Consider the following 118,612-nt stretch of genomic DNA (forward strand, 5'->3'; position numbering starts at 1 on the left):
AGTTGAGAGTCACTGACATCAGCTTTTGAGCAACAGAACATCTAAGCAGCTGGTCACTTAAGAGAGTCTAACAAAATAAATACTAATAATGGTGATATAATGGGTTGGTCCACCACTGTGGCTCTCCAGTCTGTCCAAAATATAATATTTGGACAAACTGCAGAGCCATGTTGTACTTACATTAATTGTCCCCAGAGGATGAAGCCTACCAACTCTAGACTTTACTTAACTTTTCTTGTAGCGCCACCATGTGGCTTTTAGTGAAGCATGTCAACAACTAAATAGATTCCCATGTGATTCACAGTGCTACAATATTTTTCACTTATCCAGTGAAATTACTATACATCTACTAGATAGATTTATATTCTAAGACAATGTTTTTAAATTTACTTTGGTGATACCACAGATTTCTTTCTTTAGCACCACAATGAGGCTGAAAATTATAGTGTGGTGATCTTTGATAGATTGCTGTGAAAAGCATTTGAGTCATGAATTTAGGGCTGTCTGTGCGCCTGAGGCTTTTTGTCAAAACAAGACATTCAAAGACATTCAGCTATAGAGCAATAAATTGTCCTGTTAGGGAAACTAGAGTACGAACTGAATTTAGCCATTTTCCCTTAAACAATTGATCAAATGTTGAATTAGTTGTACATTTGTATGATTATAACTAAATAACTAAGTAAGACTTTTCTTTAAATTTATGATCACAAATCATCCCGAACTGCTGTGTGGTGTTTCAGTATTATTTAGGGTAATGTTCAGGGATTTACTGGACTGAAAACGTTTTTGACTGTTTCATTTATCGTCCCAGCTTTTGATCCAGATAAATTCTATATCTTAAAGACAAGGATCCAGGTGCAGTCTGAGGAGCGCTGGATCACTGTCATTGGTCTGGCTGCTTAGACAGCGGATAGTCTGTATCTTGACTCGCAAACCTTTCTCTGAGGTATTTGAGGTTTCCTGACCTTTTGGTGGCCACTTAAAACTTTTAGACAAGGAGCTTATTGACTGTCAGCATTGATTTATGTTAGTAAAGACAGAGAGGGAGCAGGGTGGAAGACTTACTGAGACAATGGGATGGCGGAGGAGGAACAAAAACTGTCAACACCCAATATCTTCTCTTTTGTAATAAGGGGCTCCACAAAGGAGGCTACAGACCACTTATAGAGATCACAGTTAAGCTGCATGTGTTGCTTTGCATTCATTTATGTTATTTGGCCTGGCATCACCAGCACCACTCCACCAAAGTGTTTTCTTTTTATCCTGACTTCAAAAGGCCAATTCAAAATGTGTTTTAACTAGTGGGACTAAGGTTACACATAACATTAACCGTGTTGCAATTACACCAATAAAGCTTGACTGAACAAACATGCTAACAACCAATTACATATGTACATAAATCGAGAATTTATTTGGCTCCTGCACCGTTTCTCTCTCCACCTGTCTCTTAGCCTTTCTTGCCCTCATGTCTAGCTTTGTAATTCAGTAGGTAAATTCACCAAAGGATAAACATTTTTTTTCTTTGCCTCAGATGTTCTGTCTGTTGCAACATAGTGTACAGCACAGCTTTTCTTAGATGTCTTCTCATAACTCAAAAATATAAAAGATTTGTCGGCATCCAGATTCAGCAATGAGTCTTTGTGGTTTTCCTTAATTTTATTTGAGATAATAGACATTAAAAAACTGTCACCTTCAAAAGTATTGGAACAGTGAGGACAACTAATTTGTGTCTTACTGAAGGCGTCTGGGTTTAAGATCAAAAGATGCATAGGAGTTAAAGTTTCAGCATTTTTGTTTTATTTGGTGGTTTTTACACCTCAATGTGTTAAGCAGCATAGAACATAGTCCTTGATGTATCAAGTGTCCCAGGTTTATAGTAAGCAAAGGTATTGATAAGTGACACATGACTGATAAGTGTTTATTACCCAGAGGTGCCCTGTACGATAAGATAAATTAACACGAAAACCAGAGATTTTAACAATGTTCATGGGAGCCAGTACAACAATTTGGAATGTCCTGAAAAAGGAAACCACTGGTTCAGTGAGCAACACATCCAGAACAGGTTAGCAAAATAAAACAAGAGGGTCAGGAGCATTGTGAGAGCGACAATCATTGACAAAACTGAGCAGAAAAACACAGGACCATTCTGCAAAACCATATATCAGCTGTAATCATCAGAAAACCAAGCTGGGAACAAAAAAAAAAAAAACAAAGTAAAAAGAAATAAGCAAAAAATGGACTGATATTTTATGGACTGATGAGACCAAGATAAACTTCCACCAAAGTAATTGAAAGGTCAGAGTGTAGAGATAGAATCTGACTGTATGATCCAAACCATACAAGCTCATCTGTGAAGCACGGTGGATGAAGGGTCATGACTTGGGCTGCATGGCTGCTTCTTGACCAGTCTCACTGTTCCTTAATGATAACTTGTGATAGCAGCAGCAGAATGAATCCAGAGAATCTGTCTGCAAATTTTAGGAGCATCATCATGTACCAAGACAATTATCCATAACACTACCAACTCCACAAAAGACTAAATAAACAGGGGAAACATGTTAAACTTTCAACTGGCCAATTTGAACATGTATTTCATCTGTAAAAGACAAGATTAAAGCTGATCCAAAAAGTGCTAAGTGTAAATACCATCAATTAAAAATGAATTCTCAACATTTATCCTATAGCCATCTTTTGATTTTAAATACAAATGTCTCAGGTTTACAATAAAATCAGATGAATAGGCCTTGCTGTTCCAACACTTCAGGGGCATATTCAATTCACTTCACTTCAAAATTATTGACTTACATCAGAAGAATACCAATATTGCGTTAACAAGAAAATAATTGTTGTTGTCTTGACTATGCACTTTAACGATCACTTTGAGCACAGGCCCAACATAAATAAGTGTGAGTCTGATTAATGTTACGCATTTTAATTCATGTGCATTTTGTGTCGTTGAGACATCACTTTTATGTTTGGCTAGTTAGCAAGCAATAGCTCCTGAATAAAGTTCAATCCCAAAACACTTTTCAATCCAATTCTCTCCCCTCATATATCAGAGTCAGAGATAATGTCTCTTTAAAAACAAATGTAAAGCTCAGGACAACAAACAGAGTCAGCTGATCAACCCAAGCAACAACAGTCCCATGAACCGCTGAGGGTTCACGAAGGTAACCCATAAAAAACAGACGTTTACGCCATCGTTTACACCACTGTTGTGACTCCATGAAAACCCTGACCACGAGAGGCCTTTCTTTGCCTTAGTGTAAGGACTGGGGTCATAATGTAAGCTTAGCGCCACCTACAGACAGCAACACAAATGACCAGCAGTCCTGGCAAAAGTGGCCAATTATTGCAGCAGATTGTGAAACTCATTGACTACATCAGTAAAGCATATAATCCTCTCAAGGGACCTAATTAGGTAACATAAGTGAAAACAGTGTAGATTTGTAGTTTGGGCATAATTAGGCTACTTGAGGTTGTTGATGATGTAATGATCCAGAATGTAAGACAACAAGACAACAAGTGTTTTCTACAATACTCCAATACATTCACACATACAAGGATGGATCACCAGGCACAATCTAAGAATTAGAGAGGTTAGGAGGACCTGGCCCACATCTCCTGAATACAGAGTGTAAATATTTCTTGTTTGAAAGTTAGCGTTAAAAAACTTTAATAACACAAAAGAGAAAAAATACCACAAAGACAAAAACTCACAAAGTAAGAGACAAAAAGGACAGAAGACAGAAGTAGACACAAGAAGACCAAACAGATAAAAATCACCCCATATAGACAAAAGACAAAATAGATAGACAAAAGTCAACAACAGAAACATGTACATAAATGATCCCAGAGAGCAGCAAAAATAAAAACAGAAATTACATGAAAGCTGCATTCGTAGTTGTTTTAAGTAAAGTCATGCAGTATTACTGTACGCAGCAGGGGTCAGGGGCCTTTAACCATTTTCTCATGATCCATCCATGCACACATAATGCACACACATTACATTGCACTGCACTACAGTAAATTGTGATAAAATTAGACACGTGACTTGACACTGAAATAAGTGGGATCAAATAAGTGCAACAAAAAGAAATTGAGTATATAAGATAAAATATGACAGTAACATCTAAAAGTATAATGAGTCAAACCAATGTCTTCCTGTGTGTATTATGTTTGTAGTCTTCATAGCACCTGTGTCTTTTGGTCTGCTGCTCTCTTCTACTGTTCCTTCTTGTCTGACATACTTGATATTTTTCATAGCCCCTCAGTCTCTCTTTTTCTCTTTGACTCTATTCCTGTTCTATTACTTTCTTTCACTTTCCATCTCTGCCTCTGTTGAGACTGACTGCTTTCCTCATTCCCGTTCTCTATGTTGTTCATGGAGATTGTTCTACTCTGAACCTTCTCTGAAACGCCCTGAAAGATAGGTGGTGGGTTGGTGCACACACACACACACTCACACACACACACACACAAACACACACACACACACACACACACACACACACACACACACACACACACATACTGTAGGCATTTATTTCTACCTACGTATTGTATGCACATGCAATTACTAGACACAAAGACATACACAGACAGTCTCACACACATTTGAAACAGAAATTTAGCACGTGTATGCAGGCATGGAGGCACAAAAAAACACGCACACACACACAGACACACACACACACACACACACACAGCAGTTGTCATGACATTTGTAATAAATAGCTTAGCAGAATTTCCTCTGCTGGTTAAAAAGGATTGAAATGCCACTGCAGGCATGATCACAAATCAATAAACTCTTCTCAAAACTGCCATTTTAGTGTGTGTGTGTGTTGTGCATTTTTTAAAGACTTTAACACCACAACTGGCAGAATTTTGTTCTGCCTTTGCACTTCCATTTCATTTTGGAGTCATTTCACTTTGTTCCCTTAAATGTCTCCAAACCGTGTTGATAAGATAGGATGAACTTTATTGATCTTCAGGAAAAATTGCAGCACCACAGAAAAGAAGTGTCTGCACTGTTCCTATAGCTGTACTGACTTTTTGCTATGTTGCTTCTAAGTTCTTCCCATGAACACGCATGTGCTTACTTTAACAATTATTCCACCAGAATGCATGCTATTTGCCCACTTTTGTTCAAATATTATTTTACAAGTGTGACCAAGGGTGTTATCATCACCTGCAGACAAGTTTAAATAAGCGTGAATTTTTGGAATTCCAGAAAGATTAGTAATGATATGGTAGATATGTGCAGGAGGATGTGTATTAAAGTGGATATCTGATTCATTTATGATAAATCCACACTGCCTTACTGCCTTTGCAATGACTTTCTGGCTTAAAATGTGATCCTCTTAATTCCCATATGCTAAAGTCCTTTCTGTACTAAGCATTTCATTTTGGATTTTCCTGTGATGACTGCTACACCCTGGTTTTCTCCCAAGTTCCCTGCTAGTTAAGTTCAGTGTGTCACTAAACTCCAATGCAGGAATGAACGCCCCAATTTCCCCAGAGAGAGCTTTGTGTGTCCGCAGGATGGCATATTCTCTCTTTAGAGGCTTAAGTGAAAGCATGAATAATTCTAGCAGTGAACCACACTTGATGTCCATGGTGGTGGAAAAGGCAAAGGGGGGTCATATTTGCCATGCAAGTCCATGATAGATTTCTTAGTTACGCCACCACAGCAGGGATCATCTGCTGCTGCTTTTTAATGAATGGATTTTGTTCACTACTCTGTCCAGTGTTTTAAAACTTGATGGCACCCATGGCCAGCAGTAACCACAATTACCAGCTAAATTTATAAACTGCATGGACTGTCAGTTCCATTCACATTTGGCTGAATGTCAAGAACAGTGGATTCTGCTTGTCCATCAGCAGTTAAAAATTATTGATGGCTCCCAATTCCCTAAAGCCACTCTGACTAGTACCAGACTTTTATTATTGGGAAAATGCTCCAGCCTCCTATACTTCCTTGCAACCAACAATTATAAACGATCTAATATTGCACTTCTCACTTAGCTGCATCTTGATGCAGCCAAATAACAGTGTATCATTTCTCCGGCAGATCATCAATCTCGATGTATTACAGCTACCAGGCAACTCAAATAAAGCTGAAATGATTTCTCAGTTAATTAAAATAATCCCTTATTAGTTTGATAAATGATAAATTCATTGAGCAAATTTTTCACGCATATATATCAAATATTTTGTAGTTCTAGTTTCTCTGACGTCCGACGTAGTCTTCAGTAGGAGAATAGTAGCAATTTTTTAATATTACGATAGGCTTAAAGAAAGTAATTCCATTATGTCATTGCACTATTTTTTGGACATAACATTCTGCATATTAATCCTTTATCTAGCATGAACCATATATGGTAATTCCTCGAGGCTTAAAAATCATCACCCCCAAATACATAAGATTTGACATATTTCTCACTATTGTTTTGGCTACATTTGGCTTATTGCAGTTTTTGTTTTTGCACTTTATCGTGTGTCCAATGAGTGTCATAGATTCCTTAAAACAAATGTCCAAATTTGGAAATAAGTGTTTCTTCATCTTCATGTCTGTTTTTTTCCAATATTTGATCTATATATTGTTCAGATTTCTTTTTATCCAAGTTGATTACATATTTAGTATTTCAATGAGTGCCCTATAAAGGGTTAATTGATAATGAAACTGGAATGATTTTTGAGACCTTTTACACGTCTTATTTAGATGGTGGCCAGTAATCAGAAACACTGAGTGACTTTCTAAATGTTTGTTGGAAGTCATCTAAACCCCTTGAAAATCAGATGGTTTCCTGTTGAAATTGCTAAGGTTAGGAAAACACTACAGTTTGGGTTCACATGACTGCTTCATTTAGCTTATGGTTACAATAATAACCACGTATTTGAAGTTCGGGAATGATTGTGGTAATGGTTATACTAAACCAGCGTTGCCTTTCAGGTTAGGAACAAATAATGACCCAACCTTCTTATGTTAAGTCCAAATATTGTCCTAACCAGCCATATGACTTTCTCCTCATGCAGATGGATTTTGAAAATGACTAATGACACCTGATAAAAACCGGTAGATGTCTTGGATACTCTAAAATACTGCGAGCCACCCTCAATCCCTCTCCAGACCAATGGGGTGGTTGTCATAGTCATGACTCATGATCATAATGCTGCTTCTCTATTTCTATATTTTCAATATTCTTTGAATGATTTTGGCAACTTTTTTTTGTAGGTACAGCATGCCAAAATACAAGCGCCATCAGAGATAATAACTATTTTTACCGGTGGGCAGATTTTCCCACTGTGAGCCTGTGTGCTTGATATGCGTGCTTTTTCAACTACTCTACCTTGTTATACCTGTAAACCCAGTGTGTGAGCCACTTTGTCAACTCTAAAATTACACTATAGTTTCACCCTGTGTTTACTGCCAATATACCAACAGTACAGAAGATTTCCCTAAAATTTACCTTCACTGTGAATATATTTTGAGGCCCTTGCAATATCTTTCTGTAACACTTCTACCCGTCTGCATCCACTCGTCATGAGTGCAGTGGATTTAATGGCCAAAGTCAATTTGGGATTGGAGCTCTGACCTGGATTCACAATAGTGAGTCTATTTCACGGTGAGGAGAATATATGACATTTCAAGAAGGAATTCTCAGTTTGAAATCCCCCTACTGTGGTCTCAAGAGAAAATACATACAAAAAATGCAAAGGCTGCAATGCAGTCTCTTATTCTTGCTACCCTGTCCATCTCTCACACAAAACTACTGCACTGCCTAAACATGAATCAATTAACTTGTTGTGCGGATATAGGTTTTTGTATGTGTGTTGACAGTCCTAGTTCCAGTCTTTTGCTAGTTGGACTGACGTGATGCTGGATTGTAAAGTCAATGGCAGATTGCAATGTGAACCATTTCTCTCTGTGACTGCATTTTAAAAAACTGTGTCCAAGCACATGTTGGACTGTGTGGAATGTGTGTGTGTGGCTATGTGAGCCTATGGGTATAGAGTTTTGTACCCATGTATTTTTTGAATTCTGCACATGCTGGTGTGAAGGTTCCTGCATATATGTGTATGTGACAAACCCAGATGAACACTGTCTCATCCTGTTGTCTTTCTCTTAATAATGTTTGTGTAGAAGAAATCAGATGGGAGACAGAGAAGGAGCAAACCTTCTCAATGATGGCATCTCCTCTCAGTGAAAAGTGGTAGTAAATGAGTTCACACTTTACATGGTCTGTGTTGTACATGTCTTTAGGAGCCTAAAACTCCATCAATTCCCACTGAACTGTTAAAAAAACAATTAAGCCATCCTGGCAAAAAACATGGATCAAAATGTAAGACAGCATTGCAGAGAAAATGTTCTAACAAGTGGCATTTTATCATTGCAGAGGACGTCCCTATCTGTCATGTTCATCCCCTATCATTTCTTTGTTGTTACACTGTGATGCATCTTAAATATACCTAGAAAGTAAAGACAGAAGCGAAGCTTCTGATGTTTGATATTTGCTGTTTCCTCACGGATTCTTTAGAGTGAATAATAATAGTGTTGAAATTCTGTGAGAGCATTGACTCCATTTGATATACACGCTAGATTGCTCTATAATAGTAGTCCTTGAAATCTTACCACATGATCAGGCATGGATAGTAAAAGAAACATAAGAACTCTTTTTAATTTAACACAATATGACATTACGATTTCTTAAGATTTCCATATTTTAACAATATTGGATTTTTTACTCCACACATTGGTGTTTTGGCTCTAGAGGCATAGTGAGTCAGAGGAGTAAGTTTTAAATGATTCATAACTAATGGTAAAATTCTACTCTGCCCCAGTGTCTCTCAGCAACTTCACCAGTAATGCTGCTCTCACCTATAAAAATCTACCAAAAGATACAATTTGGTGATATACTATTTTTACATTAAAGAAAAAAAAACATAGGTGAATAATGTTGCTTAAAAAAAACTCTAAGACGTAGTAACATCCTCAAATGCACTAAAAAGGAACACTTTCAACAAACAACTGTAAATGAAATATAAAGGTAACAAAATGTTCTCTGATTGTTTATTATCTCAAGCACTTTCAGAACTGAATGGTGACCAATTGCCGTCCTGAAGGCAGGGCATCAATCTTACACAATACAATTGAATTAGAAAAGGGCTGACAGCCTGGCAGCAATGTGAAATGTACTGGGTCACTACAGGTGGTCTTTCATTTGTACTGTTCATTGTGCGGCCGGAGACTTTGAGCAAAGAAGCTCTGCGGGGTGAGTTTATTCGAGGTGGAGTTGAAACAGTTAAACCTGATTCACAGAATAATGTGATTTCCCTTTTTCTCCCTGAAATAAATGCCTGAAAACTGCACTCTCATTGAGACTCCAATGCACCAGTGCATTCATTCAATCCCTGCATGTCAATCCCTCTTTTTCTGCCAGCCAGTCAACCAAGTGTTGCCAGTCCCTGTGTGCCAGTGCTGGCTGAGCATACCATATCCCTGCCTGTACTGTACAGCCTGTGTGTGCGTGTACACATGAGTATCCAGTATGCATGTATATGCACACAAATGCATGTGTCTGCCTGTGCGTGCACAAGCTTGACTGCATGCCATCTCATTCTCAGAGATTCGACTTATATCCAATTGTGATTGCAAAGTCTGGCACGTCTAGTACTTGGACAGTGAGTCCTTCAGTGAAAGATTTTGATTCACCATAATGTTTTGTAACAAATAAATTGTCGTAAAATGTGGCTCCGAAATTCATGGCGCTGAGAGTTTGTAGCCTTCCGACCAGGGGCACCTGCAGAAAATTCTAAACGGGCTGGCTAATGACTTTTTTGGGGTGGCAAATGGCAAACTACAAATTACACACTGTAAGTCGGAATTTTACTTACCTACTTACTTTACTTTACAAAAATTTGACTTACCATTAAAATTATTATTATATTAACTTTTGTATTTCTTTTACTGGCAGAAAGGAACCTTGCTTGTTTTCGACACTACTCCTTAGACAATAGAAGGAAGTAAACAGTTCTTCAAATGTGAGACAGGGGTTTCAAGTTCAGACTGTTCATTTATTGCCAAATGAAAACTGTAAAATAAGGCCATAATATTGATCTATGTGACATTTCACTTTATAACAACATGCTTAAAACAGTAACAACCATATTGGTTTTAAATTGACAGTATTTATACTAAACTGAATTGAAGATAAAGAGATAAAGTCAGCGAGGCCAGATTGAGGTGGTTTGGACATGTTCAGAGGAGAAACTGTGAATATATCGGTAGAAGGATGCTGAGGTTGGAGCTGCCAGGCAGGAGGTCTAGAGGAAGACCAAAGAGGAGATTTATGGATGTAGTGAGAGAGGACATGAAGTTAGTTGGTGTGAGTGAAGAGGATGCAGAGGACAGAGTTAGATGGAGGCACATGATTCGCTGTGGCGACCCCTGAAAGGGAGCAGCCGAAAGGAAAAGAAGAAGAAGATACTAAACTGAATTGAACTGGTTTGCATCATCCGCTGAACTTTGCGTTATCATGATAGTTATGCTAAAATGTTCTCTTGTATGGTTTATGTCATAATATATCTAAAGTGAATTATTATTATATTCTCTGAATATTTATGAGTATTTCCAAGTAGATGCATTCTTCGTTTTTATTTAATTTTTGGTCATTTATCTCTTTATCTGTCTCTGGCACCAACCTCAGAACAACCTGTCACCATTTTAGAGGTAAATAGTCACTGCATTTACTAAGCTAATGTCTCCAACAGACAAACCCCTTCAATACTGATGCCCCTCTGATCATGACTCGCACCACAGTTAAGCCATTGTTTACAGTTCAAAATCAATACGTTTATTATGATATTTATCCTGCTAAAATGTTGATACATCAAATCCACATCCTCACATTCACATGTTAATTGTTCCCTTATCTTACTACAAGCTCAGGTGTTTAGGAAATAGAGACTTCTGCGTTCAATTATTCACCAGTGAATGATAAAATAGTGTATATTAAATGTTATAAATGTCCTTTTAGAAAAGATAAAAAAAGGAATCACAATTTTTAACTTAACTACCAAGCAAAAACCATAATGTGTGAGGAGAGCTGCCAGAGTAACACATTTATTTATATAATATATTTACAAGGCTATACTTTATATAACATCTGGACACCATTTTATTCCAAGGTTCTGTGACTTGGCATTATTTTTTTTATACTGCATGAGCTGAAAATTAAGTAAACCCAAACACATGGCTTGATAAGATAAAGGGCTTTTATCTGCTCAAAACTTTACTCTACACAAGAAATGGGTCAACAAAATGTGTCACAAATCATAGCAATCATATTCTAGGGAACATCTTAGATTTCAGGTGACTGAGTTGTACTGACAACCTCCAATTAGTTTGAACAGTAAAAGATTGATAGTGATATCTGCTGAGCAGTACTCAGCAGTACTTATCTGTCATGACTCTCATATGTTCACACAACTCTAATGGTACCAGCCTCAGCAGCTGACGCTCTGAAACATGTCAGCTTTGGCCTTGTGCAGGTGGCATTTGACGTACTTGCCGCACATGGTTGTCAGTTGTTGTCTGATTTGAATTTCTTGGCCTGTGGGAACTCACCTTTGTCATGTGTGAAGATTGATGGCACTGGACATCAGTACGATTCAAGTCTGATGCCAGAGAGACTGGATTTCCACTTGCAGAAAGTCTGTACTCCATTATGTTCTTGTTGCTGCTGCATGCATTTTATTTGCCCATGAATGACTCCTTCTTGTCCCTTACTGTGTCTCCTATACACAGCAACACCTTGGCAGCGGAGAATCATACAGCTGAACCTCTAACTTTCATCTGAAAAGTAAATTCTGTAACTGTGGAATACAAGTAGTGGAGTTGAAGTGTAAAACAACATAAGTGGAAATGTTTACCACCCACAGTTCGACTATAACCATCAATAGTATCGATGTGTTTGCTGACTGTGAGCTTAGTCAACACGGTGGCTGCAGGAGGTACAGCAGGTTGTCCAGTTGGTGCAAGGTCAACAGTTCCATCCCTGTCAACTCCAGTCCATATGTGGAAGTGTGTTCCCTTATACCAAGATGTGATTGGTGTGTGTACATTATGTTTGCTCATAAATGACTTTGTACTGAAGCCAAATGATTAAACACAATTTGAAAGTGCATATCTACCACTCATTGTGGAGTTGTTTCAGCGAGTCTAATGCAGACATAGGCACATATGAAATGCTGCGCTGTATAATTGTGGTCCTTGCTGGTCATGTGACAACCGGGCCTTTTATACCGACTTACAAAGTAGGAGTCAATGACACGTGATAAAAAGACTATTGTTGAGCTATTGTGACTGACCATGTTTCTTACCAGCCACAGTCCAACATCTCATGATCACTAAGGCTCAACATCATTTATAACTATTTTATAAATATGTTTAGATGAATTTCACTGTACTAATGTGTAGCTGGGCCTTAATGTGAATTCTGCTATTAAGAGTGGATAAAGTAGAAGCATTGGGAGCTGAAATACTATTTGGATGTCTAAGCAGCACTCTAAATAACAACCACTTATGAATTAATTATACCCTTAATGGGACATGGTGTGCATTAGAGTTTAAATTGTGCTGCCTAGCAAACTAAAAACTATTTTGTCTTATTGTTCAGCTGTCTCTGCTCTGACCTCTCTGTCTCTTCCTCACTTTGTCTCTGTCAACAGGGGCCTCTCTTAGTCTGTAGATGTCAAAACCCGCTTTACTGTGTATGTGCATTTATTTATTTTTTCTGTTTCCCTCTCCTCCCTCTCTTTCTTTCTCTCAGTTCCTGTTATCCAATGAACTAATGTTTCCAGCTCCATCACACTCTGTCCATATGTCTGTCTTGTGTGTGTTGCTTCACATCTTTTACCGGTGTCAAAAATAGACCTGTTCCCTCCTGTGCTTTTTTTCCCCCTTTTTTTCCTTCTCTAGCCTCTCTCTTCCTTTCTCTCCCTGTCTTTCACAGATGTCAGAAAGACATTTGTGTGCTCTGAATGCGGAGTAGTGGTGATGTTTGGATGTTTTGAAGCAGAACTGTCAGTCTAACCCTCTGAATACAGACTGAGACCTATTGATTTCTGGTTTACGAAAGGATCAGAAGCTAATCTGTATGGCACACGCAGACACGGAGAAATGCACATGCAGTTGTCTTTCTATAATTGTGAGAACATTCATGCATTGCCTTTCCTAGCTCTGTACCAGAACCTTATCTATCAAAAGTAAACACCTAACGCCTACTCTTACTCTAACCTGAACGCTAAAACCTAGTCTTAACGACTAAAAAGATGTTGTCCTCACAGATATAGCAAATAAAATATGACTGCACAACCATAGAAATACATTCACACATATGCTTCACATGCTAATGCTCAGTGATAAATGATTCACCTCATTACAGTAAGAACATGATCACGCACACATAAAACAGCCATTTTAGAGGGCTTTCATGGAGAATCATGACTTTTACATTGACAGAAAAATCTTGGGGAAAGCACACATCCACACACAAATTCAAAGTTCACTTTAGGTTACCACACCAACTGAAGAGTGGGGTGTTCATTTCTGCAGCGCACATCTTTCATCTGTCAGAAACAACTCTCTCTCTGTGTTCAGCGGTGACATACAATAGGCCTCCATGTGCACACATGAACAAATACACAAAATAAAATGTGTATGCTGTGTAACACTGTATGCTTACACAATCACCCATACATGACACACAAACCCAAACAAAAGCAAGATGATTGGATGAATTGTCTTATCATTCCCCAAGCAAAGTGATTTGAGAGACTCTCAGGCTGAGTCACTCAGAGACTGACACTCCCAATAACACAGCTCCTCTTTTATTAATTTCCCTCTGTCTCTCTTCTACCCACTTCTCCTTTTATTTATTCAGTTCATCTGTCCATTCTGCCTTCCTTCAGGTTGATTTGTAGTGAAACTCAAATGGGGGAATGAAGCGGTCTAAACTAAATCAAATCCAGTCCACTATCTTAAACAGATTGTACAACTGGCCCAAAAGTTTTCAAAAAGGACTATGCACTTGCCTACTATTTAAAGTTAAATCAAAGGTTGATGTAATAATAGATTTTTGTCAAGTAGCTGACTGATAGGACAGCAGTAAAATTTTGAGAGGGGAGGATTGATTGTGTTGATCTGTGGGACACTCGATTTCTAGAACTAAAGAGGAGAACATGGTAATAATAGGATATAAGAGGTATATCTAAGTGTTGCATCTTCTGTCATGATGATTTGTGATGAAACTGGGATGAAATAGTGTCCCAAATGGAGCAAAACTGTTTCCTGAACTTAAGCACAGTTATCTGTCTGATCCTAAGGCTGCTGCTGCTGCTGCTGTCAGAGTGAGAATTGTTTTCCTTCAAGCTGGAGATTTTCTGCTTTGGAGCTACTCACAAACTGGTGCAGCAGCCAAAGTTAGGTCATCAGCTGATGTAAATGGCTTACTAAATTATTCTGGAGATATTGATGTCAGACAACTTTATTTATAAAGTCCTTTTCATAAACAAGCTTGTCACAAGGTCCTTTGCATAGGAATTATAGATGCAGTAAAGAGCAAGAAACAAAACAAGGAAGTCAGGACAAGAAAAACACATTTTGCAGGTTATTGTTTCTTCAAATGTTTGCAATGATGCTCTATAAAGGTAGTGTCTGTATTGACTATTTACTATTTCCAGTTCTACTCCACATATAAGGTCCATCACACAATCACCATGGGAAAGTAATATGAGCCAACAGCCAATAAAATATTGACTGCAGTTGTTAAGCTTCGTCTACTTATACTAGTGACTTTGGCAGATCTCCAAACCAGCATATGGAGGTTCATTTAAAGCACAGAATGAGTTTGGCTGCTAAAATAATAGAAGTGACTCATGAACATTGCAATGCACATCATGGCCAAAATCCAAAGACGGTTTGTTGTTTTATACAATATAATCGAAGATAAGAGGAAGTTAATAGTTAGAAATACACATGGTGATTGTGAGAGACTCCATAGTTACAAATGACAAATGTATTCACAGTAAAAATATCATGGAAACAAAAAGTTGTTCCTCTGACGAAAAAGTTTAAACTGTTTTCTACACACTTGACAAATATTAATTGAACACTTGGCAAGTATTCTTATTTGTTTTACTGTCAAGATAAATAAAGACCCTAAAACTGCTAGTTAAGAATTAATTAGCACATCAAATCTACTTATTTTTGTCAACTTAAAAACAAGGTGCCAAAGAAAGATGTAAAAAGACTGGCGGTTTCCTCTTAACTAAGCTTAGTGGCTGCTGAGTGCCAGTTTTCTTCATATACAGCTGTGTCACTTCTCACTTCTTGTATCACAAATTCACAAATTCTGTCAATAATGATCGACACATTGATAGTAGGGGTAGGGGATTGGGGCATGGCATGTTACATGTTCAAGTTGGTCAACCAATTTTAGAGGCTGTTGCAACTGCTGGACAGCTTCAGGTGGAGAGAGAGAGAGAATGTGAGAGAGAAGAGCTGTTGGAGGATCACTGCAGTTGATCTGACACCCATGAGTTATGATAGATTAAAAGATTTTTGCACAAGATTTTGCTGATTCTGGGGTGAGCTGAGCTCCCTCAGGCCCCCATATAATCCAAATTCTGGTTTCAAGTGAAATGTGTACTTTAAATTACAGTGAAATGTACTTGCACTTGTTAAGGATGAATTCACTTTTTAAGATGTTGCTGCTTCTGCGCTCAAAGGAACAGTCTTAATTTTCATTCACCCTAGCTTCGACCATTTCGGACCCAACAAAGCCACATAAAAATGTACTGCACAAACACAGTAACAAGCTGTTAAAGTAGACAGATTTACTGCGGGTCTATTCTGGACAACGAATTCAAAAAGATGCTTGGTAACTGTCAATGGGGGAGGTGCAAGAAGGAAGAAAATTTGAACACATAGTTCACACAACAAGGTTCTTTTCAGTGTTGTGCCAGAGATATTCCTCACATGAAGTCTTTTAATACCAAACTACTGCATCAAATTTACAATTTAGAAAAATAGCACATCCTGACTGTTCCAACCACAAGATTCAACCACATGTTCCCTAAAATCAAATCTTGCATGAGATTTGTAAGTGTTTGCAACATATTCACTATACATTTACTTTTGCACTGGTTAAACAATGTAATATATACATATTTTTGTGCAGCGTGCATAATTTATGTTTTTTTTCCATAAGAATATTTACATTTGCTCTCATGCTTTGACAAGGGGTTGCACATTTTCTAACCTTTGCATTTTTTGTGGCTTGGCAGTCTCAGCAGATCCATCACATTCCCTTTCTTCAATCTATAGAATTAGATCATTCTATAGGTGAACAGTAGCTTAAATCAAATAGGTATTAAAGCTCTGCTATATTTGCAACTATATAACCTTTCCTAATCGGCTTATTTTTCAAATATCATCCTTGCACGGTGTGTTCAATTGGCCTCTAACTGAATATTCTTTATTTTTATTTTATTTCAGGTCAAATGCCCTAATCTGGATTGAACTTTGTACTTAAGAGGTTGCCAGTGGTGAATACCATGCCAGGGTAACAATATTGATAACGAAACTACTACCCTAAATAGGACACGTGCAGACTAAGGAAGACAATGCATTGACTTCTTGGGGACTTAACTTTAACCCTAACCAATACATATACAATTTAAAATCCCAAGTACAACTTTAACAAAACAAATGCTAGGTATATTTTTATTTATTAGAAATATGTTCTAAAACATATCTTGATGTGGAACTGCTGCCAAACTCTCATTGAAAAATGCTGCAGCTATATTTGCTAAAGTTCTGAGCGAGGTGCACTTCGCACTTGTAAGTTTTGGATCACTCTCATTTATTGTAATGTAATAATGATGACTACCCGGGCAGATTGTTTTGAGCATTGCAGATTGTAGCAGAGCAAGTAGAGAAGGGAGAGGAAGGGCTTGGACAGAGAGGTTACTTGAGCATCTCAATGAAGCACTAGTTTAAGTTGCATAAGTGTGCAATTGACCCCAAGCTACAGGTGACCCCCCATATGTTAGTGTGTAAAAAACAATTAATCCATCAAAATGTGAGAAACAATCACACAAACACACACCACATTTCTCCAAAGGGGACAGAGTGCAGATGAGGTTAAAACCACAGATGCTGTAGACCAACTCATTTTAATAAACTCCATTTTGCAGACAAAGTGTACAAGAATAAATAACTAAATGTTCATCCCTTTTGGTAGAGTTTCCAAATTCCTGCCAGCTTTTTTCAGACAAGTCAAGGATGATGAAGTAAGTGGCATGTGTTTGCCGCAATGACAAGTTGCCAATAACACAGGTGGCCAGCTTCAATTCTCACCTCTTCCACAACAAAATCTGGCATGGAGAGAAAGCCAACATTATTCAGCTTGGAGATCAAAATGAATGTAAATTCTGTTGTCCACTCATCAAGGCCAGCAACATGGCCAAATAATATCAACAAACAAGACCCCGCGATTGTTTGATTTAAGGGGAGGATCATCCAATCACAACAAAACCAAGCTTTTCATTTTCTGAGGTGTTGGCAACATCAAAGTAGTGTCCTGGGCACTTGGATGAAAAGATGTTGATTAGGACTTAGAAAATCAGACCTGCATTAATTCCACAGGCAGGGTAGAGACTCAAGCTGCCTTCTCCAATTTAACGAAAGAACTTTCAATTCAGAGGTTTGATCAACTTTCCAAGAGTAGAAAGCTTGCCTTACCTGTAATGTTACAAAATGAAATTTCTGAAGAAAAAGCACAACAGTTATATTATTTATCAAGGTTAGTCTGTGTGTTCATGTGAAAATCTCCTGTTTGTTTGTTTCATCATCACCCTTGTGGGGGGCCAGCAAGCTCAGCCCGAGGCTAGATGCTTTTTCAAGGTAGACACTGAGTCAGCAGGTTGTATATCTCCTGCCATAAGACCCACTTTCCAGCTATGAGCAGTGACATTGGATGATCCTTATATAAGGAACAGCTTTACATTTTAACCACTTATGTATTTCGTTGGGGAACTAAAACAATTAAAAGGCACCTGGGTGCAGACAAAGTTCAGATTGTGCCTACACGATGGTTTACTTTTAACCTTGAGCAAAAGTTGTCAACGTTTCCTCGAAGTTAGTCTTTTTACATTACTTTCCCAAACACCAACCATTCAACCCTAACCATCTTCAGCTTCCATCTTCCACAGAAGTTCTGATTTTCTGCCAAGGCTGGTAGTCCTGCCTCTTTTCTACAACCAGATACTCCCGACTTGGATAAGCAAATAGCCTTTTGGATCCCCAAGTGGAAGTAAAGAAAATGGAGTAGCAGAAATCAAATCACACCAATGCTCAACCATCCCTTTGCCCATTACAGTAATCTGCCCAGAGACTGAGTTCAGTGATGTGAAACTTTCAAGCTTTAAGGATAAAGCAGGTATCCACTGTGGTTAAAAAAAGAAATAGTGACACGGGATACAACAAAGTTAGACAGCCTGTTACCTCCATCCAGGTCCTCCCAGCCCTCCCACATTTACTTTTTGTTATGCTACATAAACCACACACATTTTGCTGCAGAGTAATGCTGAGTGATCATATACATTATGTGCTACGGAACCATTCAATATATGAGTCTCATTTCTTGGAAGACCTGCCTCTTGAAAAAACTAAGTAGAAGAGCCCTGTTATATCTGAATTACTAATCATTTTTGACATTAACCTGAAAAGGTTTTTTGAGTTTCATTAAAGGCCGCTGAGTTTTGAATGAAGGTCTGAACTGAATCCTTAGTAAGTGGTGTGCATTCATATATTGTTTTTGTGTCATTGCCTACAGCACTTTACATTTTTGACGTCAAACTTTTTGTTGCCACTGGTACTGTTTTTTGTTTTTTTTTGCTACTGGTCTGGTTTATTGGCAAGCCTCAGATAGATCCTGCTGAGTCACTTTTCAGGCTTTATGAGTCGTCTCCAGTTGTGCTTCTCTAACGCTGTGATTAAGCATTTACTGCATCTTTATGCATCTAAAATGAGTGAACAAGGAAGAGACGATAATAAATAAGCAAGAGAGAAACTAAGGAAGGCAAACACAAAAGGCCAAAAAAAAGTTCCCAGCCACCGATTACTTAGGCTAAATACAAAAAGATGAACCGATATTAAAATGGCTATTCATTCCTATGCAGAGATCATACATATTTGCATTTGGAGATTGTGATGACTGATTGTCATGGCTGTCAAGAAGAACTTAGTTGAGCTAAGATAAAGAAGTGTGTAACTGAGAGAGACTGAGACAAGAACAACAAGCTGAAACCGAAATCTGAGAGAGAGTGAGTCAGAAAAACTGAAAGACAAGAGTCAGCAGAGAGAAAGAGAGATGCAGAGATTGTTGCTCATTCATCCAATCTCGCAAACAACAGAGTTACAGACACCGAGACAGACGACAGAGATGGGGAAAAAAATAAGAGAGTGCGAGGCAAAGCGAGGAGGATCGTGTTCAGCAGAGAGATCACAGTAATACAGATCTATTTACAGATTAGTAATGCTACTGACTGACTGTGTGTGTGTGTGTGTGTGTGTGTGTGTGTGTGTGTGTGTGTGTTTGTGTTTGTGTGTCTGTGTGTGCAGAGAGCAACAAATTGCCACAGTGCAGTTTGCTATTGATTGGCTGCACCAGTGGTGTGTTTTATTTTGGTAGGCATTTCTGCGCCATCTATAGGTCTCATTCTGAACATATGACATTTATTTTTATTGTGAACATTTTTAGGAATTGAGCTATACATATAATACATATTATAAATCCGGGTCATTGTAGTTTGATCCAAAAGTAGTACCTCATCAGAATTACACGCTTGTCTTTGCCTCAACAGCCACTATAGCGGATACAGGATATGGAGTGATATGTCCTGGAGCAGAGATGAGAGCTGAGCTGAGATGTAGCAAATCACATTTTGACAGAATGTACTTAGACATAGGAAATGCATAGCCACAACAGACTGTACATAAATACCTCTCATAAAAACACCACGGTAATCACCATAGAAAACCTTTGAAAAATGTCATTGAAAAATGTAGAAAACAAGACACAGTAGAAAATAAGATGCTTGTTTCAGGTATAGTTTGCATTAGGCCCCATCACATTCAGTTTACCGTGTATGCAGTGTCCTGTCTTTACAGAAATCTTTAACGATTATTTCACAATAGCGTACCACTGCATCCTTACGTTCCTCAGTAGGAATTGCTGCATAATGTCCTGCATTTCCGTTTCATTCTTTTATCCGATGGCTTCACCATTGGTCTCCAAGCGCATGAGTTTCCTTCTATCACCCTGTGCTATGATTAAAAAATACATTCACTCAGCTCTGTGAGTTTTCAGTCTGTGTGTATCTCTGACAGAGAATTCAATCCACACTCTCGCAGTCTCACTGCACCAAAATGAGCTGAAACACATCAAGGGGAGATTAAATGAGATTTTATGAGATGGAAACAATTAAGCGCATCTACTGGGCTAAGCAAGTGGAAAAATGCAGCCCAATATATTTTGTTTTAAAAAGGTAGTTACAGTTGCAGGTTTGCAGGGGAAGCAGGGGCCTTGACTTAGTTAAACCAGCCATTCGTATTCTTCACCAGTTTTTGTTTGTGCTGTTAATTTGCACTGAAGTGAAAAGAGAATGAATATTCAAAGGGATCTGAGAAATACATTTTTTGTGTGTGTTTTTCAGTGTTTTGGAAGAAAATAGTTCATTTTAAAATTCAAAATGGTAACAGTTGTAAAAAACAGACGGTAGACAGAATGCCTAAAATTATTTATTTATTTTTCTCCTTTCGGCTTATCCCATGAGTTCAGGGTCGCCACAGCAGATCATTTTGTTTTGTTTTTACGCTGGATGCCCTTCCTGACACAACCCTCCCTGATTCCTACTGGGTTTGAGACCGGCACTGCACAGCTGGGGGTGGGGATGGGCTGTTGGGGGTTCAGTGTCTTGCCTGGGGAAACTTTGACATGTGGTCGGGAAGAGCGGGGCACCGACCCTATGGTTGGTAGGCAGCCACTTTACCAACTGAGCCACTGCCACCCCAGATGGCCAAAGGCTAAATGATATTTCTAACAGAACAACACATTTGTGGTAGGTAATGCATTTGCAGCAGCGTAAAATGCATTACCTACCACAAATGTCATTTAGCTTTCCTCCACGGCCTCTGTGCTTCCTCCAGCAGCTGAACCAGCTCGGTGGTTCATCACCTGCCCGGTGATGAGCAATAGATGAAACATGCGTGCGTTGCACTGTGTTAAAACACCTGAGCCTTAAAAAAAACATGATCCTCTATTTCCTTTGCCTTCTGCCCCTTTACGGTCAAATGAGCAGCTGTTTATGAGCTTTGCCAGTCATATAGGTTATACGACTGCATCATGTCTGCTAACTTCACCCTGAGTGCTGACAGGTGTGGGGAGCATCCTTCTTCTGTTGGCATTTAGCGTTTGATGGCAGGATAATACCATGTTACAACCATGAATTAGAGAAAAAAATAGCTGCAAGCTGCACTTAGAGTTAAAACAAAATGCTTGATTCGATGGAGACTCGACCGTTTATAACAGAAGTGGTTATACAGATGTGCAGATAGAACAGATGCAAAAAAGCTTGTCATGATCCATGTCTTACATTTGGATACACACACAGATTTTCTCTTTCAGCTCTGTCCTGTCCTTTGTTCGGTTTCCCTTTCTCTCAGCCTGGCACATCCGTTTTATGTTGTCGTTCAGGCAAAGAGCATTTGGTTATATTCACTGTTTATGGAAGGACAGTTAGGTTTTTGCTTATGTTATTTTGTAAATAAACCCATGTTAAACACCCTAAAAGTCCTGCATTTGTGCGCAAAGAGACAACTTGTGACAAGGCTCAGGTCTCATGAGGATACTCCCCAGCTGAAACAGACTCCCCAGGGAGAGCAGTGAACCTCTCTGGGGTATAACACAGTGTAAAATGTACAGAATGCACAGTATAGGAAATGTCATAGTTATTATTAGCAAGTGCCATAACTATTTCAGAGGGAGAAAGTGTGTAGTGGGAACCATGAAACTAACCTGCCTTAATGTAACTGGTGATTGTTTGAGTTGGCAGGCAGTGGTTGTGATGCTCTGCCGGGCCTAAAGCCAGAAACACACCAACACTTAGTAATTAAAATGTGTTTTTGTAGTTAATAAACTACTGTTACCCTGCAAATTATTGAGGTAGCTTAGAGAGCTGAATCAATTTCTCTCTCAATTGCTGGAATGTGTTTAATTAAATTAGGATCCACATGATGTTTATCATCACCTTCTTAGCACAGCAGGAGTCTTTTCTTGCAAATGTCTTAACACTTTTCCATTGGGTTCACATATTTTGTACACATATTTTGTTTTTTGAAAACAGGTAAGACATATGCCATCATGTGCCAAACAAAAGGAAAACATCTATTCTCAGCTGACAGAAACTTACTTTGCTTTCAGCATTCAGTCTCTATCTGTCTACAAAAGATACAGAGTGTGTTAGACCAAAGGGAGAAGAGAAAACATCTAGGGTGATGTTGATAAAAACTTATTAATTAGAAGACTATTGTTAGTCTGAAGTTCTGAATGTTTCCATACTTTGTTTATTTATTTGGTTTCTTGTTTTATATGTATTGACAGTATTAAGCTTTGTTGAATTTGAACAGTATGAAATAAATAAATTGAGGAGTCTCCCAATAGCTGAAGGGTTAAGGCACATGCCATGTAGCTACAGCATCTTCGGTTCAAACACAGCAGGGGATCTTTATGGTGTGTCACACCCCATCTGTCCCAGTTTCCCATTCCTTAAGGACCATAAAATATTTAAAAAGAAAGAAATTGAGAAAACTTTCACAAATAAAACCACCATCCATACAAGTGACAAGTGGACCTGATACTTGTAGCAGCTCAGTTGTCTTGATATTTTGTGCCGATATTAAATGTTCTATTAGATGATGAATGAAAGTTTGATCACAGATCTGAGAATGTATTACATTCTTGACATTGCGTTTCATTTTGGTAAACATATTTTACTTTGATTGAATCCTTTCTGTTACACTCAAATTGCTTCACAATCAGAATCTGTTCGTGAGATCCTCTTTTCTGTCAAATGTTTCAGCTGACTTGGAAAGGAAGGAAAGGAAAGGAACCAGCAAAAACATGTGGCTATTATGATCAAAAACATGACATGTGCAAAAACGTTAACTGATTGTCACAAACACAAGACTTTGGCCCTGGAACAGGGTACTACATTTCAAAAGTAGAGAGCTGGATGTGGGAACTCTGAAATTAGACAAACTCAACCAATTAGATGTCCTTCCTGGCTCAAACTGCCATAAGCTTTAATCTGCTGCAGCGCTCTTTCCACTAGCTGTCTGACGTATGAAGACCGTGAGAAGTGCTATTTGTTGGTATAGCTTTTCGTTATCTACCAGTTGGGTGGGAGCTGGGCTGGGTAACAGAGGCGGTCACTCTCCTCCCCTCACTGCTCACAGAGATAAGAGCTGAAAAACCACAGTTGTTTCAGAAAACACTTCTTTTCACCCTCCACTTTAAGGACTTAAGCATTTGTTTACAATGAATGGTTCAAACTTGTAAGTATGAAAAAAGTCTGTTTTTAGAAGAGTTAATTTCATATTTGAACAGGTTATACACAAACGTGCATTACAATTTCTTTTAGTGATAAGAAGCTCACAGAGGATGAGTGTGAAAGACTCAAAAAGAGTAAAAAGAAGCAAAAGGGGGAAGATGCCTGGAGACCACAGGGACCCAGAGACCCATTTACTATGGTATGACTTTATAATACAGTAAAATTTAAACACTTGTTTGTGAATATGTGCACAGTCAAAATGTGTCCTTACATCTTTGTGTATCACAAACTGTGTATCAAAAGTAGGTCTACTGACATTTGGCTTTATAAGTGACATATTTGAACTGATTGACGCTGCTTGGTGACCCAGTACTGTTCTGCCCTATAGCTGGACTCTCTGCCAGAAAAAAAGCAACAAGAGATCCAGAAAGCCCTTCACCTCTTCTCCTTGGGCCCAAGCCTGCCCAGAAACATGCAGCAGGCCAAGAAGCACACCTACCGTTTCTGGGAAACACAGCCTGTCCCCAGACTGGGTGAGCAGTTCTTTGTTGGAAAACCAAAAGTTTGACACTGGGATTTGCATGACATAAAATAACTTAACGCATGTTAAATAGTGAGACTTAATGCTAATCTACACTAACTGCTTGCTGGTGGTAGTAGCTATTTACTTGACAGATAAGGAGATGGCATTGCTTTTCTCATCCATTATACTCAATTTGATAAAATGTGAATGATTAATTTAGAATATTTATACTGCTGTGCATAAATAATAAAGAATAATCAATAATTATTGGAAATACATCTGAAATGTTTTGAAACCTACACTGTTTTTATCCACTTGTGAACTCTGTCTACTATTTTATTAGAACTGTCCTACTTTTTACAGGACATTAACACCATCGACTGTGAGTAGAAATGGGTCTCATATTAAGAGTTATGTCATACAGGCTTTTAAAGTTATGTTTTCATACAAACTGGTTTGCTCTTTTATCCACTGTTAACACATTGTAGATTATAGTTTGGATAAGTCATACCTCAAAGTACATACATCATTCACTCACTAAAATGTTATTCATTCAGATCTGGTGAAACATTTTTGTTCTTTACACTCATGTCTTCAGGTGACATTATTACAACTCACGGTCCAATAGCAGAGAGTGAAGTCAATGTTCGGAAGGAGGCCTACTCTTTACCTCAGGGTTTTTCTTGGGATACCTTGGATCTGAGCTCTCCTAGAATAGTAGGTTACTGACTTTACTAACTTACTACTATCACAAAAAGAGTTCAGAAATGTCAATGTTTTTCCATCTGTCATTTCAGTTGAAAGAGCTTTGCACCCTACTAAATGATAACTACATGGAGGAAGATGACAACACTTACAAGTTTAACTTCTCTCAGGAATATCTGCAGTGGTGAGCTCCTGCCTCATGCATTTTCTCACATTTGATCTTTAGAATTTCGGTATTTGCATCTTTGTAAATCTTTTATTAACTATGTTTAAAATCTAGCTGCTTATTCTGTAGGTCCCCTCTAGTCATGCGTAAAGACTTTTAAAATTACTGTGCACTGAATAATAAATAGTGTCTTATATGGATTTCCAAGGAAAAAAACGTTCATTTAACTTTCGTAATAATTCTTTAACTTTCTCTAACTTTCTTTAAAACATTCTCTTTGAATATCTAAATAACTGATTTTAACTGCTAATTAAATTTTTTTTCTTCTTCTCCATGTTGCTGGAAGGTATCAACTAGCATGTCATATTTCTTTAAACTACTGTACTTATCAGAATTGTCCCATTGCACACTTATACAAGTATGAAAACAAGACAACACAAAGAGAGACACAGATGCTCACACACTTTTCCACATTCACACTCAGATGCTTCTCAGTAGCTTCTGAGTTACACTGAAAAAAAGCATCAAGGGTCTTAAATTGACAACATAATTTACCCACTTGACTTTTTAGCCTGACTCTCCAACACATCGTATCAGTACAAGCTTGCTACTCTAATCACAATACGACTGCCTTTCTCTGAGATCTCTTAGGGAACACTTACATTAAACATAACAACATTTCCTTTGAAACTAATAATTGAAATTCCAGGACCTGACCCTGAGGTTGTGTAACGCTGTTCTATTCATTCAATCACGGCAACTCATGCTCAGTTCTTTTATTAAAAATTGCACTTAATCTGAGTTTATTAAACTATCTCTACATTTATTCTAAGTCCAACTGTAATAAGTGTCATTCTTTTCCTCCTAAGGGCTTTGCAACCTCCTAACTGGCTGCCTCAGTGGCACTGTGCTGTGCGAGTAGAAAGCAATAAGAAGTTAGTCGGTTTCATTGCTGCTGTTCCTGCAGATATTCGTATATATGAGACGTGAGTAGGAACATATGTTTATGTGAAAATCTCATATTATTACTCAGGGCACTTGCCAGCAAATCTATAACAGTTTTCCTGCAAATGTCTCAAACTAAACACTCAAACATGATTTGCAGGGAGAAGCGGATGGTACAGGTCAAATTTCTGTGTGTGCACAAGAAGCTGCGTCTAAAGCGAATGACTCCAGTTCTGATTCGAGAGCTCACCAGACGGGTTAACCAGCAGGGCCTCTGCCACGCAATCTATACAGCTGAAATAGTGCTGCCGACACCACTAAGCTCCTGCAGGTACAGTAGGAGCTCCTGCTAAACAAGGTTTATTCACATTTGACTTCAAGCCAATGCAAAGCCATAATTATCACTTTTGAAGCCCCCGAAGAGCAATTTATTCAATGAAGTTCTTTTTAGGAACAGTTGCATTTTAATTCAAACACAAAATCTTGCCAAGTTCTTCCAATTTTGGTGATTGCTAATCTTTTTTTGTCACTAGTTTCAAGGAGCATGTTGCATTTGGAGTAATGTGATGTTACACACAGTTTACAAGATTTAAAATTCATTAATTAAATAAATGTAGGTTTCAATTCTATAAAGTGTGAATTTCAAGTGAAGAAAACAAGGAATTTGTTTACGTGTTCTGTTGCAAATATTAGTCAATTCTGCATACATGCATGATACCTCTATATATATATCTGTAGTATTGTCCCTTCCAAATAATCAAACGAATTATTTTAGGTACTGGCATCGTCCTCTGAATCCTCGAAAGCTGGTGGAGGTCAGCTACCCAGGCCTGAGACAGAATATGAACCTGCAGAGAGCGCTCAAATTTAACCGTCTCCCTAAGGTTAGTTTGTGCTGCCACCTAGAGGCAAAAACGTAAAGGTGCCACTGAAGTCTGACTGTTTCAACAACACTGGCCAAGATGTTGGAATGGCAAAGAGATCTAAACAAAATATAAAATGTTACAGATTTTTCTCTCCTCCTCTTTATCTTAGGTGACAAAGACACCAGGCTTGCGCCCTATGACGAAAGAAGACGTTGGAGAGATACATTCACTACTCCAGACTAACCTCAGCAAGTTTCATCTCAGCCCTATCCTGTCAACACAGGAAGTAGAGCACTGGCTCTTGCCACAGGATGATGTGATTGACACCTATGTGGTGGAGGTTTGACTTTGCAGTTTGTCTTTTACAATATTTTTACTTTTAATTTCTTTGGAGAGTTGATGACTAATCAGTTAAAATTTCCTCAAAACAATTAAAGTCATTATGCTGCAGAGGTTAAGAAGCAGTTTGTCTCTCCTTGCATTACACAGGGACAGGATGGTACACTGACAGATGTAGTGAGTTTCTACAGTGTCTCATCAAGGGTGTTGAATCACCTAGTTCACACTGACCTGAAGGAAGCTTATCTCCTTTACATTTCCTGTACTGCCACAGACCCAGCTGGCCTTATGGAGGACACACTGGTCCTGGCTAAATCTGTAAGTTTCAAAATCAAAATTCTATTAATTACACAATTATATAATGATAATTAATTAATAAATATAATTAATTATATGTTATGATTAATGGACTTTTAGTTTTGTGTATATGAAGACAAAAAAAAGCTCATTTCCTTCACCAACAGAAAGGTTTTGACATCTTCTGTGCTCTTGATGTGATGGATAACATGAGTTTCCTAGAGAAGCTCAAGTTCAGCATCAGTAACAAGAGCCTTCATTACTACCTGTACAACTGGATGTGTCCTAACATGAGCTCAGACAAGGTACTGATTGCTACAATATCACAACCTGTCAAGACACATTACATCATACAGTGGATTCAAAGCCCAAAGGCCTCTAGATCATTTCTTGGCTGTCAGGTTTTCATTTTTATGCAAATTTGCTATGAATTTAAATGAAATAAAAATGTATAATAATATTATATTATACTATATAAATGTTGTAATGATAACATTATTATGTATTATATATAATAATATTATATATGTATATATAAGTAATATCTAGATACAAAGTGCAGCAGTGCTACATAAACATTTGTCCAACACAAGCTTGGTATTTGAAATAATTGTTGCATTTGACAGTCACCAGTAAGTCATAATAACCACTTCATTTTTTACAGGTGGGCTTGGTGTTACCTAACTAACTTGCCATGGAGAGATGACAGAGTTGTGATGATGATCAAACCAAATTGATTCACAGAACATTTGCATTCAGACTGTATTACCAGCATGAATTTGTGTTTTAAATGTAGGCTGACATACTGCAAAACACACACTTAGAAATGAATGGAAAAAATACAAATAAAAACCATTTGTAAATATGTTCATCATATGTTTCTCTCTTAAACAGTAATAACCATCTCATAAAAAGCTTTCTGTATATCCCAACATGTGTGTATGTAGGTTTGAGTGGGTGTCTGTATGTGTGTGTCTGTCTGTGTGTGTGTGTGAGTGCATGTGTGTGTATTCTGGGAGGTATTCAGACAGGCAATTCATATAAGTACACAAAATGTATTACATGGAATATGCAAGAACACATACATGTAGACATACACAACATACACACCCTCACACAATCTCTTATGTGGCCTTACCATCCACTTTCAGTATAAATTAAGCATAAGTATAATGTCAGGCATAAATGCAATCCAGTTAAATCTTCTAGGCATTAATACAAGATCTGAGTTTATGAAAAATCTGAGAGCATGTTTGTAATCGACCATTCATAAGGAAATCTACAGTATAGACCATGTAAAAATGCTATACACTAATTTGCATTCACAAATTTTAAATTCATTGCTTACGCTTCAAGATACAGTGAGCCTCTTCATCCATTTGAGACTACGAAGTCCTAGATATAAGCAGCAGGGGGCACTTTAATATTATCATTTACTTTTATGCACATCAGCTACAGCCACAGGTACACCTATACAATTGCAATTTAATACTGTAGCTTTGCCACAAATTCTACTTTCATTAATTGAATTAATAATTTCTCAGCTTTTAAGTTGAAACTGTCAGAAATGTGGTAATTCTCGCAAAAACATTAGAACCCCTTTTTAATATAAAGTACTCCATACGACTCCACCACAATGACCTCAATAATAAACACATAGTAGAATGATCAGCTTTCTAACAGTTTCAACTTAAAATCAATGCATACCATCAACAACTACATGCACACTACATGTAGACGTAACCTGTTTTGGATTTATTGTTAATTCATAATACCTGTATATAAATGTTTGTTTGCATGTTGCCTGAACTGAAACAAACATATAAAGACAGAAAGAAAGAAAGACCAATCATAACATGTTTTCCATCATAGAAACCCTCAGGCAAGGTACTCCATAGGAGAGCTGTAAGACTGCAACCAATGATTGTTTTTTTTAGCAACAGATCTTGAAATTCTTTAATTGTCTTTAATGGTTTAATGGTTTTTTAATTATTATTTGATTGTTAATCATATTAAATACACATTTTAAGTTAGTCAGCTGTCAAAATGAATAACTTATATTTAATTAAGTATAATATTTATCTGAAAAGCTGGTACCAATAAACTGTTGCTTACCAATTTCCATTATCAAAATTTCAATCAAAATATTATTGTCATTCATTTTTGATTATCTAGACTTTCAGACTGCTGCTGTTAGGGTTCGAATGGAAATAATAAAACTGCCACGAATAGTGAAAGTGAGTAGGGCCAGGTGAGCAATCTGGCCGTGTCCACTTAATGTGTAGTATTAGAACAATATAGTAATGCATTAGCTAAGTATGGTAGTAGTAAAAGTACTATGTGAAGTATCCGTTTAGAGACTACATGTAACTTTCACTTTTCACAGTACACAGTACTTATGAGCCAATAGGAGAATCGAGACGTTCACAAGAAGCCCTTAAACACAACACCACTGTGTGTTTGGACCAATCAGAAGCGAGAAGGCATTTTAAGTTTGAAGCGACGGGACCTGTTAGCATTAGTTGTTGATGCCTCATCTGCGTCCTGTGTGGGCAGGACGGATTCGACTCGTCAATTAGTTTTGGTGGAGGATCGCTATAGCAAATTAGTCTGTTATCTAGATTAAGAAAGGTGTCGGTTTATTTTCAGTTTTCAATTTTGTTGAGGACTGCCGCTCGCCGGCGAAACGTTAACTGCCCTCTCCAAGGGACGTGCTCACGTTAACGGTAGTTAGCATCGTTCCCAACTTACCAACACATAGCTAGTGTGTGTAGTTTAGCTGTTGGCTTTTCGTCGTGTTTAGCTTGAATAAGGTGTTCAAAAAGGTAATTATACCTTCATCTCTGGAGGACGCCTCATCAGCAGACCTCCATGAAAACTGCAGGTACGTTATTCCGTTCGAATGTGCAGTCTGTGTTGTAACAGTGTAATGAGTACATTGTTGTAAGTTAATGTAGTGTAGAATACGATGTTGCATATTTACTTGCTAAATGTTTTGATGTGTGTTTAAGGAAATGTTCATGTGTGACAGTCATATGGTTTGGTTAGATGCAAGGATGTTATGCTTTATTTCGAAATGCTGTCGTACACACAGAGCAGCTGTCATTACTTCACTCAGTTCCCTTCCTTAATGACGGTGACACAGTTAAGAGGAAATCGTGGCTTTTTATTTAACCCTATTACCCCTACTTCTGCTGCACATTTACTCGTGCAGTTGGACCCCCCCCTGTATATTTGTAGAAAATGACGGGAACAACACTCACTTCTCCACATTCAGTCGGTCTCTGTGCGGCATATTTGGCTACAGCACGTCCATGCCAGCTGGTTTTATCCTTTCACCCACCGTCTGACTATGGCACATTGGTCGTAGGCATGTTAGCTACTCACCAGAGACTAGTTGAGTGACTGGTCGGCCCTATTTCGACAGCCAAGATCTAACCCTGAGAAGTCCTTCTGCAAACAGAGAGAAGTGAGCATTTAGGGCTGTGTTGTGCAAAACCACCTGTGAAAACAGAGTGATAAAGTTTGAGAATGTTGAAATGGCTTCAGGGCAAACTTCAGTGTGAATTTAAACATTATTCTTTCAACTCTTCTATGTTCAAAAGGATGGCAGTAAGTCAGTACAGACAAGATTATTGAGTTTGACACAGAATAATTTGGAATCAGTGCCATGTTAATCTGCTTCAAACAGCCATGGCTATGCAAATACTTGCACATTGCTTAGATACTGTGTACACTCAAAGGGCGAGACTTGTTTGATTCATTCCGTTGAAACGTGGTGATTTTAGTGTTGGTGAGATGCAGCCTGTGTTTTGTCTTTTTTTTTTTTCATTGTGTAACCGCAACTTCATTACAGTGTGTCACTTCAGTTACTTCTTGCTTCCCAAAGGTACAGCAGCTTCTTTTCATTGTGTGCTATACTTCATTTTAAGAGTAAGTGTTTCTTCTTAGGTGGTGAATAGAATAAAACTCATTGAAGCTTTATATCCAAGGGCTATGGTATTTGAGGTTTGCCAGACTGTAATTTTCCCACTTTAAGGCTTCTTCTCTGGCCTGTGTCACAACAGGCTTCCTAGGACCTTCCTCTGCCAACTGGTGTTGAGCAACACAGAAAAAGATGTATGACTTGATTAGACACAATGAGTGTTTGTGAGCAGGATGGCACATGTTTGTGTTATTCTTCTTATCAATGACAGAATATGCTGCCTTGTGTTACTTTTGTTGTGCTGGGGAATAACAGAAAGTTGATGGACAAAGCACAGTCACCACTAAGCAGTAGCAGAGCTGCTTGGGGGCAGGAGCAGGGAGTGGAGCTGGTCCTCTCTACCACATAATTTTGCAGCTTTTTACTGGCTTATTTGGGGGTCATGTTAAGACACCAGACACAGACAGAAATTCCATTGTTGTTGAGCAGAACTGAGTGTAATGTGGTTTTGGTACTGTAGGTGTTATCATTCACCTGAATGCCTTGTGTCAGCCAGGGTTGGTTTCATGTTGCTCCTGCAGGGATGTTGTTACTCAACGTGGTGGGCTTTCGGAGGGTAGATGAAGGCTCCTGCTGCAGAGACTTGTTTAGTGCTGAAACACCAAACTATCCAACTTGTTATGCAATTTTTTATTCTTCAAAGCCTATTTTCATGAATGCAGCCGTAGTTTCAATTTCTGGATCACAAATGTTACTGACAGTGTAAAGTCTGTAAGGATCTAACTTGGTAATTTGTACATGCATTTAGGGCCGTAGCAGGGCAAGAAACAATGGGTTGCGTTTTTTTTTTTTTTTTTTTTTTTTTTTTGTGTATTTTGCTTAAGCTGAGTGAGCATTACTACTGATATACTGCACCATTAAAAACCGTGGGACCAAAGCATTGAATCATGGCTCTGTGTTAATTTTCTGGCTGTCAGGGGACTTTGCCTTTTCTTGAAGGTTTCTCATTAAGGCTTTATTATGCATACTGAGCTGCCGTTTTGCCAGCATGCTGTCAAAAAGGTGAAACCTTTTGTTACACTAAGGGAATGTACCTCCAGAGTGTTGCTTAACCAAAAAGCAATTATAGGTGTGTTTAAAAAAAAACTCTAGTCAAAATATTTTTGGAAGTTAAATTTATGGGTGTAATTAAGGTTTTTAACAAGGCTCTAAAAGGGAATGGCCCAAAATAAGCATATAGAGATTGTTTAAAAGTAGCACCTAACAACTTTGGATCAGTAAAGCAATACTGCAATGCAATTATATGCTTACCTGCATAGATACATATCTTTAGTGTGTTGTCTTTATTAATGCTTCTCATGCAATTGGGAAAAAATAAATGAAAAGAATAAAAAAGGCTTTGAAAAGTGACTAGTCATATGTTAGAAGACAGAGTAAGACAGCATATATTTATTCACATGGACACATTTTTCATTCATAACCTGTTCAGTACCTGGCTGTGTTACCTAACAGTTAGTTTACATGCAGCAGCTGAACTGTAAACTTTGGCTGCAAGAAGTCAACCACAAGATCCACCCACTCAGCTCCCCTCTCTCTAGGTCTGACCTATCCTCTCTCCTCAGCTCTCATTAGGGTTTGATGTCAACTGCACAGCCAAGAACTTTTGCAGAACAAATATTTATACAAAGCAGAAAGGATGTGACAAAGTGAGCAATAGAAACTCCACGGGGAAGAGTGGTAGGGGTTACCCTTAGGCTAATCTCCACTAAGACATATTTATAAACCTAGCTAGCAGTTAGAGTGGACAGCTTCCAGTTTAGACATCAAGCCATCAGCTGTATTTGGTAAGCGGCTGCACCGAGATGGTCAACTTTAATGACAATCTTATGTAATATATGCATGGCGCATAAACATATGGTTATACTTTCATTCGTTATAGTTTCATTTGATTTGTGCAGTCATAATAGTTTCCACGTGCAGGGGCAGCACAAGGCCTGTCTTCATACAACAGTTCTGTTTTAGCTCAGTGCCACAACAAAATTTTATCTGACACATCATCAAAACAAAGCCTTTATAATAAAATTGAAAAGAATGTTTTGAATCTGCGTTTTTTGTACATGTCAGACAGGATTTAACTGCCTTTGTGCCCATGTTAGTGACAGATGTTGCAAAGAAAAATCCATAAATCCAAATCCAATAAAACATGCACAATGTATCATTGGTAAACGTTTTATTTTAAATGAACAGGGTCAAAGATATGATTCACCTAATGCTTTTTATTTTGAGTTTTACGACAATAAATCATGTGTAGTAAATTGTACAGCGGTACCCACCCCATCTAATTCAATTCAACTTTATTTATATTGTGCCAATTTACAACAAAGTCATGTCAAGGCACTTTACAGAATAAAGTCCAGACTACACAAGTATGTAGAAGCAACCCAACAAATCCCCCTTGATCAAGCCCTAGGCAACAGTGGAGAGGAAAAATTAATCTTCTGACAACTTTATAGAAATAGCAAAATTTGCTGTATTGTAAAGTAAAAGACATTTTGGTAAATAAACTTTCGATTTTGTACTGATGGGAAGATGATAAATTGTTTTTATCTCATGTTTGGAAGTAAATGTAAAGTTGCTAAAGCATAGCAAAAATCTGGAGACACTGGGAAATCGCTAACCTGGTTTCCCCTAAGGGACCACAATACTAGTGCTCATGCTTATAATTCACTTCTTTAAATGAATTGCCTTATTATCTGAATGGGTACCTAAGGCTTTATGGAATTTAGCCATATTGCTATGACTCCCAATGGCCTCACTGCTCACCACCACAATGCTCTGCAAAGTTTATATAGTTTGGCATTATTCCCAATACTGGTACTATATACCAGTTACTATTGGTACTATTGGATACTATTCCATCTCTCAGCCATAACCCATCCCCCTGTAAGATAGTAGATCGCCTTAACTCCACCACCCCCTGCTCAGTAGCATTCCAGCTGGCCAGATGGTGTCTGCTCTGCAAAGTGGTCACCAGGAACCACAGGAACAGGATTCTCCGGACGAGACATTTCCACCCCAACTGATCCCTCCTCCTCCTCACATTACCCTCGTCTCTTTTCAGTCTTGTCTGTATTTTACAGGCAGCCATTTGGGGATGAAGTCCATGTTGATAAGTTGTTGACAAGCGGAAAGAATTGCATTAGATGATTACTTTAGGGAGGCAGCTCTGGTGGGTATTCTTTGGTGAACTGTGACAAAAGATAATGTAAAATTTAGTTGATAATGTTTTTAAAAAGAGCTTGAGTTAATTGCTTTTTTTATAGAGTGAAATCATAAATTATAGTAATTTCTTTTTTAAAATGTACTATTTGAAAGTAGTTCATTAAATTTAGATTTATTGTCCAAGAATTCAAGTTTGTACAAAGATGATGGAAAGTAGCTTTAGGTCAAATTGACCAGTAAATTGTTGGAATTCAAATGCTGAAGGTACACGCAGAAAAGGAAAGGTAACTTCAGGTCTATTCAAAGTAGCTGACCTAGCTTTAAAAAAATAGTTGCTTTATAAAATGCTGTGGTCCTTTTAGTTCATTTTCATTATCTTTTCATTGAAATCTGGCAATAATGCACTTGAAGAATTCCTGGAGCTAGGAATTGTTTTACATATGTTAGCATGCAGCATAGGGAAGTGATTGGTGTGAGGAAAGGTGATTTGACTGTGGCTACTACTACAATACATCTGCCCTATAAAAAAATGTGTGGGTGTTTCTTTCTGGGCTGCATTAATGCTCTGAATGGAATTCAACACAGCACATTGTGTGTTGTGTACTGTATGTGTGTGCATCTATGTGATCCCCTACCTAGATAAAGCCCCATAAACCCCACCCTTCTTACTCACCACTCCTGATTCAGTGATTGCAGTCTATGTAGAAAGCCAGTGTGTGTATTTTTGGCCTCTGTTTGTGAATTGTTTTGTCTTTTTATGCATGTGTAACTGTAGTTGTTTACTTTCCCATACGTCACATTTAATCGGTCCTTTGAATATAACAAACAGAAAGCCGGAAGGCAGGGAGACAGAGCTGGTCTTTAAAGAAACCAATAGTGGAAAACACAAACGCACTTTTTTCCAGATTTTCTGTGATGTTGTTGTTGTTTTTTTTTCTCAAGGAAGAAAAATAATGTCTCCCTCCTGCAGGTCCGTACTGGTTTTACCATTCCAGTTACTATGGCACAACAGAGTGCAGGCATGAGTACTCTGGGGTTGTTATGTCAACTGCCTTTCGGGTGACTGGCTGTAGTCAGCAGGACTTCTGGTAAAAAGGATTTGAGGGAGTTTATGTGAGAAAGGCCGGGGGGCAGGAGGCAGAGGGAGAGATGGATTAGTCTCAGGCCCTGTTTTTGCCCCATCCTCCTCCACCTCTTGTTCTGCAGCAGCAGATCTTGTCCTCCCTCCACCCCCATACCACTAGACAAGGGCCCTTTGGCACCCTGGAGACACATGCCCCACAAAGCCATCACGTCCACCCCCGACAAAAGCCCATTCTCTCCATCCTCCTTTCCATCTCTTTTCCTTTGCCCTGAACTCTGCCGTTCTTGCCACTCTCCTGTTTTACCCACCCCTTTTTCTCCTCTGCACTCTTTTTATCCTCCCTCCCTTTTTCTGTATCCTCCTCCACCCTACAAACTTTTGTTCTTCCTTCCTCAGCTTTTTCCTTCCTTAGTCAGTTTAACCCCTCCTTTTTTCTTCCTTTCCATTGAACTCAAAGCAAGAGAACAGTTGAGTCATGTGAATGAAGGGCTTTTGCACTGTTAGACAAATAAACTTGTCCTGTCTGAATCATTCTTTAAAATTCTATATTAGTGGAGGTACATTTAAACTTGATAAAGAAGCATAAGGCTCTGTAATTGTGATTAAAACATTTTTTTTAATTCTGCCAATGGTTACTGGCAGGCACTGAATCTAAACTGCTTTATAACCACTGAAAGATTGCTTTTTAATGAGTAACACATTGGCCACTCAATGGTGGTTACATGAAGGTGGGTAAAAAAGTAACACACCCTATAGCCTCACCCCTCCTTGGCTGCTTTCTGGACTCCTTTGTTATGGGTGAATAGAGCAATGCTTAATGTAGAGTATGTGTAAGATGAGTTATTGGATTAGGGACTGGTGACCCATAGACAGGCCTATCTGCTTTCAATGTTTGGTCACATGACCTGCTTGCTGTATCCAGGGGACACATGTAATATCCTGTATACTGTGCAAAGATCTAAAGTGGATTTTATTTGAACCCTAAATAAGATTTGTAGTGTAACTTTCTTTTAACTGCAATATGTGTTCCTTGGCATATTTAATGATAGCATAACCAAACCTTACACAGTACTTTTGGGAGATAACCAGCCATGAAATTGTCACTTGCTTCGTCATTTGGTCAGTATGCTTGATACATCTTTTGTTTGAAGGGCAGTTTTTAAAAAAAAAAAACCAAAAAAACAAATTGGTCCAGAAGTCTGTTTTTGCCCCATCACATGGTTTTCTCAGCAGAGTTTCCACTCTCTACCCTCCTTCTTCAGGAAGAGCGCGTGTCAGGAGCTGGCTGCATCTTTAACGGCTTCCTTACTTTTTTGTTCACCAAAGGAAAGTTCATGTCTTAGGTCTCTCTTGTGTATGTGGTTACATTAGGTGGATTTCTGAAGGTTTCCAGTGGCAAAATGTTGTCATTATACAAATTCGTAGTGCTTTACATGTCACGGATTAGGGTATTAGGATTTTGGACCCAAGTAAGGAGACTGCAAGAGGAGGTTTAAATATTAAATGGGTTTATTGTAGTGAACTGGGTGGGTGAACACAACTGAAAATCACTCCACAAGGAGGACAAGAAAACAAAAGCAATAAAGGCAAAAAACTATGAATCAGAACATAAACCTAAATACATGGACCTGAGATCAAAATGGCAAAATGTCTAAAAATGGGGAACAGAAAAACAGGAGTCAAAACAAGGAAAAGATCCAGAGGCTTGCTGTGCAGAAGCATGCAACACAACAAAGACAAAGCGGGGTTTAAAAGGACAGGGGAGCAGGTGAAAATAATCAGCGGCTAAGACAGGAAATAGGCTGAGGGGCTACAAAATAAAAGCTGGAACAGGAAGTGAAGCTAGGTGAAACATGGACAAACTGAACTCAGGGAACAGGATTGTGTCATTACAGATACATTGTGTAGTGCCATTTCCAAGCACAAGTACAACTTTGCAGAGTTTTGTAACATATTTTAAACCTAAAAGCTGTCAAGATTGTCAAGAGAAGCCATTATTTCCAGATTTTGCCATCTGTCTGCAGTGTTAGCCAAGGTTTATTTCAGTTTAGGATTTAAAAAAAAAAAAAAAAAAAAAAAAGATAAATGACTGACGGAAGATTTTCAGTAGAGCTAAACAGAAACAGCCCTTTCAAATTGGAGTAATTTGTACTAGTGTGTTGGTTTCCAGCAATATTTGTTGCATTAGTGCTGTTACTCACTCATTAAAATGATGACTTGTAGTGTGCAGTGGGTTTTGTGGTTAAATTAAATGACAGACTCCTTGACATACAAGCTTACATTTTTGCCTAACAGAGCTTGCGAGCCCTTTGCTTTACGCTACATGTTAGGCATTGCTCATTTTATGAAATGTAACTTTTCCATGCAAATCCACTGTTTGAGCAGGGTGTAGCCTTCATTCTTTCTCTGTCATCTTGTGTGGGCATTTAAATTCTTTAAAAATACACAAAATGGTGGGTTGCAGCCAGGTCAGTTATTGACTTTTAGGCAGCTTTTTGGCCAGTCTTTTCACCAAATAAGTGAGTTAACGAGTATGATTTCACTATGGAAATGCATGACAGGTGTTCTTTCTCCATTAGCAGCCTGCTTCTTATTGCTTACTTCATTTATTGTTGGTAATGGCACCAGTGGGCTATAAGCAGTAATGAATTCATTAAATTTTACTGGAGTTGTTTTCTTTTCAGGGGCTTCAGTTGACTCCCTTTTCATAGTGTGAAACTTGAGTTGGGTTTAATTTTGACTATTCAAGCATTTACACACAGGCTGACAAAATTCTTTTTTTGCTTGGTGCAAAGGGATGTTACTAGCATAACAAGCGACTTATCAGAGCCCACTTCAGAAAATTTTACAGTTAATCTGGAATTTATTCTGCAAACCCGCTAGTGTTAAGTTCTGCATGAAACCGTCCCTGCAGCACCCTGCTCTATCCCATATTGTCAAAAAAAAAAAAAAGTTTTTTTAATGTATGGCTCTGATATTTCGTAAGCAAAACACTGTTTCCCAGCCCACATATTTCATGTTGGGCTTTCTGTGCGAGCTGACACCATACTGAAACCAAGCAGATTTTTTTTTCCCTGTAAGCATGTTTTTGAATGATCTCCCGCCGTGAGTTACATGTTTGAAACACAACTGCAGACAAAGGGCTGATTTCTCCCGATTATTGTCTGGTGTTCATATGTGAAACAGGCTTGAAGCTGTTCTCACCTCTGTGTTGAATCGAAGGGCTGATGGGCTGATGTTTCACAGGGGTATGTAGTAGTAACAGTAGCAAATTACTTGCGGCACTGGTAGGGAACTAGACAAACCTGATTTCTCTGTTATCTATACATGTAACTGGCTTTCTAATTGGATTTATACAAGGGTTCATATGAATTGCAGACAAGAAAAGGAGTGCAGCATTAAAACTATTACTCTTATAATGCAATGTCTCTCTTATCACTCTTCCCTTTCCAGGCCTTGTTCTTAGTTTTTAAGAAATTACAAGAAATAACAATACTACAAAACTTCTCGGATTAGCTGCAAGACCTCATTCAAAAAACACCTTCAGAAGGGACAGTCTCTGTATTCCTGCCGCGCAGTTCAATGAGTCAGAGTCACAAAAGCCTTTCACAGCAGCTATGAACATTTAGATCATTTCTGGAGCAGTTTTCTTCTAAGACATATTTGGAAAATTCACTGATTGTGCCTGCTGTGATAGAGGATATGAGAACTAGTTAGAAAGAGGGGATAGAGCCATGCAGACATTAGATATCTGTAATCCACAAATTGGGTAATAAATAATGACACATACGTGTACCTCGGTTAAACTTGTCGAAGTTTTGCAACATCTGCCTCCGTGCTGTATTGCACTTGTTAGTTGGCCTAAAACAGGCAGTACAATATGAATGTAATGTAAAGGTTTAGTACTCATTCAAGGTTTTTGCAAGGAGAAATGATTTTAGGAAAAAGTCCCTCATACGACTTATTCGAGTACATAGTAAAACATTTGAAGAAATCCCGTACTTTTTGAGTGCAAAGGGCTAGTCTGGCTGTTGAACCCATTTAGTTGCCACTGCCCATACTCATCCTGTGTTTCAAGAGTGTTTTGGACATTTGCCAGCTTTATGAGTTACATTTCCTGATGAACCAAGCTTTTATGAAGGAGGATATGGGGCACAGTCAGGAAGTGAGACACTTGGCCTTTGTTGTTACAGATCTTCCTCTTGTAGCCAGTAGAAATTCCCAACAGGCAATATCAGCCCAGAAAACATTCGAGTGATTAGAACTGTAGCAAGCTTTTTGTTTACATGCCCTATGGGAGCAGAATTGATATTACCCACACAAATTATCAGGTAGGACGGGTGTAACTGCATGCTGAGCAAAGCAGATGCACACAAAATGTGGTCAGTCAAACAAAAGCCAGAATGGATATCTTCTTACATGCCGTTTGGACAGACAGACACACCAAACAAGCTAATGCAAATGAAGGCTAATGGGTTTTCCCTTTCCAAAATCACTTATCTTTACGGTTACTAGTAAAGAGAGATTTTATTAAGAGCTCTCTTAATGTGTGTATGTCCTGCACCATTTTGCGTTCTCCACTTGCCTGGATTTGTAAAAAATAGCCATGAACAGGTAAAGATGCCCATTTCAGCTGTGTAATATGCAAACCAAAACAAATATTGTTGGGTAAGTTCACATTAGCTTATAGGTTGATGATTTCTATTGTATGACTCACAGCTGTGTTTTCAGTCCCCCTTGTTGCTTAAAATAACAGGGACAGCTTCCAAACAAAATAGCCTCTATGTTCTGGTTCTCCATGGTCAAGCCGTTGTGTAGTGTTTAGCTCTCCTTTTATAGGTAATGACCTAGGTGAATTATGTAAGTGTGTGTGTATAGTCCTGAAGTCAACATCCAAACTGGGCATCGTTTGCCTTCATAAGGCATTTCACAAGCTTTAGAGCGACACAGTTGAAACCCAAAAGTAAAAATATGTTCATCGCTTCTAGATGGAGAAATTGACATGAGACATGTTGTTGGATAGTCACAGTTTACTGCTGTCTCAGTATTAGACCCGTTTTGGCATTTTACTGCAAAACAAACCTTCAAACATTGAACTGTTTTAACCCTAGAGGAGCATCTTTTCTATATTGAACTGTGGAGTTGAAGATGGCTTCAGGCTGTGTAGTAGTGGATTTACAACTGCAAATTGATTAGACCTGCAGATTTAATTGGCCATTTGGTTTTCATATCGTACAGTAAAAAGCTTGATCCTCATCTGATCATTGTTACTCTCCTGGACTGCTCCAGCTTAAGACTTGATGACTGAGTACTTGTTACTAGACACACAGAAATGGACGTGAACTGCGAAATTGTTAATTTAACACACAGATGGTGAATGTTTTCCTTCCCATCATCAAGCATACAGTGTAGGTGTCTTTAGGCAAATAACAAAGAAAGACACTGTATCTAATTCTAAAGCATAGTTAGTGTTTATGGTTAAGCTGCATTTAAATGCACACAAGGGAGTTTTGTGGTTTCTCATTGTTTAGCCAAGTACTGTTATGTTAGGTGGAGGGGGGGGTCAAAGTGGAGACTGTCACTCTCTCATACACATATACGCAAAGATATTACGTGTATTTTATTAAGAGGAACAAGATTCTATTTTGGAGGGATGTCCCGATACCAGTATCTGGCATTGAGCTGGATACTGCCTTTGTGTACTTGTACACCTACTGCATCTAGGTGGAGCTGGAAAAGTGTCTGTGGTTTAGAGTTTTAGGATAATTGATAATGAAAAAAGTAAAGCCAAATGCAATCTGTCCTCGGTTAAATACTTAAGATGTAGTTACTAACAGTCATACAAGTTTTCTAAAGAATATATAAAAAAAAACATTATACTAAAAAAGGCACGTTAGCAGGAGGATGAGAGAAGTTTTCCACGCACACAAATAATTGGCTATTTATTTCTCAAATACTTTTTATTTGTAAATTACAAGTAAAGGACAAGTAAAACAAGGTATTAATAAGGTGTATTTATTGCAGGCAAACCTTTTCTCCTGAAGATTTTTTTGATTTACGGATTTCTCCCAAATGAAAAAACTGGGAAAAAGTCGTATTGTTTTTTTTTTTTTTTATTAGCGCAGAAAGGGTTCGCCTGACATTTGCTCAAGCTTGTTGTAATTGAGATTGCATGTTGTCTCTTGGAGTCAGCTCATTTATATCACCTTATGATCAGACTCACCCCTTTCCCTTTTGCCTTGATCCATTCTTCACTTACTCGGTTTCTTCCTGACTCACTAAGTGCTAACATTGTCCAGACACAGCACCTTCATTTCTGTTTTTCTCCCTTGCTGACCATAATTGCGAGAACATGTCTGCTCATGTCCTGTAATATTTAGACAGTGCACCTGTTTAATATTTACATACTTTCCTTTAATTAACTTTCTTAATTATGGCTTTCAGAGACACCTAAGCATACTTGCGCTGCGAGAGATATCTTTGACAAATCCGTTTTTCTTGGAGTGGAGCAGGCAGAACCAGCACACTCCTAATTTTTATTGTAGTTGCAGGCGATGCATTTAGGAGAGTGCAGTTTTTAAACCCCTTCATCCAAGCCACGTGTGGTTCTCTGCTCTGTGAATGCTTCATGGAACAAAATGAGCTCAAACCGGCCTCCCAATATTATCCCCCTTAAATTTAACTTACTAGGTATTGAAAAGTCAGACGTTATTAAATATTGCTCTATTTATCGTGCAAGATTTGGAAAGGAGATGTTTAACGGATTATAATTTACTGTGACACAAGAGGCTTGAAAGGTAAACCAGAGTATGAGCCCACACCAAAGCAGTCACTAGTGCTATCACAGAATGTAGACAAACACATTCACAGTTACGTGCAGTTTAGAATTTCTCATGCAGCGTTTCTAGTAATTATAGAATGATTATAATGTCGAAGAGTGTATTAGCCTTAACTAAATGAGGGATAAAATGCCATGACGATATTATGTGATGTATGTTTCTGTCTCTCCCTCTTTCTCCCTTTCTTTAATGGAGTTGATAGAATAGAAGTTATATGAGAGTCAAACTGTGGTGGTCTGCTGTCTTTGAACAGAGTTGGCTGACATCATTCTAACAAAGGCGGTGTTAGCTGGGGTAGGGCAGGGCTTGGCTTTGAGCTGTGCTGCTGAGCCAGTTTCCTATGAAAGCCCAGAGAGGTATATGCATCAGAACGTCCAGTTATACAGTTTTAGACTTCCTGTCTTCTGAAATTTTACTCAACAGTAATGCCTTCTTTACTTGTTTGCAGCACTGGAATGACTTTAATGGAGTGAGGCAGTGCTGTCAAGGGAGCTCTACAAGAGAGTTGGACACCACATCAGCTGAAGAAGCAAAATTGAATCCTATCACTTCAACTACATTGAACTTCGTAATGGATGGAATAGACACCTTGCAGAGCTCAGCCCTAGAGACCAAGGCTGAGCGAATTGCACGCTACAAAGCAGAAAGAAGGAAGGAGCTTGCTGAACGCTACGGCAACAAAGACGAATTCTCCTCCAAATATGTCCGTAGGGACAGGAAAACTGCAGACTCATCTGAAATGATGTCCTCAGCAACTAAGGAAAAGGAAAAGAATGAGAGTAATGGGTCAGAGACAACATATACAAGGCGGGGCCTCAGAAATAAAGTGTCAGAGCCTGTGGAGCACACTGATGTTGAACCCGCCAAGGAAAAGGACACTCACCTCAAATCAGACACAGTTTTATCCACTAAATCAGAAGCAGTTTATTCAATGAAGACATCCCCTCATCTCATGTGAGTTTATTCATATTTTTATATTTAAAATAAACTTACACAAACAGCCTGTCCATAGACATGAAACACAAATGCCATCAGGGCATACAAACTCAGAATGCTGCAAGAGGTAGGACCCAGGCTAACATCTAAGAAATATGATAATCATTTAATTTAAAGATGTAGTCCTGTACTGTAAACATGTGCCAGCACAGATAAATGACTGAATATTCACTTGATCTATTCAGATAAGACCTACAAGTAATCCGCTTTTACTTGGAGCATAATATTTAGATCCCTGCTACACTCAATTCTCTTCAGGTTTAGAGACATTTGCAGTTTAGCTGTTACAAACACATTAGATTACAGCAAAAGGGCTTGCTGGCTCCCAATGGGAGAATAGGAGGCAACAAGTCTGGAAATTTGTGCAACACTTAGTTTTACCCTATCTACTGTCTGAAGTAAATACTGCTGCTAACATTACCAAAATTGGCCATATGTGCAGAAGACAGCTACATTTATTTAGCCTTAGTTTGTTTTCCAGTGATGACTGGCATGCTGCTTGTTTTGTTTCTAATTACACACTTTTTGGGGATTGCATAATTCACAGATATGTTTAACATATCTGTGAATTAGGGTTTGACACTTTTTCTTATTGGTTGCCAGGAATGCTCGGCTGAGAATTCTGTGTGGAGTAAAACATGTCCAGTCGTGGGTCTGGGGATGTTTTTGTTGTCAGGCGGGGGGATTCCGCTGTGTGCACATAGTCAGACTTGCCGCTTCTTGAAGGAAAATGAAAACTGCCTGAGGGAATGAAGAGGGGGGGGGGGGGGGGGGAGTGAGTGAGAGAGGAACTTAGCTGAACAAAGAGATGAAATAATGTTAAAGTTGGGACTTGTGGGGGTCGGGTTGTTGTGTTGAGCTTTGCTTTCTAATTTTTTGCCAAGTTTTTAGGCCGTGAGCTTAAATGAAGCAAGAGCTCTAGATAGCTGTGATGGAAGGCCTGTTGGGATGGTTTTTTGTTTTTTTATACAATTGGAAAAGGCATACTTTGTGTTGTAAAACACTACTTGCAATAGGGCAGGTTTGATCAGGTCTTTGCTATCAAGTGGCCTACTTAATAATCGCATCAGGGTTTTTATGTCAAAAATGCATTTAAGTGCATGTTTGGTGCTTAATCATTTGATTTGGAGCATTCTTGTTTTACGCATCCGGTATGAAATGTTCTTAACGTGTTGGGGAGACAAGCAAAGTACAGACTGAAGTCACACAAAGGTTATGGACTAAATGTCTAATGATTGAAAGTATTTGTCTTGCATGCCTGTCATGCTACAGATCTCATCAGAGTTGTTCAGTGTTCACTGCCTGTCACAATCCAGTTGTGCAGTCTCGCGTGCCGACATACACGCACAAACTTTCGGAGCTAGACAGAGGTGCCTCTATAGAAACTATTGTTATTGGGTAATAATTTGTCAGCTGACATTCAACATGTTTACATTTACCTTTTATGAGGGTAATAAGGATCCTTACAGTTCATTCTGAAATGTATAAAGTTCAGCTTGAGGTGTACGTGCTTTATGATTAAAGCTTCGCACTCATTTGCTGAACCTTCAGACGCAACGTGTCTTGTGCAATAGACATAGCAAGAAGGAACCTGGAATTTAACTGTTTCTAGTGATAATTAAATCCCTCAACAGGTTTAGCTGTCTCAGACAGGAATCCTTCTCATGTAAAGTCAGAGCTGAGGGGTGACATTCCAAAAACTGCATTTTTGTGTGTTGAATTAACACTTACTTTAAAGTTTCTTGGTTTTTTTGGTAATCTAAAAATACGCAACTAATCTGTTCATGTACATGTAACATCAACTTTCTGTCTGACTTATCTCATTTGGAAAAAGAACTTAGGAACCTAATGCTTTTTGTATTTGTTGTTAATGTTGGCAAGTGAGCCACAGTACAAAATTTACATAAGGTACTGTGTGAAGGTCACAGTTTTGCAGGAGTCAGGATGCAAACTGAGGAACTTTGCAGGATTTGATGAAGTGGCATTGTACAAAAACATGATTTAGGCTACAAGAGATAATGGGAGTTGGGAAGATATGTCAAATGAAGGGCAGGGCTTTCTGTCTAGCAAACAACTTAGAGGCATTTATATCATTTCTGTAACTATGCCACAGTCATTTTTATAGTTATTACTTTTATTTCATCTCTCTTCCTGTTTTTATGCTCTCACATATTGTGTTGTGTGTTTCACATAATTTAGATTGATTTAAGCAAGAATAAGCGCACATACTGTAAGTCTTTGAATCATGACTCATGAATGCGACTTTAGTATTTCTTTTTCTCACTATTGCAGTATAGGCCAGATATGTGCTGTCCATTCCTTTCAGCTAGCAGTTGCAGTCTGAGTAGAGTCGATGAAATGTCTCTAAGCCCTGTGGCTGCAGAGGACAGTGTTAGAATACAGTGTTTGAAAACTAGGTGCCATTAGTCACCAAGCTCACCAAGGTCAGCACTTTTACAGACTCTTAGTATCAAAGGCTTAAATGTTCAATATGTAAACTGTAGTACTTTTACTCTTGTGGCAATGACACAGCATCATCATTTTAAGTTCCTGTTTATATTACACCATGTTTACATTACCCCACAGATTAAATTACTGACATTATTTTAACACCTAGATAAACTTGCGATATTTATTGTATATTATTAGTCAGTTTTCATGTTAAGAAGTGTGACACTAAGAATCATTTCCAAACTAGTTTGTTTAATAGCATTATTCCTCTCAAAGCTTATATTATGCCTATAATATAGTACAGTACAGTACATTCAAATTATCAAAGACACTGTCTAATGTGTTTTTGGACATGAGTGGGTCTCCCTGTAGCATAAAAAACATCTGAATATATTTAACTTGATCTAAAAAGAGTCTTGCAGCTTGACGCTGTGTTGTGTCCACATCTTCGGCTACCTTTGACCTTTTCCAGATGTCCACAACGATACTCTATTGTGTTTAAAGCAGTCCTCTCCCCCTCCTCCTGTTATATCATGGCTGCTACCCCACAGGCAACTGCTGTCACCATCCATATTTAACGCTCATTACTTAGAAATGAGTGACTGTTGTGAGATTCTACACAGGCATTGATGTTGTGTCATTGCCAGTATGAGTGTACAGACCATCATTACCAAGTGTTGCAGAATGATAGAAGGCACAGTAAGTGGCATGTTCCATCATTTTCTATGTGTTGTGTAGTAAATTATTGACTGCAGTTGTGTAGTAAAGAGTTTATGTTTATTTTTTTATTTTTTACAGTTTTCAAGCATCACTTGCAGCAGCTACAAATTCCTGTTGTCACTTCATTGTGTTAGAGAGTGACCTCATTTGTCTCCCTTTCTCTCTCTCTCCTAGGTTGCTGGAAACTGATGACACAGAGGAGCCAAAGGGTAAGTTGAAGCCTCCGCTTTCACCGCACTCAGATCCTCTATTGTTCCACAGACTACTTAATCTCCAAACCCATTCATGTTCTTTCTATTAGTCAGCAATAAAGCAATACTCAATGCTGATGTCAGATCACCTACCTGGCTTTTTAATACACTGACGATGAGTTAAAGAAAACAGATCTACACATGTGCTTGGCTCTGTTTTGTTCATTGTCTAATTTAAATTGAATGTTGTGCCTCGGGCAATGGTTTTCTTTTTCATAAAATAAGGGACATAATGTTTGGCACGTGTCTGCAGTTTTTGTCCAAAGTCTGTGATGTGATCATATGCAATTACACTGCAAGCTTATTTCAGCCAGATTGCATTAAAAACTAATTTTGGATTTGGACTGCTGGTTGCATCTCTGACTCACATTCAGCCACCTGAGCCACAGCCAGTTTGTTTGTTCCCTGTCTCTGTGTCACCGGCTTCCTGCTTTTCCACCCATTGGCTGAATGTCTGCATATGCTTATTTGCTTTTGTAGTTGATTTTCCCCCTTGGTTTATGTTTATTTGCATGCCAGTCATTGACATGTGTAAGTACATTGTGTGAATGGTACACAGCACCAGAAAACGTTAGAGTGGTGGTAGGAAGGTACATTAAACCAAATGTTTTAGTATCTCAAGATGTGTGATGCTTTTTCTAATTTTTTTTTTATTAGAAAAGAAAACAGACTTTTCTCCTTGAGTTATTTAAAAAGTCTGGTTGTCCAAATGCAAATGATTTTACATTTTTAATCCAAACTTAATTTAAACCTTCAGGGAATGAGCTAAAACATTATATAAATAAACATAAGCCACTTATTAAGTAAATAAGTAATGTTTTACATGTGCACCTCAGCATTATCGGTTAATGAAAAAGCAGTTTCATTAATTTATATAGAAATTGTATCTGTATTTGACTGCGGTGCTTATCATCATTCTGCCATTGTTAGATATTTTTAACTGTGGCAGCACAGCTCACATAGTATTTGTTATCACACTTATTAGTTATGAGTAGAAGCTGTAAAATTAAAACACAAGACTAAAAATGTATGCCAATAATCTATTGCAGTAATTCATGCATTCATTATAGTGAAATGTTAAACAATGTAATTAGTGTAGCTGTCAATAACAAAATTTATTTGGGGCCATTCAAAAAAGGACAGTCAGTGTTCATCTTTAATGGGGATATGCCAGTTGTAAGACCACTGGCAGTGCAGTGATCGAGCTTCCTGTCCGAGCTGCCTGAGGTGCTCTGAGCTGGTCTCACGGCTTCTGCCAATCATTTAGCTATCTTACAAGCCTGTAAATCACACCCACCTGGCTTATACTGAAACATTTTATATGCCTTTATCCTCTGAATAAGTGCAACCTAGTCTGTATTCAGAATGCTTACCTTTGAATTAAACATGTTAATCTATTGTGAATCATTATTCAGATTTGATGAACTCTACAGTCTTTTGGCTAATATACAGAATCTTTTGGCCATTACAAGGTCAAAGACCCATCCAATAAGCTCTAAACGGCTTTGGAGTCTAGTGAGATGGATTAAAACACTTATGGAAAAGTTAGTTCATCTAAGTGGAGTTTTTTATTTTAGTTTTTTCCTTCCCCATCACTTAACTTTTTCTTTTCTCTCTCATTCTCTCGCTTGGATGCTAGATGGATGATGATGTAAAAAAAGACTGGAATGGAGTCAAAACTGTAAGAGTTCAGTTTAAGTGGAATCACCAGTCGGCCATGCTTAACATTTCGTCATATGAACTAAATCATGTCAAGTTCTGGACAGCAGGGGAGCTTGGAAACATAAATCAAAATTAGAGTATAGAGCCTCAACAGAGCATTTTTTTACTTTAATGAAGGGGGGTTGTCAGACACTCCATTATTTGGATTGGGTTTTTCCTTTGTTTTCTTTGGATAGAGAACAATTTTGGCTTGAAATGTCACATTGTCAAGGCAATAAAAACGGATTTAGGGTGAGAGAATGGATTTGAGTGTGCTGACTTAAGAATTTGTGTTGTTTTGGAATATCATTAAATTTAATGGTTTCCTTTCCTTTGCATTATAAGAGTATATGCTCAGGGCTGTTTTTCATTAGACAGCTAACATGAGCAATGCGTTGATCTCACACATATGTGCACACTCAAAGTGAATGTGTTCTAGATATCTCACAATCAATGTCTTGAATCGCTGATAGCCTCACCGAATCCGCTGCTGCCAATTGACTTGTAAATCAACCTGAGGTCAGTCGACATGTTGCTCTTTTTAATAATCCAAAAGGCATCTTAGAAGCAAAGGTGAATGAAATAAGATTACATATATTCTGTCAGTTTTCCGGTCTGTATATTTCTACCTGTTATTGACTCATTGTGTCTTTAGTACGGCATATCTTGATATTTAGAAAGATTAGCATGTGTAAGAGTTTGTCTCAAATGCATGTTCAGGCATGCATAAAATTACCTGTTAAACATGACTTTGTGCAAGTATCTGTTTTACCATGTAGTTGTGTTACGTGTTTATAAAAAGCCAGTGTATTTTTGACCATATATGGCCTTGCCAATCATCAACAATGTCATCACAGCTTTATTTTCTAAACACAAATTGTCCATCCTAAACCCTTGTTTTAAAGTAAAATGTTGTAAGAAATGTTTTCTCTTTTGTTGCATACAGTCAACCGTGTGTGTCTGTGTGTGTGTGTGTGTGTGTGTTTGTGTGTGTGTCTTCTCATTTTAGTTGATGAGAAGCCTGTGGACTCTGACAAAGGGACTGTTACTTCCAAGATGTCTTTTTCTCGGGTATGGTACCTTCCTTTTAAACATTTTACTGTGCTTGCGTGCATGCGTGTTTGTGATTGCATACTTGTGTGACTATGAATTTGTTAAGACCTTATAATTGTGTGGATGATTGTGTTATCCCTACTAATTGCACAAATTAAAATTTTTTATCTCTAAAGGCTGCAAAAACGGCATCAAACAGAACACTAAATCCAAGCATCAAAATGCTAATTTCTAAACTTTTGAGCATGTCTCTTTGCTTTGTTTATATTTTTTCCACAATTTAGGGTTAATTCTGCTCATTCCCTCGCTGATTTACTTACAGCCCTTTCCAGTGCACCTGGTGTACGCTTCAACCTCCCTCTGGAAGTTCGCTGCATTAATAACAAATTGAGCAGTTCCATACAGCACTAAGCTGTCATGCACCTGGAAGCATACTTGGCCAAAGTTGTGACTTCAGCACACATGGTTCATGGAGGTCTGCAGGCAGTGGTGGGAAAAAAAGTCTGGAGAACTAGGAGATACATTCAGGAACAAAAAACTTGATAATGCCCTAAATCCTATGGGAGATCTACACATGTGTGCTTAAAAATCACCAGAGTATCAGTCTTTCCCAGGCTGCTTGGGTTTCAGAAGTGGTTAGGTTTCATGATATTGGATGTAAATAGCTGTTCACAGACCAGGAGCAGTGCCAAGGTCTGCCAAGTGAACCCAGATGGCAGCATGTTCCTCCAACCAAAAACCTGCTGGGAAAACAGGCTCCCACAAAGAGGCTTACAATCAACTTACCTAGTTTTTGTTTTATTCTTTCCTGCTATCCCCTCCCTCCCAAATACTTTGTTTTGTCATATAGTTCTCTTGTTCCAAATTGTCTGAATTTTAAGTCCTCACCAGTGACGGATTCATCTTTGCTGTCTCCACTTTTCACTTAACATGTATTTCCCCTCTACAGTACCCACTGAAGGCAAGTGAGTCAGTGTCTCCACCAGGAAAGACAAAGTAGAAATGAGGTTATATTGCGTCTGCTTTCCAACACTGATGGAGGCAATAAAATGTGCACTGCATATGGAGAGTTGTAGAAAAAGATACAGATTATTTATAATTTGAATTGCCTAAGTTTATATTAACACAACTTAATACACTTCTGGCTGAGTAAAACAAGTGTCTTCTTTATAATCAGTTATCATCAGTTAGCTGAGAAGGGAGCTGTACTTTACTAAGCCGGGTATGTAATTTTGTTAATGAAGAGCATTACATTTGGTTGCTTTCCTCAGAGCTGGAGATCCACTTTATTTAACTAGGTCACCCCAGGGTGTCTGTAAAGTGTTAACTGACAACAGTCTCACACAGCTGCACTGATTCACACTGCACTGCAGGGTTTAAATTGTCTCTATGTACTAAACTTGAAAGTTAGGCAAACATAAAGTGAGACATTTAAATATAATTTTGTTTGAATAATCAGGTTGATTGTGTTTTACGACTTCCCAAAGGGAGATCTTTGTATTTGTTGTGAATTTAGCTAGTGTCAAATAAGACTATACATTTCAGGGTGTTTTTAAAGGCTTTTTTCCACTTACCTAAAAAAAAAAGAAAAGAAAGAAAAGCCATTGTCAAGCAGTACAAATCTAAATTACAGAAATCTTAAATAATTATATTTTCTTGTCAATAAAATGTATTGAATATAATCACAGACTGTCACAAGTTTTTATAGTGTTTTTCTCAGTACCATTATAAACCAGAGCGAAATGAGCTGTTAGCTTAATCCAGTAAAATGCCTCTACTCTCATTGGATTAGTTTAATGTTTTTGTACATGATAAATAACCTTAATAGTAATAATGATATCCACACCTACAGCAAACATTAGTAGCTGGCAGAAAAATATAGTAAAAGGTAAAAAAAAGAAAAATCTAACTATGCGACTTCTGCAGAAATGCTGGTTTGAACAACAAATGAATATGCTGAGACTTAAAATGTTTTCTTTGGATTTATTATTCCTACCTTCAAACAGCCTGTACAGGATAACAGCCCTATTCTGTATTTGCTCCCCTGATTCTAAAATGGTGAGTCAGACAGGGAACCCACTAAAGCAACATTTAATCTTGGAATTGCAAATAAAGAAGAAAAAACTAATGGCTCCCTTGAGAATACTTTTTTTTAATGTGGAAAATGTAGTACTGGTAGTAGTGGGTGTATTTCTCATATTGCTTCTATCCACCAACACCCTGCTTCATAAATCACTGCGGGATCTCTGAGGAGCTCGACTACAGTATTTGGAGGGTTAACTGGTTTGCTCAAGTGGAGGGGTGGAGCCTCTCATTCATTCACTTCCCTTATCAAGATTGTGTTGTTGTTTTTGCAGTTGGTATAAGACGTCAGTAGGATTTCTTGCAAATTTGACCCTAACCTTCAGGCAATGGCCGCCCTTCTCTTTGTCTGTAGGACCAGAAGGGGACAGAGGATGGAAGCTGTGGTCAAGGTGCCAACGAGAAAGCAAAGCTAACAAGCGGTGACGAAGGGGAAGCCTCTTCCAGGTGAGAACGTTGAAACCAGCATGGTCACCATTTTATTAGACCAGCTACACTTTGATTAATAGACTTTGTGGATTCCAGAACATTATATTTATGCTTCAACAAAAATACAATAGCTGGAAACAAACTAATACACTTGCACACAGAACGAACAGAGTTCAGAGTTAATTATAGACCAACTGGATGTCTCTCTATTGATGTAAACGTCTGCAGAAAAAAACCGGATAAACCTGCAGATCTTGCCTTTAATGACAGTCTCTCTTTGCCATAAGGACACACACAGATACACAAATCCTCATGGCTACAGTATGAGTGTTGGCTATATGGTAGCTACAGTTATGACTTGTCCTATTCAGTGGTTTAAAAAATGTTGCAGCCAGCTGTTTCCTCCAGTTCCTTTATTTAATAGATGAATTGTTTCTTGCATCATGTGTTTTACATTTTTCTGTTTATTTTTGGTGATGTTTCAGTCTTCTAAAGACTGATAAAGGCAAGGCAATGGAACAAGAAGAGACCAGAGATGACCCCACAGAGGAGCAGTGTGAATATGCTGCCACTGCAGATGGAAAAAAGGTCAGTTTTTCTTCTAAAGGCACATTTATGTAAAATATATTTGCATTATATTTATAACTAACAGACTCAACTTAAAAGTCAGCTTTGTGGATGGTGTTTGGATTGTGTCTTATTGCAAGTCGATAATAAAACATTTGCTTATATTAAATGTGGCTTTTTTGCTTTCTTGGTCTTGTTTAGTCTTTTGTTTTGGTAAAAAATGTGCACCTTAACTGGACAAAATGTTATTACATTACACAGCTCTTAAACTGATGCTACAGTAAAGTGGGTCCACAACCCGATTACGACACTTTTGTACAGTGCTGTTCTTCATTTAAGCAGACCACCTGGTTAGCATTTTGGTCTCACACCCTGCTGGCCTCCAGTATATTCTTTTTCCTTCATCTCCCCTTAAATCAGCACTCCCTTATAACCTTTCACCTGTCAGTGGGACGTCTGCTGTTGCTTCAGCTGCTGCTGTTTCATCTAGGCGATAGCATATCAAACACAAACAAAAGGGTCTGTTGATGTAGGTCAGTGCATGTTTGTGCTGCTATTTTTCTGTATTTTCAAACAATTATTACTCTATAAAATGCATTTTAAATGCATGACCACATCTACAAAATTGATAATTTATGGATCTGGAGTTTACAATGCTTGTCTCACAGTTGCAGTATCACTTGACATGACATATGTTTGTTATTAATGCAGGTTTTTTAAATCTGGAAAGCACAACAAACACTGGTCTGATCCAAAACAAAGGAAGTCTTTCACTACCATCATTATTAGCCCTATTATTAAATCCTGGATTTTCATACATTTTTCTGATCGCCAATGATTCTGTTTTTTTCTTTAATATCTCTTTAACTCCCCCATCCCAATCATCTCATCAATGAAACCTCAGCCTGTTTTTTTGCCAGCAGTAAGTCACTAGAAGCTAAAACAGTAGCAGTTGGCACATCAATGTCTTTTTCTGTATGCAGTTGTGTAATAAAGACTTTGGGACACTCGGTAACAAATGGTTGTTACAGTTTCCACTTGGTTGACTTGGTCTTACCCAGTTATATGCTATAATGAAGGAACATAGAGTAGTATTATAACTTTAATAATCCTTTTAAGTTATTATAAATATGACTTGTAATAAAAATAAAAATAAAAACTCTTTTCCCCTTTTTGCATCAGTGTTCCAGTCTCCTCTCTGACAGCAAGAATAGAAACCCTTCACCCCCTCTCTCTCCTTCCTGCCAGCTGCAGCGTCAAGACTCAGGAACTCGAGGCATCAAGGGAATCCTAAAGAAAAGCCGCTCCACCAGTGTGGAGTCAGAGCACAGCGAGAGCTCAATGCAGGATTGCAGCCTTGCCCGACAAGGCAGTGTCACCCTTAGCCACCATGAGAGCAAGGAGGATGAGACGGAGGAGGAGGAGGAGGAGGAGGAGGAGCAGCAAGAGGAGGAGGAGATGGAAGACGAAGTCAGTGGAGAAGAACAGGATGATTCACTAACTGTTGATGTCACAGATGGAGAGTCCTTCAGTATCAGCAGACAACAGACAGAGGCCAGCAGCAGTAGCAGTAAAGGGAGCTTTGAGGAGATGCGCACTCCCTCACCTGATGAGAGCCTGGAGAAGTCCTCCACAGTGTCTGAAGATGTTGAGGAGCTGGGAAGCAGTTTAGATGGAAGCCTGAGCTCCTCGCTCAAACAGAGGTCATTGGTCAAAAACAGTTTACACAGCATATTGATGACATGCATCATCTGTATAGTAAAAGAAACAGTGTAAAAAGTGAGATGCATATCTCAATAGATATCAAATAATACAGAAAAGTGAAATAAAACAGAAATATTATATGATAGCCATTTTACACTAAATGCGAGAAATAAAGAAAAACAGTCACGATCAGTATTGAATTCGGAGCATGGATATTAATTACAGTGGTAGTAGTATCAACATTAACATAATGTAACTGAAATTCCTTTTAATGCCAATAATTTTCTATTGCCGTTAACTTGGGTTCTGTTGATGATCCATTACCTCACCGCTACAGAGCACAACTGTGTAAATGACTCAGGGTAGGAATATTGACCCGTTCTCAGCATTTTATTTGCAGTTTAAGAGTGCACTTAGTGACGGTCAATGTGAACGCATAGTAGTGGTGTTCACTGTGCAGCTATCTGGTCTCTGCTTTAGAGGATGGGGCAGCTCCTCCACACACACACACACACACACACACACACACACACACACACACACACACACACACACACACACACACACACACACACACACACACACACACACACACTTTAACATTAAAAATACTCAGTGAGTCGAAAGCCAATAAAAGTGTTTTTTAAAACTCATCATATAAGCAAAACAATAATGTAGGCTGTGTGCGCAGTCTCCACGTTATCCATAGTGAGTTTGTTTTATCTCTAATTGCTGTGAATAGACACAAACAGCTGTCTGTATGATACGCTAAGTGTTTAGCCTGATTTGTAACATAACTTAATAACTGAGCAAGTTCAGGTGGAGTCTCTCTAGAAGCTTCCGCACTAAACCAGACCCCTCCCTCTACCATCTGTATTTCATCTTCAGAGAGAGCAGAAACAAGGATCAGTTAGTGAGTGTGACTGCTTTCCATATTCATTTTAAGCCTCCTCCTGTGATCAGGAATATTATTTTATTTAAAGTAGATAAATTATAATATTAGATTCATTTCGATAAAAGGGCTATGTGACTTCGCTGATGTAGATATTAATTAGGCCTTATTGAAAATCACAGTTTACTAGCTTTACCAAGTCATTAATATCCAAACCATATGTCCATTCCTATGTTAAGAAGAGTATTGAAATGGAAAAATGTTTCTTCAGAGTAAACTCAGATCAGATCAAATGTGATTATGTTGCCATTATTGCCAATTAATTACAGACAGTCAGCAATTAATCGCAATTTAACAAATGTTTGTGGTAATTAAATGTCTTAATAGCTAGCTAGGCTTGTGTCTCAAGCTGAAGTTGTCAAAAATGGTGTGTTATTGGTGCCAATTTTAGACTGGCTGAGTTCACTGACGGAGAAGGTGAGAAGGATAGAGTGAAGAAGACCAAGCCAACCGAGTTGATCCAGACATCACTAGGGGACCGCTTCAGTCTGCTCCAAGGTGCTGAAAACTCCTGGAAGAAAAAGGTTAGTGACGTTCTTTCCATGACATTTGTGGTATGGCGTTGAGTAACAGGTCTGCAAGATGCATTGTTTTCTGTGGCAGCATCTGCTATATTTTTTTGGGACTAGTAAGCAGACAGCAACCAAATAATGCACATGTAGAGGCTTCCCTTAAGCTTTGTGTGCAGGGGGAAATGATTGGACTGTGAATACATTCTTCCTCTGCTGCATCAGCTTATTTTTCTGGGTTGCTGCCAAGATGTGTGAGGTTAGAGCTTGGGGGTGTAGCAGAGTTGGGAGTGGCGATGCCAAAACCAAGATCTGGGGCTTGGACTCCCAAAGAGAGAAACACACCTCCTTCCACTTGTAATAATAAAACCTTACACCATTGACCAAACACCTGCAAGCTTTCCAAGCGAATGCCTGTTTTTTTTATTGGTTTTTGCACTCTTCTCTCTCCTCTTCTTCTTAATGTAAAATAATAATTCCATCCATAAAAAAGGTTTTGAGTTCTTTAGAGACCTCTGTGTTACATAAATAATGAACATCTAAGTTATACTGAAATATGCGTTAAACATCATATTGACACTGAGGACAGAGTGGTACTAAAACAGCTACTTGTGGTTCGTGGACATCCCCAAAACAGTTACATTGACTACTAATATTGAAGTGATGCATTATGAGTTTGTATAAATTATATGTTGGCCTGTAGCCCCCTGGTGGAATTTCTGGTTTGGGTTCATTCTTCATCCAAAGATGAGCTAACCTTAGAATAAATCCACTTCTAGTCTGGAAAAAGCCACTTTATAAGCATGTACACATGCCAAGAACTTCATAGAAATCCCCACTCAACTAAATACTGAAACTGATGTAATTTTACATTCGTGTGGTCTTTATTATGACATATCAACACAAAGTCCATAAAAATCTAGTGCATTTGGAACAAAAACTGCATTTTCGACACTTGCACGCATGAAGGAGGGCCAGACTGGTGTCCAGAAAGTCTGCGGATTTTTCCCTCCAACTCTGTCTGAGGGTTGTGCCTGTGAATTGGGCTGGAACCTGCTGTAGCTCTGATGAGCTGGCTCACATCAGAGATAATACATGGTCTCCCTATATTATTGGCAGCGATACCATGTCTGCATTAGCTTTGGGGCTTTTGAATATATGAATATTTTGTTTATGTTTATCTCTTGAAGAAAAGTCATTTGTTTCAATGTGTAAACATGTAGTTTATCTCATTTCTTGCCAAGCTGGAGCACATGTTGCTCTGTAACTGATATGTGGGAGACCAGGGAATGTAACATGCATGGTACTCACCATGGTCATCTCCATCCAGCTCCAGGTGTTTCCTGTTTTGCCTGCTAAGCTGTTCTGTACACCACAGTTGGTGTTGTAAATTGAGCCTCTGTTGTAAATTAAACTTGTAAAGAGGCACAGCAATAATTGTTAATCATTAGTAGTTAGTTTCACTTAGTCTTGGCAGCATGTCAGCAGGTAATTGGTATGTAACCAGATGCTTTTTTTTTTTTTTTTTTTTTTTTTTTTCTAAATTCAGTTTTGGCATTAAGTTACACAATTTAGGGTTTTATCCACAAAATCTATAGAGTTATTTAAAGAGCATTTAAAAATTACAGTTTGCTTCCAAGTCCTTCAGAATTTGCTAAATATATAGGTTTTATATTTCAGTGATGACTCACTGAATAGTCAAAACACTGCAGCTCCCAAACAGAAACTTGACCTGTGAGCCCTTTACCTGTGGGAGAGTAATAATCAGTTGGAAATATTGTCTCTGCTGTTTTTAATCTGTAGCTAATCACCTAAAGATGAATTTATCATTTTCAGTAAAATGTGTTGCAAGCATCTCTAAATAACTTTTAAAAATATCTGTAGAAAGGAGATATTTTACCTACCAATGAGGTTAGGTATCGACTACAACTAAATAATGAAGCTTATTACACACCCACACAAACTGGGATGATTGCTTTGCTTTCGGTTTGTACTGTTGTACTGCTCCTTTCCCATGCAATATTATAAACAGTGTGTTTTCCTTTCCCTTTCTTTCCCATCTTGCTAAGCTTTATGCAAAGCTTTAAATGGACCATGTCTGTTATTTAGTCTTCCATGTTAAAACAGCTTTTTCTGGCTGTTGCACTCCAGTGTGGCCCTGCTATCCTTCTCCCATTTGTCACTATCCGTCCTCTTTCACCTATCTTTCCAGTTTCCTCTTCTCTCACCTGTGGACTCCACCTTTTTTCTTTGACCTTGAAACCTGCCTCTCAACCTTTTCCCAACCCTTCAGGTGAGTACGTGTCTCTTTGCATAGAGTTAATCCCTTAATATTATTTACATTATTTCTCTACCTGTGCTCTGAACGGTCTGTTAGTATTACCACCGAGAAATCAGAGCTATCAACACACTTGCTTTTGGTACATGAATGTGGTTTGCTGTCCCTAAGTTAGTCGATATCTGTGTCAGTGGTTTGGCTGTCTGCACTGTACAGTACGACGGGCTGAGAAAATATAGTTTCCTGTGAGGGTTTGAGGCCCAGACCCTTTCCTCTGTTACCTTCTCTCTGGGGTCCTGTCAGCCTAAGGTATTTCCCTTTTCTGATTGACTGCAGAGATGGACTGTTAGCTGGAGGGGCTGTGTCAGTGAGAACACATGTGAGAGTGCTTCAAACACAGTAGGAGATAACAGATATTCTAGTTTGTGTGGAACCATGATGGTACAAATAATAATGAAGTAAGAGAATGAAGTGAACAAGCATATAGAAACTCTTTTAGTACAAAAGAGTTTATTTGTGTACCTAATAGATTTCATAGTACAAATACAAGCTCAACATTCTTACTACAGTCAAGACATCTATGTGCAGAAACATTTCCATATGTCAGAAGATGTATCATGTTCTCTAATGCTGTAAAATCAGCAAAAGTTCCCTTTTTTGATGTTCAGTGTGTTGGGTTTGTGTGCATGCCAATGTGATTACATGCACTTCTTTGAACTTTAGTCTCATGTGTGTTTAATATTTGTCCACGTAATGCAAAAGGTTTGACAGAGAACATACAAATCTGTTACCACTTGTCCGTTTACCATGGTCTGAAGTAAGAGGCAGAGAGAAGGGACAGTTTGAAGAAAGTTGTATTTATTTGGTATAAAGCTGCTTTCAAACTGCAGCCTGATTCTCTTTATCTAAGGTCAAATGCAAATTTTACTGATCTTCTGTGGAAGGTTTAGCTTCTTTTCTTCCAAAATACTGGAAGTATAAGTAAGTATGCATGGGTTCAGTGGCTTGCTGAGGGACAGTATATATAATTTTGAAAATGGCATGGACTGTTGTGAGGATTAGATGTTTGACCTTTTGGTCTCAGAGCACCTTCAAAGGCCAGGTTAACTTATCTTTCTTCTGTGTGGGCTTTGATGTTTTAGTTTAGGTCTGCATGACTTCTCTTTCAAAGTTGTTTACATGTGAATACTCTGATCATCACAGTGGGTAATGCCAGTATACAAATGGATACTTTTCTAATAAGTCGGTAAAATTCAGGATATAATCAATCCGGTAATCAACCTTTTATATTTTTACAGTAGCATAAATGAACTGAAACGATTAGACATGAGAGATTACTTGGATCAGAAAATGTTATAAGCTGCTGTATCTGTTTTGATAATTGACTAAAACCCTAGTATCTTCTGATTTAAGAATGTAACCCAGATAGGACAAGTCATTTAAAGAGAGCCTGCTGCTAAAATAAAATGATTCGTTGCTGCTTTATAGCATAGTGTTTTCAAAGTGTGCATCATTGATAATTTGGATGAGCACTATCCGAACACCCACTGGGTAGAAGGTGGAGTGTTACCTGGACAAGTCACCAGTACATTTACAGCTATCCATACATTATTTCTAATTTGAACTTTACATATGACAGATTAAAATGCCACTTTAAAGTGCAGTTTGAACTCCTATGTTTGATTCCACATCAATTTAAGGTCCAATTTAGCGGCTAAACTCTTCCCTTTCTGATGCCACGCTGAAATCTATCTGGCTGCAGTTCACCACTTCAGCCAAACATCTTTTTCCCTTTAAAGCTGCTGACATCTGTGAATGTTTAAGTTCACTCTTCTGCATTACAGCATGACAGTCAGCAGATCACACAGCCCATGGTTCACCACAAAGTAAATTCCTTTACAACTATATCAAGCTATTTAATAGTGGGAATCCTAGTCATTTAATTTCATGAACTACCAGCATATTGCTTTGCACATACAGCAATATTTTTTCCGTAAATGCACAAATGCTTGGAAGAGCCTTTTTTCTCTTTCTTCATTAACTACTAACAATCGTCATGGTGTTTTTCTGCTAGGAATTTCATTTCTGTGTGCATCTGTCCTGTGCAGTCACAGTGTGGAGATGGGTTAGACTTTGCAAAATTAAGCCATGTGTAACCCCTGTAGGAACAAAGTTGCCTCTCATGGTACATTACACCTAGTGAATTTCACATTATTAGTGAAGGAATGAGGGGTGGTAGCCAGCAAAAAGCCAGACAGGGCCATAAAATGCTTCAGATATTTAAGAGTGAAATATCTTTCATTACTAAACCTCTATTAATTCATTTTAATGGTGGAGTTCAGGTGCAAAAAATAGCAGTAGAGTTCGGTTGCCTAGTTAAAGCTCTGCTGAATGGTGGGGGGATGGATGGATGGCCCCAATTTCTAAACAGTGATGTTGGTGTGGTTTCTTCCTTTAAAAATAAAGTCTAAATATTAGGGGGGAAATGTGTGGTTTTTTCGGTGGGGGCACAGTACTCTAGGAATAATTAGAAAGTCATGGAATTAATTCCCAGTTAAATTATTTTCTTCATGTGTGCTTCTCTCTTATCCTCGTGCAGACTTAACTGCTCACCCATGATTATTTTGTCCTCGTGTGTCCTTCTATGTAACTGTGTGCTCCTTTGTGAAGTGAATGCACAGTACAGTGACAGATTTTCATTTAATTACAACTAAGTTTTATATTTAATCATATTTCCAACAGAAGTCCAATGTAGGTGTGGAGCCTAAGATGTCACTAGCAGAGAGGATGAAGATCCTTAAAGAGAGAGAGGAGCAGTGGAAGAGCAAAGGCAAAGGAGCAGCCAATGACTCTGTCCAGTTCACTGTGGCTGGACGCATGGCCAAGAGAGGTACCAGAGTGTTTATTCACTGCCTTGGTACAAGTTAAGAAAATGACTCTGTGCTTCTTCATGACTTTCCTCTGTTGTGCTTCACCAGGACTTGTGTCAGACACAGGGAAGGAAGAGTCTACTCTTAGCTTCCTCAAGAAGTCTAACGCCACACCTGTGAAACCTCTTGATGGTAGGTGCTCAGTGTACAGGTGCTTCTGTTAATCAATAAATTGATTAAATAATGCAGTTTAAACTAAGGCCTGGAACAAACATCTTTTATTAAAAATATTGGAGGTAAACCTAAAAATATTGAAACTACATTAATACTTTGGGTGACATTTAATGAAATCTTGTAATTGCCTCATTGTTAACTCGTGCAATTAATATTGGATTTGTTTCTGGATAGAAATCTCCACTAGAACCGATGTCAAGGTGGAAGGAGATAAACGGCTCGACAAGCTGGAGTCTTTTCTGGATAAACTTCACAATAAAGGTACAATCCCCCTTTTTGGCTGTTTTTTATGGTGTATGATTTATTAAGAGATATTTATTAGCTCATATAGATATTTGTCCTATTCACTACATGTTATATATCACCATATGAGTTTGCTATTCATAAGTTTAAGTAGTTTAGCTTCAGTTTTAAGTCCATCACATCTTTTATAAATGAACCTTCATAGAAATTACAGTTCCATTCAGGTTGCCAGGATAAGATCCAGTTAATTTACGTCTGGATCACCCTTTTATGACCTTGTCCATTCAGTAAAAAAGTATTAGCAAGAGAAAAGTTATTTTAACACTTCCTCTTCCATCCTCCCTGTTTCCTGCCATGGTTGTTGGGTCAGGCATCAGCAAAAGCAAAACCTCTACCATTGAGGTGACCGCAGAAACGGAAAAAGAAGTGATGACCCTGGATGATGAGGAGACATTTGGTAACTTTTTCAAACATGTGTCGCACTCGACAATCCAGGACAGTGTGGTTATGAGTGAAGAGGACCTCAGCCACATCCAGGCAGATACGCCAAGGTTAGTTTATTAGTATAAATTAATAAGTGAAATTTTATCTTTTTAAAACCCTTTTCTGTACTTTTTTGTCCTCAATGTTTCAGCTTCTTTTAAGATAATAAAATATTTTAAGTGTAAATGTTCAAATGTGTTTCAGAGTCAGTTACTCCATTGATTACACTGAAACCTTATGTTTTTCTGCATGCACGTTGTAGACTTATCTCAGCTGTAGAAGAACACAAGCGAGCAGTTAGACCAACCCGGAAAAATCAGGGCTCTAGGAATCCTCTGCGGGCTCTGGCTGCCCGCAATGACATTCGCCAGGTGTACACTGAACAAAGGCTCAACATAGCCACAGTGGAGGCCAAGAGGATCCAAGTGGAGAGAAGTAAGATTTCTGCAGATATACGGTTGCAATGATAAGGTTTGTTCTCCAGGTAGGCTCGATAGTGTTAGAGCTCCATAGCTTTCAAAGACCACCAAATGTTAAATCCACAACAAGAATCATGCAAGATTCAGTGTTGTGTTGTTCCCGGTAAACATATTTTCAGAACATTACACTAATATTTTTTTAAACCATTTCAGGCCTTTAGTGGAATCTCAAATGCCCAATTTAATTTGTCAGATGAAAGTGTAATGATCAAAACACTGTGCATGAGCTCTGCGTGTACAAGTTGCTAAATATTTCAACATTCTTGTTTCTCCACCCAGTGGCAAAACACTCTAACTTGGCTGATGTGGCCTTGGCAGGCCTTGCCAGCAAGGAGAATTTCCGCAAGGTCAACCTGCGCAGTGTCAAGTCCACCGATGTTGTGACCAACAACAGTGCTCTGCCTTTCAACAAGCTAATGCTTATTTGCATCAAAGGTCAGAGATATGAGAACATGCTACAGTGTGTGTTTGTACACTGTGATCTGTCACCCATGATAGGTGTTTTTTAGAATATAAAGTTAATAAGCCAGAAAAATGTATTAATGTATTAATCAAAGTTTGGTTGAAAAGGGGCTGAGTTGTGGTTGTCTGTAGGTCGAAGGCACGTCCAGGTGCGCTTGGTGGAGCTTACAGCTCACTCTCTAAATAGTGGCGACTGCTTCCTGCTCATGGCCTGCTCTTTTTTAGAATATAAAGTTAATAAGCCAGAAAAATGTATTAATGTATGAATCAAAGTTTGGTTGAAAAGGGGCTGAGTTGTGGTTGTCTGTAGGTCGAAGGCACGTCCAGGTGCGCTTGGTGGAGCCTACAGCTCACTCTCTAAATAGTGGCGACTGCTTCCTGCTCATAACACCAAAGCACTGCTTCATGTGGAGCGGAGAGTTTGCCAACGTCATTGAGAAAGCAAAGGTAGGGAAGCTTACACCTTTAAAAAAAAAAACGTAGTTGAATGCAGCAAAGAATGCATCTGCACCTGGCTGAATAGTTGGAATTAAACTCTTAAAGATGTGTATACAAGAACAGTGTGCTTTGTGTGACCAGGCATCAGAGATGGCTGCGTTCATTCAGGCCAAGAGGGACCTTGGCTGTAAGGCTCCACAGGTGACTGTGCTGGAAGAAGGCATTAACACTGAGAGCAAATGGGCCAAGGAGTTCTGGAGCCTGCTGGGGGGAAAGGCTAAATACAGAGGTAGACACACATTTGTTATGTATACTGATGGATGAATGTTAGATAACAAGTGAATCTCAACTCTCTCTCTCTCCCTCTCACACACACACACTTCCAATGTCTGCTTGATACACAGTTCAGAAGTAAAAACATCTAACAGTTGAATTTTTAATAGGGCAGAGTTTCAGCCCTAATTTTGTTGCACCATTATACTATATAATATAAAATATCACTGTCAAATAGTACTTACAGGTAACCCTAGTTTTCTTCTGAATGCTTTAGCTGCAAGGATCCTTTATAACTCAGAAGGTTGAAGCTCAGTTTATTATTTAGAGGGATTTTCTTCAGATCCACTTACTGACACTACCCGTTTACTTACCCTGCTTTTGTACTGTGTGTGTTATAGGGGCAGGTGAGCCAGAAGAGGATGAGCTGTTTGAGAGTGGGGTGCAAGATTCTAATGGGGTGTACAGACTCCAGGGAGACAAACTGGTGCCTCATGAAGATGCCTGGGCCTCCATTCCGAGTGTATCATTGCTCAACTCTAAAGAGGTAAGACCACTAATAGAGTATGACTTGAGAACTTCATTTGAAAACGCCCTAAAGTTTCTCCACTTTCTAAATCTCACGTCAGGTCTTAGTGTTCGACTTTGGCAGTGAAATTTACGTATGGCATGGGAAAGACGTACCCTTGGGTGACAGAAAAGTAGCCGTCAAACTGGGCAAACAGCTCTACTGTGGCAGCTATGACTACAGCAACTGCAGAGTCAATCCTTTAGATGCCTCTGTCACAAATACAGATGTGCCACAGTAAGTATCACATGCTAATTCCCAACACCCTTTTAGCAGTTAGCAGATTTGTAAAGAAAAACTGCAGTGCAGTTTTCAAAAAATATGTTTTATTCATTTTTGTTGCCTGCTTTGTACCTATGTGATTACATTATGTGGGCATGAATGGACAGCCAACCTTGTGTTGTGCAATTGTGGCCTCTAGTGGCTTTATCTTGTCAGTACAGCTTAATATGTGCGTGTGTGTGCGTGTGTGTGCGTGTGTGTGCGTGTGTGTGCGTGTGTGTGTGTGTGTGTGTGTGTAGGAAGGGGGAGAGTCGTCCAAGCTGGGCTCTCTTTGGCCGCCTGTCAGAGCACAATGAGACGTCCCTGTTCAGAGAGAAGTTCCTGGATTGGGCTGAGAGGAAAAAAGAGGAAGCCACTCAAGCTGGGGAATTAAAGGTGAGAAAAATGAGTTACCGTAATGTGTGTGCATTTTGAATATATCATAAGTAGTATTTCTGTCTTCATGTTGTCCTTGAATCAGTGAGAGCTCTCAAAATGTTGTTATTGTCTGTTGAATTATACAGTAGGTATCTGACAATTTGCAAGGAACTAAGAAAAACACTGTTCTTCTACAGCACTTTTGTTCATAAATACATCAAGAACAACTTTAGAAATGTACTAAAGTGGTGCTTGTGTCTTCAGAGCCCAGTCTGCTCCAGTATACGTGCCCCACTTGATAGTGATCTACAGCCATATGATGCCAAAGCCCTGTTAGACAATGAGACTGAGCCAGTGAAGACTGTTCTGGAGGGAGTGGATGTCCAACGGGGCCATGGCCTGGTGGTGACTGAGGATGGTAGGCAGGCGGAGTTGGCTACAGTAGCTGTAGATGCCTGGCACATTAGGGAGCACAGTGAGGAGGAACTGCCTAAAGAGAGCATGGGCCAATTACACGAGGGTGATGCCTACATTATCCGTTGGAAGTACTCTATCACCACACTGGGTGAGTCATTTTTTGGCACAGAAGTAGCCTGGAGAATAAACAGTGGACTTATAAAACAGGGGTTGTAATGAAAAATTTTTGAATCTGGCAAGAAAAACGAATGTCCGACTCCAATTGCTAAAAATGTTTAGCAGTGAATCTATTAGGTAACAACTTTTGAGTGGCAGCCATCAAATCACTCAAGGGGTGAGGAAAGATGCTAATTAAATTGTGGTTGAAATGTTTGAAAAAAGACAAATGTTAGTTTTCATTTGAGGTGTTTCGTTTCTGATAGTGGGGAAACGGCAAAAACCTGGAGAGCTGAGTGCCGGTGCTCCTGGAAGAGAGAGGACTGCTTGTTTCTTCTGGCAGGGCCGTCACTCAAGCATCAGCGAGAAAGGAACTTCAGCTCTTATGACAGTGGAGCTAGGCAGCCACAGGGGGTCACAAGTAAGGATCAGTTCATCACAGCAACACGTATTGAATAAAATGTAGTTTTTGCTTTTATTGCCTTTTTGTATCTGATTTGCTCTCTAGGTGTTGGTGAGTCAGGGAAAAGAGCCTCCATGTTTCCTTCAGCTCTTCCATGGAGGTTTGATCATCCACAAGGGGAGTAGAGAAGAGGGTGTGAAGGACACAGGTTAAAAAATGCTATCAATTGTTTTTAATCTCTGTATTTATATGCCCTTAAGTAAACTTGTGTACGCTGATTTTTTTTTTTAACTCTCATGTAAATAAGAAAACTGGGGTAGCCCAGTTGACTGTCGGTCTTTTCTGTCACACGTGTTTGCAAGCAGACATGCTTGGATGACTCTCCCCTTTCACACACACAAACACACACACACACACACACACACACTCTCTCACAGACACAGAAAATGAGCCAAAAAAGGGAAAAGTCAGGAAATAGCATCTTCTCTTCATGGGTTAAACTTTTTCAGTGATCCATCTAAAGTACCAATGTAATTTTTGAACATGTGCTAATCCTCAGACTTGGTTAATTATTTTGATATAATAAAAAAATAACACATTGACGTTTTACTGTGATATTCTGACATAAACATTTCCAATCCTGTCACATTGTCAGGTGGCTGGAGGTTGTTTTGTGTCCGTGGTGAGGCAGAGCTGGAGGCCTCACTTGTAGAGGTGGCCTGTGAGCATGCCAGTCTGCGTTCACGTGGGAGCCTGGTGCTGCTTAATGCTCAAAAATGCCAACTTTACCTGTGGCACGGCTGTAAAGCACACGCCAGTGCTAGGCCGGTGGCTAAACGAGCTGTGGACAAACTAACCCAGAGGTGAGAACTTGCTGATGGATACTGTAAATGGATTGACATATGACTTGAGTGTTGCACAACCTATTTCTGTATTTGTGTCTCTTAAGGTGTCCAACAGAGTTAGGTTTAAGTAGCAACAATAGTGTGAACGTTAAGGAAGTGGAGGAAGGAGCTGAACCGTCAGAGTTTGTGAGGGCCCTGGGACAGCAGAACAATAAGGCCTATGATTGTATGCTGCAAGGTGCGTCCTCACACTGTCCTTAGAACCACTGGAAAAGAAAATATAAAGCATTATAACGGCTTCTATTCAGTGTGCATTCTGATGGTGGGGACGTGTGTGTTGTCTTCAGATCCAGGGAAGTACAACTACACTCCCCGGCTGTTCTGGCTGAGCGCCAGCTCTGGGGTTTTTGTAGGGGAGGAGCAACTGTATCCTGCCAGAGTGACAGAGGGAGTCATGGCGATGCCTTTCCTGCAGGACAATCTTTACTCTGCACAACAGCCAGGTACAGTGCTGTACAGTATGTTTATTGTTTTAGGTTTCGAACTACACAGCCTCCTTCTTTCTGGAACCCAGATCAATATAAAACCACTTGTAATGTTATCATACACTAAGGTCAAAGCCATTCTTGGAGTAAAACATGTCTGTGCAATGTTGGGTCTTGCTTGACAGACGGCAAACAAAATTACATTTATTTGCAGCAATATTAAAAAACATCTCTTTGTTAGGTCAGATCTCAGTGACCATATCTCATATTTTGCATGTTTAACCAGTCATAGGTATAATTTGTGGTAAATGGTTGTTTTGTTTTTCAAAATTATCCTTAATCAGAGCCATGTTACAAACAGGTTGTCTTGGCAGACACACAAAAAAGCATTGTTTCTTGCTCAGACTTTGGATTGATGAAAAGAGGCTTCACTCTTGATGGAATTGTTCACTGTCAACATGCAGGCTTCTAGCCTTTGCAACAACTGCAGTAGACATCAAAACCTGAACTATATTGAGCAGTTTGGTGCAAATGTTTGAATCCCCCTTCATACATTTAAATGTTCTTTTCTAATGAAGGAATATTAAACTAGCTAATTGTGCATTAATTATTATGTTGATGAAAAAAATATGTTTTACACTTTTCCACCCAGTTATATCACCTAATACTGCTTCATGATGTGCAGTTAATGCTCTACTATCTTCACTAATTCCCACGCTATTGCTCCTGCAGCATTGTTTCTGCTTGATAACCGTATGGAGGTGTACCTGTGGCAGGGCTGGCAGCCTGAGGACACCCAGTGCACTGGCTCTGCAAAGATGCGATGGGACAACGAGAGAAAGTGCGCCATGGAGACTGTACTGCAGTACTGCAAAGGTTTGAGATAACAGACGTGTATTTTTTGCCAAACAGCCAATAATGGCTCAAATGCTTATTCAATTGGACCACTGCTCTCCTAAATAACATTTCACAAATGTGAAAATACGTTTTCTTATGATGTTAAGTTGTATTCATTTTTTATTTTATTATTTTTCATCAATCTGCAGTTACTAATAGATGCTGTTCACATACTGTAAATATCTGAATTCTGACATAAAATCACATGTTTCACAACCATGGTATTAAATTTTTCATCATTCAACCAACATTGCTTTTTTATGATTTGCAGAGAAAAGTCCTCGGCGCCCCCCTCCAGCCTATCTCATCCTTGCAGGTTGCGAGCCTCTTACGTTCACCAACATCTTCCCATACTGGGAGAAGGACACCACTATCAGTTCAGAGGTGAGATGTCAGTCTTCCTTCGCAGTGATGCCTTTTGGCTTAAACTTGGCCCTTTGTTACAGCTCAAACTGGAAACTACTGTGAGCTATGTAGCTGACACTAGAAAGACCTGAAGATCTGTTCGGAGAAAATAATTATTTAAAGCTGTATTGCAGGATTGTATCATTTGAAATTAAGTGAGGAAAGATCAAACCAAAGAACAGAAATTGTACAGAGAATAAGTGCAGCCTAACACACAATTTAAAATAATAAAAATAATAAAGAAATTGAACGTAACATTGAATTTAGTTAGTTTAAGAGCCTAATTTTTGTGAAATAAATTTACAATCTGGATTTAAAACATCAGCCACAGTAACTGGAGGAGCACTTTAATTTTCTTAGAACAATCACCAGTTTGCAAATTATTTTAAATGTTACTTAAAACTGTTAGGTAATGTGTAGAGTTGTAGCTTTGACAGAAACGGAAGCTGCAGTTTCTCCAATTTGTTTACCTGCTTTCATTTCTATGCGTATGCAGGTTGGAAGCTCGAAGAACAAGGTGATCCTGGTGAAGGACGCACTCTCTAAGCTCAGTAAGGAGCAGTACACCATTGAGGAACTGACCAGGAAGCCACCGCCAGAGGGAGTGGACCCTCAACGCCTGGAGGATTACCTCTCTGACCAGGACTTTAAGGTAAGACTGTTAAAATCTTTATGCATCGCATTGTTATTCAAAGTATTTAGTTACAGTAAGTTATTTTATTATTAAATTGAGCAGTGTGAGAGCTTATATCATCAAAGCAAATCCTCAAAACATTTCAAAATAAAAGTGATGCACATTAACAGTCAAAGTAGAAATTGTAAGTATAGTATCAAAGGGTGTAAAAAATGACCATGTACAATGAGCAGGTACACTTGCACTGTACAGGGATTTAAAATACAGTGTAGTATAAGCATAACTTCTTATTACAGTTCTTGTCCCACAAGGACCAAAACTTTGTCATACTTGAGCTTTGTTGCTGTTTTTCAGACACTTCTTGAGATGAGTCGAGTTGAGTTCAATGCCCTACCAAACTGGAAGCAAAAGAATCTGAAGAAAAGCAAGGGTCTGTTTTAAAATACATTTAATGTACATACACTTTCAGCTGTTTTTTTTTTTGTTTTGTTTTGTTTTTTACTTTTTTAATTCCAAAAGAAAACTTTTTTTGTTGGGGCGCAGCTCCTCCGGTCATATGTCAAAGTGTCCTTGAGCAAGACACTGAACCCCAGCTTAGTTGCTCCCGATGAGTGTTGGCCAGGTGCATAGCAGCTCCCCCATCGGTGTGTGAGTGTGTGTGCGAATGTGTGAATGAGAGGCTGTGTAAAGCGCTTTGAGTGCCAATAGGTCAAAAAGTGCAGACTATTTACCATTTAAGTCAATGTGCAATTGTGTTGAAATGTTGTTCTATTTTTAGTAGCAGTGCCATTTTAAATGTTTACCTGTATCATTTACAAATTTTAGCCAACAACTTGTGCAATTGGTAATTTTTTTTTAATGGCAAGATATTGTTCTCGTATGGTAAAACTTTATGCTTACTTTATAAATATGTAATATACTATAAATGAATATGTTTTGTGTTTACTCCACAAATGTCAATTTTCTTTTGACAATGTGTTTTTATGCATCAGTTTTTAAACGCCATGGAAAAAGTCAGCTCTCAAAAGAAAAGCAAAAACAAATCTAAGTTCACAGAACAATATCTATGATTTGCAGTCGCTGGAAAGAAGCACGGTGACATCAAACCAAGATTGTACTCCAGATAATTGAAATCTTAGCCTGTAATTGTAAGAGCAAAATGATTTTGTTTTCGCAACATGTGCAAGTTATGGTGTCACAAAATGTACTCCAAAATCCAAAAATGTCCTCATTAACATTTACATGACATAACATGTAAGATGAACAGTTCAAAATTTGAAAAGTTAACTAGAATTTTGACTTATTAGTGATATGGATGACTGTACTCACCAACATTAAAATAAACCATAATATTAAGTTTGGTACTGAATGTTTCCTGGTTCTCATGCCTTAGTGCAAGTGACGCAAGCCCTTGGATAAACTGGTTGTTTGGGACCGTGTGTGTGTGTGTGTGTGTGTGTGTGTGTGTGTGTGTGTGTGTGTGTGTGTGTGTGTGTGTGTGTGTGTGTGTGTGTGTGTGTAAATGTGCTTCTTGTAACGGTGTGTTATGTAAAACAAAAAAGAAATGACTGCCTATTTCAAAATAGACATTTCTCTGTATGATGTTCACAAGTTTTTTACTTTACAATCGTATAGATTTGTTGCAATATGCATTTTCGTGATACATAAGATATGCATATCAAGCCACCTTTTTTTTCTTGGCACATAAAAGTGAACATTGACGGTAGGTAAAAGAAATATTAATGCTCAGTATTGTCTTTTAAATAAATGTATTCAAACTGCTCGGTTCTGGTCTTCTTTCAAATATCAAAAATATGGTGGCTGATAATTGCTCACAGGAAAAGGCTTTTATTATACTGGACATCTGAAGATTGAATAATGTCAAATTGACTTTTTTCTTCTTAGTTAGAATTCTTTCTTCTAACTAAGAAGAAAGTGTTGCTGTGGGGCTTATCCTAACAGACAGTCATTTGTGGGATATTTAATCACAATTTGTTTTGATAAGAAAAGCCCTTTTCGATTGGGGCCTGAAAAAGATGCTCTAAATCCAAGCTTTTACTTCAGTTGCATATGATAGCAGTTAAATGTTTGGCATGGTTAATACTAGAGCAATTCTTTTTGACACTGTTTTTCTTAATACCACACATTTTGACTCCTCGTAGCGGGACAAACACAGGTGGAACTGATCACATAAAGAATGTCTCCAGTTCGTGTTGGGGTCTCTGCTCTGCCGATAGGCCGGCAGGCACAACACCACAGCTGGAACTGGTCCATGAACAGTAAAAACAGGCAGTATTCATGTTATGACTAACACCTGTGTTAGACAACTTATCAAAATGTCCACTGTCTGTAAGAAAATGCCTGCTTCTGGATGTAGATTAGCATTAGTGTTAAAAATCTAAGAAGCCCTTTTAACAAACAAAAGGCCAGTTTATTTCAGTGTGGCATTTTGGGCAATAGCATCCAGGATAAACTTGGCAAACAATTGCAAATCTAAACATTCAGTAAACAGAAACATTAACATTCATTAGTAGCTCTGTTTATTCTATAATGTAAGTTCAACGTGCTTTTGGTTTCTGCAAACTCCAGATTTGTCTTTTAAGCTGCTTGTCTATCTGCCTTTTGTTCTGTGTAGCTAGTTTTTCAATGACAGCACTTATCTCCTGCAGCTGAAAACAGTGGAAGAAGTGACAGCGAGCTGTGAAAAAGCACTGATCCACATGATAGAAGCACTGATTGTATGAATTATGAAACCTGAAAGTCTAAAATGTATTTCAAAGCCTTCACAATATCAGCAGCAATCCATTCAACTATTCATATTAATTTGTTATATTTTTAATATAAACTCTAGTTGGTAGCCTTCCCCAGAAGAAGAAGAACCTACAGTTAACTGTGATATATCTTAAAACTGACTAAAGGAATAGAAAAAATAGGAAATAAAATAAATAATAATCAGACTTTTGAAGTTTGACTCAGCAGGATATTTTAAATAATATGACAAGCTGAGTGACTTGTACGTTTTTCCAGTTCACAGTAAATTAGCTAAATGACTTATAACAAGTTTGAAGGAAGGAAATGTTTAACATAACCATAATTCCATTACTTATGATCTTTTCTAATCTGTTTGAGACATTTTCTTTTGATTGTATTTTCTTAAAATAATCAGTTGAATCAAAACTAAACTAAACTCTTTATTTTATTTATTTCTTCTCTATAATTATTAGTTCCAGATATTTTTTTTTCTTTTTACTTGCACTGGCTGTGCTGGTGTGTAGTAAGTGGAGAAAATGGTTTATTCAACTAAGCTCCTTACTGCGCAGGCGCGGGCCGAGGCGCAGCCTGATCCAGTTGCTCTCTTTTCTTTTCATTTATTCTTTCTTTTTCTGTAGAATTTTAGTATAGTAAAGTATCCAGTTTGATGTATAAAGCTCACCCTCTCTGATCATGCGGTTGGAGGGAGTTTTTATATTTGTTTTTATCATCGCGGAACTTTTTCTGCTGTGTGGAGCTGGAGCCGCTGGTTTGTTTGCAGTCGGGAACAGCTGATCGGGCTGCAGCAGACCGACACCGTGGATTTCACTTCCGTTCGGACTTTTAAATATCCCGGACGAAACAAAGAGGGAAACCGCGAGAGGTCGCAGAGCTGGTAAAAAGCGGAGGCGTCGAAAAGAAAAGTTTCAAGCCACATCTGCCATCTTTGAATAAGGGCAACGTGAGGTCTCTGAAAAAACAGGGTGACCGAGTTGACTGCACTGGTGAGGAAGGATAATATCTTTCGAGATGTGTTTCACGGAGCCGTGGCTGCAGAACAGTGCAGGCCGATCGGAGGACAGAGGAAAGGAGGAGGCCTGGTCATGTACATCAACATCAGGTTGTGTCATACTGGTCATGTTACTGTGAAAGAAAGTCTGTTACCCGGCATTGAACTGTTGGCGAGTTGGCGACACTCCCATAGTGTTCTCACACCCCATATTGATCGCCGTCGATATTCCTCCCACTGCCTGTCCCAAACGTCGCATGTGACGTCATAGAGTCAGTCGCATCCAGACCCCCCATCCCGACGCCCTCTTTATGATCTCAGGTGGCTTAATAATGCAACCCTGTCCAAGACCCTCCCCACTTTCACACAGTATGTGGATTGTCACACCAGGGGGGAGAGAATTCAATTCAATCAATTCAACTTTATTTATATAGCGCCAATTCACAACAAAGTCATCTCAGGGCACTTTACAGAATAAAGTCAAGTTTATAAAGATGTATAGAGAGAACCCAACAATTCCCCCTGGAGCAAGCCTTAGGCAACAGTGGAGAGGAAAAACTCCCTTTAAAGAAAGAAACCTCCAGCAGAACCAGGCTCAGGGTGGATGGCCGTCTGGTGGACCAGGTGGGGTGAGTGGAAAGTGAAGAGAGAAAAGAACAGAGCAACAAAAAGCAACAACAAAACGTCGGACAGGTTTGTAGGACCAGTAGCTGCACACTTGAAGACACAGCTTCAAAGCCGGGGACACCTGTAGAAAGGGACAGAGAGAGGGGGACAGAGAAGGACAAAGACAACTACGGGAGAAACACACAGAGTTAATGACATACAGTGGTGACAATTGCAGGGTGAGAGGAGAGGAGAGAGGGACAAGAGAGGGGAAAGGAGCTCAGTGCATCTTGGGGTGGGTCCTCCAGCAGTCAAGCCTATAGCAGCATAACTATAACTAACTATATGCTTTATTAAAGAGGAAACTTTTAAGCCTAGACTTAAAAGTATCAGAAGACACTGGACCTGATGTACTCAAATGTTAAAGAGGCCTACAGGTCTTTACTCCTTAGTTTGTAATTGTCTTGGTTTGGTGGATGTTCTTTTCCTTCCACTTTCATGCCCAGAGCAGCTGTAACAAGCCAATGCATTTCCCCTATGGGATCAATAAAGTTGTTGAATATTGAATCTTGAATCTTAAAATGACAGTAATTTTCATATGTAACACCAGGTGGTGTAGTCTGACCAGGCTTTGTGTTCTGGAAATCATTTTCCTGTAAATCTGTTTCATGGGTCTTTTGGGCCATACTTAATCAATAAGTGATGAGTAGAAAATGGAACATTTAAAACAAACAAACACAAATGTGCAGCTGCAGGTCTTGGAAACATCTTGAACACTGTCAAAAACATTCATGAATATCCAGTAGGTTCTGCTCATGCATTATAATAGCTGTTTTAAACACCACCTGCTTGGCTGGGATGCAGTGCATCTGTGCACAACACAGTAGGGTCACTGACATACAATATATCCAAGCACACAGAAATATGGGTATTGGAGGATGCACGAACATGATCTCCATTCTGCTTTTCCATAGAGCCTCACATCAAACTGATGTCAACATACATGCAAAACCTGAAGTTAATTCCACAACAGATGGCAGGAGGCATCCGTTGCTTCAGCGAACAGCAACTGGGCGGCTGGTTTGTTTATTTATTACCAGCCGTGTCCTGTGAGCATTAATCACCTACATCACTCTGCCTTCTGGCTCAGGTGCCACAGCAGCCCACAATGTGGCTGACATGCAGGCAAACAATGAAGCTGCTAATACAAGGCAGATTAGTTTGAGTAATAACGCTGTGGATGTGAGATGATGGAGCTGGACGGGCAACTTGGGGAGGGGGAAGCAGTCTACAGCTTTGATCAGATCCCAACTTTTGCCTGGGCTCAGCAGGTGAAAACCCTGAGTGGACCATCGCCTAAGCAAAACAAAAAACAACAATTTTCCCTTTCCCTATTTTCCAAAATTGTGTATTTGCATGTTTGTTGACTAATAAGGATTTTAGTCATTTAACATTAACTGTAAACAATCCACCTACCAACACCTCCACACGTCACTATGTAGCATGTTGTATTTTTAACATTTTACACACAAGGTCAGACATGAAACATTGCAGTGTTGCAAAGGTTACAGATAATAGTCACAGATTTGTGACCAGGCAGATTATCTCTGCACACAATGCATTTTTAACTGTAGCTACTGTTTAGCTACGTTGCTACATGCTATACTAACACACTAATAGAATCTGACAAAAACCTGGATGGACATGTTTCTTAAACTCTCAAGCTATTTCTATGAAGTCCTCCCGTGTCACCATTTATATAGAGATTTTTAAACAGTGACAAAAGCAGAAACTTCAAACAGCAAATCTAGTGTTTCCCCCCTTCGACTCCAGGCAACATGAAGTATTAGGTTCATCGTTCCTTTTCATTTTACACCTACATTTCTTCCACTTTGCCAAAGCTGCAAACTAGACCCTGCTGAATATGTGTGCTGCTTCTCTATGCTGCTTTCAAAACTTGAAAAGGGGACAAAAATAGAACCAGTGTTTTGTGTGTGTGTGTGTGTGTGTGTGTGTGTGTGTTTACCTTTAGATTTTGTGTGAGTGAAAAAAGCCACCAAACAGTGGGACAAGAAAAGAAAAACATTTATTAAATGCTGCATTAAAAATTTTTCTGTTATATTGGAGGAGAATATTGGAGGGATAGCTCTCATCTGTGATGCACCACCTGCTTTTAGACGCATTTTACACTATAAGAACAAATGTTATTAGCTGGAGCAGCAGAGGTGAACTCAGGTTGGAGACGTCCTTCGGAGTCTCATAACTCACAAAGCAATCACCTGTAAAGGAAAGCAAAAACAAAACTCTTTTCTCGTTTCTGTGCGGGAAATCCAAGGCCTTGAAAAATTCATCATTGGCTCCAAGTGCAGCAGCCAATATTGAGCTGAAAACAAAAAACCTGTAATAACCTTGGATGATTGTGTATTTGTGTGTCTGCACTGAGGAGAATCGGTAGGAAGTAAGGTGAAAATGTTGCTAATCAATGTTGTTTTCTGGCTTCGCGCCGAGCTGGAGCTGGAGTCCTGCTGCCGAGACAAACTTGTCAGTACTCAGACTGCTTATGAGCTTCAGTGGAATTAACTCTATGAGCTGTACGAGATGTGTATTGATCAGTGAGGTAGGAGTCAGGAATACGTTGAATCATTTACTTTATAAAATACAGTTTTTGCCTAAAAAGGACAATTCTTGTTTGGATGCTGTATGTAAAAAAACTGACATTTAAATCAAAACTGTGATTGTGCCATATATAAATGTGAATCATTAGGCCAAAAGTCTCTTACATTAAGTTCCAATATCAGTCCTTTCGTGTGTGTGAGACAAAACACTTTTAAATCATGGGTCAAAGTGACCTTGGGCAAGACACTGAACCCCAAGTTGCTCCCGGTGGGTCAGGTGAGCACCTTGCATGGCAGCCACTGCTATCGGTGTGTGAGTGTGTGTTTGAATAGTTGAATGAAAACAACGTTGTAAAGCACTTTGGATAAAAGCGCTATATAAGCCATTTACCATTTACCATCTAAAGCTTCTGCTGTGTCCAAACCTTTGAACTTTAAAAAGCTTATTCAGATTTGGAACTTATTGGCTTTTCCTTTGCTTTCATTAATATGAGAATACATAACTTCACTGACAGCGACAGTGAGGATTTGATTAAAGCTCTAACAAGCCAAATATTTTACATTTGACTGTAAATGGGAATCTTTTGGGAAAATGAAGCAAAGATTACACCTGCATCACTTCCCTACTTGAGTTAACAGATGATTATGATCAATAACCTCGATGAGGACTTGGTAAAGATGATGGCAAGACATGGTGGACTCCCAGTAGCAGAGATTTGTATGGCTGTTATCAATAGTCAGCACAAACATAAATGTGGCTCTGTCGGCCATTCTCATACAGAAGACCGACATCATCAGAGTTGCCAGAAATGCAGATCGTATAAAAAACAAGTAGGTAAAGTTTGCAGAAAATAAATGATTTGTTAAAGTACCAACAGCAAGTTTCAAACAGGAAACAAACAACCCAGTCACGATCCTCCTGACCCGACCTTCTCCTGCAGGTTCTACCAGGCACTAATGTTTGAGTCTGTCATCAAAGGTTACTTATATTAGCCTCTAATCAGTGGTATGGACCTTCTGACCTGCTGGTCTGTGATACTGAAACGCAATTACACACATTATAACTAATAACAACCATTTAATGGAGTTATAAATGTGCAGATGTGATCACTGTTTGTATTGTTTAAAGTTGATTAATTTAACCTTAAATGCAACAGGTAGAATTGTAAAAGTTTTATTGCACACCATCCGATCTACTGACCCAAATGCTGTCACAAGCAAACTTAATTGTGTTTGCAGTTTATTTCCAGCTTACTCTCAGGCTAGAATCTTTAAATGAGGACTGGCACCCTCATTACTCTGAATTTATCCACTTTTGTCTCCTGAAATAGACAGTAAGGAGCTTCTCTGTCATTAGTTTCTTCTTCTACAACGTCCGACAATCCTCAGCCTGGTGGCTTATGCACAAAGGTTTATAAGCAGGTGTTGTGACGTGGTTGAAAAGTGGGGAACACACAGGTCTTACTAATAGCACATTTTTACTCCGATCTGTTCTACAGTCCTAGTAGGCCGTGACAGAATGACAGTGAGCCAACATGCACAGCACGTTAGTGAAACTGAACTAACTGCATGAAAAATCATTTCATTAACAGATGATAATAAAAGTCCCTTCTGTTAAAAATACAAATTAAGTAAAAAGCTAAAAGTCCTTTTTTTCCTCCTTATAATAGAGTCTTAAGAGGCATTGATTTTCCTGTAATGGAATTTAAATGAAGAAAGAAATCAGATCAAACAAGTAGGCACTTGCACAGCACACGTGTTTTGGATTAGGGGAACTGCTCCCACCGAGGCAACTGCTGAAGTGAGCGTTTATATTGTCTGATGTGTTACTGTCAGCGGGTATTTCAAGGCAGCAGATGGTGACAGTTTGCCTACTTAACTTCAGCATGCACACACACACACACACGCACACACACACACACCTCGACTATACAAACTTTCACCACATAGAGAGAAAACAAACAAATTTATATCTTTCCTGTTCCTGCACCACCCTCTGATACAGGTACTGTACACCTGTTGCAAGCATTAACCCTCCTTTCACATGAAGGCAAACACACTCACACACACATGCACAGCCTGCCTGTAGCGGCCACGACATCAGTCCTTCTTCCCGTAGGTAAGAGTGAAACTGCAGATGACAGAGTGATTGAAAGATCTCCTTCGTTTGCTCATCTGTCATTTCAGCTTGTTTATCGGCTTCTTGTGGTTCAATCCATCTGCTGGAAGGAAAAAGAAAACCATTTCGGCCAGTCCTGACCATCGAGTCACCCAAAGGGGTTTTAGGCAACACACAGCTGGGGCTCTGCTTTTTCCAGAATGTAAGGAGACCACCATTTGTTTAGCTTGGATTAAAACAAAGTGTTGTCTTCTAGAGCTTGTGTTTGTGCCTAAAGTAGCAGAACTTCTTTTACAGATGGTGACGTAGACTGAAATTTAGCCCTGTGGTGGCTGAGCTGCTTGATAATCTAATGCAAAAAGTTTTTTACCTCACTGAAGTTGGGAGAAGCCCAAAATTTAATCTCAGTGACATGTAGGGATTTGTCTAAGCTCCACTAACACTTTTCTCAGCCGATGACGTGCAAACTTTAGATTTTGAGTCAATCTTTCCAGAATGTTTTGCAATTACAAGCATGAGTTAAGTAGAGAATGAGGTGTGATAGTCATTCTTCTCTCAACAGCCAAACAAAGAGCAGTAGTACCTCAATGTTGTATGTGTGAAAGTTCAAGCACATTCATTTAGAAAGTAGTGAAATAACACTAAAGGTTTGGTTCACACTTTATACTTTACAAGTCCGTCTTCAAACGGCTGTCAGTTGTCCACGTGAACACTGAAACAGCGTTTGGCCATGAATATGCTGTCTTCTAAATCCCTTTCAATAGAAGTGCTGGAAAACAAGTTCCACAGTTCTTGTTCTGTGCAAAAAGTATTAAAATGCATCAGGCTAAGCAGTTTGAGTTTCAGTATAAAATTCTGTTTTGTGTTTCCCAGGACGGTAACGTTTCCTGCTGGGAGCATGTTCACAAAAAGAAGGATTTTTGCACTAAAAAAGGCTGCAAATGTTGAAAATGTCTGCTTAATGTGGCTGATGTGGGAGCCACATGTGGGCTCTGAAGAAGGCTGGGTGCTCAAATGTGTCAGCGGAGTTGTCAGCCTACTGGTCTGACTGATTTACATTTTTTTCATTAGTGTTCCTTTTTTCGTGATGCTGTTCTCGAAAACACTCAAAGCAGGTATTGATACAAGGCCTAAACACACATTGAATGTGGTTGATTCAACAAAGAAATAATAGACTTATATATTCTTTAATATTTAGACATTTTGTTACGATTAAAACCATATTGTTCTGGCATTCAAGGTTCCCTGAGATTGAACTCTGCTGATGATTCCCTCACTTTTCCACTGCTACCACCATGACATTGACGTTTGTTTTTCACAACAGTAAAAAAGCATTTGTCCCTTGAAGACACGTAAATGCTGATGATTTAGGTGACTGTCTGATATTTCTATGGTATGATAAAGTTCTGGTTTCAGTGACGTCTCCGTGTTATGACATGGTTGTGGTTCCATCCAGTATCTCACGTTCCAATGATTCTGGTGATAAGTCTTGAGCTGGACATTGTTGTTAAGTAGCAAAAGGCCTCTGCACCTTCACTGTATGTTTTCTTTGTCTCATTAAAAAACAAATCCCAGCTGGTGTCATTGTTCTTTGCTATTCTCTGACTGAAACTTGCTTTTTGTTTTCAAAATTCAAAAAGCATAGCAGGAGAATATGACTTAAACTCATAGTTGAACCCTCATTTAATGAACCTCTGTTCTGCTTGTGTTTGCTGTAATCCAGCTGTAATCCAGCCAGCGAGCTGCTTTTGTGCCATCAGGCTCTTCGGCAGAGTTAAATAAGGTTGCGCGGTGTTTTATATGAGATGACCTTCGATCTGTCTGAAGAAAACTGAATTAGTTCTGCCACGGTAGAGTCTCTGTCCTGCCTGTCCTTCTCTCTTCCTCACATGAAGTCAACATATGTAACACTTTCTCCCCTGAGTGAATTGATTTGCTTCGAAATGCTGCACAAGTGTCATCCATTCCTCGCTGACTGATAGTAGTAATCTAAGCAAACTGGAGTACTAAATGTCCCGAAATGACAAAATGGTAGCAATTTCATACAGAATGTCCTCATTTTGTGTATTTTAGAGCTTTTTATCACCATTTATTTCCCACTCCCTCTCACTGCCTTTTCATCTATTTTACATCAATTTTATCCCCATTCTGTCCTCATTCTTATTCCATCATTTCCTCAAAATTTGGAATTTTATCTCCTTTGCAGTGGTATTTTGTGTTACATACGTTTAGTACTTTATGTTATTTCATTTACTGGCATTTAAGTCATGCATTTAAATACAAAATAATTAAAATGAAATTCATTCATATATACATTCTTTTGAGTATCGTATTAAAGTTATACCACAATATCAGCAATATCGTTATTGATATAACAATAACAATCTCCAAACTTTGTTACACACTCCTCTTAACCTGTCTAAAAACAAATAATCACCTCACAGATCCCTGGGAGCATGGCAGTAGCACCCCATAATAATCCCCAGTGATGTGTTAGCTAAGCAGTGATTGGCTACCAGCCTTCCTATTGTAGCTGTAATTGCACTGCAGCTGAGGGCTTGATGAAGGCTTGACTGTACCAAGATTCCCTAAGGGACACTGTAAGGTCAGTTAATACATGTTAGACGGGGATTCAACACACAGACCAACAGAAAGGATAGTGAGAGGTGTGTGCAATCAAGCTGTTACAACATGAGTGTGTTTACAGAGTGAGGTGGGCGAGTTTGGGCTTCAGTCGTCTGCTTCTGTGTCCAGAGGTTTGTTATTTGTGACTAGATTTGATGTTTCTGATGAGGTTCTGTTTTTCATTACTGTTACAGCAGACTTGAAAATTACTTATTTCTACAGTATATGTTCCTCCCGTGGTCTAATACATACTCATTCTTCTATGAAGATGCTGGGAAATTGCTTTTATAGTTGTGTTTACCTTTGCCTGTAATGCTTTCTGCACACACAGGTACACACACTGACACTTGCATACTCATACATACATGCTACACATATGACCTCAAAAAATATTTTTTTGTCAGCTGGGATTCAGTATCACTGCAGCTGTTATTCAAAACCATCCTTTTTCTAACTCTTTTTCCCTCCATTTCTCTTTTCCTCATCTATTTTTTCTCCCTGTGTACGGTTACTTCTCTTTTTCTCTCTCAGTCTGCCTAAATCTGTTCTTCCTTTCCAATCTTCTCCAATCCTGTTCCCCTTCTCCTTCTGTTTTAAATTTACAACAATTGCAAGAAGAGAAAATGCTATCTTCTAGCTTCATGCCAACACTGGCATCTGCAATTTGGTTCAGCAGTGTTGTATTCACCTCACAGCATCTATGGGACAGAAGAATTGTGGGTAATATGGACTTGGTGGAAGTAAAGGGCTGACTTTTGAGGTGTTTATATGATGTTTGTCACTTTCCTTTTCCCATTTGTAAGATACATTTGCAATGTCACAGGCTTCAGATGTGAGAAATGCTACAGTATAATTGCTGGTTTCTGTTGCAGCCCGGATGACAGATTACAGCATTAATAAAAATGATTGTGTCTATATAATTGTGTTTATGATGTGTGTCAGTGTGTAGCATTGCTGGATGCGTACTGATGGAAACATTGATTGGCTGACCCTCATCAGTGGGAAGTAATGAACTTAAGTGTGTGTCTTTCCACACCATGGATGAGTCACTGAACACTTGTTTGAAAGACAAAATGACCATAAAGAGATTTACAACAACCACAAAAAGATGCTAAAGGACTTAAAATGAACTATCCCATAAATGCACAAACTTCCAAAAACTGACAGCTGAACAATTCTTTCAGAATAGACAAAAAATATCAAATAAATAAATGCAAAATTACCAGAAATACACAGGACTTAAACAAACAAATGAAAAATGACCACAAACAGACTTAAAACCACCACATAGGGTGGGGTGGGCTTTAATCATCCTTGGTGCACATGTGTTATGAGTTACACACATATGCATATACGTGGCTAAAAGTGTTCCACGTCTGTATGTGTGTCATCATGGTACACGACCATGACCCACCTTTGCACAGGCTGACATTAGGCAAGCACTCACACAAGCACTGACATGCAAGTATCCAGAAAAGTTCATTTAAAATTCCACATATCTGCCTGTTGTCTCAGGCACAGAAAACACAAAGTTTATTTAACAACATGATAGTCTCCTCCTCTCAGTCCCAAACCTTTTGTTTATTTCCTCCACTGAACTTCAATTTTGCACAGCAGTGTAATTTTCTGTGAGCAGCTCAATGTTTCACATTTTATGTCTGTGCTATTGTTGTTTGCAATGCCAGCTTGTGTGTCTGAGCGGAGAATGTAAAGATAAAATGCCCTGAAAATGTTTCAGAATTTTCTTTATCTGTAAAATCTACAAATGTTCGGGGAGGTTTGTTTCAGCGGAATCCTCAGTTTTATGTATTTGAGTGATATAAATGTGATATCACACCAGCAATTTTTCCATGAGAAACTCAATTTCAGCAGTAGCACAAGCGATTTTTGGTCTAAAGGAGCAATCTTTTTTTTCAGGTCTCACCTCAGCTCTGTCCATTACAAACATTCTGTAACATCAAGAGAGTTTATTACAGAGAAAAAAATTTTCTGATCCCTCAATTTCCACCAGCAGCCATGTGTTTCCTGTAATGGCACCTACGCGTTGACATGTTTGTAAAATAATTTGCGCGGTGACCCCTCCTGACAAGGGGTGGTGAACAAAACCATTTTCCTGCTGTTTTACAGCCTCCCTGATGATTCCTGCAGCACGCTACCTCGGGCATTTGCTGTGTGCCCCCGATCTATCTCAGCATGAAGAGGTTGTCGTGTAATGCCATGGCAGCATGTTTACGCCCCAAAAAGCAGCTTAATTTGTGTGTTTGTTGTGATCAGTTATGGTTTCCTTGATGGATGGGATGCAGGCCTTATAATAAGCTGTCAGTCTTGTAAAGTGGTTCAACCACAGTTGTGCAATTCATCATTACCAGACTTCACCTGTGTGTGAACACATTTGAACTCACACTCACCTAGCACCTCTGCACAAGTGCAGCCTCACAACCTTTACTTAAGATTAATGAAGTGAATTTTTTTCTTTTTTTCCCGCTTACACTATTTTCAGGACTAATTTCTGTAGTTTCCCGGTCTGCCTTTCAAAGAGGTGATTTGATGTTTTGTTCTGCTTCCTGTGCTGAAACGTAAAGGTGCCTAGAAACACATACTTTACATTTATAAAGTTATGTAAGACCTTCACAGTAAAAGCAAACCCTTGTACACAAACCTCTTTTATTTCAATTACTTGGAACAGAAAGATTTTCATTATGGCCCTGCATAGTCCCCAGTTATCATGTTGCCTATTTATTTAAAAAACATTCCAACATTTTACAAAACCAGTCCTGGAATGAATAATCCCACAGTATCACAAAATGTAAGGATACTAAAGATAGTATGTTAATTGATGAGGTTTAAAGGTGGATTGTGACAGCTTTGAACTGAGCTGGTCTAGCTTTACCTTAATGCTAAGCTAACGTCTGCTAGTTCCAGCTTCTCATCAGACCTTTGGCTTCAAAGCAATTAAGTTTTTTTTTTCCCTAAATGTCTGAAATTCCTTTAGCGTCTTTTAGTACTTCAGAGTAAGTTCATCCATAGGCTGGTTTACTTTTTTGTACTTTTTTTTCTGTGCTGTAGAAATATTAACGTCAGCTTTCACAGGTGCTCTAAAAAAGCTCTCTTTGGAAATACTAGATCAGAAATAAACAAAGAGCAATTTGATTTATTTTCACTATAATATCTGTATTTAACAAATATTTAATATTTTCCAAACATACTCTTATTTTGCAAACAGTGCTAATCCATTAAATGTCACCTGCTCATGTATTAATGTTTATATGTTTAATGCTTCTAGTCTTGTAGCACTTTGAGATTTGTTTTTCAATGAAAAGTACAATATAAATAAATTATTATTATTATTATGTGTAAAATTTCACTGACAGTTATGATTGACATCTCAGCCCCTCATCTTCCCACAGTACACACACAACACACACACACACATACACACACACACACACATACACACACGCACACAGAGGGAGAGAGAGAGAAATATGCAACACTTCACCTCCTGTGTGGTTCTCCACTAAAGCTCCTTCGATCTTCCCTCCAAACTGAGACACACACACTGACACACGCACACAATATATACTTATATACTTAACACTCTCAGAATCTGACACATTCTGTACTTCCTACACATAATCTCACTCACATGAAATATAAAATACATTTACTGCACTTACATAGAGAACACACTGTATACTGTTGAAAAGCGCATGCGTGCTTGCATTTGTACTAATCTTCTGGGAATTAGTGGAGGTACACTACAGTATCTCTCTACACGGGGTGATGTATAAAGAATTACCTCATGTTTGTATTGACCCATTTCAGTGAAAGAGAAATCAAAGACCGCTGGTCTGTGTTGCTGCAGCATGTGGCTGCAGCAACAAAGTCTGTGTCTGTCTGTCCCTGAGTGGGTCCGTCAGTTTCCCTTTCCCATAGCCACCATAGCCATAACGCACTGGTCACGTTACACACAATCATTTTATAATGCTACTAAAAAATGTTTTTTCTCCAGAACAAATACAAAGATCAAGTCATATATACATTTTCAGATTGTTTATATCCTCAATGTGAATTAGTAAAATAAACAGAAATTATGCTGTACATGCCTGTAAATACACTGTAAAAAATATTAAACTAATAAAGAACCCAACGCATTGGCCCCTTCAGGTTGGGAATCAGTCACTACCATAAACGAAGGAGTTTAAGTATCTTGGGGTCTTGTTCACCAGTGAGGGTAAAATGGATCGTGAGATTGACAGGCGGATTGGTGCAGCATCAGCAGTAATGGGGACGTTGTACCTTGTGGTGAAGAGCTAACTCAGCCGCAAATAAATAATAAATAATTTAGATGCTGGAATATTGCCTGATGTTCAAAAGACCTTGTAATTGGATATTCTGGAGATAAGTTTTACAAAATTAGTTCATATCTGTAATGATTTTGTGATTATAAAGTGTGTAAAATAAATCACTGGTGTGAACTGATGTTAGCTGATAGGTGGGTGTGACTAACTGTAGCAGCTTTAGATAAGCAGATTGTGACTGGCTCATTGAACGAAACCTAAATAATTTATGTGTGCACTGTCATGTTGGAAACTGTGATGTGACATGCTTAAGAAAAGTTGATTAAATAAAAATGAGCATTCATCTTCAAGACATAGGTTATTTTGTTTTATTTCAGAGTTACCACACAGACAAACTCTATTATCACATTTTAAAATATTACCTTCACATGGTACAGTATTTGGCACATGCATGGAAGACTGGGCTGCTGGTGATGAACCCCTGCCCCAACAGTGGCAGGGGCAGAAGATCAGAACCATTGCAGCAGCGATGGAGCTGATTTATAGCTCGAATGTGTGAAATGGAGGCCTGATTTTTTTGTCTGATTGACTCACTCAAAGTGGGAGCACACATTGTACGTGTTGATCTGTGTGTCTGTGTGAATATCAAGTGGTACAGTGTGTGTGGACTTGAATGTGTGGGTGACTCATGTGTCTAGCAGATGGAGCTCTTGCCAGTGAACTGTTGAGGGGCGACATTGAAATGATGTCACTCAGTCCTCTTCCTGTCTCCCACTTATTAAATAAACTCTCCCTGTCTCCCTCTGCTTTGCTGTCTCACTCTGTCTAACTGTAATTCCATCAGATCCAGATCCCGTGACATGCATTGTAGGGGCAGGTGGAGCATGTGTGCGTGTGTGCGTGTGTGTGTGTGTGTGTGTGTGTGTGTGTTAGGAGCACAGGGGGTTAAACATGCGCAAAAGACAGTGGGTGCGGTAAATTCATTGCCTTTCCTGTTTGACAAATGACTCTGTCAGCTTTTCGAAGGGCGGCAGCCCTCCGTGGACCCTCAAGGTGCCCTTCCACACACTGCAACTGCAAGTGCAGGGCTCATAACCACAAGTGCAATGAACTTAATGAACAAATATGCAGCTTGTGCCTCCGGGGAACACATATAACACATTTCGTTGTGTCCCACAGTGCAGCGCAGCCACCTTCAGCGGAGGTGCAGCAGGAACACAACCTTTAAATGAGTTTGTGCTGACGTATCCTAAATGACTTATAAAGAGAGAACACTGAGCTAGCAACAGGAACATGGTTTTTGCAGAGATTACACTTGTGACAACCCACAATTAATAACAAAGCTTTGATCTGAAAAACAGGTGTCTCCAAAGTGCAAAGTTTGTGTTAACTGTTCTTGACTGGTCCATGTAGCCCAGATTTCTTGTAGCTTAAAGAAGAAACTGTGTGAACAAACCAAATTACAAAAGTGAGATTATAGGCACAAACACCAAGCAAAGTGAGCACATACTGAGCAGCCATACTCTTTACAACACAGCTATATTGTAAAGCATTTACAGTAACTCCATGCAGGACTCCAGAGGATCCACAACTCAACACAGTTAATTGTCTGGTATCAATAATCTATTTAAACACTGTACACGTTCGTAGGAACAAAAAATAATAGCAGAGGTAAGATTTTACATTTGTAGTTAATAGAGAACACAGACGTCAACACCTCTTGGCTGAAATTTTCATGACATCCACTTCCACTGTATCTAACCTAAATCAACAACTTAAAAAAGTGTTTAATCATGTGCAACAGAAATAACAGAAATAGAAAAAAACAAAATAATAACCCAGCATGGAGTTAGCGGTTAATTGACAGAAAAACCCTGTCTTACTCAATGCTGCCACCAGTTCACAGAAATTTGTCATGATAGGAAAACCTCCGGCAGCACATGTATGAACTTTTAACAAGGTTACATAAAAAAATACTAATATATTCTACTACTTTGATATATTCTCTTAACTTTACTATCCGGCTACATCCTAATGAATCCTTCATAGTTTAGTCTTGTAAAACTGCCTTTAAGGATGGGAAAATTCAGTTATCTGCAGGAACCTGGTCCTGAAACTGCAATTTTGATCCTCTGGGGACACATGTAAACATAAGGTATGCATATAGGACGTTAAGTTGCAGAAGCTTGCAAATTTACAATTCAAACACAGCCTTTACTTTTGTTCCCTACAGATTGAGCCACAAGTTGGCACACAAGCTCTCATATTCAATTACTGAAAGATTAATAAGTTATTACCTTGGATTGCTCAGCCAAATAGATGTCTTTCATTTCTAAATCGTTATTAAAGAACATGATTTCAGTGATGACATTTGGGAAAAAGAATCTAAACAAAGTCATCAAACAACTTAACTCTCTAATATTGGATTTTACATCCATTACAGGAAAAAGACTGGAGTAGATTTTCTGAGCAATTTCCAGCTGCTCCATAACGGACCCTGGTTTAGCTGAGTGTGAGCGAGTCATGGTTAATGGCACAATGGGGGAGAAGGGTGGGGATGGCTGCTTCCATTAGGGTTAGATAGTGTATGATGGCAGAGGAAATGAGAGTTGGTTTGTTGTGGGCGGGCGGTATGTGACACCCTATGTTAGGGAGGGATGAGGGGGGCTCCGTCTGATAGAGTTTGGTTAAAGTGGGCTAATAGAGTTGAGCTTTACAGTTATGAAAGCGGCTCTGAAATGGAAGCGTGTGGGTGCCAAGTGTCTCATTGAACACTTGGCACCCACAATCCTCGCTTATCTAATTGCATGTCAACAAGTGTGTGTATAAGTGTGTGTGTGTATATTCTATTATCCCATGGCTATTATCATGTCTTTGCATGTAATCCATGTGATTAGTTATGTGTTTTGTGATTTACGGATCCATTTGTTGTCACTTGCTTTGAGGATACAGTTAAATTATTTATTCATGCAGCGTATTAGTCAGGGATTGCTTGAGCTGGTACTGTACATTAATGTGGATTAGCTCCCTCTCCCACCACTGATAAGTATAACTGAAGTGGCTCAGATTGTGAAGCCTGGATAATTGCTGTGGGGGTTCAACACAATAGCTCCCCCGGTGGAGGATTCCAGGTCAGCATCACCATCTCCTCCCCCATTCACTCTGTCTCCTACTAAATATTATCAAACACATTTTATTGGTGTTTCTTTTAATTAATAAGTCTCTTCAACAATATGAAAGCAGTGTGAATACGTTTTTCCCACATGTTATTATTAGATTTTCAGTAAGGGATAAACGTCGACATGTCCTGCAGTCAAAGAGACGACCCAACAAGTCCTACAAATGAATAGAGTTGTTTTTCTAAAACAACATATTTAACACCACAATCAGCAGAAATATGCGCACTCGTTTTAACTTAAAGATTCTATTCAGTTGAAATAAGGCCTAAAACTACACGCTTGGTGAAGATTCAAAATATAAATATGCATTACATTAGTTCAGGAACAGTAATGATCTGCATCAGCTATTTGGTTCATGCTTCACGATCAGCGGCTCCTTCAGCAACTATGTGGCTTGCAGCTGACTAGTACAGTCAAATCATATTCATGCAGGCCCCCAGCACTCATATTATTATCTTTATTGCCATAGATCTCTTCACTACCCAACAAGCTCCTTATATGTTATATTGTTTGCATTGTTAAATGCAATTTTCATAAGACTTTAAAGACTTGTGGTCTAATGTTTCTGGGCAATTGCTGTATCAGTTAGGATTTAATAATATTGTGTTTCTCTTAGCATTTACAATGTATTCACTGAGTGCGTGCTTTACTTTTATGTTTCTACAATATTTTGTATCAACAATAATGACAAGCCATTCAGCTCAGAATGCTACAGTAATAGATCCTTGACTGAATTTCTGTAATAGCAAAAACAAATGTGACAATAGTTGGAATATAAATAAAGTTTTTTCTCATTTAAATCACACACTTTGGTAAATTGAAATTTGAATAAATGTTCACATTTGTACCTTGGGGATGAACTCATATGGCCTCTCAATCAAAACACTCTAAGTGAAATAGTAGTTTGTTGGTCTCAGAGCTGGTTAGGAAACTCACAAGTTCAGAAATCCAACCATGTCTATGAGAAGGGTTTATATTAATAATGGTGTGCTGTGTATGCTACTGTGATCAGTATGTGTGGTACACTGCTCACTCACTGCTATATTAACAAGCAGTGTGTGTTTGTGTGTTTGTGTGTGTGTGCAACAACATGTGTGAGCGTGTAACACAAGGAGATGATGAAAAAGAAATTCAGACATGTGTTTCATCTAGTTTTTCCCTCTCTCCCACCTACTGCTGCTCCTTTATCAAGACTTCAGTAATGAGACACTGAGGAGCAAAGGTCGGCTTAAGTCGAGCCGTTTACCTCTGTGACCATGCATGTCTGTCAGTAGTCTAGGATGCAGACCGAGCTTCCATGATTGAGGACAAACGAGGGAACAATCTATGGATTTTCCAGTCAGAGAAATGAATAAAGAGTGGAATACTTTTCATTCATTCTGGCTACCATGGGTCAAACCAGAGCAGCATGACATTAGATTTGCGTCTATGTATTGTGTCTATGTCTGGATTTGAAACTGTGTTTAATGTTTGCAAAAATACGCGGTGGGCAATAGGAGCAAAGCCTCGAGAGAAACACTTGCATGCATGTGGTTTGCTTTGTGTGTGTGTGTGTGTGTGTGTGTGTGTGTGTGTGTGTGTGTGTGTGTGTGTGTGTGTGTGTGTGTGTGTGTGTGTGTGTGTGTGTGTGTGTGTGTGTGTGTGTGTGTGAGTGTGTGTGGGTGTGTGGAACCTGTGCATAATGTACAGTGTGTTTACATTGGCTGTACATAAAAGCATAGATGCATGTTTTTTATCTTAAAGCTACTCTATGTCTCTAAATCTGCTTGCAAGGAAATTTGTTTCCCTGATAGGTTTTGGAAGCTGACAGTATTCAGAATAAATCATGTTCCCCTTCAGCTCACTACACTTCACTTTTATAATTCTGTTCACTGTGTTCACAGTAATTAATATAAGATCAAGAAATAGCTAAATAAAAATGTTCATCAACTAAAAATGCGGCTTGCACTTAATTTTCATTTTGTCTGCATGAGCAACTGCTGAGTATTAGATGTTCAACAATCATCTCATTATCAGACCTTAATAATCAGGTTTGGGGTAATTTTTTTGTCAATCACTGAACTAAATGTAAGTGAACTGCTTTAAACGTGTTATGTTCCTTATGATATTAACAAATGTTACACTGTAATCACTAAAGCTCTATTACAAAGAGATGTCCAAAACACCAATGCATGTATGCAAATAATAAGGAAATTTTATACATTAAACCCAATTAACGTTAATTTTAAAAAGTGCCAGCTTCAGTGAATCTCAGTATGAATGATTTTCACTGCAACTGCCAATGGGATTTAGTGCACATCCATCTTCAACAGTAACTTTTATTCTTATAGTGACCTGATTAAAGTAAAGATCAGAAGTTATAAACTTACCGAGGCTGTAAAGACGGATTAGTGTGTAGATATGTCTCCATATTAGGCATGATGATATTTAATGTTTTAGATGACCGGCTTTTTTAAGACACAAAAAAGCCCTAAAATAGCACCAGTGGGGAATTTATTGATGGAGTATAAAATGTGAAAAGACCTTGTGATGTCCACAGACCTCATTTTAGGCATTAAAAAACCCATTAACGTTACAGGAAGTTAAAAAAAATAATTAACTATAATAAACTGAGTTTTAGGAATCATTTCTATGTCCCTCTATTGCAGTTGCTAGGCTCCACTGTTCAGTCTACAATAACGTTTTTACGTAGTTTAGGTTTCTCCTGCTGTTATGAAAAGCTTTATCCCCTCTTATTGGAAGTGGTTCTGACTACACTGACTTATCTACTCTTTTTTTTCCTTTACCACGTTTCAGAAAGCCAACATTAAGCTTACAAATTTATTTTCTTGACAGAATGAGACAAAGTTGGTGTCAGCTGAAATTCTGCTGTAGCCATTGCTTCCCTTGAGAAAACCACTGTTATCTCCTGCAAGGCCAGAGCAGCACTGCTGTGTGTAACCTCACAGTAAAACACATTTGCTTTCTCGAGGCCGTAGGTACAAAGGAACATGTTTTACTTTAATGGATGATGCATTTTTAAACAACAGCACACTCAACTGAGTGTGCAAGCATCTCGGACTGTATTTGTTTGATATCTTCCGTCTCATCTGTGCCTTGCAGACTAGTTCAGTGATTCTAGCCCCAAATTGAAGGGGAGGAGTAGACAAGCCTGTGTTATGCTTACACTGTTCACCAAGCACTGCATTTAAAGACCATTCATATACAGTATATACTGTATGCATTGTACATCTGCTGCCTTGTGTCACATCATCTATGTCTTTTCCTCTTCCTCTTCTCTCTTAGTGTGATCCAGGATAATCAGTAAATCAATGCATGTTGCTCCATGTTTGGCACCGCTAACAATCAATTAGTACTGTTGATGATTCCAATAGATTGTGCCTAACAAAGCTTAGTGCAAACCTGAAACAGGCCGTTTTTAGCCAAGCTAACCACACAGCTGCATTAACTACCACATAGATTTCCACTAAGTTTTGCTCAGACATGCACTGTTTTAAAATGACTCTCTGCCTTTCCGCATTTTAGTCTCTGCATATCTTATCTTGTCCTCTTTCTGTCCAAGTAGCTTTTATTAAGGGTGCCACAAGGTCTGTGTGCCTACCAGTATGGCGGTCAGGATATTAGCATGCTGCAGTATATTAGCATAATGCTTGGGAACTGAATAGTGGACAAAAAAACAACAAATAAAAACATCTTCAAGCCTTGGGGGAAGAATCATGACCTTTCACTCATTTAGCTGATCCATGGGATTTTCCTTTGAAACAATAACAGAGATATGCTATGTGAGCACCTCTCGAAGGTCAGCTGAGGCACAAACTCACTGCGGACAAAATTTTGCAGTGGTTTTATTTAGAAGATTCAGGTTTTGAAATGAGACAGGAAGGACACGTGGGATATCAGGAAATTTAAAATGAAGACACTGGTGACTCAGTGTCTAAATTATAGAAACACAAAAGGACATGATTGGTGGTAATGAATGGAATGTTACTAAATAAATACTAAAAATGAAAACAATAGAAGAAGACCCACTTGGATATGACAGTGATTAAAATGATTTTTTCCCCACAGAGTCCTCTGAAAGCACAAAGACATTAGTATTGTGTGTGTGTGTGTGTTTGTGTGTGTGTGTGTGTGTGTGTGTGTGTGTGTGTGTGTGTGTGTGTGTGTGTGTGTGTGTGTGTGTGCCAGTGATAGAGATTGTTTGACAGCCCAGTATTAGACTATTGTAAATGAGTTAGAGTGCAGCTGTGGGCCTTCAGTTTTAAGGGGCAATTCATCCTCATTTTTTGGCAAAAGTACTTTGAATTCATCCTTTTTTATTCAGTAGATCAAATATAGTTTTTTCCTCCTATATTTCCTGGGTTGTGACTGGATCTGTTTAGTGTATATTTAGAAAATTATCCAGGAAAAGGTGGAAAGAACTTCTTATTTTGCTGATTGTTTCATTCAGCACTGTCACGCTGTAATGTGAATGCTGGGCTTGTTGCTAGGTTTTAAGATGTAAACAAACATGTTTCATAAGAGTAGTCTAACAGTAACTGTTTTCTTTTTAAATCATGATGGTTTTCCGTCTTTTCCAGAAGAATCATGACCAAACTGACGATCAAGATTTCATTACAGTCAGTTCAACCTGAGTGAGTATTTAAGACTCATTCATACAATTAAAAACCATTACATCTCTGGGAGCCTATATTCTATTTTTACCAGTTTATCATTTAGATTTTGGATGTAAATGTTCCCCCTGCCATTGGGCTGACTTTAAGGAAGCCATAAACACTGAACTTACATACATTTCACCTATTATATTGAGTGAATTAGAAATTAAAATTTTACAATGTGAGCACCTCATCTGACTGGATGATTTAAACATTCTGGACTAAACTCTGTATTTCCCCTGAGTACTCGGTTGCCTCTCACAAGTGTAGCAATATCTGAGTTATGTTCACAGACAGCGTTTCATGAGGACGAAAAAAAAATCAATGACATTACAATTAAATTACACATAAAAACATCCTCAAAGCTTTTCTGTGTTCCTAGATGTTTTATTGTCATTTTATTAAAGTTGCTCTGAAATGTATATTTGATTATTCCTGATTTAATCAATAGGTTAAAAACATTTGAAAAATTTTGTGTGCATTTTGTGCATTGTACATTAATAACTATATGTTTAGATTATGTTAACATGTAGATTTGTTTTTCACATGCATATCACATCTATTAGTCACCCAAATCTAGAATTCTCAAGTGTTGCAGTTTTTTTATAAGTTACGCTGTGTTGATCAAATCATCAACTAATCAAATCAATCAAGTAATGAGATCTAAACATTTCCCCAACTGATTGTACTATAAGAAACCACAGACCTCCACAGAACAGGCAATCTGATTAAGTCCCTCTCAAATACAATTTGTCCACTGGTAATGAAAATGAATGTAACCTGCCACCACACAGTAGCCTATTAAGGAAGCAGAAGATCATATTCACTTAAGTCATGTTTACTTTTCTGTACACATACTGCATATGTCTGTTGTCAGTATCATTTTATTTCTGTCTGTTTGACACATGAGATCAGTGTCTTGCTCAGAATCCTTTACCTGCTGAACCCGAATGCACTGGTAATTGTGGGGATATTAAATGCAACATTATAGTTGCAGCATGATCCCTTTAGTCACACAAAACGAGCATTGTGGCTTTGACAGCTGAACCCAAAAGCACCATCTCTTTCTCTGTGGGCATCAATGTGTCACCAGCTGTGATAAGATTCATCCTAAAAGGTGATATGAAGTCGTGTGTGTGTGTGTGTGTGTGTGTGTTTCACTAACTTGTATCTGATGTAGGTGTCATAATGTTGTTCACATGCTTTTCAATCCCAGGTAATAACACAACAGGAAGAAGTCAGTCAGCAAACATCCTGGGTCCTGACACTCTGCTGAGCTCTGAAGGACCACTTGATGTGAAGAATTACCTTCTCGAGCTCCTGAAAACATGAGGTGCAAATGCCGGCCAAAAAAACCACAATGCTCACTTTATATTCACAGTCAGAAAGTAACAGAAATAACAAAAGAAAGCCTGCTCTGATTGTACAGCTCTTAATACAACTTGTTCTCTCTTCAGCACTTACTAACGATCTCTGTGACCAATGTAGTTAATCCCATGTTTTTCTCACCTCTATTCTTTTAACTGTGCAAAAGCTTTAAGCAAGCGTTTTACTGTCACAGGTTTTTGTCAGCAGTTCCTAAGGTCACTCCTAGAGAAGAAGAAAAAAAATCTATCTTTTTAGTGGAATATTGATTCGTCGTGGGAATGATATTCCGAGGAGCAATTTCATCCGCCTGTTTCCACTCTGTGAGAAATTAGAGCGTGGCAAGACTTATCAAGTGCATTTCAGAACACAAGACACTCTGTGAATACTGATGAGAGAGAAAGAGGGAGGTGTAGTGTCTGCGTCCTAAAAAAATCAGAGCGAAGTTAGTTAAAGGGTAAATCCACTCAATGTAGGAAATCATTACTAACAAAATATAGTCTGTGCACACCTGCCTACATAGCTAGAAAGCAATAAGCAGCAGCTCATTGTAGCCAATTAGAAGCCAATCTCGGGAACACAGAAAATGTTTCATGGGATTTTCCCTCTAAATTACTGCAGTTACTTTATTTAAACAAGCAGCACAACATTAAACTCATATTTACTTTCCTGACTGAAGGCTTATAAGACACAGGGTTGTATGAATGACATCTGACTCACTTCACGGTATTACATTGTATTTTATAAGCCATACTGTGAATACATGCTGTAGGTCACTGCACACTTCAAGCCATGCAGACCATTCCCTGCTTATCCTAATTGCACAAACCTGCCTCTTCGAAACAATTACTGCACGGTTCAATAGAGCCAGATGGCAAAGAAGCTCTCTGTGGAAAAGCATTTAGCATGAAAAAGATATTTTTTATCCTAAAAACATCTCAGCTCCCACATTGTCTTATGCCAACTTCACATAAGTACATATATTGTTCATGCAGATTATTTTTTCTTCTCAAGGGCATTTTAACATATAGGGCACTCTCCTCTGCTGATAATTACCATGGCAGCAGCTGAGACACTGACATAAGATTCAGGAAGGAAAAGACTTTCATCAAATCCTGGTGTGAGCAGATCACTTGACCCACTTTCCTGCCAAAAGATATCTGAAATTGTCACAGACGATCACTGAACGTCCACGAGGACATACTTTTAATGCTCTTTTAAGTTTTATTAAGTCCCCAGTAATAGACTTGGCTTGACCTCCAACAGCAGATATCAGGTGAAAGCAAGGGCACATTTTGTAGCTATCCCACCCAGAATTGGTTTTTTTACTTTATAGATTTGGTTTGCTTTGGTGCTCTAACATTCTGCTAAACTACTTGTTTAGTTTTGATTTAGACTCAGACGCCATTAGACTTTTCTATTAAAAGAGGTTAAGTGTCATTCTGCTTTGCTTTTATGTGTGAAATGTGAAAAACCTAATAATATCAAAGCAAAAAAATAAATAAAAAAATCTTTGGCAATTGTGCCTAAATGGTTACAAATGTTCTTCAGTGCCAGAGGACAGGACACACTGAAATTTGCTTCAAACCCACAGATGGCCATTTCACTAACTGGAAACGAATGGCATTCCCTCCAGAACAAGTCTTGCGACTGCAGTAGCTGTTTTAGCGTGTTCCCTGCTGCTGCCGACAGTCTAGTCACAGATGGCCACTGCAAGTGTACAGAATGATACAAAGCAGAAGACAGACTGAGAATCATAAATTCAATGTTCTTCCCAATTTCCTATCAGCTTTAACAAAATGAATCCTGAAGATATATTTTACTCATAATTGTATGATTGATTCAGTGTGTCTGTGTGTGTGTGAGTGTGTCCACTTTCAGGATGAAACTCTTCAAGTGGACAAATAAGACGATAAGAATAAGTAATTAAATATTAAATCGATGGTTCCAAGTGGGAATCGTGTAGTATTAGTCTGCAATCAGTTTTCCTGCTGGAGTGCCAGGGATTGGATGAGTGTTACAGTAATTGCTTTTGTCTGAATAAATCCTATAGGGGCTTACTAGGTAAATAATGCAGAGCTAATTGATTGGAGCTGCTCCCAATTGACTGGGAGCCAATGTAATAAAGTGCAGAAGTCACTGTTATGGGTAAAAGCCCATACACTCACATACGTGTTCTTCTTAAATGGCTGCATGCTGCAGCATAGAAGGGCAAATGAATAATGAGCATAAGGTTCTTCCCCTTTCACACCCCGTGACATTTCATCATTTTAACCAGAACTGCTAGCTATAGGAATGAGCATATTTCTATGATGTATTACCAACTATTTGATAAGTGAATTTACTGCTTTGTCAAGTAACACTGTGGAAAGGAGAGGTAGAAATTCATGACTTTCTTTCCTGCTTTACCGATTTGTCACTAAACCATGCAGCAATGAACTTCACAATGAGGGTCTAAATCACCATGGCAGGAGTTATTAAATAAAAAAGAAGGTAGATAAAAAAGAAGGTTTAAGGCACATGTGCAGATTCTGCACAAGTTATGTCCTAGCTAACACATCCTTTTCCCCAAAGACAGACTGGCATTGTAACTAGCCTGGGCCACTCAACATTTATGTGTTTGGCAGGCTGAAGAGCCTGTTTGCTCAGCTGCTGTTTATTCTTGAAACTGGCAAATGTGTGAGACAGCATTTTATTGGTCATTATTCCACTGATAGCAAATCTGTTCAGGATCCTCAGTTTGGCAGTCAGATACTTGCAGTCGTGATAAGGACTGTGTCCAAACACCCTCAGAGATAACTGAGTGTCTGACCTAAATACCACTTTGATCGTTGTTTTCTTTACTTTCATATGCCTCCGGATAAAAACTACAGTCATTCCCAACCAGTGAAGGTGCAGTTGCCAGGTGGTATGTTGGATGTTTTTATCATTTAAATAATAGTTAATATTAAAAAAAGGGAATAGAGAATTGATTTTTAAAATATATTTTAAAATATTGCATACCCCTCTTTATATTCTGATGTGCAGCTCCCCAGAATTGTAACTACACAGTGCAGCAATGCATACCAGAGGAAATGTGATTGCAGACGCCACGCCCTGCCAGACTCGAAAGGTGGTACCTGCTGTACTCAACTCAAGGAGAACTGACCAAATCTCAGGATCAAATAAATCGCTTTATTTAATTGTTATTTACATTCGAGATATATGAATTTAATTTGTCTCATTAGAATTTTGTAGCGGTTGCAAGCAGACAGATTATATCTGCAAGAAATGTTTTAAATACTACTTTAAAACCTTATAAATAAAGTGACACCCTGTTTTGAGCGTGTGCCCCAGTCTGGCATTCCTAGTTTAACATTTCTAGATCCATTCTTGGCAAAGGTATAAAAGTCTAACCACTATCAAATGGTTTGGGGTGTAATGGCAGCATGATACAGACACACCAGCATACACACATAAGCCCCAAACAAATTAAATAATGCAAATGAATGGGCACAACACGTGTCCCTGGTGAACACAGTAAACCTGCATTTTTACATATTTGTGGCATATGTGTACTTCCGAGTATAAAAAATATTCCTTTGTCCACATGTTTGAGAGCTAAATGCTTATGGCGAAGGCACCTGAAAAAGTCTGCAACGTAGAGCTTGGTAAATGGTTAGAACTGCACAGAGAAGCTGAAACAAGTAGATAATTGTTAACAATACGTTAATAGTTTATTAGCTGAACCAACACATGCTAAATGTTACAAGCAATAAATATTAATTAAAATATCTAAATGTACTGATAAGCAGCTGAAATACATCAATTTGAAAATATTTATAGGAGCCAGTAATAGCTTGAATTATTACAAGCGGATTAAATAAATGAAGCTAAAAGAAATGGTTGAAACTGAAGCAGAAAGTGGTGGATAATGGAGAAATAAAAACTTGAAAAAGTTTGATTAAGGTAATGAGTGAGTTGCTGAATGTGTAACTAGATGGTGAAGATGGTAAAATATTGTCAATCTGGTATTTAAGCAGGTTAAATGCAACACAAATGTAAACATTTGAACATTGGTTGGTGGAGAACAGGGTATGGCAGAGAAAAACATAGGGAATCCAAAGCCACTGCTGAAATTCTGCATTTTTCTATATGAATTTTAAATAAAAAAAATGCTGTTTGTGCCTTCAGGCCAAACAGGGTCACTGCATGTGAAAACATGTTATTGTTGAAAAACCACAGTCTCCTCTCAGCAACCACTGTTGTCTCATCTCAACTCTTCAGGGAGTGGCTTCCTAGAATATGGGTATACAGTAGGCTAATGGATTTGAATTATTTATCAAACTTAGTCTGTAGGAAAACTCCACCACTCAATCAGCTGTCGCAGCACTCAATGAGTCTTTGTGCTCAAGTAATCACATTTATTTGAGTTGGAAATCCTTTACTTTAATAGGATAAACCTGAGCAGGAGAACGTTACAGGCATTGAGTTGGTTCTGATTAACTTATATATGCTGGTCTAGTTAAAATGTTGCTTTCTAAAAGTTGTGAAGATAATGAAAATCTAAAAGAGGGGCTAAGACACAAAACAGTGTCCCTGAAAATATGCAGATTTCCTCAAAATATGTAAATTCTGCGGGACGTGAACAAGTCTTCATTATCAAAGGCTCTCTTTGAAGATTACTAAATTATCCCACATGGTATTTACTGAATGTGTTACTTAGTTAATCCAGAGGGGGAAGATGAATTAATATGAAAACTGCAAAGTGTGTGAACAGTGTAAGGCCTTTTGGAAGATCAAAGGTTTTAGTTTTAGTGGGACAAGGATGTAAAGTACTCAAGTAATAATTTTGTCCTATTTCAAAGACAGGAAAATTGTGGTTTTGTCACTCACTGAAGATCTCACCTGAATTAGGGCTCAAAGCATAGCTGGTGTGTGGGCGAGTGGCAAAGAAGGGAGCAATTTTACTTGAATGAAAATGAACAATACACACTTTGAAGTAAATGTAAATGAGTGTACAGCTTGGAACTTCTTCTCTATAATGATGATAAGTGACCAAATAAATAAATAAATTTGCAATAATATGACTCTCAGGCCAAAGACCGCATTTATATACGGGAAGTGATTTTCATATTAAAAAAATCAATAAAATATTCTAAAAAAAAAGCACAATTTTCTCAAGAGAACATGCTCATACATTTTCAGTCATGTAGCAGTTTAACCAGCCCGCTTTAACCATAAATGATTGTGTGTGCTTCACTGACTCTGCACTAAAGTCTTAAACAATTCAGAATCCTGTCCATTTAAAGCAAAGAAAGCCGCATGAAGACACACATGCATTTAAAGTAGCAGCTTTCAAGGTGCATCGTCTGCTAATGTGCAGTGAGTGATTTCATATTCACAGTGGTGGGACTGTAATTCAGAAGGTTTGCAAAAGTCTAAATTGGAAAACCCAATTAGAATGCCAAGAAGAGGTACGTAATAAGATTCTGTCACTCTGAAATGGAGTGACAGAGTTGATAATAAGATGAGAACATTGTGAGCTCTCGCTCTGGGCAGATTTCAATCAACTTCATCCTGGGAAGTATGACCTGCCTCAAAACAACTGTGTGCTGATGTGTGCTGTGTGTTGATACCTTTTTGAAACGTATTTTACAGCTTTAAAAGGTATTAATACAACTTTTTCTTATTTTTAAATCTGCACTTAAATGCATTTCATGATATTACATGCTTGTTAGTGATTGCTTTAATAATTTGTTAGTATCAAACTAATCCTGTTACATTGTTATTACAAAATATTACCCATTATTATCTTATTTCTAAAATATAGTCCCATTACACTGTTATTGCCGAGATACTACCTCTATATACCCATATACATTTTCATATGGTCTTACCTTTACCCTGTTATTACAAAGCTGTACAGTGCTACAATAATTTAAAAAAATATTGGATAAAAGACATGAGAGACATTAAGACAATAAAACATTTAAAACCACATAAAATAAATAGATAATGTGAATAATTAACAATCATAAAATAGTTCATGAACTAAAAAGGTTTTAAAGGAAGCATCCATTGATATTTGATTTGTTCTTTTGGTTTCAGTTTGAGTAGTACATAAAATGAACATATAAAATAAATGTCACTCTGGCTTCCCTATATTAAAATATTTCTCCTTTTCTAGTAGAAAAATGCCTCCAGATGGCATCAGTTGGAGGAACCTTCAGTTCAGATTATGTCATCTTGTTGCTCATGCTTTTTGTGTTCACGGCCAACCTGCTTTTCCAGAGCTCTGGAGAGTTTTTCCAGCTAGGAACAGAGAAATATTTTCATATAGGGAAGTCAGAGGGAAGTTTAAAATCATTAATGTACATTTACACCCTAAACTAAAGCCATAGAAAGCAAGTTGAAAATGTCGCCCTTTAAGGTTTAAGTCAGTTCCTGGTCCAATGACTAAGACCATAAAAACAATTAAAACTGTCTCACTAAAAGTATAACTTAAGTACAACTAAAAGACTTGTGTTAGAGGAACTGGGGGACCACACTGGTTTATACACTAGAAGCACATCAGAATCATAGCCTGCTGCAAAACCAGGAAGTGCTTAAAGATGAGCAGCAGTACTTTGGAATCAATGCAGTAACTGACAGGCAACCAGTGTAATGACTTTAAAGCAGGTATAATACGTTATTTCCTTCTGGTCCTAGTCAGCATTCTGGCAGCAAATATGTGAATCAGTTGTAATTGATTTATAACTTTTGTACGTAGAACCGAGGAACATTGCAGTACTGTAGGCTGCTAAATCTAAAAGCATGCATTAATCTTTCTGTGTCAGCTAGACAGAGAAATGCCTGCACTTTCGCTATATTTTTCAGATGATAAAAAGCCATCTCCCATTTCTGCTGAGAAAGTAGCATTCAGAGGTAGATTTTTTTAATAAAACAACTACATTGCAACAAATACTGTGAGGGCTGTGAGACTGTGTTAAAGTTGTGGACACAAAAACCAAAATGATGAAATGAAAGATGCCAAAACACTTAATAGAGCTGAAAGCAATCACTTGCCTGTTTCACACCTGTCATGTGATTCATTGTAGGTATAACACTGCTAATTGCAGCTGGTTCAAGGTTTCAGTTTATTAATATTTAGCCAAATCTATCTATCACACTGTTGGTTTATCAGAAAAATACCTGACACAGCTGGAATTTGTAACACTAAATCTTTTTCATTCTTTTCTTAGGGAAACAAACTGCAGTCTTTTATTGTTAAGGTTTGCTTTATTCTGGAAATAACATGGTTTAAAGTGAGTCCAAGAGGAAAAGGCCTTTAGATTTATTTTGTTTATTCTATGCACTTTTTGGAGATTGTTTTCTTTGTAGAGTCATCTTCCTCAGTCACACTCCTCAGTCTGAAATTTTTTCTATAAGGACATCACAGCAATAAAGAGCACTTGGATTGATGTGTGGTGACTCATGAAAAAAGCAAAAGAACAAAAGAAAAGCAATTGAGATTCTAGGGTAGGGCACTATTTACCTAAGCTGCCCTGAGTGAGCTTGTGGGCACAGCACTGCTGACACCACGAGCCAATGATGCATACTTAAATATTTAAATGTGGTAGATTTTGGAAATTTTCTGTCCTAATAAAAATATTGATTATATTCTAAATGAATTTCTTGGACACTTGCTGTGTTAGTTAAAGATGCTCGTACTGAGGGGTGAAGTTGCGCGTTTACATGAAGGGACAGAGTTAGATCTCCATAGGGAGGAAACTCCCATCTTCTTCAGTGGTTTGATGGTCTCTTCATCAGGGAGCACAAAGTCACTTTACCCTTTTAAAATGATTTTAGCTCACAGATACAGATTTATTCACAGCTGCTTGTACCTGTAAATGCCTGTCACCATGTGTCAAGAGGTCACAATGCAAAAGAGCTGAATCTTTGATCCTCACATCCCAGCTGTTTTCTCAATTCACAAGATCGTCCGGCTCATCAAGCTAATAAAGAAGTGACAATTTTTGTGCTCATTGACTATGAATGAGCATCTGGTCAATGTGGATGTGTGATGCTCCTCTGGAGATACTGTGTTTTCTCATCCACCAGATAAACATGCAGACATGGAAAGCCTAGGGTCACGTGCTGCATCCACATCTGGTGGAACACAAATGCAACTTCAGACTATTTGTAAGGCCTTAATCTTTGGTGTATGGTAGTAGATGTTAAAAGTAGCATAAAATGGAAGCACTAATTGCATGGCAAGTTTATGGTGCAGTGCTGATCAACTAACCTCTATTTTCTATTTTACCTCCGGTTCTTTATGACCACTGTTGACTCACTGTTATGAATCCTGGGTGCTTTTTAAACAGGTTCCTAAAATTTATTAATCAAAAGCTGTTTAAACTTCTCTTAATTTATCTTTCCAAACAGGTCGGATACATCTTTGTCCTCCAGCAGCTTTTTCCTAATATATTTACATAAATTCTACTTTTTTCAAGACCTTACCCTAACTTTCCCCCAATGGGCTCTAGGTGTGGCCCCAATCAGTTGAAACACTCCCTTCTTAAAAATGCAGATTTATGCTCCAAGACATTGCTATTCATTGGATTTTTAAGAAGAGTTTGATTCTCAATGTAAAAGGAAAGAACTTGCTGTTGCTCGATTGGCTTCAACCGGATCCTGAAAAAAGCCAAACAAAGCTAGCTTAGCTTTAGCATAGATGATACAGTAAATACTTCATTATTTGTAATGAAGTATATAAGCAGTAACTGCCCTATAGCGCAAACTGGTCGTTTGAATGCCAATACAATTGTGGGGGCTACTTAATTTAACTTTCTAGGGGCTTTTACAACCTAATTTAAATGTGAAATAATCCAGACTTTATTAAATAATTAAATAATGAAATAATCCAGACTTCAGACAGCACACATACTATGTTTTATCTTTTTATAAATGCATCACCTTTATTCTACTGAGGAAGTGCCACTGAGGTAAACATTGGACTAATCCATTTCCCAGGCACAATTTAATGAGAGCGCAACAAGCAAAACAGATTTCCTTTGTGTGATGCATCCATCAATATAGGGCATTATGTCTTTGTGAACAATGGTCTGTGATTTATTCTTCTCTCCATCATTTATCCGAGTTAATTTTATCTTAAGCTGGACAGAGGTCATTTTGTACTGTTGTCAACTTACATAATCAAATTTCTGTTGTTTGCTATTCTTTCCAGTATGAGTAATTATCTCTGGACATCATCAGATGTATAAAATCTAAAAATTGCCCTCCTCTAGACCACTTCCATCATAGTAGCTACAAGCAAGACAAACTGATCTAAGTACCACTGTGCAGCCCACTTCTGTAAACAGGGTGACGTCAGTCTTCTAATGACAGCTGTTTCTCCCACTCAAATATATGGTTTTAATATTTGATGAACACACCAGAAATCGCATAAAGTACTATGCATTCTGCCAGTGGAAAGCTGAACACAATCAGCATATAACCAAACTGGATCCAGAGCAGCATTTGAACAATATAGAGAATAATTCTGCACTCTCTGACACAGGTGATTGCAATGAATTTATTATTTAGTAGTTGCAATATGAAGTTAATTCTGACTTTATACTGGCAATAAAACATGTATCCCCTGATGTCAGCATCCCTGGATTCCCAAGTGTTTGTTTTACATTTTAATAATCAGTTCATGATAAAAGAAATTCGCAGTCCAAAACTGATCTGTGATTACATTTGATCACCCATGCGTGTAATGGTGCAATGCAAACACTGCACAGGAGGTAAAAATAGTTAAAATTGCACAGTAGTAAACATACAAGTCAAATGAGCATTTAAAGAAACAATTATTAAGTACAAGGGTTACATAAATGTATTAACCTGACTATCAGGGTATGTGGTGTTTTCTTTTTTAACTCAATTCATGTTGATTGACTTTTCACTGAGCACCCGTCCCCATTATGATGCGTTTCATTTACCTCAGAAGTTGGAAGTCAGAGCTCAGTTGACCATAACAACACTACTCCTAGGCAGATTAGTTGATAATGCACTGCCCTTCACTTTGTGCATATAAATGGTGGAGAAACATATCTACATGTGTACCATAGACAGTACCATGTGTATAACTATTTTAATAAGACACAAACTGTATTACTACAGCTATTGCTCTGCGGATAGGAGCTCAAGTTCTTTACAGTTCTGCATCCAGGGGGAATTCCAGTTCAGAAATTCTGACTTCTGAGTTCAAATGGAACGCACCATTAATTACAGTTGACACACCTATCAAGCTTTTGTTCTCACATGGCATTTACAGTTTACAGTCATAACGGCGGCAAATTTACTGTTCAAGATTCTTTATAGTGTACAAACCCATGGGTCCTTGATTTCAGAAAGAGGTAGACAGAAGCAGGGTTATCATTTCTATCAGGTAACTATTAATTTTGTTGTGTTGGCTAGCTAAGTAAACTAATGGTAGTATTCGAGTCTTTTGAAAACACTTTAGGAATCTTAAGTATGCACTTAGCTACATAATATTGTGCTAAAGGATTGAGGCTTAAAACGTTAACATTGAAAACACATGTACGAAACAGCATCGTCTTTGTGATGCAGAACCATGCGTTTGTATCTCAGGTAAAACACACTAAGAAGCTGGATCGTAATGTTAGCCAAATCAAATACATATTAGAGAAAATACTACAGTAGATATATTGAACCAGGCTTTTTTTTATGTAACCTGTAACACTACTTTATCTAATGTAGGTAATTAGTAAATGACATGGTTCCTCGATTTGAAGGTACTAATAAGTACTGGTAAGTACGTTTGCTATCCGTACATATTATCATTTGCAACTTTTTCGATAGCAGACAAACATTTAATCCTTTGCTCGTTTGGTTTGGTTTTGGAGGTTAAAAAAAGTCACAATTCATCTAAACTATTTAAATGTATGTAAGAGTATCACGCTTACTTCAATCCCATGTACTCATGCAGAGAATCCCAAAGCTTGACAGGCCTGCCAATGCCTAGTTCTGGTTACTAACCTATGTTTGGGTGGAGGGGTTACGACTGCCACTTACAAAAACCTACCACAACAAAAAAGCATAGTTTTCAAGATTATAAAGTCTTTGATTCAGCTTTAAGAACAGAAGTGGGAGAAACAAGCACAAGGGCAGAAGTGTCAGAAGGCAGAGGAGGGGGGGGCACGGATGGTGATCTATCAAAAATGGCTCACAGTTTGAGCGGATGAATGGCTTATTTGCGTTGTCCTTCTATTTGTGGTAATGGACAACTTAGAGAGCCCATAAGTAAATGTAAAATACTGGACAAAATCTTCAGAAAAAAATAAAAGTTATATCACAGTAGTCTTTATTTATATGCAATGCCCATCAAGCCTGACTCGATTTCAAAATGTCTTTTTAGTCTAAAAGGTAGTTCACAGATTTTAACGGTCAGCATTCATTCTGCGCAGTTTGGGGGGAAGGTTGTCCTCCAGCCGACTCCCCACCAGGGGGATCTGGATTGGTGTGGGCGAAGGAGCAGTGATGGTACTTATGGCTGCAGGTGGTTTGTGCTTGTCCAGCTCTCCCTCCTCAGCATCTCCATCCAAGGGTAAAAGCTGGACGTGCTCCTCCTGATGTCCTAGCCTTGCAACCGGTATAGAGCTGGATCTCAGCCTCTGAATACTAAGCGGCAGGTCTCCTGTGCTGGAGGCCTTCCCCCCTGGCAAGGCTGATCCCGTCTTCATCCCCCTCCAGACCTGTTCCTCCTTGCTAGAGCTCATGCGCTGGAGTTTGCTTGGAAGCCTGAAGGCTTGGTCCTCCACATGATCTGCACAGTCGGCTGACAGGAGCCTTTCCCTCCGGCCTCCACGGCCACCATTACCCAACAGAGGGGTGGTGGGCGTGGGTGCAAAAATGGGCAGAGAGTTAGGCAAAGTCAGTGAAGCTTTCTCCTCTTGTTCTTTGACACTATAGGGAGGTGTAGGGACCTCAAAGGTGTTGTGAAACTGGGAGTAGTCAACTCTGAAGAAGCCCTCTTCCAGTGACATGACAGGGAGGAAACGGTGGCCCCATAAGACTTCATCTTCAGTGTAAGATGTCCTCGCCTGACACGTCATCCCTGCAATGGAGAGAATAATACAGACAAGAAAAAGACAAAATGGAGATGACTAAAACCACCAGAACATTACAGTGGAAATTGTAGAAAGTGGGCATTGAAGTGAAGACTGACAGACATAAAGGGAACAGAAATGAAAAGTGGTGAATTGCTTCAGGGAAAAGACATGGATAAAAAATATATATGTATATAACAGTGATGGAGAAGCAATTGTGGTGTTGAATAATTAAAGACCATGAAATTAAACATCCTGTTAAATATTTCATTTATTACTGAGAAATGTGCTGTGCCACAGGCTAAATGCTGATGAAACGATGAAATGTTTAGGGAAGGCTATAAGTAAATACAGTACATACTGTTTTTGTTTTACTAAAAAATAATTATTTGCTCTAACCAGTAGTTTCCACAATGCCTTCTAAGATGACAACAATCTCAAATTGCTCGTTCATGAGTGAGCGTTGAGACAGATCAAAGAACGGGCTGTTGGTGTTGATCTCGTGGCAGATGGTTAAAGGTGACACCAAGAAGAGCTGGTCCGCCCCCGTCCCAAAGCCCACGTCCAGCTCACACTGGTCCAGAGGCAGGAACTCACCCTCTGGGGTCTGTCGAGACTAGAAACACAAATAACCAAAACACACATTTGCATTTATTCTAACTGATAATTCACCATAACTTTTTAATTTTGTCGTCCAAAGTAGGGTCAGGACACAGGTTTATGGAAGCAAATAATAATAAATTGAGTCTAAATAGCACTGGAATACCTAATTGTGAATTCCATCCAACGCTAAATTTAACTATTGAAATTGTTTAGAGGAATTATATAAATGTAAGGTCAAAAGTGGCTTTAACTAGTGGTTGTTTTGGACCTCACTAGTACTACTAGTAAGCATTTTGAGCCTCACTAGCTAACTAGTAAGGTGTAAAAGGTCTTAACTAGTCAACTATTGAGCTTTTTGGACTTCACTAGTTAACTAGTTCGCATTTTTGGCTCTCACTAGTAAACTAGTAGAAGAAATTTATGTTTGATATCAGGGATATATAATATGCTTCACACTGGCAGGCTTCACATTGATGTTTATTCAAAAGAATAGCGTCAAAACACACCTTTAACTCAACTGCTAGTGCTGGTGTGCTTGACAGACCTGCATGGTTTCTAAAATAAGAAGCCTGATTTTTCCCAAAAAATCCATGTTGACATTATAGTGAATAGAATATTCATTTGTCTCTGCAGTATGAGTCAACAAACATTCTTTTCTGGCAGACGAATGGGGGAATATTGATATAAAAATACACAAAAAGAAATGTTTTGACACATCTTTGGCTTATTTGGAACAATATCTCCAGGGGAAGAACGAAACTTCACAGACCCCTGATGTTATAACAATGCCCTCACAGCTAAAAGTGATAATAAGGGTGTGTAATTCGATGACATTTATATTTTATAACACTTTAGTGTAATCATTTCCTCTGTACACACCTACTCATTGTCAGCAGATTGAAGTACTTAAACACTCTCTTTAGTAGCCTGGCCTCAAAGACAAGTATCATTAGATTACAGAGAAGACACCAGACTTCTCTCTTCAGAAATCAAGTTCAATCAAATAAAGCAGCTGTTAAATTAGAACATGGAATTAAGGAGGAGGCTTGATAAAACGAGAATTAAAGGAACTGGAAACCTCTTTCCCTGTCAAATACAATGCTCTTACTCGCGTTGATATGTGAATGACTTAGAAAGGAGAGGCGTTGAATTGAAATTGAAATGATTCCCACCACATAACAAGTGAATAAAAACCTAGAATAATTATATTAAAACCCTCTGTATATTCTAACACATCTCGACTCAAAAAGTTTTCCCTGTTTCTTATGTTAACTTGTTTGTAGAAAAGTCCCTTTGAGTTAGGAGCAACTTGGTCCACAGATGGCAAACAGGCTGTCATTTGTATTCACAGTGATGCAGAGGACAGAAGGGTGTGACATTTCACAGAAAGACGTCTGTGCACACAGATCTCTGGCTCGCCTTGGTGAGGGAAAATGTCACCCATCATACTGTATCAGTAATGGCTGCTCACAGAATTGGCAGAGAGTAAACCTATGTTGCATGTCTATCGAAGTTAAATCACAATAAAAAGCTAAAAGTGAGAGATACAAATGCTCACACATAACAAAGTGATGCTGAAAAGTAGAATAAAAAAGCCTGGTACCTGGCTGTTTGCAGGCTTTTCTCCCAATAAGGTTAATTTTGCCACTTAATGATGGAAACAAGTTTAAAACTAGTTTGGTATTTTATAAAGAACACAAACACGCGAGATAGCTAAACCGCCTAAGTCCAAAGGTAACAAAATTCACCTACTGCCATCTCTAGAGCTCCTTAATTTGTATACTGTTTCTTGTTTATTATACACAAAACAAGTTTATTATTAGACAGGGACAGGTTTTTTCCAGTATTTATGCTAAGCTAAGCTAACTGGCTGATGTATAGCTTTATATTTGATTTAAAGTTAAGCAAATCCACACATTGCCCAAAGTGTCCCTTAAATACACATGGAAATTCAGCAAGAGTACTTTTTATATTATGCTTAAAATTAAAATACCTTTATATCTATGTTATGAATATACTTTTTAATTGATGGTTGTTGCTGGCTCTAGAAGGCTGAGATAAATTCTGGATTGTGATTTGAATTTAATTCTATTTTGCGGGCAGTTAACTGTGATAGTTTTTAGCTAACTGTTAATTAATTGGGTTCTTGCCCCCGTTCTTTCCATCCCCTATCCCCAAACATTGGATTTTTCAACATTTAAACACATACAAGTGTAATTCTTAATACTTTTCTGGTTGATTTTTGCACATACCTTTTGATCTCTGCTTCACAAAAAAAAAATCTTATAAGTGGGAGGAATTCATGGAATTGGTTAACAGCCTGTTATTTGGATATATTACATTATTTATTTCACCCAATCGTTTACCTATGGAAATTGTCATATTTGTGATACTGCAGGCAGTTGTCCCACTTCTGAAAATGTTTCCTACAATTTAGTGAAATTTGGAAATAGTTCTGAAGTTCTAAAGAAAAGTCATGTTCTATTTTTCAGGTACAACTCATACCCATGTTGACTAGTATTGTTGCAGGTAAATATACCGCTGCTAAGGAAGATGAAACCTGCTTAAATGAGTTTAACAAGTGGAAAGCCTTGTGTGTTCTCTTACTGCCCGCTTAACAGCTGATGCCACAAGGGACAAGTTAATGGCCTTCGGAAGAGGACCTGATATGGAGGGAGTGCTTAATTTAACAGGCCACCTGAGATTCAGGTTGACTGAAAGCAGCCCCTGTCCCTGGTGACTCACTTCCTCCTCAGTGGTCGCGCGTGGGCAAAGAAACACAAACAAACTGATGGTAAGTTAGTGTGTGTGTGTATCTTTAATGCAATAGTGTATTTGTGTATACAGGAGGCCTATGTTTGGCAGATCCAGGTGGAGCCTTATGAGCTTTGAGCTGGACATCGAACGTGACACACAGACACAGACGTTACATTTGAGCTGCAATACCCCATCTCTCAACAGCTCCATTAAAGCTAATTCATCTGTGTAATCCATCTGTCTTTTTGTCTTTTCTTCTTGTCTCTCTGCTTGCCCTTCAGCGTTATATAGTGGCAGATGTGGCAAGTCATGCTGACATGTCTGCCTGCCTGTCTAACTAAACGCCTGCATCCATGCCTGTCTATCTGCTACTACAAACCCTTATCACTTATTTCCTACTGTGGACCAACCTACTGAGACGAGCTTCTGTTGACAATGACGAGCGCCGCCCCAGCTGTCACTCTCTCCCTCTGTTTCCCCCTGTCTTTTTGTTCAGTGCTGTTCACCACACTGTAACTGTTTACTGCTTCTTTCTTTCTTTCTCAGCGCTGTTTTCTTTCTAGGATGGGTGGGTTCCTTCCATCCAAATGGGATGCAAACATGTTTCTCCAAATTCAAAATCGTATTCAGCAAGTTCTCCAAGGGTCAGTGCACCACAGCATTCCACTGATTTATTAATGAAAGCCCCATTAATATTAATAGAAGTTCAAGAATGGTCATTGTTTTAAGTTAAAATGCAATGTGAATATAGAGTCATGACCTGGAATAATGGCTTTCCCAATAATAAAGTTTGCTATTTAAGTCAAATATAAGCACTTGCAACCTGACGACCTTTTACAAAGTCTCACTCAGAAAACTATCTCTGTGCTTTTCTATGATGTGTAGTTAAACTTGTCAAATTTGATGGTAAATGTTTTTTTTATTTATGCATCTCTTACTAGAATTTTGTTGTACATCAAAAACTCTTATTCGCAGATGTGCAACCACATTTTTTGACTGCAATCAACCCAAAACTACTGACTTATCACTTCACAGAGTTAAAAAGCATGTGGAGCTATTTGAACGATTGTTCCCCAACACAATCTCCCAAAAGATTAAACTTAATTAAACCAGGTATAAAAATATCTAATTGTTCAAAAAAGTTGAAGGTGCAGACTTGAGGTCATAATTTTCATTGATGTTTTAATGTAAATTTAGCATAAATTCCCAGGGTGATTTTATTTTCTTCAAGAAACTTTGGAGAATGAATAATAGAAACACTTAAAATTCAATGTGTGTTTTGCCTTTCGCAAAAAAAATATGACACTACAACCCAACTGTGTAAATCAAGTCCCTTTTGGATATTGGGTCAATGTTTTCTTTACAAAATTCAAAGATGAAGCATTGTTTTAACTTGCTACTGCTCAGTACATGCATCTGGTGAAAATTGGTAACAGGAATACAGAACTGGGAAAACACTTTCAGAACAAGTGGTTAGTCCTACTTCACAACTGTTCAAATATATGCAAACACTCCCAGAAGCATAAGTATCACTTATGTGTAAACACAGTGGATATAGTTGAATTAGAACCAGAAGGTACAAGCACTATCACTTACAGTTGAAACCAGATGTTTACATACACTGTTTAAAAAGACACTTAACCTTTTTTTTTTTCTCACTGTCAGACATCAAATCAGACTAAACCTTTCCTGTTTTAAGCTCAGTGAGAATTTTTTTAATAATTTCTATTTGCTAAATGCCAGAATAATGAGAGAGAGAATTTTTTTGAGAATTTTTTATTACTGACTTCAAAGTCAGAAGTTTACATACACTTCCTTAGTATTTGGCAGCATTGTGTTTGAACTGTATGACTTGTCAAACGTTTTGGATATCCTTTCACGAGCTTCTCACAATAGTTTGCAGAACTGGTGTATCTGAGTCAGATTTGTGGGCCACCTTGCTCACACACGCCTTTCTCCAGCTCCGCCCACAATTTAGGTTCAAGATCAGGGCTTTTTGATGGCTGCTCCAAAACACTGAAAACCTTAAGCCACTTTGTAACTAATTTGGAAGAATGCTTAGGGTCATTGTCATTGAGAAGACCCAATTGCACCCAAGCCTTAACTTCCTGGCTTATGTCTTGAGATGTTGCTTCAATATTTCTAAATAATGTTCTGTCTTCATGAGGTCATCTATTTAAAGAGGTGCACCAGTGCTTCCTGCAGCAAAACACCCCCACAATATGATGCTGCCACCCCCATACTTCACAGTTGGGATGCTGTTCTCAAGCTTGGAACCCTCCCCTTTTTCTCCAAATGTAATGATGGTCATTATGGCAAAACAGTTCAATTTTAGTTTCATCAGACCACAGGATGTCTCAAAAATGAACGTCTTTGTTTCTGTGTGCATTTGCAAACTGTAATCTGTTTTTTTTTTTTTTATGTGGTTTATGAAGTAATGGTTTCTTCGTTGCTAAGTGGCCTTTAAGCCCATGTCAGTAAAGCCCTGACATCATCATCTGGGCTTTTCCAAATTGTTTAAAAGCATAGTAATCTTAGTGTAGGTAAACTTCTGACTTTGAAAAAATAAATAATACATTTCTCAATATTCTGGCATTTAGCAGATAGAAATATTTTTTTAAATTCTAACTGACCTAAAATAAAAAAAGTTTAGTCTGATTTAAAGTCAGACAGTGAGTAAAAAATTATTTGGTTTTTTTAAACAGTGTATATAAACATCTGGTTTCAACTGTATGAGAATGCTGTAAGTGATAAGTAATTAGTGGTCAGCAGCATGTGGTTTTTGGATCTCACGAAAACGTTCATGAAAGTTGGGAGACTGACACAGAGTTTACAGGCAATGCAAACACGGTGTCAGTGTCTTTACTGTAGATAATAATTACTGCTTCTTTAATGTAATCACTGCTTCTGGAACATTACGTAAGCTTGTCAACAAAATAAAATCAAAGAGTTCAAGTAATGCACTGAAATCTCTTTGATTACTGAGTTGGAGTGAATAAACATTTCTATTTGCTGACAGGTTTGCTGTTTTAATAAATACTCAAACATTGCATCTCTGCATAATAATCACAGTGCGCTGTAAGTAGCAAATACTGATCAAGATTGTGGACAATTTTGGTTTTAGGCTAAATCCATTGTATCTATGTGCCATAAGAATTTACAACTCATGGTTGCCCCTTACTACCCCTGACAGCTCAGTGGAATTGCCATGTCTCTGCTCCTTTATTAGGATTTACTGCAGTATGCCTCATTTCTCCGGTGAGTTTTGTAGGTAACCCATGTGACAGTGAACCTGAACTGTGTGCTACCTGAACACAAGCCATTGCTTAGTTTCCACGTTGTATGTACAGTATAGGACTAAGAGGTGATGTAGAGTCACTTTACTTTATGATACCCCAATGTACAGTCTGACTCACAATCACACAGTTATATAGGCTCTAAAACCAAACCATCTCTCTATTAAATTGCATTAAAGGCCAAATCAGAATACTGCATCTACTTGGCAGCAATGCCACAGTGGTATCTGCACTGTGTAGCCTTCATAACAGCATATTTCACCCAGAATTAAAAAAGATGCTTATTCCAGGATATCTTTTGGATGTCCCAGAAATCCATGAAACTGGAGTAAAGTGAACATAAAAACAATGTTTGCTGTTTGGTCTCTGAGCATGATTGATGGCACATGTATGTGATGCTACTCAGCAGCCAATTAGAAAAGTCCTCGATGTCTGACCTTCCTCCAGTGCATGGAGAGCTGTAGTTTAAAAGAATCACCATTTAAAGGATCATCATTTATTTATTATAACATCCCAGATGAGGATCACCACATAAAGCTAATTAAGTGACCTCTGAAAAAAAACTTTTTTACAAAAAATAAATCTGCAACACGCAGCACTTTAAATAACTTTAAATAACAGCCAAGTACTGGCTTTCTGTTGGTAATATTACACATCCTACAGCTGTTATCGCAGAATGTTCTTGATGAATCAGAACGCAAACATTTCTGTTCAAACAAGCTGTACACTGTTCCTTATCCTGTGTACATTTAAATCACCTCAAGAATCAAGTCTGCAGTGGCCTACCGCCATAAAAAGAGGAAACTTAGACAAACAGCATGAACATCCTACTTTTTCGCTGTGTTTAAAATCACAGAATTAAAGTGTTGTATCAGAGAAAGGCACTGAGGAGAAATTTACAGTGTAGCCTTTTAAATTGTCTGAATTTAACTATTGGCCTCTGGGAGAAAAGCTGATGATATTGCAATTGTGCCTCTACGATGTTGATTTATTATAATTAACATATCATATTTTTTCTCTGCCGTTCTGGCCTTTTTAATTAAAGAGCTGATGAAAATGAAATGAAATAAAAAAAAATAATCCCAGACAGAGCTGATTCATTAGCCATAATAAGTTAATGATGACGTTTAATGTGTAAAACTGTGCATTTTCTTTTTGCCTTTACCTTTTTTCCATCAAATCAATTATACAAAAATGCCTAGAATGAACAAAAGTGCAGCACATTATTAAGCATAAAGAATAACAATATTAATGCACTGATGTTAATACTGAGAGCTTTCTGGTGACTCTCCTTCATGTTTCAGAAAGTAAACTGTCACTTGAGATCATCACACTACTCTGCAGAGACAACAAAAGGACAACTAACTCTCCCTGTCACAACAAAGCTCTGCTTTCTGTTTGAGAGCTACTAATGTTTGGATGGGAAAGAAGTAGAGTTCATAAATAAGAGATGTCTCCTGTTGTACAGATGCAAAACTTGTGCATGTATCACATGGGGAAGGTAAAGAAAACCTTTCAGAAATGACATCTTACCCTGTTTTGTTGTGTGATAATTTGAGCTGAATAAAATGAAACATTCCCTCAATCTGAGTACACAACCTCTCCTTTCCGTGCTTGGTACGTTAAACACATTATAAACGGCTTCTGATCAAATTAAGTCTGTTTAATTGTGGCACACGGACAAAGCTTTTTAAGCACCTGTGAAAGTTTAGACGTGATACAGAAATAATGACATGAATGTGCTGTCCAGCTCACAAAATCTGCAGGGAATAAAAAAAGTATTGTTGAGGACACACATTCACAAACACATTCAGAAACACTTTCTCTTGGTGGAAAAACAACTTGTGTGAAGATGCAGTGATTGACACTGCAGTTTTAGTTTAATTCTGCTGTGAAGTTGCATAACACAAGATTTTTGCCTCTTCTTATCATTGCTGCTTGCCACTGCCTTTCATCATCAGGGATTTGTAGCTGAAGACAGTGTATACAGATGATGTACCACCATCTTATGGAGGACCCAATCTTTTTAGCTTAGTAGCATTTTTGTCTTTAAGCAAAATGGCCTCAGGAAATACAATCTCACTGTGGCCCACTAGGACCACAACACATTTTAAGTTAATAAGCACATAGTATCCCACATACTGTCCCATGGGGCCTATTCATCTTAACTGCAGACAGTTGAAGCAGAGGCTGAACTAAAGCCCATTCACAGCCTTTCTGCTGACCGAGTTTGTGGGTATGATGACTGTAACACACTCAGCAGTTTAGAGATGAACATGGAGAACAGAAACGGAAAACTGTGTCCAAGATAAATCCACCTTTGAAGCAGATGCTGCAGGGGGTAAATGGTCACTCATTAAAATGCACCCATACTGATAACCATAGCCTCCGCTACAAATCATAGAAACCCGCGGGGAATGCAGTCTATTCTGGAGATAAATGGAAATTCAATGCATGACTTGAAAAGGACTCATAAAACATAATGAGCAATTTCAGAACAAATTAAGTGACTGTCGATTTAACTTAGTCTTCATAATGGAATTTCAAGAGCTGAGGTGGAGCAAGACGCTCACTGCGCCAAAGTGTTTTAGGATATATTGGGCTCCTCAAACCTGTAGCCTACCTTAATGAGTTTGCACCTTATCTGCGCGGACACCATATGGCTGTTCCGCAGGTTCCCGACTCGGAACATGAGGCACAACTTCCCGTCCCGCTGCGAAATTACGGCGTCCTGGCTAAACATCAGTGTCTCAGCGCGCTTCTTCGGCTGCGACATCTTGATGAACATGCAGCCGATGAGGAAGGCGTCCACGATGGACCCCAGCAGAGACTGGAAAAGAAAGAGAATGATACCCTCGGGGCACTTCTCCGTGATGTAGCGGTATCCGTAGCCGATGGTCGCCTCGGTCTCAATGAAAAACAGGAACGCGGAGGGAAAGTTGTACACGTTGGCGACACACGGAGTGTAGGACGAGTCGTGGCCGCCGTGGCTCAAGTCGCCGCGGATGTAGGCGATCACCCACCACATTGAAGCCATGACCAACCATGCAACTGTGTAAGTGAGGATAAAGATGAGTAGGTTCCAGCGCCACTTGAGATCCACCAGTGTGGTGAAGAGATCGGAGATGTACCGGCTGGTCTCTCCGCCAAGGTTACCGTGCTGGACATTGCAGCGGCCGTTCTTCTCCACAAAGCGCTGCCTCTTCTTCTTCACCGGTGCCGAAAAAGTCGTGCCCCGGTTGGTGTTTACCACCTGGTAGTCCTCTCCAAATTTCCTCCTTATGGCTGACATTCTATCAATCACCTACTTATGATAACCAATCAATAGTTTTGCAGAATCAGGCTCTTTACGCAAGTTTGGTACCCCCCTGCCCAAAACCACGCAATAACAGTCAGTGCGCGACTCGCATCCTGCGAGATGGAGATGCGCCTTTTTCCTGTAAATTAATCTTAGGTGAGCAGAGATTCTGCGCAATACATGATTCAAAGTCAACCCTTTACACAAAAGAGTCTGCTCCAAGTGACAACTTTTTGTTCAGGTGTCACCTATAGGAAGACACATTCAAGACTGCATGTAAAACAAAGCTGCAATCAATGAGCTGAATTGAAAAGCACTGCCCTTGCTATTCAATAAATCTGTGACTGTCAATAGCAGGCACAGTATACGCACTCCTGCCAGCGGGAACACGTTCTGGTGGGAGTGACTTCAAATGAAAGACTGTAGAACTGCAGCAGCACGGGGTGGCACATCTCTCTCTCTCTCTCTCTCTCTCTTTCTCGGGGTGTGGGGGAGATGATGTCGGGTTACAAAGGGGGGGGAATGGTTTTGGCTTGTACCCAATCAAGGAAAAGCATCAGAACAAGCAAACACTGTAACCAACCGTGGGCAACCTTTTAGTCTTTAATTAAAAAATTTCTACAGATTACTTTAAAATTTGTTTCCCGTTGCCTGATTATCTCTATCTTCAGGAAAACGCTGTACCATGAAATTGATTGTTTTAGAACTAGTGGAGAGGGACGGCTATTTGGTTCCCCCTAGTGTTACTGCAGTGGAAGTAAACCTGAGGCCATGTCAATCAGCTCAAACAACAAGCAGTTAAAAAAATACTCAGTTAGTGCCATAGTTTAATACAGATGGTGGATGTCTCAACAAAACCACATATGTCAGTTTGAATATTATAAGGATTATACAGAACACAGAAAAGGTCATTATACCCTAAGTGCTATTACCACAGCAGCAGCTATCTCAGCAGCTTGACATTTAAAAAAAATGTCCAGGCAATTTGGAGTCACCATTTATGAACCCGGAGTACCTGGTGCCACGGAAGCATGGGGAGAGCATCCCAACATCACACAGGAAGGCCACAGCCAGACCTTTTAGCCATCAGGCAACAGCAGTACCATCACCACCATGCTGGTTATTTTCTTTGTGTGATTGCTTAGGTGTAACTAATAAACTAATTAATCTGTCTTTATTCGTGAAGAGACAAGATGAAAACAGCTATTAATCTGTAAACCTTTGAGCAGATTAAAGTGTTTTTTATTTTTATCTGAAATACTATGGGTGATATTCAGACAAGAGAAATCTGATGAGTGAGCTCAAATGAAATAGGCTACTAATTTGTATTGTGTTATTATCCAAAGTTAAATTTGAAACTAAATCAACTTGCACCAACTAATGATTTTGTATGTCATTAAGCTCACATAACTAGAAGTTACAATTTGATGATAAGAAAATGTTCTGCATTTATTCAGTTAATGATTAAAAATGTGTTGTTGTTTTTATTATGACTGTTTCCCTGCTCTAACCTTGACTCTGTGCCCAGGAAATTCAATGTGCTCTAAAGTGGAGAAAACCAAACATGGACTTATCTTCGTCTAAAACCTGCTGGTGTTAAATATCAAATGAAAAATGCATCAATTGGAAATGAAAAAGCTTTGAAGACTTATTATTCAAGCAATCAAAACAGCTGGCCCTACTAAACCAAAAATGACGGTTTAAAGGAAATGACACTTTCATAGTGAGTCCATCATACAACAACAGAATATTTTCTAAGTGAGAATGTACAGAGTCTTAATCTGTACATGTGTTTGGAATTTGGTCATGGCTGGAAAACCCTCCACTGCCACCATGCACATATGAATATGCACAGTCAAGTCATCTGCTTTCTCCACTAAGGAAGGCATGCACTAATTTCATTCTATAAAAAATGTAGGCCAGATGTGTACTTTCATGCATCCAGTAAAAATTTCAAACATTTCATTAATATCACTACCACAAGTCAGTTACACTACAACATTTAGACAGATATCTCTTGATTCTTAAAGTGTTTCTCGTTCAGTTTTCCAATTTCAAATGCAGAACTTCTCTGTGTACGAACAAGTAGCTCTATTAATTCAGTTTCCGTGTTAAATTTACAGT

General features: G+C 38.6%; 3 protein-coding genes across 3 annotated transcripts; 2 read left to right on the top strand and 1 right to left on the bottom strand.

Moving 5' to 3' along the window:
- The first annotated feature begins 23,526 nt into the window (after window positions 1–23,526).
- Window positions 23,527–28,379, top strand: LOC137106163 (glycylpeptide N-tetradecanoyltransferase 1-like). The gene is made up of 12 exons (XM_067489244.1): window positions 23,527–23,683; window positions 23,770–23,878; window positions 24,068–24,212; window positions 24,801–24,919; window positions 25,000–25,091; window positions 25,943–26,059; window positions 26,179–26,349; window positions 26,794–26,902; window positions 27,054–27,224; window positions 27,374–27,541; window positions 27,688–27,825; window positions 28,185–28,379. The coding sequence occupies exons 1-12, from the start codon at window positions 23,667–23,669 to the stop codon at window positions 28,206–28,208; spliced, it is 1,380 nt and encodes a 459-aa protein (XP_067345345.1). The 5' UTR covers window positions 23,527–23,666; the 3' UTR covers window positions 28,209–28,379.
- Window positions 28,380–30,027: 1,648 nt separating this feature from the next.
- Window positions 30,028–70,996, top strand: svild (supervillin d). Its single transcript, XM_067487984.1, has 29 exons — window positions 30,028–30,404; window positions 43,039–43,544; window positions 46,932–46,966; window positions 49,719–49,780; window positions 52,200–52,291; window positions 52,759–52,861; window positions 54,023–54,543; window positions 55,888–56,020; window positions 61,026–61,173; window positions 61,262–61,345; window positions 61,562–61,648; window positions 62,001–62,181; window positions 62,376–62,548; window positions 62,872–63,027; window positions 63,365–63,501; window positions 63,634–63,781; window positions 64,167–64,312; window positions 64,395–64,570; window positions 64,855–64,990; window positions 65,237–65,537; window positions 65,812–65,966; window positions 66,054–66,156; window positions 66,604–66,811; window positions 66,898–67,031; window positions 67,141–67,296; window positions 68,011–68,154; window positions 68,447–68,559; window positions 69,077–69,232; window positions 69,569–70,996. The coding sequence occupies exons 2-29, from the start codon at window positions 43,162–43,164 to the stop codon at window positions 69,653–69,655; spliced, it is 4,458 nt and encodes a 1,485-aa protein (XP_067344085.1). The 5' UTR covers window positions 30,028–30,404; window positions 43,039–43,161; the 3' UTR covers window positions 69,656–70,996.
- Window positions 70,997–105,772: 34,776 nt separating this feature from the next.
- On the bottom strand, window positions 105,773–116,921 carry LOC137105659 (G protein-activated inward rectifier potassium channel 1-like). The gene is made up of 3 exons (XM_067488156.1): window positions 115,814–116,921; window positions 106,934–107,150; window positions 105,773–106,542 (listed from the first exon to the last, which is right to left on the bottom strand). Exons 1-3 carry the CDS (start codon window positions 116,480–116,482, stop codon window positions 105,866–105,868), a joined length of 1,563 nt encoding a protein of 520 aa, XP_067344257.1. The 5' UTR covers window positions 116,483–116,921; the 3' UTR covers window positions 105,773–105,865.
- Between the last annotated feature and the right edge of the window lie 1,691 nt (window positions 116,922–118,612).

The sequence above is a fragment of the Channa argus genome, chromosome 20, assembly GCF_033026475.1.
Source record: "Channa argus isolate prfri chromosome 20, Channa argus male v1.0, whole genome shotgun sequence".
Classification (NCBI taxonomy): domain Eukaryota; kingdom Metazoa; phylum Chordata; class Actinopteri; order Anabantiformes; family Channidae; genus Channa; species Channa argus.

Bases quoted from the DNA above. Each gene is read 5' to 3' on its own strand.
- LOC137105659 (XM_067488156.1), bottom strand. From the start codon at position 116,482: ATGTCAGCCATAAGGAGGAAATTTGGAGAGGACTACCAGGTGGTAAAC. The intron at 107,151-115,813 runs GTAGGCTACAGG...TTGTGTTTCTAG, and splicing joins TAAGGTGCAAACTCATTAAG to TCTCGACAGACCCCAGAGGG. The intron at 106,543-106,933 runs GTTAGAGCAAAT...TCTCCATTGCAG, and splicing joins AGGCATTGTGGAAACTACTG to GGATGACGTGTCAGGCGAGG.
- LOC137106163 (XM_067489244.1), top strand. The intron at 24,213-24,800 runs GTGAGCAGTTCT...TCATGTCTTCAG, and splicing joins ACAGCCTGTCCCCAGACTGG to GTGACATTATTACAACTCAC. The intron at 26,903-27,053 runs GTTAGTTTGTGC...TCTTTATCTTAG, and splicing joins AATTTAACCGTCTCCCTAAG to GTGACAAAGACACCAGGCTT.
- svild (XM_067487984.1), top strand. From the start codon at position 43,162: ATGGATGGAATAGACACCTTGCAGAGCTCAGCCCTAGAGACCAAGGCT. The intron at 63,502-63,633 runs GTAGGGAAGCTT...TTGTGTGACCAG, and splicing joins ACGTCATTGAGAAAGCAAAG to GCATCAGAGATGGCTGCGTT. The intron at 63,782-64,166 runs GTAGACACACAT...TGTGTGTTATAG, and splicing joins GGGAAAGGCTAAATACAGAG to GGGCAGGTGAGCCAGAAGAG.